Raw genomic sequence first — 144179 nt, 5'->3', positions numbered from 1 at the left:
TGCTCTGTTAAGAAATCTCTGTTTAACTTTGTACTTCATGTTTTAATTGGGTTATTTGCTTTGTTGGTGTTCTCAAGTTCTTTATGTATTTTGGACATTATCCTTCTGTCCGATATAGGGTTGCTAAATGTCTTTTCACAATCTGTTGGCTGCTGTGTTTTCTTTTTTTTTTTCTTTTTTTTTTCTCCTTTATTAATTTATTCTTGTTACATCTCAATGGTTATCCCATCCCTTGTATCCTCCCATTCTTCCCTCCCTCCCAATTTCCCCTTATTCCCCTCCCCTATGACTGTTCCTGAGGGGGATTACCTCCCCCTCTATATGCTCATAGGGTATCAAGTCTCTTCTTGGTAACCTGCTGTCCTTCCTCTGATTGCCACCAGGTCTCCCCGTCCAGGGGACATGGTCAAAGGTGAGGCACCAGAGTATGTGAGAAAATAATATCCCACTTTTCACTCTACTGTGGAGAGTGTTCTGTCCATTGGCTAGATCTGGGTGGGGGCTTAAGGTTTACCGCCTGTATTGTCCTTGGCTGGTGCCTTAGTTTGAGCGGGACCCCTGTGCCCAAATCTGCCTATCATAATGTTCTACTTGTAGGCTTCTAGGACCCTCTGGGTCCTTCTACTTTGCCTTTCTCCCATGATTCTCTCATCTAGAGTCCCACTAGAATGTCCTCTCCTCTGTCGCAGTTTCCTGGTAAGTTAAGGCTTTCGTGGGACATGCCCGTTGGGCTAATATGCAGATATAAGTGAGTATATACCATTTGAGTCTTTCTGCTTCTGGCTTAACTCACTCATTATGATCATTTCTAGGTCAATCCATTTATCCACAAATTTCGGGAATTCCTTGGTTTTTAAAAGCTGAATAGTATTCCATAGTGTATATGTACCACAGTTTCTTTATCCATTCTTCTATTGAGGGACACTTAGGCTGTTTCCATGTTCTGGCTATTATGAATAAGGCTGCTATGAACATGGTTGAGCAAATTTTCTTGCTGTGTGCTGGAGCATCTTCTGGGTATATTCCAAGGAGTGGAATAGCTGGGTCTTGAGGAAGCCCTATTACCATTTTTCTGAGATAGCACCAGATAGATTTCCAAAGTGGTTGTACTAGTTTGCATTCTCACCAGCAATGAAGGAGTCTTCCTCTCTCCCCACATCCTTGCCAGCATGTGCTGTGTTTTCTTAGTAACAGTGTTCTTTGCCCTAGAGAAACATTTCAGTTTCAAATGGTCTCATTAACTAATTGTTAATCTTATTTCCTGAGCTGTTGGTGTTCTATTCAGGAAGTTGTCTCTTGGATCAATGAGCTCAAGGATATTCCCTACTTTCTCTTCTATGTGATTTAGTGTACCCAGTTTTAAGTTGAGGTATGTGATCCATATGGACTTGAGTTTTGTGCTGGATGCTAAATATGGACCTATTTGCTTGCTTCTACATGTAGATGTCCAGTTAGACTAGCACCATTTGTTGAAGATACTTTCATTTTTCTGCCGTATGGTTTTGGCGGTTTTTGTCAAAAATCAGGTGTCCACAGATGTGTGGGTTTATTTCTGGGTCTAACTTTTTATTCCATTGATCAACTCATCTATTTTTATGCAAAAGCCATGCAGTTTTTATTTTTAAAGCTCTGTAGTACCGATTGAAATCAAGGATGCTGGTATCTCCAGAAGTTTTTTTATGCAAACACCATGCAGTTTTTATTTTTAAAGCTCTGTAGTACAGATTGAAATCAAGGATGCTGATATCTCCAGAAGTTCTTTTATTGTACAGAATTGTTTTAACTCTCCTGGGTTTTTAATTTTGTAATATTTTATTAATTTATTCATATTATATCACAATAGTTATCCCATCCCTTGTATCCTCTCATTCTTCCCTCCTTCCCAATTTCCCTCTACTCCCCTCCCCCATAAGTGTGACTGAGGGGGACCTATTCCTTCTCCTGTATATGCTCATAGGGTATCAAGTCTCTTCTTGGTAGCCTGCTATCCTTCCTCTGAGTGACACCAGGCCTCCCCTTCCAGGGGACATGGTCAAATATCGGGCACCAGAGTTCATGTGAAAGTCATACCCCACTATCCACTCAACTGTGGAGAATGTCCTATCCATTGGATAGATCTGGGAAGGGGTTGAATTTTACTGCACATATTGTCTTTGGCTAATGCCATAGTTTGAGCGGACCCCTGGGCCAAGATCCACCTGTCATACTGTTCTTCTTGTAGGTTCCTAGGACCCTCTGGATACTTGCATTTCCCCATTCTCCCATGCTTCTCTCACCTAAATTCCTAATAGAATGTCCTACCCTCTGTCCACTTTCCTGGTAAGTGAATATGATGTTGATGGTTGCTCTTTCAAGGTATAAAGAATTGCGTTAGAATTTTGATTCAAAGCACACTGAATCTGTAGATGGCTTTTGGTAAGATGGCCATTTTTACTATATTAATCTGACAAATCCATAAGCATGGGAGATCTTTCCATCTTCTGATATCTTCTTAAATTTCTTTCTTCAAAGACTTAAACTTTTTGTCATAGAAGTCTTTCACTTGCTTGGTTTAAGCTACACCAAGATATTTTTTATTATTTGTGGCTACTGTAGAGTGTTGTTTCCCTTATTTCATTCTCAGGCCATTTATTACATGTATAAAGAAGAGATACTGATTTTTTACTTAATTTTGTATCACACCACACTACAGCAGTCATTTTTCAGCTTTAGGAGTTCTCTGGTAGAATTTTGTGGGGTCGTTTATATATAGTATCATATCATTTTCTAATAGTAATGCTTTGAATTCTTGCTTTCCAAATTGTATCCCATTGACCTCGTTTAGTTATCTTATTTCTCTAGCTAGCCCCTCAACTACTATGTTATATAGATACCACGAGAGTGTGTAGCCTTGTCTTGTCCCTGATTTTAGTGGAATTGCTTTAAGTTTCTCTTCATTTAATTTGACATTGGCTTTTGGCTTGCTGTATATTGTCTTTATTGTGCTTAGGTATGCATCTTATATATCTGATTCATCCAAAACTTTTAGCATGAAGATACACTGAATTTTTGTCAAAGGTTTTTTCAACAACTAATGAGATGATCATGTGGTTTTTTTGTTCTTTCAATCTGTTGGTATAGTGGATTACTTCTGCTATGCCCAGATTGATCCCAAAAAGAACCAGAAAGACATGAAACAACTGTAAATACAAGAGGAATCTTTAATTAATTCAGCCCTGGGCTGGGCCACACCAGAGCCCCAAATCAAAGTTCTCTGGATATGCCCCCTGTCATAGACATGAGGAACTTTTTATAGTTGACATAGGGGGGGTGGCAAGTCTAAAGTCCAAATAGTTACAGAGAGGAAAGGTGCCAAGACCAGGCACAGCTTAACTTTCATTATTTTTTGTTTCTTTTGTTTGCCATTTGTTCAGGGAAGTGTGTAATCCCATGGGGGGGGGGGGTGGGAAGGGAGTGGGTCAATTGCTTTCAGATAACATTATCTGTGGTTGTAGCTGTAAGCTTAAAAGTCTGTTTCTTCAAAGAATTGTGGACTTCAGATAGGTCATTTGTGATGCCAAGACCAACCTGTGTTAACTCAAAAGCCTCTGTGCTTTCTTGGATGTTAATAGCGTTCCTGGGCTCTGTGCCTCTCTGGCTCCATGCTTCTTTGGGCATTAAGCCAATTTTTAAAATCATATAGGCTTATTCTTTCACCTAATAGATTTTTCTATGTTAAAACACTGCTGTGTTCCTGGCATGGTGCTTACTTGATCATGATAGAGGATTTTTTAATGTGTTCTTGAATTCCATTTGTAGTATTTTATTGAATATTTTTTGCATCAAAGTTTACTAAGGAAATTGGTCTGAAATTCTTTTTCTTTGTTGAGTCTTTGTGTGGTTTAGATATCAGAGTGACTGTCACCTCATAGATGAGTTTGGCAATGTTTCTTCTGTTTCTGTTATATGGAATAGTTTGAGGATTGTTGGTATCAGTGTATCACAGACATAGGCATAAGTCATAGAGGCTTTGCTTGACAAATTTCCAGAAACCTCCGATTGTCCACCATGATCACTAGACATCCAGAGCATCTGTTGAGGTTTTTCTTGACAATGTTTCAAGGATCTCCAGTGGATCACCACTGCCACGACTATAATGTTGTTTAGAAATCTGCTATTTCTCCTAAAACTTGTTTTTTTTTCTTTATTTCTCAGCCCTATGGAAAATCATACAGGGAAACTTTCTCCCACAGAAAATATTGACAAAGAGGATCTGGCTAAAGGCTTGAGATAATAGTAGAGGTTTTTGTTCGGAATGTGAGCACCCAAGCAAAAACTGCATGAAATAAAATTAAGAAATGGACAAAACAGTACCTGGATAGATACTGTTACCTGTACAAATGTTTTTTTAGAATCTACTTTGAGAGCAATAGAAGGTGGACTTGGAACATCATGCTTTACAGATATTTTACAATAGAGGACCCCTTGGCAGTTAGTCTAGCCTTGGATAGCACACCTGTTGGTTTGGGACTGGAAATAGGTCAACTTATTTCTTTAGAGAACATTTAGCTCAAGCTATGTTGCTTTGACCATCTTGTAAACACATTGGCTTTCAACCAAGAAAATTTATAATTAAACTTTCCCGTGTATTGTTTAAAAGATAACAAGCAGGTTATGCTGACCATTGTTTGATTTTTGTTGTATGTTTTGTAGTAGGTTAGAGAATTTTTTTAATTTCTTTGTTACTTTGCTGATTTTTTTTATTGCCCTAGTAATTGTAATGATGAAAAAACAATCATGATGTAATCTGTAATGGAAAAAAATTACCTTCATTTCCATAAAATACTGAGGTTGACACAAGGAAAGAAGGGGCAAACAAGTAATAGACATGAGAAAGTAAGCTAGAGTGATATGGGGAACAGCAAGACAGATGGGTAGATGGGAAATGGCAAGAGAGATAGGTAAATTGGTAAGAGCAAGCAAGAAAATTACATAGAAAGATGGACAACGGCAACCAAGGAGTTAGAAAGATGGGTAACAACAAACAAAAAGATATCTAATTAGATAGAAAGAGAGAAAGCAAGTAAACAAGCAAGGAGCAAGGAGTCAGACAGCAGGCAAGACAGAGACAGAGGCAGATAGAGAGACAGAAGAAAAGTTCTCCCAGGCTTTAAGAACTTCAGCTTGTGGCACATATGTCTGAGTCTTTGAGTATTTCTTTTTCCTCCATTCCTCAGCACTCTAGCTAGTTGTTCAACCAAAGGTTGATTTCCCTTAACTAACCATTCACTGCCTGCCCAGTACTCCCTACCACTGATCCACCTCTCTTCTCCCCTCTTCGCTGTTCCTGGAGCTGAACTTGTGGAGCTTCATTAGTGCTTCTTGGAAAGCTTAGTAGAATTCTGTGATAAAACCATCTCACATGAGGCTTTTTTTGTGTGAGATTTGTAATTGCTGTTTCTATTTCCTTAGGGGTTATAGGTCTATTTAAATAGTTTGCCTGATTTTAATCTTAATTTAATGTTAGTAAGTTGTATCTATCAAGAAATTCACCCATTTCATTTAGATTTTCAAATGTTGTGGAGTACAGGTTTTTGAAGTAAGACCTAATGATTATTTGACTTTCCTCAGTGTCTGTCTGTTTTAACATCCCTCCTTTCATTTCTGATTTTGTTAATATGTCCCCCCCTCCTCACTGCTTTTGCCTTTTGCCTTTTAGTTCGTTTGGCTAAGGGTTTGTCAATCATGTTGATTTTCTCAAAGAACCAGCTCTTAGTTTTATCTTATTCTTTGTATTGTATTCTTTCTTTCTAATTTATTAATTTCAGATCTGAGTTTGACTATTTCCTACTGTCTACCTGCTTTTGACTATGTTTGCTTCTTTTTGCTCTAGAGCTCTCAGTTCTGCTTTTAAATTACTTCATGAGATCTTTCCAATTTCTTTATGAAGGCACTTAGTGCTATGAACCTTCCTCCTAGTGCTGTTTTTATTGTGTCCCATAAGTTTGTGTATATGGTGCATTCATTTTCATTGAACTGTAGGAAGTTTTTAATTTCTTTATTTTCTCCCTAACTCTGGTCATTGAGTAGAGAGTTCTTCATTTTCCATCAGTGTATAGGCTTTTTGTTGTTTCTTATGTTGTTGAAGTCCAGGTTTAACCCATGATTGTATGATAAAATACAAGATGATACTTTAATTTTCTGGTATGCTGAGGGTTGCTTTGTAACTGACTATGTTGTCAGTTTTGAAGAAGGTTCAGTGAGATGCTGAGAAGGTTGTTGGTTGTTTTTTGTTTTGTTTGTTTGTTTGTTTTTGCTATTGTTTGAAAGGAATGTTCTGTAGCTATCTATTAGGTCCATTTGATTGGTAGCATCTGTTACTTTCATTATTTCCCGATATAGTTTCTCTATCTGTCTCCATGATCTCTCCATTGGTGAGAGTAGGGTGTTGAAATCTACCTCAATTAATGTGTGAGATTCAATGTGTTATTTAAACTTTGTTAATGCTTCCTTTACTAATGTGGGTGCCCTTGCATTTGGGGCATATATTCAGAATTGAGATGTCATCTTGATGGAAATTTCCTTTGGTGGGTATAAAGTGTACTTCCCAATCTCTTTTGCTTACTTTTTGTTGAAACTCTATTTTACTATATAATACATAGTCTACTCCAGCTTGCTTCAGGTGTTTGCCTACATGGAAACTTTTTTTCCATCCCTGTAATGTCTATATTTGTTGGGAGGTGTGTTTCTTGTATGAAGCAGAATAATGAATCCTGTTTTCACAACCATTCTTTTACTCTGTGTCTTTTTATTAGTAAGTTTAGTCCATTGATGTTGAGAGATATTAATTCATGTTTTTTTTATATTGGTGTTATTAGTGTGTGGGTCTTTGTGTATGCTTCCCTTCTTTTGTTTCTGCTGGTGTGCAATTATTTATTACCTGTGTTTTCTTAGATATAGTTACCCTCCTTGGGATAGAATTTTCCCTCTAGTATTTTCTGTAGGGCTGGATTTGTGGATAGATATTGTTTAAATTTGGTTTTTTCTTAGAATATATTACCTTCTCCATTTATGGTAATTGAGAGTTTTAGTGAGTATGATAGTCTAAGATGCCATCTGTTGTCTCTTAGAGGCTATAATACATCTGTCTAGGGCTTTTTAGCTTTTAAAGATTCTGTTGAGAAGTCATGGGCAATTTTGATATGTCTGCCTTTGTAAGTTGCTTGGCCTGCTTCCCCTGCAGTTTTTAATATGCTTTCTTTGTTCTGGAGATTTGGTGTTTTGATTGTTATGTGTCATGAGAAATTTCTTTTCCGGTCTGTTCTATATGTTTCTTGTATGCTTATAAGCATATCTTTCTTTAGGGTGGGGAACTTTTCTTCTGTGATTTTGTTGAAAATATTTTCTGGTCCTTGGAGCTGGAACCAGCTCCACATTCACCTTCTTATATTCCTATTATACAAAGGCTAAATCTTTTCATAAGTATTCCAGATTTTCTGGATTTTTTTTGCCCAGAATTTTTTAGAGATAACATTTTCTTTGACTGATGTAGCAATTACTTGTATACCTGAGATTCTCTCTGCTATCTCTCTTGGATTCTGTTGGTGATGCTTGTGTCTGTTGTTCCGATTCTCTTCCCTAGGTTTTCCACCTCCAGAATTCCTTAAATTTCATTGTCTTTATTGCTTCTACTTCAATTTGACTGTAGGATCCAGAGGGTCCCAGAAACCTACAAGAAGAACATTATGACAGGTGGATCTGGGCCCAGGGGTCCTGTTCAAACCATAACACCAGCCAAGGACAATACAGGCAGTAAACTTCGAACCCCTACCTAGATCTAGCCAATGGTCAGGACATTCTCCACAGTTGAGTGGAGAGTGGGGACTGACTTCACACAAACCCTGGTACCCCATATTTGACCATGTCCCCTGGATGGGGAGGCCTGGTGGCACTCAGAGGAAGGATAGCAGGCTACCAAGAGACTTAATACCCTATGAGCATATATAGGGGAAGGAGGCCCGCCTCAGTCACAGTCATAGGGGAGGGGAGTAGGGGGAAATCGGGAGGGAGGGAAGAATGGGAGGATACAAGGGATGGGATAACTATTGAGTTGTAAAATGAATTAATTAATTAAAAATAATAATAATAATCAATTCCTTTCTTTTGCCTAAGCACAGGGTTGGGTACAAATCGAGAGACTAAGGGTCCTTGCCTTGTTCCTAATCTTAGGCACAAAATCAATGGACACTCATTCAGCATTAAGTGTGATGTTAGTGACTTTGCAAAACTTTAATAAGTATAGTTTTAATGAATTAAATTCAATGAGCATAGAGAATAGATGAAATTTTTCCTTTTATTTTGTGCAACCCTGGAATTAATCAATGTCATCTGTGACTCACAAGGGCATTGCCCAATTTTGATTTACTATAAAAGACAAGAAAGTACTCTAATTATTCTTTTAAAGTTTTTTCAACTTAAAAAGAAGGGAGCAAACTGGTGGAGTAAGAATTAAACAAGCAAACAAAAGAAGAGGTTTTTTAATCTCCAAAGTAAATAATGTTGTTTGAGCCCACGCAGCTGCCACTTCCAAACTCTTTCTAAGGGGATGCGGGGCTCCAGGCCAGTTGAGCCTGCTTCTGGAGGACAGTGGCAATGTCCTTGGTTTGGTCAGAATCTGAAAAGGGAGGGACTAGGAGGGTCTTTAGGGAGGGGCAACGAAGGGAGGCAAACCCAGCTTCGGAACCCAGGAAGCAGCAACGCCCCTTTGCCATATAAATTGGAGCTGTGCGGCTTGAATTTCAGCCACAGGCACTTTAGATCACAGGCAGCGGTGAGTGACAAGGGATTAGGCAGGACATATACACAGCTCATTGCTCAGCCTCCTCTGCAAGGAAGTTGATGGGGAGCAGCCATAAGGCCTGAGAGAAGCCCAGAGCTGGCACAGGTGAGTCCACTCAGAAGTCCTCTCCACCTCAGAAAGATCCAGCGAGGGAGGAGACTTGATTGCGAGGGTTCTGGGATGCGAGGGGCTCCAGCAATTGTCTGTCAGCGCCCTCTCTAGAACTGGTCAACATCCCCAGATCAGATGAGGCGCTTCAGGGATGGTCTAGGCTTCTTTGCAGCTTATTCCAATTGTAATTGTCCAAAAAGCAAGCCAAAATATTTTCTCCTCCACCCGAGTAAGTCTAATCTGTGAACTGAAGCCTGTGTGGTCACAGGACACACGTGAAAGTTATGCTGCTTTTAGATAAGGTTAGGGGGAGCATTGTCCTCATCCTCTGATTCCCAGACATGTTTCTCCTCTTTCCTAGCTCTCTGCAAACATTACCAGTGGGGTCATTGACATCAGACCCTGGAAGTACGTGGGACAAAGACAGGCCCTCTGAAGTGTTCACAGAAGCCCTTTGAGTCATTGAAATAACAGGTGGAGGAGCACAGGAACTAACTTTTTAGTGAAGGTCAAGTCGCCCTCCACTCCTCTTCACCTAGCATCCCACTTTTCAGTTCTCTGACTCAACAGCCTCTCCAGGCTTCAGACAATTTTTCCCAAAGCCTCTCCTGTCTAGCTGTCTTTCGATAAGCATCAGAGAGACCTCATTGCTCTCCCCTCATCCAGTATTAACATCCCACCATCATCACTGAAACCATCCTGTCTCCTGTTGTGTGCCCCCTACCATCACTTGCAGGAAGTTGACCATGTTTAGTTCAGTTCTGAGAAGAGAAAATAAAAGTGAAAGAGTCAAGCTTCTGGGGAGGCTCCTGGCCCTGGGGTGTTAGTTTTCCTCCCGTTTACTGAGGATTAACAAACAAACAAGCAAATAAAACAAAAACAAACAAATACTTTGCCATGCCTTCCATGGCATTTCCCTAGCTTTAAATGCTTGTTATTTGGGGAATCTCTTCAAGTTTTTTTTTTAATTCTGTTTTGCTTTTCTGGGAGCCTCCTTGTCCTTTCTATCACCCCTCACATCAGGGAAACTAAGATGTGGTATAAAAGGTTTCTTTTCCGCAACTCTTAACCTATTTCTCTGCTCTTAAAGTCTCTTCTGTTATAAATTCCCCTAAAGAAGGCTTGCTGTCACATGCCTATCATTTGAGCACTCCGGGCTTGGAGGCAGAAGGATCCGGTTGTGAAGAGCAACTATATAGCAGATTCTAAGTCTTTCTGCCTCATCTTAAAAAGCAAACAGGCAAGAAAACACTTTTCGTTTTTAAGTTGTTAAAAAAAAATGAAAGCCAGGCCTCATTATCCTGTTAGGTTGCCATTTACCTCTGCTGCTAAATTGTTTGTTCTGCATAAACATTCAGTTTTCTATTGATAATTATGAATGTCCATCCTCAAGTTATGAATGGCAATTTCTGTAATGTAGCTTATGATCCAGGGAGTCCCTCCAACTATGGAAGTGTCAATATTGGCTCAAGTTTCACGAATGTCAGTTTGAAGTCTACAAACTGCTTGAATTCATTTTCTCCCAGACTGAGTTGTTCTCTGATGCTGTCATGTTGTATTGATTTCCAGTTCTGTTCACAATGTCTTTAAACTGAGTAACTGCCTCATGATCTCCCAAGTCAGGGATTATCTCACTATAGGGAAGATTTGCCCTTTTATTGGGACTGGGAAGAAAGGAGGAAGGGGGTCTAAGATCAGGCTGTAAAGTGATTAAATAAATAAATTTAAAAATTGCTTTAGTAATACAAAAAAAGATATAGACTCTAGATTCTAGAATGTTATTCTGTCACTGTGACTGTGGAAATTCCCTCATTTTCAGTCTTTTCTCTCTGTCTTACTCTGAATTGTTCAAAAAAGAGACTGATTTATGAATCCCTTTTTAATTTGGAGTCCAACTGTACTATATGCTCATGTGTGTGGTTCATGTGTGTGTTGTGTGTGGCTCATCACTGTGTTGCAACTACAAACAGAAATAACTGATACCTGTCTTGTTTTAGAGGGACAACAGAAAAGGAATACTAATCTGCTACTTCCAGAGCCAGGGTAAATGTTTAACTGAGAAGGAATCTGAAGCACAGTTTAGCTGTCACCCACCTACATTGCCCCTCTGCTCTTACAGCCAAAATGTGCTGTGAGACAAAATCTCTCCCTCATTTACGTAATTAGCTGCCTGGTGCAAACTCCTGTCTCCTGGCCTCATGCTTATCACCGAATCTAGTCATTTTCCTGTCATTCACATCTGGTAAAGACCAAAGAATTTCCCAAACAAGTTAGTAAACTAAACTTTTTGTTTATGCCCAAATATTGCAGAAATTGAAAAAAAGGCCCACATATCTAAAATCAGTTTAGGAGGATTTTAACTCCATGTTGTTTTGCAAACTGGACATATTGGCTTTTCAATGCTTCACTGCTAGAAACTAGTTTAAAAGGTTCTCTTTAAAAATTACCTGAAGTCATTCAGTGAGGTGGTCTGTGTTTCATCTCACATATATTGAAGCAGTACACTAAAGCTCTCATAAATGAAAGTAAGCTGTGTTTTATTTCGATCTTAGATTTATCTATACATACAATTTCTATTACATTCATGATCTGAATTTTGTCCCTTAAAAATATCTTTTCTAAATGATTACTATCTAACACAACTTTAACTCACTAATTTCTACAGAAATTTAAAGTAATATTCAGTTTGACAGATGATTATGGATAGGTTACTATTGTAAAACATATAATTCAGTTATGGGGAAAATGTAAAAAACCATAAACTTTCCATATATCTCATTAAAGCATGTTCTAAAAAGAAAAGAGTGGGTTTTGAACAATCATGGCTATGCCAGTAGATATCCATGTCACTGTATTAAAGTAAATGTTTTCTGATTTTCACTTTTTCGTTTCATAGCAGATGCAAGTCATACAACTAATAATTCTATTGTTTGGGTCAACTTCTATGTCATTTCTCCTCCATTTTATGTACATAAAATATACCTTGATCTTTACCAGACTCTTGAAAACCTTTAGATAAATTAGTTTAAGTGTCAGTGGCTAACTAGAAAATATGAATACTAAAAAAATACAAACACAGTTGTGTGTTCTAAAACAGTTCATAATTGCTAATGTGCCCTTCATGTTGATGTACATTTTGTCATTTTATATTAATCAATGTTCCTCTTCTCTGCTTTGGAAAAATAAATAATGTATGCATTACAGATTCCTGTAAAGGGATAGATCAGATGACAAAACACATCAAAGAATAAAAATGATCCCACCTATGCTGGGAAAACTAAGGATATATTTTTAAACCACAATTTCTCTTGTCTTGCCTCTTAGGCTAGATAGAATGTGTATATAGTTCTGTTCCCACCACCACTTTTTCTTTCCACATCTTTCCACATGTTCTACTGCCACTCCTTCAGTAATAGGGACCACAGAAATGTATTCTCACAGTATCCCTTAGTGAACAAACCGCAAAAATTACAGCGTTTCCTTTTTGCATATGGGCTGATTCTTTTCAATAGATGTGTGGAAAGCATTCACTGCGTTTTCTGATCCTCATATTTTAGAAGATAAATGTTACAACAAAGTTACCTTTCTAGTGTCATCTAGGTATACTGTCCTGTTATGCACAATAAAATGGCTTAAATGATGTGCTTCAGCCTTACCAACAGTGCAATTAGACATGCTATTTTTCAGTCTGAAGGAGTAATGGCAAAAGAAAAGCAAAAGGAATACATTTTCAGTGGGTCTAGAAAGATGTCTCAACAGTAAAGAGTATACATTGCTCTCCCAGAGGATCTAATGTTGGTTCCTAGCAGGTGGCTTAAGACTGCCTGTAAGTCCAGTGGGTCTGACATCTTCTTCTGAGTTCTGTGAGAACTGTATCTATGTGCATATAAACACCCAGGCACACATACACATGAATAATAACAATTTTGTTTTAAATAAAACTAGTAAAATGTTGATATACATATCAGCAATTCTTTGTGTTAAGAGACAAATGAAGCAAGAAAGCAAGATTGCTAAAATATTCTGAAAAGATAATAAATCACATATCATGCACACATTCCTTTCTACCCATAGTGTACAAAAGAAAGAACACTCTCAAAATTTAAATGTAAATTTATAAGTAAGCCTCCTCTCTATTATCATGTTTTTTTAATTTAGTGTCAATGTCAGAGCCTTTAGAATAAGACAAAATTGTTTCACAAAAAAAAATCATTCTTTTTCTCTTTCTGTGTTCTCTGGATATTTGGAAGGAATTGACCAGAGCGAGGATGAGAGTCTCAATACACCCACTCAGAAAATTGAAACTCTGTATAAGGAAAAAATACATTCCCAAAGCATCATCAGTGGTTTTATTCTTTCTTAACATGCAATGATAAGATACTAAAAAACCAGCACTCCTCTGATCTGACCTTTCCAACCAGATGGAATGTGGACCATGATTGTGTGATTGGTTTCCACCACTTTTTTAGTAACTACTGCTTCATTCTACATCTCCTAAGACTGCCACTCCTTCAGTAATAGGGACCACAGCAATATATTATTATCACTATAGGACAGTTAATTCCTTACCTTTTTATTTGTGGTGTCGTTATTTTCAGTAGCAGTATGGAAAGCCTTCAATGCATTTTCAGGTCTCTGTATTTGAGAATATACAGCGAAACTAACTTTCAAATGTCATCAAGATAAATTGCCCTATTAATGTATTAAAATGCATTAAAATGGCTTAAAGTTAATTCCTCAGCCTTCCTAACAAGATAGCTAAATATCTATGCCATTTTCAGTCTGAATGAGAATCGCAAGAGAAAAGCAAAGAATGAAATGAAGAAATCATTAAAATATAAATTATTTATTCTCAATATGTTTAGAAGCAAGTAAAATAAGACCACATAGTATATTCTGGAAGGATATTAAATCTCTACACATCATGCACACCTTCTTTCTACCCTTTTCTCCCTCCCCCATCCTTCTTATAATTCATCACAGTACTATCCAGAATCACCTTACACCCTTAGCACTCTGGGAACCACCTGAAATTTTGTAAGAAATGAAAACTTTGAGACCTCAACCAGACTTTCTAATGAGAATCCACATTTTCCCAAGAGTCCCAGATAATTCAAAGGCATTAAACTTAGAAAAATTGAGAATATAGTACCTGTGCCTTGGATTAAAGTTATTACTTTAAAGGTTATTTTTCTTGGCCTTTTAAGAAGATATTTTTTTTTAATGTTTTCAAAACTTTTTGCAAAGTAGCAGTTTTTTCTGGCATTTTTATACATAATTGTTTGGGTTGACACATCCCACTCTACATCCTGTCTGTTTAATGCCCTGCCTTTTCATCCCTGATTGAACCTTATATCCCAGTGTCTCCCTTTTCACTTTCATATCACATGTACTCTATTACCTTCCCTGCTCCTCTCTCATGAAGCCTCTGCTTTTATCCCTTTCTTGTAAGCCCCTTTCAACTTTCTTGGCCTTTGCATAAACTCACTCCAACACAAATAAGCTGATATAAAAATTAAGAGCTAGGATGTGCATATGTGAGGAAACATGTGCATTTGTCTTTCTGGGCCTCGTCTACTCCTCATCATACTTTTTTTCCATCTACTTTCCAGTAGCGTTTGGTTTTATTTATATTTATGCCTGAAGAAAATTCTACTGTGTCTCTGTATTGTATTTTATTTTCCATTTGCCTTTTGGTGGACATCTAGGCTGGTTCCACTTCCTGACTATTGTGAATAGAGCAGCAATACAGATTAACAAGTGTCTCTGTAGTAGTACATAGGGTCTTTTTTAAATACCCAGGAGTGGGCTAATTGAATCATAAGACAGGTCTACTATTATATTTTTGAGAAACTATCATACTGCTTTCCATAATGGCTACACGAGTTCATGCTCCTATCATCAGCAAATAAGGACAAACGTATCTATGAGCTTAATGTGCTTCTCAACAAATTCTGACAGCTCTCTTCCCAGGAGCAAAATCATATTTTGCTAAAACAAAAATTAACTGAGGTGGGGTTGACCTTTTTATAACAATTCTATGTGATAACCTATTTTGTCTTCATTTTCTTGTCTGGAATATTGAGAATAAGATAAATAGCTCTCCTAAATGTGGTAACTGATATAGCCAAAATTTAAATGCAGACATTCTAATCTCAAACCCTGTGCTAGTAGTTTCAGCCCACAGTCTATTCTCTATGCTAAACTACCTATGTTTTAATGAAAGCTAACATGTGAAAGTTGGTAGTTACAATTTGAAATAAAGTTCTACTTTCATTATTTAGAAAAAGAAAAACACAAGATCTACTCGATTTTGTTTAAAATATGTGATCTTAAGTACAATGCTGAAGAATTCTAGCTTTTGCCTTCTTTGTAAAAATACTAAAATGAGGACAATCTATTCAAACTCATTGGTGACTACACACTTAATAAGTGGATCAACTCGGGGCATATGTGTGTACCAGTTTATCTTAGTCTTATGTTTTGCAAAAGAATAGTAGGTGGCCCCAGTGAAACACTAACTACAAGTGAAATGGAGACAAATGGCCAAATAGTCGAAGATTATCCTGAGCAACTTAGAACAATGGTGTGTGTGTGTGTGTGTGTGTGTGTGTGTGTGTGTGTGTGTGTGTGATGGCATAGTTTAACCATATTTTTTGTTATCTCAACTAAAATTTACCGTTAAATGTTTAGGACTCAAATGTTATAAAGTTGTCTCTTGATCAATCACACAAAACTGTTCAGTATGACAACTTAAATCAGCAATAGCTTTTTTGTTTTTTGTTTTTTTAACTGTTACTATAAATGCTCATTTACCTCAAGCATGGTTCTATAATAAATATCATAGTTGCTTATAGGCTCTCAAGCAAGTGATACCTTATTTTAAGCTTGGGACTTCCAAAATGATTCAGTCTCTGAACTTTTCATCTCAGTACATGCAGGCTCACAGGAAACTTTCAGATGAGCCTGGCCAAATTTCTCTCATTTTGAAATAGTCTCCTTGGTGACTGTTAAACGACTAAACTAAACCTAGATTCTTTGAGGATACTGCTGAGGAGAGAGGTGTGCACAAGCAGACATAAGTTTCTAAAAGGTTAAATTTTACCAGATGCTTGGATCTGGAACTTTAGTATTCTGGAAGCATTCATGGGTGCATGACAGTTAAATTAAAGGTTAGAGCATCTATCATGCTATACAGGGTCCTGGGAAGGGGCGTGGTGCCAAAGGGATGCCGTGGACAGCAGATAAAGTTTCTATAATGCTAACAAAGTAATAAAATTCCAATGACTACCACCTTTGGCCATTTAGAGTCCCATTGGACTCACCATACTCAGTTTAGGAATGTAATTGAACACAAGCTGTAGCAAGTTTGATTTTTTTCTCCAGATTGAAAATTCATTTATGAAGAAATTATTCTTTCAGCAAATGTCATACACTTATAATTTCATCATAATTTTCTTTTTTTGACCCAAATCCTTATTATTATTAAATTCAAATGTGTTCTTACATACTTATAAATCAATCAAGTATTTCTCTAGAACAAGAGTGTTCCAATAATCTATAGTCAATAGCTGTCTTTCCATTCAAGTGACATTGTTCATGAAACATATTGTACAATGATGTTCTGTACCCATTTACCTATTCATAGCTAATTGTTGTCACTTTATATGGAGTAGAAAGGACCTTTATGTGTTTCTAACACATAAAGGCTTAACAAATGCTTAAATATGTCCATAAGTTTTCTCTGCTAAAAGAAGTTCTGTCCACAGTAACAAATAATAAGTAATAGAAATGTAAGCAATCATAATAGACTTTATATATATCTCATATGATATAATAATATTTGTATTAGTTATTGTTCTTTTGCTGCGAAGAGATACATAACCAAGGTAACCTATAGAAGAAGGCATTTAAAGGAGGATTTGGTTACAGTTTCAGAGGGTGAGTCCATGACCATCATGGTAAGGACCATGGAAGCATGTAAGCAGTCATAGCTCTGGAGAAGCTGCTGAAAAATTATATCTTATACACAAATTGGAGGTGAAAGTTTAACTATGTCTAACATACACTTTTGAAACCTCAATGCCCACTCCCAGTAACAGGCCTCCTCCAACAAGGTCACACTTCTTAATCCTTTTCAACACAGTTCTACAAACTAGAGACCAAGCACTCAAATACATGAGCCTATGTGGGCCACTCTCATTCAAACAACTGCAATATTTAATGGGAATATTATCATAAGTGAATGGAGCAGTATACAAGATATAAATCACAAGCACCATTCTGTTTCCACATATCTTAAAGATTCTCATCCAAAGTCCATTAGGTTCTGACTTGGGTTCTCAGTGTTGTAGTGAATATAATGGAGTCATGTTACCAATGGTTTATGACCAAAATCATTGGTTTTATTTTTAAATGCTTGAATATTTGTAGAGAAAAAAAGGAAAAATTAAGAAAACTATTTTAAAATTTGTAATCCTTTTTAATGTTATTAATTTCTGGTTTGATTTTTTTTTATCTGTTTTCTCTATGTGTCTTTAGTAATTTCACCTTGTTTTATCTTACTGGCTTTCCATTTGTCTTGGAACTACTAAGATATGTTCACCTATGTACTGATGACAAACCACATGAGAGATCTAAAGCTGCAAGGAAAAAAGCTAAGTCACATATAAAGGCAAACCTATCAGAGTTACATCTGACTTCTCAATAGAGACTATTAAAACCAGAAAGGCCTGGGCAGATGTCCTAAAGATAACAAAAGACCAAAGATGTCAAAGCAGACTACAAAATCTAGTAAAACTTTCAGTCACCATTGATAAAGAAAAGATGCTCCATGACAATACCAAGTTTAAATAGTACCTAACCACAAATCCAGCCCTACAGGAAATACTAGAATGAAATACCAACCCAGGACCCCAAGAAGGCTAACTACAGCCAGGAAATTAATAACTCCTCATCACAAAACAAAAAGAAAGGAAACATACATACACACACACACACACACACACACACACACACACTCTACCACCAACAACATCAAAATAACAAGAATTAACAACCACTGGTAATTAATATCTCTTAACATCAATGGCCTCAACTTCCCTATAAAAAGACACAGGCTAACAGAATGGATGTTAAACTGGGACCCATTGTTCTTCTGCATAAAAGAAACACACCTCAGCAATAAAAATAGATATTACCTCAAAGTAAAGAGCTGAAGCCAGATATTCCAAGCAAATGCAAACTGACCCAAGAATAAAGCTGGAGTAGCCATTTTAGCTTTCAATAAAAACTATACAAAAAAGTGGGGAAGTATACTTCATACCAGTCAAAAAAAATAAACCAAGACAGAATCTCAATTATGAACATCTATACCCCAAATGCAAGGGCACACACATTGATAAAAGAAATATTACTAAAGCCTAAATCACACATACACTCACATATGTTAACAGTGGGAGAATCCAAAACCCCACCCTCACCAATAGACAGATCAATGAGACAGAAACTAAATGGAGAAATGATGAAATTAATAGACATCATGAATCAAATACACATATAAGATATCTACAGAACATTTAACCCTCCCCCAAAAGAATATACCTTCTTCTCAGCACTTCACAGAGCCTTCTCCAAAACTGACCACATACAAGGTCACAAAACAGAACTCAGAAGATACAAGAAGATTGAAATAATTCCTTGCATCTCATCAGACTACCATGTATTAATGCTGGAACTCAACAACCACAGAAACAACAGAAAGTCTACAAACTCATGGAAACTCAACAACTCTCACCTCAATTACCATTGGGCCAGAGACATAATAAAAAATATATTAAAGGCTTTCTGGAATTCAATGAAAATGAAGGCACAACTTATGAAACATAATGAAAGCAGTACTAAGAGGAAAACTCATAAAACTCCATGCCTTCATAAAGAAATTGAAGAGATCTCATATTAGCAACTTAAGAGCACACCTGAAAACTCTAGACCAAAAAGAAGCAAACACACCTAAGAGGAGTAGATGTCAGGAAATTGTCGAACGCTTGGATGAAATCAATAAATTAGAAAGAAAGAGAACAATACAACCATCAATGAAACCAAGAGCTGATTCTTTAAGAAAATCAACAAGATAGACAAACAAACTAAAAGGCAGAGGGAGAGTATCCAAATTAACAAAATCAGAAATGAAAAGGTGGACATAACAACAGATACTGAGGTAACCTTAATACCACTAGGTCTTACTTCAAAAGTCTGTATTCCACAAAATTGGAAAATATAAAAGAAATTGAAATTTTTCTTGAAAGTTAAATCAAGATCAGGAAAACAATTTATACATGCTTATAACCCCTAAGCATATAGAAGCAACCATTAAACTCTCCCAACCAGAAAAATACAATAAAGTAAAATCACAGGGCAATATGGTTTTAGTGCAGAATATACAAAACAGTCAAAGAAGAGTTAAAGTCAATACTCCTCAAACTATTCTACAATATAGAAAAAGAAAGAACATTACCAAACTCACTCAATGAAGCTACCTACAGTCACCATGATACTTCAACCACGTGAAGACTCAACAAAAAAAGAGAATTTCAGATCAAATTCACTCATGAACACTGTGGCAAAAATACTCAATAACATACTCACAAATCAAATCCAAGAACACAACAACTATACCATCCACCATGATCAAGAAGGATTCATGCCAGGAATACAGGGATGGTTCAACATCTGAAAATCCATTGGTGTAATCACCATATATACAAGCTGAAAGGAAAAATTACATTACCATACCATTAGATGAAGAAAAAATCCTTTGACAAAATACAATACCCCTTCATGATAAAAATCTTGGCGTGATATGAGATACAAGGCCAACACCTAAACATAATATGGGCTATACAGCAAACTGATAGCAAACATCAAATTAAATAGAGAGAAACTCAAAGCAGTTCGATTAAAATCAGGGAGAAGATTAGTCTTCCATCTCTCTCCATATGTATTAAATATAGTATTTGAAGTTTAACCTAGAGCAATAAGACAAATAAAGGAGATCCAAGGGATACAAATGGGAAAGGAAGAAGTTAAAATATCTCTGTTCAGAGGTGATTTAATAGTATACATAAGTGATTGAAAATTCCACAAGAGAACCCCTTCAGATGATAAACATTTTCAGCAATGTGGAATAATATAATACTAATTAAAAAATAAGTATCCCTCTTGTATACATATGACAAACAGACTAAGAGAGAAATTGGTGAGACTACATCCTTCACAAGAGCCACAAATAATATAAAGTACCTTGATGTAACTCTAACCAAGCAAGTCAAAGAACTTTAAGTCTCTAAAGAAAGAAATTGAAGAAGATATTAGAAAATTGAAAGATGTTCCATGCTCCCCAGAAAATGCTCCACCACACAACAGAGACATATACTCAACCATGTTCATAGCTGCCTCATTCATAATAACCAGAACATGGAAACAGCCTAAGTGTCCCTCAGTAGAAGAATGGATAAAGAAACTGTGGTACATTTACACTATGGAATACTACTCAGCTATTAAAAACAAGGAATTCCCAAAATTTGTGGACAAATGGATTGAACTAGAAATAATCATAATGAGTTAACCCAAAAGCAAAAAAAGTCAAATGGTATATACTCACTTATATTGAGACACTAGCCCAAGGAGCATGTCCCATGAAAGTCTTCACATACCAGGAAAGTGGGACAAAGGGGAGAACATCCTATTGGGACTTTAGGTGAGAGAAGCATGGGAGAATGGGGAAATAGAAGGATCCAGGGTCCTAGAAACCTACAAGAAGAACATTATGAAAGGTGGATCTGGGCCCAGGGGTCCTGCCCAAAGTATGGCACCAGCCAAGAACAATATAGGCAGTAAACTTCGGACCCCTACCCAGACCTAGCCAATGGGCAGGACATTCTGTACCGTTGAGTGGAGAGTGGGGTTTGACTTTCATGCGAACTCTGGTGCCCCATTTTTGACCACATCCCCTTGGTGGGGAGGCCTGGTGGCACTCAGAGGAAGGATAGCAGGCTACCAAGAAGAGACTTGATACCCTATGAGCATATACAGGGGGAGGAGGTCCCACTCAATCGCAGACATAGGGAAGGGGAGTAGGGTGAAAGCGGGAGGGAGGGAGGAATGGGAGGATACAAGGGATGGGCTAACAATTGCGATGTAATATGAATAAATTAATAAAATATTTTAAAATAAATAAATAAAGTATAATACATTTGAAAAGAGGAAAAAAAGAAAGAAAGATGTTCTATGCTCATGAATCAATATGATTAACACAGTAAAAATGACCATCTTACCAAAAACACTCTACAGATTCAATCCAATGTCCATCAAAATACCAACACAATTCTTTATAGACCTTGAAAGAACAATTCTAAACTTCATTTGGAAAAACAAAACCCAGAATATATAAATCCATCCTATACAATAAAAGAACGTCTAGAAGTATCTCCATCTCTGACTTCAATCTATGATACAAAGCAAGAGTAATAAAAAATGTGTGGTACTAGCATAGAAATAGAGTAGTTGATCAATGGAATCAAATTGAAGACACAGAAATAAACCCACATACTTATGGATGCTTGATTTTTGAGAAAGGAGCTAAAACCATACAAGAGAAAAAAGATATCATCTTTAGTAAGTGGTGCTGTTTTAGCTAGATGTCTACATGTAGAAAAATGTAAAAAGATCCATATTTATTACCCTTCACAAAACTCAAATCCAAGTGTACAGAGACCTCAAAATAACACTGGATATACTAAATCTATTAAAAGAGAAAGTGGGGAAGAACCTTGAACTCACTGGCACAGAAGACAACTTCCTAGACAGAACACCAAAAAGACAGGCACTAAGATCAACAATTAATAAATTGAACTTCTTGAAAACAAAATTCTCCTGTGACAGTATATAGATTGAGAAAAGTCCTTCATCAATCCTACATCCAACAAAGAGCTAGTATCCAAAAGATATAAAGAACTCAAAACAAAACATTAAACGCCAACAAACAAAATAATCTGATTTTAAAAATGTTACACAGAGCTAAGCAGAGAGTTTTCAAGAGAGGAATCTTGAATGGCTGAGAAGCATTTAAAGAAATTCTCTCTGGTGCCTCATATTTGACCATGTCCCCTGGAGGGAGAGACCTGGTGGCACTCAGAGGAAGGATAGCAGGTTACCAAGAAGAGACTTGATACCCTATGAGCATATACAGGGGGAGGAAATCTCCCACAGGAACAGTCATTGGGGAGGGGAATAAGGGAAAAATGGGAGGGAGGGAGAATGGGAGGATACAAGGGATGGGATAAGCATTGAGATGTAACAAGAATAAATTAATTAAAAAATTTTTTAAAAAAAGAAATTTTCAATATCTCTAATCATCAGGGGAATGCAAATCAAAATGACTCTGAGATTCCATCTTACACCCATCAGGATGGTTAAGATCAAAAGCTCAAGTGACAGCATATGCTGGTGATAATATGGATAAAATGAAACACTCCTCCATTATTGGTGGGAGTGTGACCTTGTACAATGACTTTGGAATTCATTCTGTGGCTTTCTCAGAAAATTGGGAATAGCTCTACCTCAAAACCCAGGTATGCCACTCCTGGGTATATATCCAAAAGCTTCTCCACCATATAACAAGGGCGTTTGCTCAACTATGTTCATCGCAGCCTTATTCATAATATACAGAATCTGGAAAAATCCTAGATGTCCCTCAGGTGAAGAATGGATAAAGAAATTGTGCTACACTTACACAGTGGAATACTACTCAGCTATTAAAAACAAATAAATCTTGAAATTTGCAAGCAATGGATTGAACTAGAAAAGATTATCCTGAGTAATATAAAACAGACCCAGGAAAACATACATGGTATGTATTCACTTATAAGTGGATTTTAGCCATATAGTATAGGATAAACATATTACAATGCACAGACCTAAAGAAGATAAATAACAAGGAGAATGCTGAAATCTCACTGAGAAGCCAAAGTAGAATAGACAATAGTAGTGGTTGAAGAGAGGGAACAAAATAGCAAAGGAAACATAAGAGAGATATGAAGGTGGAGATCAGACCTGGGAAGACCTGGTGCAGGAGAACAAAAGACCTGCAGAGAAAAGAGAAAGTGTGGGCAGGATCATCTCTGTGACATGCAGGAGACCTAAGTCAGGGTAAGGGTCATCACAGTACATGAGAGGTACTCTAGCAGAGACTCCTAATAGCAGGTGCCATAGACTGAAGAGGACACCCTCTAATTAGTAAAGTCTCCTAGTAGAGGAAGGTGATCATGAACCTACTTACAAAAAGTTTGATTCAAAACTCACCCTGCCTACAAGATGTGCAGGCATAAAGATAGAACACATACAGCAGAGATTGAGGAAAGTTCCCACAAATGCCTGCCCCAACCCAAGACCCACCCTGTAGGAGAGAGCCAACCCCTGATACTATTAATGATACACTGCTATGCTTGCAGACAGGAGTCAAATGGAGTAGTCCTCTGAGAGGATCTATCCAGCAGTACCTCAAAACTGATGCTGAGAGTCACATCCAAACATTGGGTGATAGGTAGTGAGCATTGTGGAAAAATTGGGAGGAGGAGAAAAGGACCTGGAGGTAACAGGAGAGTCACAAGAAGACCAACAAGGCCAACTAACCAGGGTTCAGGGAAGTCTTCTGAAACTGAAACAACAACCAGGGACATTGTATGGACTGGATCTGAGCCCTCTACAAAGATGTAGCTGATGGGTACCAGGCTTCATGTGGGCTTCCTGGTAAGGGCAGTGGTGGCTCTCTCTGACATGGAATCTCTGCCAGATTTTCAATTACTTACTATTGGTGGGTTTGCCTTGCCAGGCCACTGGGAATGAGGACATGCTCATTTCTGATATGACTTGATGAGCTGAGGATGGAAAGAAAGGAGGCTCCTCTTTTCTGAGGAATAGAGGACAGAGATTGGGGAGAAGGAGAGAAAGAGGTGGGACTGGGAGATGAAGATGGATGGGGCTATGACAAAGATGCAAAGTGAATAAATGAATTAATTAATAATAAAAATGATTATCTGATTAGCTCTGTGCCTCATTATTTAATTGGACTGCTTGGTTTGTTGGGTTTTTTTGTTTGTTTGTTTGTTTTTTAGTTCTTATATATTTTGGATATTAGCCCTCTGTCAGAAGTAGGGTTGGTGAAGAGCTTTTTCCAATCTGTGTGTGGCCATTTTGTCCTATTGAAAGTGAATATCCTTTTCATTGCAGAAGCTTTTGTTTTTCATGAAGTCTGATTTACTAATTGTTGATCTTAGTGTCTTGGAGGTTGGTGATCTTTTCAGAATGTTGTCCCCTGTACCAATGAGTTCAAGGCTATTCCCCAGATTCCTTTCTATTAGATTTGGTGTATCTGATTTTATGCCGAGGTCTTTGATCCACTTGGACTTTATATATCAATGGATTTATGTGCATTCTTCTACATTTAGACCTCCAGTTAGACCAGCACCATTTGTTAAAGATGTTTTATTTTATTCTTTTGTACTGCTTCAGCTTCTTTATCAAAACTCAAGTGTCTGTATGTGAGTGGGTTTATGTCTGGGTCTTCAATTTGATTCCATTCATCTACTTGTCTGTTTCTATGCCAATGCCATGTCATTTTTATTGCTATTGTTTTGTAATATTACTTGAAATCAAAGATGGTGATACTTCAAGAAGTCTTTTTATTGTAAGGATTGTTTTAGCCAACCTCAGTTTTTTATTTTTCCATATGAAGCTGATAATTGCTCTTTCCAGGTCTATAAAAAAATTCTGTTGGATTATAGATGGGAATTGCATTGAGTCTATAGATTGCTGTTGGTAAGATAGCCAATTTTACTGTTAATCCTACTGATTCATGAGTATCGGTCATCTTTCCATCTTCTGATATCTTCTTCATTTTCTTTTTTCAAAGACTGTAAATTTTGTAATACATGTCTTTCACTTGCTTGGTTAGAGTTACAACAATATATTTTATATTATGTCTACTGTAAAGAGTATTGTGTCCCTAATGACTTTCTCATCCCATTTATCGTTTGTATAAAGGAGGGCTACAGATTTTTAGTTAATTTTGAATACAGTCACATTGCTGAAGGTATTTGTCACCTGTCAAAAGGCTCTGACAGAATTTTGGGGGTCATTTATGTATAATATTATATCTGTGAATAACAATACTTTGACTTCTCCTTTCCAATATAATGTCCCTTAATCTCCTTTTGTTGTCTTATTGCTATAGCTAGAACTTCAAGTACTATGTTGAATAGATATGGAGAGAATGTACAGCCTTGTCTTCTTCCTGATTTTAGTGTAATTGTTTTAAATACTTCTCCATTTAATTTTACGTTTGCTATTGGCTTGCTATATATTGCCTTTACAGTGATTATGCATGTGCCTTGTTCTCAAAGGCTTTTTCAGCACCTAATGAGATAAGCATGTGGACTATTTTCTTTTAGTTTGTTTATATTGTGGATTTCATCAATGGATTTTCATATAATAAATGATCCATGAATCCCTGGGATGAAGTTTACTTGATCATGGTGGATAATATCTTTGATGTGTTCTTGTATTCTGGTCTCTGGTTCACATAACAGGGCCTCATAGAATGAATTTGGCAATGTATCTTCTGTTTCTATTTTGTGGAATACTTTGAGGAGTATTGGTGGTAGTTCTTGTTTGAAAGTGTGGTAAGAGAATCATGGGAGAAAGGCAAAGTAGAAGGACCCAGAGGGTCCTAGAAGCCTACAAGTAGAACATTATGATAGGCAGATTTGGGCACAGGGGTCCCGCTCAAACTAAGGCACCAGCCAAGGACAATACAGGCGGTAAACCCTAAGCCCCTACCCAGATCTAGCTAATGGACAGAACACTCTCCACAGTTGAGTGAAGAGTGGGATATTACTTTCTCACATACTCTGGTGCCTCACCTTTGACCATGTCCCCTGGACGGGGAGACCTGGTGGCAATCAGAGGAAGGACAGCAGGTTACCAAGAAGAGACTTGATACCCTATGAGCATATAGAGGGGGAGGTAATCCCCCTCAGGAACAGTCATAGGGGAGGGGAATAAGGGGAAATTGGGAGGGAGGGAAGAATGGGAGGATACAAGGGATGGGATAACCATTGAGATGTAACAAGAATAAATTAATAAAGGAATTAATAAAGGAAAAAAAAGAAAGAAAGTGTGGTAAATTTCTGCACTAAAACCATTTGGCCAATTGCTTCTTTTGTTCTGTTTTTGTTTGTTTTTTGGGTTTTTGGGTTTTTGGGGTTTTTTCTTGGGGGGAGTCTTTTAATAATTATGATTACATCTATTTCCTTATGGGTTATATGGCTATTTAAATAGTTGACTGGACATTGATTTAACTCTGGTAAGTGATATCTCTCTAGAAATTCTTCCATTTAATTTTGATATTCCAATTTTATGTAGTACATATTTTTTAAACAAGATCTATGATTCTTTGTATTTCCTCAGTGTCTGTTATTATGCCCCCTTTTCACTTCTAATTTTTTTCGTTTGGGTTCTCTCTCTCTCCTCTCTCTCTCTCTCTCTCTCTCTCTCTCTCTCTCTCTCTCTCTCTCTGCTTTTAGTTAGTTTGGCTAAGGGTTTGTCTATCTTGTTGATTTTCTCAAAGAACCACCTCTTGATTTTGTTGATTCTTTGTACTATTCTTTATTTGTTTCAGCCCTGAGTGTGATTATTTCCTGCCATCTACACCTCTAGGGTGTATTTGGTTCTTTTTGGGCTAGAGCTTTCAAGTGTTCTATTAAGTCCAAGTTTGAAATCTCTCCAATATCTTTATGAAGGTACTTAGTGCTATGAACTTTCCTCTTAGCATAGCTTTTATGGTATTCCATAAGTTTGGGTATATTGTGCCTTCATTTTTATTGGATTTTAGGAAGTCTGTAATTTCTTTCTTTTTCTTCCCTGACTTAGTTGTCATTGAGTAGAGAGTTGTTCAGTGTCCTTGAAATTTGTTGTACATGGGCCAAATTGCTAGCATCTAGTCATTATCCCTGCATGTCAGAATGTTGTCACTGTTCTTAGTTCTCATTGAAAAATAAAGCAATACTAATTCTAAATTCCAACAGTATGGGAAGGTCAAGGGCCTTTTCAGGAGGGTCAGTAATTTAGAGTTTAGCCAGTAAAGACACATGCCACCAAGCTTGATTACCAGAGTTCAATCACAGGAACCCATCTGTGGAAGAACGGAACTGGCTCCTGCACAGTGATCTCTACACATGCACATACTATGCACACATTCACATTAAATAAATAAATATGCCAAAACAATACCTGTAATTTAATCAGTACCACACCATGATCGAAAGCTTTCCCACTGATTTCACCTCTGAAAAACATCACTGTACAACATTTTAAAGGAAACAGAATTCTATAAATCATTAAGAATGGACTAATGAAAAAGTTTTAAATAGCATCTTACACATGGTCATAGTGTTTTAAGTTCCTTGAATCTGAGTTGATTTTTTTTGTCTTTTTTCTGTTTTGTTTTGTTTTTTTCTTTTCCTTTTTTTTTCTGTTTTTTTTTTTCTGAGTTGATTTTTAACGTTACATTTTTAAAACCACTCTGAAAATGTCTTATTTATACCTTAACTCTCATTTCGATAGAATATTTGGTTTTGGTAGAATCTAAAATATGAGTTATCAAATCCAAAAAAATAAAGCGAATTTTAAAATAATTCAAATAATATAGTCTTCTCTCTAGAAATAAAAATTACTAAAAATCTCCAATCTAGGAACAAATTGATTTTGAAACTTTTTGAACTTGAAATCTAGTTTTGATTGTGAATACTTTGGGACAATAGACAGGAAGGCAACTAGAGCCAAAAGCTATCTCACTTCCATTTTTTTTATCCATTCCTCATTAAGCTGGAAAGTGGTCATGATGAATGCAAATGTACCAGAAGAACCAAAATAATAGTGAGCATCACTAATTGAACACTTCATGGCAATGGGCTTCGTATCTGTCACTACAATTTCATTAATATACAGGATAAATTCTCTTATTGTCTACACTTTTGACAGAAACTACATGCAAATTACACTTAGTGTTAAGTAGCAGAAGCTCTGGGATCTGAACTTGGACTGACTATTATTCTAATCATTCTTCTTTTAGCAACACCCCAAGGTCTGCAATACACCCCATAATGATATTACTTTAGCAGCTACTATCAGCAGCACTGTTTCATAAAAGCAAATACTGTGTTAGTGTCTAGTCACAATTATTGCTAATTCTGAACGCAAGCAAACACCAACATCCTTTGAATACTGGAGTATTTGCAGGCTCAGACTGGGACACTGAGATTAGTATATACTTACACAAAATCAGAAGACTCTGTAGCATCTCTTCCTGTAGCTAGCTAGGCCACCTGCCTTCATCTTCTCTTCTTTTTCTGCTTTCCTCTTGTAGGTTGCCAGCTGCTTTACACTCCTACCACCACACCTCTTGATATAATGAATTGTGCAAACTATAAGTCAAAATAACCCTTCCTTTCTTCATTTGTTTTGTTAAGTATTTTTCCATCGAAACAAGGAAATTATGTAATTCATAAAATTGTTATTCAGCCATTGTCGTTCTGTGATAAACCTTACCATGGTGTTCACTGGCTTACTGGAACTGGTATCTGGTTGGAATGTTAGGAGTTTGAAGCCCCTGATACCATGACTTTATATCATCATGGACTATGTCCTCAAACTATGAGTCAAAATGAACCTTTCTTTCCTTAATTTGCTTTTGTCATAACAAGAAAAGCAACAGACACAACAGGCTTGCCTTAGACATGGTATTAATGAAATAATCATGTACAGTACTTAACAGCACAAAAGTCATTAATTTAGTTGTCTCAACTGAGATGGCCTAATGCAATAATGAATAAAAAGCCATATGTTTTTTCACACATCAGTACATTAAGAAATTGAAAGTCTACATATCTGAAGATACTTTTCATTTAACACTAAGAGCATCATTTTCTTTTCAAATAGTACTACATGGCTTATATTTTAATTTTTATATGTTTGCATTGTAGACAGATGTTCTTTGTCAATACATTTTTATATTTTTACCCCACATTTTGATGAAAATATTTACTTATAAATTAGCTTGTAAGACAAGGTAAGATTTTTATGACTGCAAAATTACATTGACTCTTGATCATCAGCAAATATTTCAAATAAATAGAACTCACTATGGGTTCTGAATAAAGGAAGGTTTGTCTGTTTAGTTTATATTATAAAGCCATCAGTTGGCAAGCATCTTTGGAAAACAGAAAAAAGTTCTTGTGCCAAGGAGAGAGTACAGCCAATGAGGTGAGTCTTTAAAATCTTTCCTTAAAATCACTATGTCCTTTTGTCTTATTCATTCCACAATAAGGCACAAATAGAACTTGAAGCTTCCCTAAGCTAAGTGGATAGAGTCTAGAGATACCAGGATGTTTGGGTCTACAAAGTAGAACAGCAGGGAGTGACAGCTGCACCACAAAAAGGCTTGGAAATCTACCTAATGCTCTGGGGTTTTCATAATTGATGGACATCAGGTATTCAGGTATTATATTCAGAAAGAAAGTAAAGATAACTTCTGTACCAAATATAGCTTTGATCCTACCTAACAAAACCTAAAAGCTTGACCACTAAGAGTAAAAATCTAGACACAGCTCAATGACTTCCCAAAAGAAACCTATTAAATTTTTATTTCAACAGAAAAAATATCCAACAAAGTAAATTTGTGATGTTTATCATTCATCATAAAACTATCATACATACAAAGAATCAAGAACTGTTTGTAAAAATGAAAAATAATGTAAGTAATGACATAATGACTCAGATAAAAATATTATCACACAAGGACATTGAATGTTTTTATAACTGTAATCCTTATATGTAGGAAGAGAGAAGAAAACATGAATATGATTAGTAGTGCCATGGAAGATTTAAGAGTGGTTGACATTATGCATCTAGAGCTAAAAACATACATAAGGTCAGAAGCTTTGATTATGGTTGCTCTGCTTTTCTCACAATATCCTTAGCTTGAGCCCAGATGCTTTTGTTTAATACTAGGTGTTTTTCACACGAAAGTTAGCCACTATCTAACAACATCTTACACAAAATCTCCTGCCCTGTCCTCAGTCATGGGCAGATTCTATCACCTTCCACATCTAGAATTTCTTCACTCTTAACTGACATTCCTTGGAAAGTAATCACCAATACTCCCCAATGTGGCACCTTCTGAGTTGTTACATTGAAATTTGACATTATGAAAGTATAGTCTTCCTTTTTTGCATTCTGTTTCATTCTGAAAACTCTAGATTTCCAAAGCCTAAAATGCTATAGCATTTGTGCAAAAGATAAAATAAAAATTAGCACTTTTTATATTTCTGTTTTATTCTAAATTTTCTGAGTTTTTAAGAAATTTAATTTGCTGATTTTACATCCCAATTTTAGTCCATTCTTTCATCACTTCCAGTCCCACCATCCCTCCCTTATCCCTTCTTACTCCCTCTCCTAGTTCTCAGAAAGGGGGAGACTTCATCCCCTAGCATCTGACCTCAGCCTATAAAGTCTCATCTGGACTGCCTGTATCCTCTTCCTTTGCAGTCTGGCAAGGCCACTCAGCCAGGAGGAAGTGATCAATGAGCAAGAGAGTCTATATCAGAAGTAGTCCCTACTCCTCATATTATTAGACCAAAAGGGAGATTGTGTTGCTTATCTGCTACATCTGGCCAGATGGTCTATATCCTTGGTTGGTGCATCAGTGTCTATATCACCCTCCCATCCTCTACCCAGATTTGTTAGCTCCATTGGTCTCCTTATGGAGCTCCTCTCCCCTCAAAATCCTTCTATCCCCCAAATCTTCCAGAAGACTCCCCGAGACGCACCCTGGAGTTTGGCTGTGAATCTCAGCAATTGCTTAGATCCCCTGCTGGGTGGAGTCAGATGAATTCTATGGTAGGGTCCCATCATGTTCCTTCTCTTCAACTACTTCCAGTGTCTATTCTATTTGCCCTTCTAAATAAGAATTAAGCATTCTCCCAAGGGTCCTCCTTGTTTTTTAGCTTCTTTAGGTCTATGTATTGTAGTGTGGTTATGCTGCATTATATGGTTAATTTCCACTTATAAGTGAGTATATACCATGCTTGTCTTTCTGGGTCTGGGTTACTGCACTCAGGATGATTGTTTCTAGTTCCCATCATTTGCCTGCATTTTCTTTTTTAATTAATAACAGATTCTATCAGCACATAATCTGGTAAGAGCTTCTTACATTATTTCAGTCAATCTATGGCCATTGGTATGTAATACTGCCAAAAATACACATAAAAGTTAAAATTTTAATGGGTGACTTAGTATATGTACAGAGGAATTGATAATATAAATATAATGGTAACTAATAACACTTGTTGTGTATTTAATTTGCAGCAACCTTTCCCTCTACCTCTTATCTAACCTTCGTTTTCTCTGTAAATACTTGAATTTTATCTCATTTCAATTTAATAAAGACTAAGGTCAGACAGAATGAGTAAATTGGCCAATCACATGACTAGTGATAACAGAGATGACTGTGAAGCTTATTGTAGTTGCTTTGTTTCCTATGATAGAGCAACCAATAGCCTACTTCAGCTAAATCAATATTTCCCTTTAAGATTCTAAGTGCTAGTGCTAAGGATTTCATTCAGTGGGAGTGTGCTTGCACGACCAAACTCTGAGTTCAATCCCAACATAGTCCAACTCATGTGTGCTTCACACACTTGTAATCCCATCACTCAGGAAGAAACAGCAAAAGGATCAAAAAGTCAAGGTCATCCTCAGTTACATAAGAAGTTCAAAGCCAGTTTGTGTTACCTAAGTCCTTTAAAATAAAATGATTTTAAGTGCTTAATATCTATTTCTATCTATTTTAATGTATCTATTGGCTTTCCACTCTAGACATTTACTATACTTGCTTTTATTCTTGTCTAATCTATCCATACTGAATGTATATAATATCCTATATTTTGAAAAAAATATGTAAATTTTTTTAAATGCATTATCCAGTTTTGAGTCAGAGGTTAAGAATATTTATTGTTCTTCCAAAATATAATATATGTGTGTATATGTGTGTGCATGTGTGAAGGGGAGATAAACCTGTTTCTGTTTTGATCCCAAGTGGGGACAGAGAAGAGGACAGGATGTTTACCACTTGGATGTGAGATAGCAGGATATTTTTCCACATAGAAGTCGAACTACTTTGTGGGGGAACTTGGTGAAAAATACCCTTGAACAGACTGAGAGGATATATATATATGAGTCCAAAACAGGAGAAGAGGCTGGCTGGTTGGGACTTGGGTTTTGGCTGTTCATTCTTGCACTTCAAGAGGCTCCTAAAGAGAACTGCTCCATGGAAAGATTCAAGGCTTTGGACTCCAGCTGAGTCTTGAGGTTCCAGCTCCTGCTCCTGGTTCCAACAGCTATTTTGGTGGAATTGCTGGTCTGCTGAAATCCTGCTGACTGCCTTGGACTGATATCCTTAAGGTTTCATTGTATTGTTTCTTAATATCCTTTTCTGATTGTTTGGGTTAGTTGGGTTGTTAGGGAGGAAGGCTTGTTTAATAAGTTCATGATAAAGTAAATTGATAAGAAAATTGAGCCTACACATGTATATTTTTCTAGTCAAAATATACATAATATACAGCAAATCGATCTTAAGTTTAAGATTTCACAACATTTTTCTATGAGCAAAGTGGAGGGTTTCCAATATCATTTTCTATTTCTCAGAATCTCAATGAAAATTTAAGTGTTTGCATGAGATCTCAATAGTGACTGTATTATATTGAGATAGAAATAAATAATAAATAAGTAACCAAAGATCTGTGAGCCTAGTTCTAGAGTCTTTGATCTATATGGTTTTAACCATGTTAATCCTAGAGCCAGATCATTTTCTGTCGGGCCCCAGCCAACAGGAAAAAAATGAATCGGGATTCACCTGAAAGAGGGAGTGGGGATTGAAAGTAGGATACAGAGACGGGAGAAATAACAAATCAAGTCAGGAAATTTCTGGTCAGGATTCCCCTTTAATGTGGATGAGTAAGACATTATACAGTAAGGTCAATAAAATCTATTCTGATCCCTCTCTCCCTAGTTTCCAAGGCAAGAAGAACACAATAACCTGAATAGCTCTCTGTAAGAACTTCCTTAACCCTCCAGGTGTTTCTCAGTAGAGATTTCCCTACTTCTTTCAAAGGTAAATAGTCCAAGGATGGTCTAGAACACAAAGACCACCTCTGGCAGAGATCAGCTGCTGGAAGGTTACAGCATGCAGCCTAAGCATGAGATTTCTGACATGGCAGAATTTAGCATGGCTTCCCACAATTTTCCCTCTTTAATGTCTTAAATTCCATTGACCTTTGTTCAATGTTATTGTTTTGTAGTAATTTTCAGCATCAGGATTGCCTCTTTACTTCTTTTTGATTGTTTGTTTCTTTGTTTCTTTGTTTTACATACCAATTGCAGTTTCCCTCCCTCACCTCTTCACAGTGTCCCCTTCACCTTACCTACCTGCCATACTCCTGTCTTCTCTTTCTCTTGAGAAAACCCTCAAGAAAGGAGAGGTCTCCAGTGGATACCAACCCACCTTGGAATATCAAGTTGTAGTTGGACTGGGCACATCTCTTATTGTGGCTAGACACTGAAGCCCAGTTAGGAGAAAGACATCCAAAGGCCGTAAACAAAGTCAGAGACAGCTCCTGCTATTAGGAGTCCCAAATGAAGATCGAGCTTCACCGCAGTTACATATGGGCAGAGGGCCTAGGTCCATCCTAAGCATGCTCCCTGTTTGGTTTCTCAGTCTCTGTGAGCCCCTATGGGCACAGGTTAGTTGATTCTGTAGATTTTCTTATGATGTCCTTGTCCTCTCTGGATCCTTCACTACTTCACTCACTTCTTGATAGAATTTTCCTAGCTCCTCCTAATGTTTGGCCTTGAGTCTCTTCATCTGTTTCTATCAGTTGCTGAGATGAGGGTTATGCTATCTGTCTGGAAGTACAGCAGAATATCATTAATAGTGTCAGGGAAGTGGTGGGATTTCACTCATGGCATAGGTCTCAACCTGGGACAGTCATTGATTTACCATTTCCTTAATTTCTGCTCCATCTTATCGCCTGAACATCTTGTTGTCAGGAGAAATTGTAGGTCTATGGTTTTGTGGCTGAGTTGGTGTTCCAGTCCCTCCAGTGGAAACTGTTTCTGGTTAAGGTAGATGGCCACTTCAGACTCCATAGCTCCCATTGCTAGGAGTATTAGCTAAGGTCACCCTCATAGATTCCAAAGAATTTTCATTGTCCTTGGTTTATAGCTCATCGCAGAGATACCCCTCCAACACACACACACACACACACACACACACACACACACACACACACACACACACTTACACACACACACACACATACACACACACACATGGAGGAAGAGAGAGAGAGAGAGAGACAGAGAGAGAGAGAGAGAGAGAGAGAGTTCTGTCTTTCTACCTTTTTGTTCTCTCTCTGATCCCTCCTACTGTGCCACAAACCCTCCTCCACCCAGCTCCTCCCCTGCTCTTTATCCACCCATGATATCTATTCTATTTCCCCTTCTCAATGAAATCTTGCCTTGGGCCCTTCTTGTTAATTTGCTTCTTTGGGTCTGGGGATTATAGCATGGTTATTCTATAAATTATGGCTACTATCCACTTATATGTGAGTCCATACCATATTTACCTTTCTAGGACTAGGTTACCTCACTCAGGATGATCTTTCCAAATTCCATGCCTTTACCTGCAAATTTCACGATATCCTTGTTTTTAACAGCTGAGTAATATTCAACTGGGTAAATGTATCACATTTTCTTTATCCACTCTTCAGTTGAAGGACATGGAGTTTTTTCCTATTTCTGGCTATTATAAATAAGGCTGCTATGAATATAGTTGAGCAAGTGTTCTTGTGTTATGGTGGAGCATCTTTTGAGTATATAACCAGGAGTGATATAGGATGATATTGAGGTAGAACAATTCCTAATCTTCTGAGAAACTACCAAATTGATTTCCAAAGTAGTTGTACACATTTGCAATCCCATGAGCAATGGAGGAGTATTCCCCTTATGCCACATCTTATCCAGTATTTTCTGTCACTTGAGATTTTATTCTGGCCATTCTGATGGAATCTGCATAGCTTTGATTTACATTTGCCTGATGACTAATGATGTTGAACATTTCATTAAGTACTTCTCGGCCATTAGAGAGATTCCTCTGCTGAGAATTCTGTTTAGATCTATATCCCATTTTTCACATTGAGTTATTTGGTTTGTTGGTGTCTAGTTTCTCGAGTTTCTTATATATTTGACTATTAGCCCTCTGTCAGATGGGGGATTGGTGAGGATTTTTTTCCCATTCTGTGGGCTACCGTTTTGTCCCTTTGACTGTGTCCTTTGCCTTACAGAAGCTTTTCAGTGTTATGGGGACCCATTTATTAATTGTTGATTTTAGTGCCAGAGCTCTTGATGTTCTGCTCAGGAAGTTGTCTCCTGCATCAATGAATTCATGGTTATTCCAACTTTCACTTCTGTCAGACCTAGTCTATCTGGTTTTATGTTGATGTCTTTGGTACACTTGGACTTGAGTTTTGTGCAGTGCAATAGATATCAGTCTATTTTTACATGCAGACATCCAGCTAGACCAGCACCATTTGGCTAAGATGCATTTTTTGTCTCTGTCAAATATCAAATGTTCATAATTGTCTGGGTTTACTTCTGAGCTTCAATTTGATTCCATTGATCAACCTGTCTGTTTTTATGCCAACATCATGTGTTTATTATTACAATTGCTCTATAGTACAGTTTGAAATTGGAGATGGTGATATCTTCAGAAGTTCTTTTATTGTACAAGAACGTTTCATCTATCCTGAGTTTTTGTTTTGTTTTGTTTTGTTTTGTTTTGTTTTTCCATGTGAAGTTGAGTATTGTTTTTTCAAGGTCTGTAAGTAATCATTTTGAAATTTTGATGAGAATTGTATTGAATCTATAGATTGCTTTTGATAATATGGCCATTTTTTCCATTTTAACTCTACCAATCCACGAGCATGGGAAATCTTTCCATCTTCTGATACCTTCTTCAATTTATTTCCTCAAAGACTCTAAGTTCTTGTCACACTTGTCTTTCACTTGCTTGGCTAGAGTTACACCAAGATATTTCATATTATTGTGGCTTCTGTGAAGGATGCTGTTTTCATAATTTCTTTCTTATTCCATTTATTATTTGTATATTAAAGGGCTATTATTTTTGGGGCTAATTTTTTTATCCAGCCACAATGATGAAGGAGTTTTGCAACTGTAGGAGTTCTCTGGTAGAAATTTTGGGGTCATTTAGGTATATTATCATATCATCTGCAAGTATTGATACTTTGACCTTTTCCTTTCTCATTTGTATCCCCTTGGTATCCTTCAGTTATCTTACTGGCTGCTTCTGCTTTTATGTTTATCAGCTTTTTCTTCTTTTCTGTGATCTTTTGACAGTTTCATATTTTCAAGGAAAGGACCTTGTTTGCCTACCATTCTTGAAATTCAGCATCCTGACTTCAAATGTCTCTCTAAAATGTTACTCTTTTGGCTCTAGTATACAGAAGCTTCATTCTAATAATAATTCAGTGACGTTTTCATAGTAAGAGAAAGATTTCCCCACCACCAACCATGCCTCAGTAATGCTGACTAGCTGCACTATCACTGAGCTACAGGCCCAGCCCTCAGTGAACCGAGCTCTTAATAAGAAAGGGAATTGTATCATTCCCTCTAATTTACTTCCTATTTCAAACTATGACATTTGAGTGAAATTTTTCAAAGGAATAAGCCATTAAAATTATGGCCACGGATGTCTATTCTAATGATATTGCTATTTGGAATATTTTTCTCAGTAATGTTCTTTGGGGGGATAAAAACTAATCACCCTGCAGCCCAGTGCATCAGAAAAGCAGCTTTCTGTAGTAGAAACAAGTAACAGAAAATTAAGCTAAACCATTAAACTTCAGTTTATTTAACTCTGGTAGATGTAACTTTTCCTTGCTTTTCTCTAATTAATTTCATTATAAGTAGAGCCTTATTGGCATGTTAAGTTTAATGAACTGTCCCAGAGAAAAGAACTTAAAAGTAAATGCAAATTTGGATTTATATGTGGATATTGCAATATCAGTTCAAATCTTGTGGATGCCAGATTCCCTGTAACTTTCAGTCTGACACTATCAGGTGTTTGAGGACATGATGCCAGCAGGTGGCAGAGTTTGACCTCCCATTATTTCACTTTCATGGAGAATGTGGAGCCAGCACAAGAGTCTTCTAGCCTCCTTGAATATCCTATGATGAATTTATTCAGGTGCCAGTGTTTGAATACAAAGTCCTTGAATGTGGAATTTCTAGAATTATTTCATAAGCAGATGTTTATTCAGTGCTTATAGACAGAGCTTCTACTGCAAGTACCTCACAACACCTTGGACTTTTGAGGAGTTATCCAATGAGATTTGATCTTTAGGATAAAATGTGTAATACTCCTGGGAAGATACAGTACAGAAGTCAAAAGTTCTAATAAAATGTACTTTATAGATAACTTGTTCCATAAAAGAGAAAGAAAGAGTAAGAAGAGCAGTGCTTCTCAGTTTGACAGTTGGGGCCCCATGTTTCTTTATCATGGGTGTGTAACGCCTGCATACTTCATGTTATCCCTAGCCTCTAAGCACAAAATGATAGCATGCTTCCTCCTTCAGCTTATTTTGCTGTACAAATGAAATATGTGTCCGTGTTACCAAATGCCCTGAAGGGCTAAATTATATTCTCCTGAATACAAACCTTGAACTAGGTCATAAACATGAATTAACTAATGTTGTAAAAATGCTGTTAGACCTGAAGTACTACTCTGAAAATAGGAAAATATAAGCACCTTCTCTGGGAGCTTATCTAATTACCTGAAATAGGAAAATTACCCATGTCTTCTTCATCATACTCTATAGAGAGTAAAACAGTTAGCATAGTACTTGGACTATAGTAAATATTCATTTATTCTTTAATAATGTATGTTACTGTTAATAAGAATCCACTATTATGAGTTCTTTCTGTGAGTCAGATTTCAGCAGAAGTAAAGAAGAATAAAATAATTGCATAGTAAATAAGCTTGATTGGATCCACATACATAACTTTGTGCTGAAGAGAGAGAGATTGAAATAGGAAGCAGGCTCAAATTATTTTTATTACAGTCAGTGCTACAGTTTTATTTTGATTTAGAATTTAAAGGGACATATTTAAGCTAGAAGACCTATCTATTTAGGCAGTATCTTGATGACTTTCAGTTCCTTTTCAACTTTTTTATACCTTGTTCATGGTTTAGATTCTTTTACTTCTAGCATCAATCTGTATCTCAATCTGCCTTTATGAAATTTGATTGCAGTTGAAATGATTTGTCATTTACACCAGTGTGAATTTAGTAGCATCAACCTATCCAAAAGCTCTAAAATCTCATAGCCATCACATTGGTGTTTCCACAATCTTGCAAACCAGAAATGCGTGAGATTCTCTCCTCCATCATTTGTATTCTGTTGGTGATGGTTACCTCTGGGGTTCCTGTTCTCTTCTCTAACTTTTCTATCTCCAAGATTTTCTTAGTGTGTGGATTTTCTAATTGATTCTATTTCCATTTCAGGTTCTGAAGAGTTTTATTAAATTTCTTCAACCATTTGATTGTATTTTCCTTTATTTCATTGATGACCTTTATTTGTTTGATAGTATTTTCCTGTATTTCTTTGAGGGATTTGTTTCCTCTTTATATGTCCCTAACATCTTAATAAGTATAGACTTAAGGTCCTTTGCCTGTGTTTCAGCTGTAGTAGAATATCCAGTGGGTTGGTTGTGTGTGTGTGTGTGCGTGTGCGTGTGCGTGTGCGTGTGCGTGTGCGTGTGCGTGTGTCTGTGCGTGTGTGTGTGTTTTGGGGCCAGGTTCTGCTAAAGCCATACTGGACTGATTTTGTTGATTGTGTTCTTTATGCTGGCCTTTAGCTATCTGGTTGCCCATGGTTTTGACTGTTTGTTCCTGAAACCTGCTGGATTTCTCAGGCTTTTGTAATCAAGTGAGGTCCTGCTGGACTCCTCAAGTCAGATAATAGAGCTGAACTGAAGGCATGATCTACATCTCTCTAGAATATGGAATGGTGGGAAGGTCCAAAGGAACATGAGTGGGTGCATTTTTTTGGAGTCAGCTGGGCAGCAGGTTTCTCTCCAAGTAGACACTGTGCTCCCAGCATTCAGATTCAGCTGCACTTCTCCCTCTGTCTTGGATCTGTGACCCCATATGCTCCTATTGTCCACTTGGTCTCCCCTAAGGGATCAGTGAAACCATGGATTGGAGGTCAGGGTGCTTTCTCTGCTATCTGGATGCTGGCTTTAGGGAAGTAAGAGGAATCTGAGGTCTGATTGCTGAAGCTGAGCACCCTGGAACTGTGGATCTATGCTCAAGAAGGCATAAAGAACAAGAGGTGCAAAAAGCCCCTGGCCAAAACATTGAATCATATAACATTCTGCTGGGCAGACTCTAAATACACTTTTTCACCATTCCTGAATGTGTGAGAGAAATGCAGAATGTACTAAGTGATTCATTTCTATTTTTTATTTTTGGCTTTTTGAGACAGGGATTCTCTGTGTAGCCTTGGGAATTCTGGACTCACTTTGTAGACCAGGCTGGCTCATAGAAATCCACCTGCCTCTGCTTCCCTGAGCACTGGCATTACAGATGTACACCATGGAACACAGATAATTAGTAATTCTTAAGCTCTACATAGCATTTACTCCAGCTGCCATTTTTGACCCTATCAAAAAGTCAGATGAAAACACTACCTTAGTTAATATTATTATTCACTGGCCTCAATTTTGCCTATTAGTAATTATTACTGGTGCCTATGACATATTTTGAAGCTTAAATCTCTATACTACAATGTACTCAATAATATGTATCAAAATCACCTGATTGTCCCATTCACAGTTTCTGATTCAGGGGTCTTGTTGGTGCATGATTTTTCCATTTCCAATAAGCCCTGAGAGATACTGAATCTCAGACTTTGCTCAAGGTGTCAGCTAGAGGACATCTTTGAGCCAAGCTCTGCTGTTATCCACAGCAGTAGCCATCCTAAGTATGAGGAGCATTTGATTGTGGCTGGTCTCAACTGGTATGTGCTGGGAAAATCAATAACACATCATTCTTTGATAAGGTGATGCAACTAAATGCAAACTATATTAATACTTTTATTAATTAAGTTTTGAAGTAATAATTTTCACAGTTTAGATTTAATTAAATATATTATCAAAATTAATTTCACCCTTAATCCATTTGATTTGGTTTTAATTTACTTCTTAATGTGGCCTCTACAAAGGCTGTGATAATATATGTAGTTCATACTTCATTGCTTTTAGAGAGTATGGGGTTGGAGAAGCAAAGAAATTTTATCTTTTGTTTTAGATTTGACCTGAAAGTACCAGTTTGTACCTGAGCACTTGTCACATATTTTAAGGTATAAATTATACAATATCTAACCTCTTATGTGTCTTTCAACAATAATCATATATCTTTTTATATTCTTGAAATCAAGCTGGTAAGATGATTTAATCAGTAAAGGAAATTGTGGCCTGAGATAAGTCCCTGGAACCCACTCAGTGGAAGTAGAAATGGGCTCCTAAAAACTGTCCTGTCAAATTCACAAATGTGCCACACATGCATAATCCCACACATACACAAAATAAACCCTAAATCAGTCAACCAATAATAAGATACAGTAATTATTTTAAAACAGACTTAATATTATAATAAGTTATTATATTATATTATATTATATTATTATAATAAGTAACATGTGATAAATATTATAATATTATAATAAGAAACAAAATAAATTTCTAATAAGTTTAAAAGTTAAAATTTTCCCCTAATTTTTAAAGCTCAGTGTCTGTCTTTTCTTCAATTGGTGTGACTTGCCCTTGAATAACCCTATAAAAGGCTATGTTTTCAATGTGTATTTGTCTTCCAATCCTCTCACTTTTACCTGTAGCAAATATGAGACAGAAGTAAAAACATATGGTAGTATTCCCAGTCTAAACACCTTGTAATGTTTAAGCAATAACAACACAAGAGATTGAACTACTGGGTGGAGGCAGCTGGTTAGTAAAAGAACAGACACTGCTCTGGAACTCCAATTTTGTCAGACCTTACTTGGGTCCTACAATTTCTTCACATTTTTATATTTAAAAACAAAACATAGTTGGGACTGGAGATGGCTAAGCAGTTAAGAATACATGTTGCTTTTACAAAGGACCTGGTTCTATTACCAGCACCTATATGACAGCTCACAAACATCTGTAACTCCAGTCCCAAGGGATCCAACACCCTTGTCTTACCTACATGGACACTTCACACAGATGGCACATATATATTCATTCAGGGCAAACACTCATACCCATAAAATGAAGTAAATCTAAAAATTTTCAAAGCTTATAAAAAAAGTATAATGCATACAAGAACATGCTCTCAAAAACTAACTAGGAAAAAATCAGATAACATGTTCTTCATGACATTCATTCTTAGGACAGAAAGTCCTGAAGTTCTCAAAATGCTGTTGATTAAATCCTTCAAATGGTGCATGAAGTTGTGAATAACTTTTCAATCTCACTTTTTATCTTGGTTGTTAAACCACATTAACTAATTGCAAAACTAAGAAGTTATACTTATCTTCAAAGAATCCATTGCTGTGCTTATTTTCTTGAGTTATTTTAGAAATATCATATTGTGCCTTGCTTTTGTATGGTAACATAATCTTGACTCTCTGACCTTATGGCATGCTTTTAATTTTGTTTCCCAATCATAGACCGTTATTTTTATACCATTTTACCTTGCAGTAATGTTAAGTAAATATGGATTCCAGAAAGGCTCACAACTTTTGGCTATAAATGAAATGAAAACAACTAATCCAAGCAGGATCTACCAGGATACATGGAAAGCATTCCTTGATTGTTATCTTTAATATAAAGATAGAATTAAACTGCTACTATATAGATTACATGTGGAGTTTATCCTGAAAGTTATTGGATTTTGTTGTTTTTAATTTAAAAACTTATTGTGTTCAATATAGGATTTTATTTGTATATGCTAACAAATATACATAAAGAATTGACTTAACATATTCTGCTTGCCAAGACAAGTTGTCATCACCTTTGAAAATGCATATCCTTTCAAAAGAAACACTATGCAATTTGGGCTGCTCAGAGGATTTTCTGAAGTATATAACTTCCTTTGAGGATGAAGAACCCTAAAGAAGTTGATTCCTGGGTCAATTTCACTCAAATACAAATGGGAAAACCACAATTAGAATTTTTATTTTGTACAGGGGTGATTTGCAGATTGTAGTTTAAAGAATATTCCTACAGTAATAAGAAAACTAAGTAATATGGAGGAATGGATAAGTATAATGGACATTTTCTGCTTTTAGACTTAAGTTTAATAGCTATATGGTCGGTGTATTTAAAAACTGATTCAAAAATATTTTATGCATAAAATAATGCCTAGCATAAAACACCTGATGTATGTAAATTATATAGCTTCAGAAGACTCTAAATAAGTACTGTGTGGCCTGCCTAGTCACCTCCTCTTCCATTTAAAGTGGAGTTATAAAACGAAGTAAAACAGTTTCAGCAATTGAACCAGGAATCACAGACAGAGGACTCTGTTTCATTCTCCATGGTCATGCTGCTGATGTACTGAAATAAGGTGATTACAGTGTAAAAGTTCTGTGATGTCATAAGCCTGAAGAATTTAAGAGCAAAAGAAGAGAACAGTGAGTTTACTTATAGGCTTTTATCTTCTTTTTCATTTTCTTCCTTTTCTAGCTTCCAGAACTCTTGTCTCTCCTCACTGCTTGAACTTTCTCCACCCCATTTAACTGTTTATATTTAATATAAAGAAAACATTTTCTGATAACACTAGTGTCACAGAATCTTTTAAAAGTATAATAATTAGACTTGATCACATGTTTTTTATCCTTACCAATTAGTTCTTTTTTATGTTAAAATTAAAAAATGAAAACACAATCAAATTTTTGGAAAATTAGAAGGATGAGCTAGAAACATGTGTTATTTTGACTATAACTTAAAGTGAAAAGTTTTCTAGGTAGACAAACTAATCTTGAACTATATCTGAGAAACTAGAATATGAGATTGACATTTTACTTTTGTCAACATTCATATCCCAGTGGGCTTGGTGGGTAAAGGCAGTTGGCACCGACTCTGATAACCCACATTAGATTGTAAGGACACACATCGTAGAAATAAAAAACTGATTCTCTTAAGTTGTCCTCTTACCACCACATGTGTGCTGTAGCATCTACACACACACACACACACACACACACACACACACACACGATGAAACAGGTAGGAGCTCTTAATACACAATATACAATAAAAATGCTTGGGGAACTAAAGGAACACCAGCAACCATAAGCTGGGCATAAACTGTTAAGAATTAAGAACCCATAGGGTTTTTGTTTTTGCTGTTTGCTGTTTGGTTTTAGGAAACCAATAGAGACTAAAATTTCAGTGCCAAATTCTATGAGTTAATGAATTCATAGTGAATAATTACTAGAAGCTGTTCCCTGAAATGTTCCTGGGGAAGGAGTACATACAGGAAACAATGGGTTACTCTCTAATGTCTGATTTGTAAAACAGTCACAAAAAAAGTGAGTTTTGAATAGGTTTATTGAGCTGTCCAAACCCGTAAACAAATGACTTGTAAACAGGTATATTCTTTTTATACATGAATTACTTGAAAATACATGTTTATTCTTTGGGCTCTATATTTATTAGCATAGGAAGTATGAAGTACATTTGCTCTTTAGTTTGCAAACTCATTAAAAAGAAAGCAACACAGAATTTAGATTGCCTAAAGACTTAAAGTATTAACCATCTAGGCAGGAGTCTTGGGGTCTATTTTTGTACTAAAGAAGAATAAGAACAATCCTTGGTCTTCTGCTTGCTTCAGGGAACCAAGGAAAATGTGAAGAAACACAAAGTAATGCCTGCAAGAGCAGGTGGACAGAAGGTCCCACCTGCATAATGGCAAATTTGTTCAGCTGCTTCCAATTTCTTTTTACCCATACTTCTTGAAATACAGCTAAGTTAATCCTTTTAATGGCAACATGAGAAATTTGCCACTGATAAACCTGTTTGTATGCTCTCTTCTTTCTTTACTGATAGGTGTTCTGAGTAAATGCTTGTCTTTCATTAAAAAAAACTAAAGCTTGAACTTATTGACCACTATTTCAAATAAATGTCCAGTTCTGTTACATATTCTCATTTAATTGTAGTCTCATATTCTCTTTGAGCCCTCTTATGGGAGACAAAACTGAGAATAACATCCAGAGAAATGATATGACACAATCAGAGTCACACTGTTCTGTGAATACAAGGTGATCCATTACAAATATTTCTACTACTAACCCAGCTTCCCCTACCTATGGGAAAATGTCACACAAAATTCCTACATGCCACAGAGCCTGAGTAAAGGCAATAACAAGACTTGAAATTAGTCAGTTTCCCTCCCTTATTAAAAATTGTATTTCCCACATAAATTCATAAAATATATATATATATTAATGCAATGCCATGATATTTTAATATGTGTACTCATTGTGTGATGGCTAAATGGGATCAAGTGTTTCTACTCTCTTAAAGATTTCTTATTCAAATTTCTGTATGATAAAAACATTCGGAATCCTTTTAACTTCTTGAGATGTACAGTACTCCATCATCTTTTAAGTCAGCCTACTATCTAATAGAACAATAGAATTTCTTGCCTTTACTGACGGCCCCTTAGTACCCATTTGATTGGAATTTTTGGCAGCATTCTGTTTGTTCGGAACCCAGACCACAGGTGCAAACAGAAATGCAGTTGCTTTCTGTGTCTTACAATTTGCATTTTCCTAATATATCACAGCTCTTTCTCTTTAAGGTTCTTGTCCACATTGCATGATTTTAGCTTCAAGGAAAAAAGAGTTCCACTGTCACTGCTTTTTTATCTTCAAGGAAATCAGGGGCCAATCTCAAGATTTCCTGTATAAACTGACAAATGATTGTTCTATGATAAAAGCTAAGGCTAAAGAAAAGGATTGGTAGATATAAGAGAAACAACAGCCAAAAACATCTGAAAGAGGGCAGATCAGAGACAGAGAAAGAGAAGTAGATTGAACATGGCCATCATACTGCACCTGGCAGTGAGAAAAGCAGGCACAGAACACACACACACACACACACACACACACACACACACACACACAGAGAGAGAGAGAGAGAGAGAGAGAGAGAGAGAGACAGACAGACAGACAGACAGACAGACAGACAGAGACAGAGACTGAGAGACAGACAGACAGACAGAGACAGAGACTGAGAGACAGAACAAACAAGAGAGAAGAGGGGAGACAAAAGAATGGAGTAGAGAAAGCAAGAAAGAGAAAGGGTAGACAAAAAAGAGAAAGGAGGAAGAAGACAGAAAGAGCATATCAAAAATTATAGGATTATAAGGGTGATAATGTAGCAGAGCAGAGAAAAACTCGTGAATTTAGGGTGGAGGAGGAGATGGGAAGGGCTAGGATGCTAGCATGGACTTTGAAATATGCAGCAGGTATATGTGATCACAAAGAAACCTGGAAGCCAACATGCACTTTGATATGCTAATGGGTACTACAGGTAGTCTCTTTTGCATTTTGGAATTTTTGGAAATAGAGTTTCCTTTGGACACGACAATTCCATCTTCATTCTTTTCTAAGGTTCACGATTCCCTAGGAAAGCTTATCAAAGAAGTGTTAATGCAGAATGGAGAATGACATGCCACCTTTTCATTCCGAAAGCCTCAGGGCACATTTGGACCAACACGTTATGAGGTTACTCAGAGTGTGTAAATTTATAAGCACCAATTCCCATAAATGTGCTATAGACATGTGTAAATAGGGAAAAGTACAAGCTGTAACTTTATCTCTAATATCTTTTGGCTGGTCAGGTTGCTGCCTTTCTGTTCTTACTGTTCTCCCTACCCTACACAAACCCTCCAAAATATAAAAGTTTTTTCTAAGTTCTCCATCCATTTCATGCTCTATATTTCTCACCAAGCTGGGTCAGCTGTGAACAGAGAACTTCCCACATGCCCTGGAATACAATGGAGATAATTGGATCTTTATGGCTCCTGTCTTCCTCCTAGAAGTGGAACGCTGTGCAGGAAGAAGTTTCTGCCTTTCTCATTTGCAAAATTGACACATAGACAAAGCAGCTTAACAGGTTTTGAGACTTTGATAAATAAGTGTCTGCAAAATATGTCTATTCACACAAATGTTCCTTTGTTCTTGTCCCCTAAAATTCCTCCTCCTTCCTTGCTTTATTGTCTCAAGTATGAGATATGTATTTCTTTGTTAGGTGATAAATCTTGGTCATCATTCAAATTTCCATGGATATATTGGCATATTCAGTGTTGTGTCTAGAGTCTCTAAAAATGCAGATAATTTCCTTTTTCGTTCTGGGCTGGTAGGACTCTGAGACTAGTTAGTACAATTTTACTCACTTCCAACAAAATTGATGCAACCAATTTATTTGTGTGATCTCAAGGGTGGAAGAGAAAGGAAAAAGAATTTCTTCTTTTCTCCAGCATCTCAGAGCTTCCAAAGGATTTTCATACTTGAAATAAATTTCTTTCTACTTATTGGGGTCGTTATTCCCAAACCAAGCCAAATATTCCTGCTCTTGGTATGGAGTTCACTCAGATCTGTTTCATTTTTTAAACATTCTTTAACTTTGACATTTCTTAATATTTTCCTGAAGAAAATCCAGCTACTTACAGCTACATATGAGAGTAATAGCAAACAAATAAATTAACCCCAACTAAGGTATGAACGACTACTAGCCATAAAACTTTTATTTGAACATTTAACTTTCATAAAAAATATTTATCTAAGGAAATTATACTGTTAGATTGGTGAAATTCCATAACTATAGTAAAAGCAGTAAAAAAGTGAACAAGACTAAGGAAAATTCTCCTGACTAATAAATAACTAGGCCTATCTCCCTCAAATCCATGGGTTCTGTCAAGTTATTTTCTCCACATAACTTGTACTGTTTTGTAAAACACACATTTCTACGGTTTTTCTGCCTGATGTTTTCATTTTCTTATCAATACTGCCAACTCAACACTGTATTTTTTCATGAGACTCCATGAGCAAGCAAGAATATAAACTGGACTGATGACTCTTACAGAAAGTAGTCCTAAGCTTGGAAATGCAAAACATCCAGGCCACTTGTCATTTACTCAAGAATTTTCCACTCTCAGTCATGGGAACTTCATCTGTCAAATGAGGAGGATATGTCAAGATGGTTAAAGTGTCAAACCACATTTCCAAAGTTCCAAAACTACTTGGAAAAGTTATAAAGATTTCACAGAAAATGTGGCACATGGAGTATAGGCAGGAAAAGATAACAAGGGTGGAACTAGACACTTGAAGGGAAATAATAGCTTTAACTACTCAGGAAATATAAGACATTCCCTTCTCTTCCTGCCTGTTACTATGGCAAATCCAGCACTGAAGACCTCTGCTTTTACTTTAATAGATAAAGAGTGTGGATGCCAACACAGCTATACTGGGAAGAATAATAGAATCATATTTCTTTTCCTATTCTTTCCCAGGGCATCTCTTACTCCTGGGATACACGGCCACGTGCATGTAAGAATTAGATTATGACATCAGAACTGAGTCTCTGTAATTAATACCATGGCATGCCAGGTTACCATCATCTAAGAGCACTTCAGCTCCGCACACTGCCATGCTACTCTTACAGCATCTCGACATTCCTCCCAGGACTTCTGGAAGGAATTACATCATACATAATGTGTGGATTTTCAAAATCGCATAAATGAACAGATTGTTGATCATGTGAAATGTTAGAGAAATATCCACAACAGTCCCTGGAATTCCATTCCAAGATCCTGAATATCTGAATACCATAAACAATTGCCCCGTTCTCCAGGTCTAACTACAGACATGACTTAGAAATAATACTAGCCTAATCTGTTCATTTAAAATCCCTCCTACCCAAATAGCAAACTATTATTTAAATAGCTAGCCTCAGTAGTAAGTCTAGAAAGGGCCAATAGGAATGAAAGTCCAGAAAGATGTTTTAGTAGACTGAGTTGGGAACTAAAAAACAACCAGTTTCATCATGAAATAGCCTGAAAAATCATGGAAGGAATGTTATTCCACAAAGCATTGAACACTCCTTACTATCCCCCCTTTCTTAAATCTAATCCCACAGTGACCAAATGATCAGTTACCAACAGCAGCTCACTGCTTACGGGAGAATGCAAATGATTTCTATACCCAAGCAAAGGTTAAGAGATGAAATAAATTGGTTGAAGAATGAGATATGTATGCATAACAGTTTTAATGTTAAATATATGTTAATTAGCCCTGTTTATATCAGGAACAGCATTCAAATCATTCAGATTAGCTAATATAGTTTGGTAGTGTTTTCTAAGACTTAGATTGTTACCAATCAACTTGGAAGCTAGGGCTTGCCAACCTACACAAATTTATGATTTTTTTCCAAAGACTAAAAGTTGAATTATTAGACCTGTGAGTGAGAATTAAAATTGCTTATTTGCAACAGGAACTTACACTTTACAAATAATATCTTTATTTTCTCCAGGTGCATTGTGAATAGAGGCAGAGTCCAATTCACCCCAAAAGAGCGACATGATCTTTAACTCCTCTACTGAAGATGGAATTAAAAGGATCCAAGATGACTGCCCCAATGCTGGCAGGCACAATTACATATTTGTCATGATCCCTGCTCTCTACAGTATCATCTTTGTAATGGGAATATTTGGAAACAGCTTGGTGGTAATTGTCATTTACTTTTACATGAAGCTCAATACTGTGGCCAGTGTTTTTCTTCTGAATCTTGCACTGGCTGATTTATGCTTTTTGTTGACTCTGCCACTCTGGGCAGTCTATACTGCTATGGAATACCGCTGGCCCTTTGGCAATTACTTATGCAAAATTGCTTCAGCTAGTGTCAGTTTCAACCTCTATGCCAGTGTGTTCTTACTCACCTGTCTCAGCATCGATCGCTACCTGGCCATTGTCCACCCAATGAAGTCCCGCCTCCGCCGCACGGTGCTTGTAGCCAAAGTCACTTGCATCATCATCTGGCTGCTGGCTGGCTTGGCCAGTTTGCCAGCCATCATACACCGAAATGTGTTTTTCATCGAGAACACCAATATCACAGTTTGTGCTTTCCATTATGAATCTCAGAACTCAACACTCCCCGTAGGAATGGGCCTAACAAAGAACATCCTGGGCTTCATGTTCCCTTTTCTTATCATTCTCACCAGCTATACTCTTATTTGGAAAGCCCTAAAGAAGGCTTATAAAATTCAGAAGAACAAGACAAGAAATGATGACATCTTCAGGATCATTATGGCAATTGTGCTTTTCTTTTTCTTTTCCTGGTGTCCCCACCAAATATTTACATTTCTGGATGTGCTCATTCAGCTGGGCATCATCCATGACTGTAAAATTGCTGACATCGTGGACACTGCCATGCCCATCACCATCTGCATAGCTTATTTTAACAATTGCCTGAATCCTCTGTTTTATGGCTTTCTGGGGAAAAAATTTAAAAAATATTTCCTCCAGCTTCTGAAATTCATTCCCCCAAAGGCCAAGTCCCATGTAGGCTTGTCAGCAAAAATGAGCAGTATTTCCTACCACCCTTCAGATAACATGAGCTCATTGGCCAAGAAGCCTGCATCTTGTGTTAAGGTGGAGTGAGGGGGTTCAAAGCCTGTTAGTGATTTGTTTCTCTGACAGCAGAAACCAAAGAAGCATCTGGCTAGACAGCTCACTACCAAAAGAACATTCATCACCCACCCCTTTCAGGACTGAAGTAGAGAGTAGTTTCAGTGGGCTGCTCATGCTTCTTAAAGCACTAAGCAAATGCTTTTCTTTCTCTTTAGGGCAAGTCAGAGCAAAGCCGATGTTCACCACCTTTTTCATTGATTGAATAATAACTTCTCTAAGGACGATTTCAAAAACTGAGCGACTGTACTGATTTTGAAAACAAAAATAAAAACAAAAACATGCTGTCAGAAATGCAATGTCTCCAGTCCCCCTCTCAATTCTATTACTTTTGATTTCCACGTTAAGACATTTAGATTGTATTAGATATGTAGACAAACAAAAAGGATATAGAAGGTTAATAGTTTCCAAGGGGTGGGGAAGCTTTCCATCTCTTCAGCTACTATGTGACTATGACACCATTGCCCCTGCAACTGCACATTTTGTGCTAAGATTTACAAAGCAGTAGTCTTGAAGTTTCAAAACTTTTTGTGAAGTTCAGCCAATGTCTTAAGAATTTACACTGCTTGGGGCTGGAGAGATGGCTCAGCAGTTAAGAGCACTGTCTGCTCTTCAGGAGGTCCTGAGTTCAATTCCCAGCAACCACATGGTGGCTCACAGCCATCTGTGATGAGATCTGGTGCCCTCTTCTGGTATGCAGGCAGAACACTGTATATGTAATAAATAAATCTTAAAAAAAAATTTACACTGCCAAAACAATGCACACAGAACAGTTTACCTTGCAAATAGTATTACTGCAGACATATTCCAAAGCCAAACTGCTTGTAAAGTTATGATTCTGTCCCAGATAATTGTGTCTTCCTATTGGACCAGTTTTATTTCCTATCTAAGAAGTGTATAGTCTTTCTTAAGCAGAGTTATCATAAAATATGTGTTACAGTTCTAAAAGAGTATATATTCTATGTATATATGTATAGCTGTATCACTAACTATTGTTTGATTAAAGTTAAACAACTTTATATTTATCTTGAAGTAAAAATTTATCATAATGGGTGGTATCACAGGCCTTTAATCCGAGTGCTCAGGAGGCAGAAGAAGGCAGATCACTCTGTTCAAGGCCACCTAGGTTTACACAGAGTTCCAGGACAGCTAAGGATACACAGAAATACCAAGTCTCAAACCTCCCTCCAAAATTATCATAATGTATTTAATCTCCCTACTTAAAATATATACTAATATTAAATTTTAAACATGAATAAACCTGAAGATATTTTAAGCTTGATTTAATTATAGCTTAATATGGGCATATATACACATATACATATATATAGGTATATATGTACATACATATATATGTGTGTGTACATATACATATATGTTATCATTACACTTATTTATTGTGGTGCACACACACGATAGCACACATATGGAGGTCAGAGGATAACTTCTGGAAGTCTGTTCTTTCTATCTGCCATGGGGGTTAACAGGATCCAACTTCAGGCACTACACTTGGAGACAAGCATCTTTACCTACTGAACCAGTTCAGTGGTGCTATACATCTTTAAGTCTTACTTTTGAAAGGATATAGAAGAATATACTTCATTCTAATGAATAACATGGAATAAACACATCCTTTTCCATTTTTCAAAGTTATTCTCTATAACAGCAAAAGCATCCACTATTTATAATACAAAATAATACATTACTTTAACTATAAATTTTAGTACTGGGATTTGTCTAATTACGTACATGATCACTATAGAAAAATTTAGAAGATATATAAAAATGATAAAATAATAAAAGTCTTATTCAGCGACCCAATGTAAAAATGATGACATTTTCACTTACCAGGAAAGTGGGACAGAGGTGAAGACATCCTATTGGGACTCTAGGTGAGAGAATCATGGGAGAATGGGGAAATAGAAGGATCCAGAGGGTCCTAGAAACCTAGAAGAAGAACATTATGAAGGGTGGATTTGGGCCCAGGGGTCCTGCTCAAACTGTGGCACCAGCCAAGGACAATATGGGCAATAAACTCTGAACCCCTACCCAGATCTAGCCAGTGGACAGGACATTCGTCACAGCTGAGTGAAAAGTGGGGTCTGACTTTCACACGAACTCTGGTGCTACATATTTGACCAAGTCCCCTTGATGGGGAGGCCTGGTGGCACTCAGAGGAAGGATAACAGGCTACCCAGAAGAGACTTGATACCCTATGAGCATATACAAGGAGAAGACATTCCCCTAAGTCACAGTCATAGGGGAAGGGAGTAAGGGGGAAATGGTAGGGAGGGAGGAATGGGAGGATATGAGGGATGGGATAACACTTGAGATGTAATATGTATAAATTAATAAAATATATTTTTAAAAATTATGACATTAATATTTCAATCTATTTGCTTTTGGATATTTTGTGCTCATATATACACAAGTTTTTAATAAATAATTTAGTTTTTACATATGCATTTATATTATTACACATATATACTATAAACTGCCTATGGCGAGAAGAACCATGACACAATCGGGAATTATATAAATGTTACATTCATAGTGTTTTGGCTATTTGTATTTGATAGCCTTGAAGAATATATCTTTCCTAACTTGGTGCATGTAAAATTCTGAATTTAAATCAGTATCTATCATACCTCATCATTATCAACCTAGAACCTCTATCTAGACCTAAAAAGATCTTAACCCCTAAACAACTAAGCTTACTTGTAAAACTAAATTATCTGGTCTTCAACCCTATCAGAGACTTGAGAAGGAATAAAATTGATTGCCTGAGTATACTAGGAGAGAATCTTAGGAGCAAACTGTCTCTGTCATCTTCTCATTTGGAAAGGTACACACAAGTTATTACATGAATCATAATATGCATAGAGCTTTACTTTTTTATAGCATGCTTGCATTTTTACCCTAATAATTTTTTCTTCAAGCACTGTAGCTAATTACCAATGTGGAACCCTTTGTTTTGTTTGTTTTGTTTTGCTTTCAATATTGTAAGTTTTACTGAAATGAGCATCTAAACACATGAATATGATAGATTTCTGATTTTTAACAGTTTAAATGACTATAAAGAGCATACAGTTGCAAATATTACTCAGTGTTTTATAAAACATATAAAACAATTTATAATATTGCCAACTGATTCAATAACATGAGAAATCTATAAAATTTCATCAGAAATTAGTTTATTATAAACATCCACAGGCCACATGTAATTATGAGGACTTAACTACATCTGAAGAACATGCTGTAACATAGTTTTTCTATCTGGTAATTGCATCATTCCTCAAACTAGAGGTCCCCTCAACTGTTCAGGAGGTCGACATACATAAAGCTTGGATACACACTCTTCTCCAAAAATGTGTAACCAAAAGATTTAATGAGGTTCTGTTGCACAAGGTAGAACCTTCATCAACAGCCTCTTATGTTCCTTCTCATTGCATAGTTATTTTCTGAATAGGTGGTGGCATATGCCTCATGTTATATTCATTGGAGTATTTAAATTTTTCTAATGTGCTGCCTGCCACTTACCAATGTTCTTTTATTTTAGAAAGAGTCATCTTCAAATATTAAATTCTACTTTACCACAAATTATAGGGTGGACTTACTTCTACTTGAAAGATCCTCCTAGTCAATATTACAACATCTTTTTCAATTGTTATTATGCCTCAAGTGGTCATGTTTGATAATTCACTGGCTTTGATATTTGATAAAATTTCTTGAAGGCAATTATATTTATATAACCCCTTATCTCATATATTAACAAGTATGAATGACATGTTACATGCCTCCCTTTTTTCAGTTTTAGCAAATTACTCTGGTAAAATGGTAGGCTAATAGGAGACTTTTATTTCTTCCTTGTTTTCATATCTAGCCCAGTGCCATCCATTCTTCTGCAGCAGAACACCTACTTTTACATCCCCTACTCCTGCATCTATTTCTAGTGGAACACATAAATATCCATCACTTCATAAGCCCTGTTCCCCAGTTCAGTGCTTGATCTCAGTCCTCAACTCCAGCAAGTACTTCCTGGATCATATATGCACTCTGCCAGAAAAAGCAAGAAGGCCAATGGTAGACCCACACCTTTCTCACCATTGACCCAATTTCAGTCCCCAGGTTCACATCTACCTCTATAGCAGACTTTCTACTATGGCCTCTTCTCATTCTTTATCCTTATTCTTAGTGGACAATGCAAATTCTGTTGTAACAACCTGCATTTCTCCCTTCTATGGCAATCCTAAGTACATACCATCCAGCCCATCCCCATTCTTAAATGTAAGTTCTCAATACCAATAATCACATGTTACCAGAAACTCCCAGTGGCCACACCTATCAGGACTTCAGAAGAATTTCCTACCAGACAACACATAGCCACCTCTCCTGAGAATCACAGAGGGTAACAGACACAAATGAACAGATCCCCCACCCAACCAAAACAAAACATATATTGGCACCTAGAATTACAATGTTACCAATCCCAGATGAACAGATAACAGCATAAAAGCACAATCAATAACATCCAGGGCAATATGTATTTACTACAGACTGGCAACCCTACTATACCAGATCCTGATTAAAGCAACAGAAATACAATGGGGAAAAAGTCATAAAATAGTCTTTATGAATATGGTAGAGACACTTTAAAGGAAATTATTAATCCCTTAAATATGTCTTTGAAAACACAGACAGTGGAAGGAAATCAATAAAGCAGTTAAAGGTATGAAAGTGGAAACAGAAACAAAAAGGATAATTCAAACTGAGGGAACTCTAGAAACAAAAAACATAGAAACTCAAACGGGAACCTCAGGGGCAAGCACTACAAACAATAATACAGGATCTGGATAGAAGATTCTAAGACATTAAAAAGGTGGTAGGAGAATAAGTCAACCTAATAAAATATTAAATTTAAACATCTCCTTGCACAAAAAAAAAACTGGGACACTATGAAAAGATCAACTCTAAGAATAATGGGAATAGAGGAAAGAGAAGAAACAGAGGACTAAATCACAGAAAACATTTTCATCAGAATTGTAGGAAAAAAATGCTAGCCTAAAATAGGAGATGTCTGTGAATGTATAAGAGGCATACAAAACACCAGATAGACTGGACCAGGAAAAATGTACGTGCAGCGCATGATAATCAAAATACTGAAAAAATATTAATATCTACAAGGGAAAAAGAAGACCAACTACCATATAAAGGAAGACCTATTAGGATTTACACATGATTTCTCAGTGGAGACTCTAAAATTCAGAAAGGCCTGGAGAGATGTGCAGCAGACTCTAGCTAAGATAACACAAATGTTGTCCCAACCTGTGAGACAGTCAATGGGAGACCCTAGAAATGGAGGAGAAGGGGGACACGGAGGAGTGCGAAAAATGTAGACCAGATAGTAAGCAAGGTTGCTATGAATACCTAACTGTAAAATGTTCCAGCAGTTATCTACCTTTACAGCTGCTGTAATCACAGAAAGGAGAAAAGTTCCAGAAAAAGGGAAGTTGTAAAAAGTCTGGTTAGTCAAGCAAACAGCTCTCAGAGCTGCTATTCCCAGAACAGGGTGGCCTCCTGAGCAGCTGGCCTTTATTTGATCTTACCAGTAGTCTTACTGGGAAAGGTAGTTTATAGCCAGAATGGAGAAGCTCTTACTATGAGCTTGGGAGTCTTAGAATGATCATTCCCTAGAAGATGCCAGCCCAGCAAAACTTTCTATCACTGTAGATGGAAAAATAAGGCATTCCATGATAAAACAAAATTTAAGCAAATATCCATCTACAAATCCAGCCCTACAGAAGGTGCTAGAAAGAAAAATTCAATCTAGAAGTAAACTATACTTCTAGACCCACAGGGAGTCTAGACCAGCAAATCAAAAGAGGGGAAACACATAAACACACCACCACCAACAGCAAAAACAAAAATAATAGGAATCAATAAATGCTGCTAATTGATAACTCTCAACAGCAGTACTTTCAATCCTCTAATAAAATAACACAGAATAAAAGAATAGATGCAGAAACTCATACCCCATTCTCCACTGTACTGTGGAGATTGTTCTGACCATTGGCTAGATCTGGGTAGGGGTTTAAAGTTTATGGCCTGTATTGTCCTTGACTGGTGCCTTAGTTTGAGCGAGACCCCTGGGCCCAAATCTGCCTATCATAATGTTCTACTTGTAGGTTTCTAGGACCCTCTGGATCATTCTACTTTGCCATTATCCCATGCTTCTCTCATCTAGAGTCCCAATAGGATGTCTTCCCCTCTGTCCCAGTTTCCTGGTAAGTGAAGGCTTTCGTGGGACATGCCCCTTGGGCTAATATGCAGATATAAGTGAGTATATACCATTTGAGTCTTTCTGCTTCTGGGTTAACTCATTCATTATTATTATTTCTAGCTCAATCCATTTATCCACAAATTTCAGGAATTCCTTGTTTTTAATAGCTGAATAGTATTCCATAGTGTATATGTACCACAGTTTCTTTATCCATTCTTCTATTGAGGGACACTTAGGCTGTTTCCATGTTCTGGCTATTATGAATAAGGCTGCTATGAACATGGTTGAGCAAATTTTCTTGTTGTGTGCTGGAGCATCTTCTGGATATATTCCAAGGAGTGGAATAGCTGGGTCTTGAGGAAGCCCTATTCCCATTTGACCATGCCCCCTGGAGGGGGAGACCTGGTGGCACTCAGAGGAAGGACAGCAGGTTACCAAGAAGAGACTTGATACCCTATGACCATATACAGGGGGAGGTAATCCCCCTCAGGAACAGTCACAGGGGAGGGGAATAAGGGGAAATTGGAGGGAGGGAAGAATGGGAGGATACAAGGGATGGGATGACCATTGAGATGTAACAAGAATAAATTAATAATAAAAAACAAAGAAAAAAAGAATAGATGCAAAACACATCTTAATGTCAAGGATAGACATCACCTCAGGTGAAAGGATGGAAAGATATTCCAGCAAATGGATTAAGAAATGTGCTATTCCCCAAAACAACATGGCGTCTCCAGTTCCCAGCTACCCCAAAGAAAACAACCCGGAGAACTCACATACAATGGAAACACAAGAAAATGACCTCAAATCCTTGGTAATGAGGATGGTAATGGAGGAAACAATTAAAATTAGAAATCAGATGCAGGAAGAAGCAACGAAGCAGGTGCGAGACATAAAAGAAACACATAGAGTGGAACTGGAAAATTTTCAGGAAAATATAAACAACCAAATGAAAGAAATAAAAAAATCTGTTCAAGATATGAAGATGAAAATGGATTCAATGATAAACACACAGACAGAAGAAAAACGAAAACGTGAGGTCTCAGAGAAGAAGGCGAATGACACAGTGCTGAGCTTTCCTAACAGAATCCAAGAGATGGAAGAACGAATCTCAAGTTTAGAAGATACAATCTCAGATCTTGAAGCAACCATTAAAGAAAATGCCAAATCTGGAAAACTCCTGACACAAAACATCCAAGAAATTAAGGACACCATGAAAAGAAGAAATCTGAGGATAATAGGCATTGAAGAAAGAGAAGATATCAGACTCCAAGGCCCAGAAACTATTCTCAACAAAATCATAGAAGAGAATTTCCCCAATCTAAAGAAAGAGATGCCTATAAATATACAAGAGGCATACAGAACACCAAATAGAATTGACCAGAAAAGAAAAACTGCCCGTCACATAATAATCAAAACACAAAACATACAGAACAAAGAAAAAATATTAAAAACTGCAAGGGAAAAGGGCCAAATAACATTTAATGGCAAACCTATCAGAATTACACCTGACTTCTCAGCTGAGACCATCAAAGCCAGAAGGGCCTGGACAGAGATCCTGCAAACCCTAAGAGACCACAGATGCCAGGCCAGACTACTTTACCCAGCAAAACTATCAATAAACATTGATGGAGAAAACAAAATATTTCATGACAAAACCAAATTCAAACAGTACCTATCCACAAATCCAGCTTTACAGAAGATACTAGAAGGAAAACTCCATCCCAAAGGGGCAAGCTACAACCAAAACTACTCAGGAAATAGATAACTATACCATGGCAAAAACACAACTACACAAACGCTCAACTGGAACCAACATCAAAATTAAGACTCTTAATAGTAACTGGTCATTAATATCTCTCAACATCAATGGTCTCAATTCTCCAATAAAAAGACACAGACTAACTGAATGGGTGCATAAACAGGATCCAACATTCTTCTGCATTCAAGAAACACATCTCACCCATAATGATAGGCATTACCTCAGGATAAAAGGTTGGAAAAAATATTCCAAGCAAATGGTCACAAGAAGCAAGCAGGCGTAGCCATTTTAATATCGAACAAAATAGACTTTCAACCAAGATTAATCAAAAGGGATGAGGATGGACACTTCATACTCATCAAAGGTAAAGTCAACCAAGATGACATCACAATTCTGAACATCTATGCTCCCAATACAAGGGCACCCACATTTGTAAAAGATATGCTAAAAAGGCTTAAACCACACATCGATCCCCACACAATAATAGTGGGAGACTTCAACACCCCACTCTCACTGAAGGACAAGTCATCGAAACAGAAACTAAGCCGAGAAATAACATCATTAACCAATGCCATGGGTCAAATGGATCTAACAGATATCTATAGAACCTTTCACCCAAACAAGAAAGAATATACCTTCTTCTCTGCACCCCATGGAACCTTCTCCAAAATTGATCACATCATAGTTCACAAAGAAAGCCTCAACAGATACAAGAGGATTGAAATAATACCTTGTATCCTATCAGATCATCATGGGCTTAGACTGCAATTCAACAACAACAGAAATAACAAAAAGCCTACACATATGTGGAAATTAAACAACTCTCTGCTAAATGACACCTGGGTCAGGGAAGAAATAAAGAAAGAAATCAAGGAGTTTCTGAAATTCAATGAAAATGAAGGAACAACATACCCAAATTTGTGGGATACATTGAAAGCAGTGCTAAGAGGAAAATTCATAGCACTAAGTGCCCTTAAAAAGAAATTGGAAGCATCGCACATAAACACCTTAACGACACAACTGGAAGCCCTCGAAAAAAAAAGAAACAGAAACAACCAAAAGGAGTAGACGTCTGGAAATAATCAAACTCAGGGGTGAAATTAACAAATTAGAAACTAAGAAAACAGTCCAAAGAATCAACAAAACCAAGAGCTGGTTCTTTGAGAAAGTCAACAAGATAGACAGACCATTAGCCAAACTAACTAAAAGGCAGAGAGACAGTATTGAAATTAACAAAATCAGGAATGAAAAGGGAGACATAACAACAGACACTGAAGAAATACAAAGAATCATAAGATCCTACTTTGAAGGCATATATGCCACAAAATTTGAAAATCTAAGGGAAATGGACGATTTCCTTGATCAATTTCACTTGCCAAAGTTGAGTGAAGAACAGATAAACAAGCTAAAAGGCCCTATTTCCCCTACAGAAATTGAAGTAATCATTGATAGTCTCCTAACCAAAAAAAGCCCAGGGCCAGATGGCTTCAGTGCAGAATTCTACCAGACCTTCAAGGGCGAGCTAATACCGATACTCTTCAAGCTACTCCAAAAGATAGAAAGGGATGGAACATTACCAAACTCATTCTATGAGGCCATAGTCTCATTGATACCTAAACCTCACAAAGACTCAACAAAGAAAGAGAACTTCAGACCAATTTCTCTGATGAACATCGATGCAAAAATACTAAATAAAATATTTGCGAAACGAATACAGGAGCACATCAAAGATATCATTCATCATGACCAAGTAGGCTTCATGCCAGGCATGCAGGGATGGTTTAATATACGGAAATCCATCAATGTAATCCACCACATAAACAAACTGAAAATAAAAAACCACATGATCATCTCTTTGGATGCAGAAAAAGCATTTGATAAAATCCAACACTCATTCATGTTTAAAGTTTTAGAGAGATCGGGAATACAAGGCACTTTCCTCAACATAATAAAGGCTCTATATAGGAAGCCAATAGCCAAAATCAAAGTAAATGGTGAGATACTTAAGGAAATTCCTCTAAAATCAGGAACAAGGCAAGGCTGCCCACTCTCTCCATATCTCTTCAATATAGTACTCGAAGTTCTAGCCAGAGCAATAAGACAACATAAGGAGATCAAGGGTATTCAAATGGGAAAGGAGGAAGTCAAATTATCCCTATTTGCAGATGATATGATAGTCTACATAAGTGACCCTCAAAATTCCACCAGAGAACTCCTACAGCTGATAAACACCTTCAGCAAATTGGCTGGATACAAAATTAACTCAAAAAACTCTGTAGCCTTCCTATACACAAATAATAAGCTTGCAGAGGAAGAAATTAGGAAAACTACACCCTTCACATTAGCCACAAGCAATATAAAGTACTTAGGAGTTACTCTTACTAAGCAAGTGAAGGACCTGTTTGAAAAAAATTTCAAAACCCTAAAGAAAGAGATTGAAGATGACATGAGAAGATGGAACGATCTACCTTGCTCATGGATAGGGAGAATTAACATAATAAAAATGGCCATCCTACCAAAAGCAATCTACAGATTCAATGCAATCCCTATCAAAATACCTACACAATTTTTTAAAGACATTGAAAGTTCAATTCTGAACTTCATATGGAAAAACAAAAAACCCAGAATAGCTAAAACAATCTTATACAATAAAAGGTGCTCTGGAGGAGTCTCCATACCTGATCTTAAACTGTACTATAAAGCAATAGTAATTAAAACAGCATGGTACTGGCACAGCAACAGGCTGGTTGATCAGTGGAATCGAATCGAAGACCCAGATATGAATCCACACACATATGGTCATTTGATTTTTGACAAAGAAGCTAAATCCATTCGATGGAAAAGGGATAGCATCTTCAACAAATGGTGCTGGTCTAACTGGATGTCTATGTGTAAAAAAATGCAACTGGACCCATATTTGTAACCTTGTACAAAACTCAAATCCAAGTGGATTAAAGACCTCAACATAAAGCCAGAGACACTAAGTCACTTAGAAGAAAAAATGGGAAAGAGCTTGGAACATATTGGCACAGGAGACAACTTCCTGAACAGAACACCAACAGCACAGGCATTAATGTCAACAGTTAATAAATGGGACCTCATGAGGCTGAGAAGCTTCTGTAAGGCCGGAGACACTGTCAAGAGAACAAAGCGACAGTCTACAGACTGGGAAAAGATCTTCACCAACCCTACGTCTGACAAAGGTCTAATATCCAAAATATATAAAGAACTCAAGAAATTAAATACCACCAAACCAAATAACCCAATCGAGAAATGGGGCATGGAACTAAACAGAGAATTCTCAACAGAGGAATATCAAATGGCTGAGAAACACTTAAAGAAATGCTCAACCTCCTTAATCATCAGGGAAATGCAAATCAAAACAACGCTGAGATTCCATCTTACACCCATCAGAATGGCTAAGGTCAAAAATTCAAGCGACACCACATGCTGGCGAGGATGTGGGGAGAGAGGAACACTCCTTCATTGCTGGTGGGAATGCAAACTAGTACAACCACTTTGGAAATCTATCTGGTGCTATCTCAGAAAAATGGGAATAGGGCTTCCTCAAGACCCAGCTATTCCACTCCTTGGAATATATCCAGAAGATGCTCCAGCACACAATAAGAAAATTTGCTCAACCATGTTCATAGCAGCCTTATTCATAATAGCCAGAACATGGAAACAGCCTAAGTGTCCCTCAGTAGAAGAATGGATAAAGAAACTGTGGTACATATACACTATGGAATACTATTCAGCTATTAAAAACAAGGACTTCCCGAAATTTGTGGATAAATGGATTGAGCTAGAAATAATCATAATGAGTGAGTTAACCCAGAAGCAGAAAGACTCAAATGGTATATACTCACTTATATCTGCATATTAGCCCAAGGGGCATGTCCCACGAAAGCCTTCACTTACCAGGAAACTGAGACAGAGGAGAGGACATTCTAGTGGGATTCTAGATGAGAGAATCATGGGAGAAAGACAAAGTAGAAGGACCCAGAGGGTCCAAGAAGCCTACAAGTAGAACATTATGATAGGCAGATTTGGGCACAGGGGTCCCGCTCAAACTAAGGCACCAGCCAAGGCCAATACAGGCGGTAAACCTTAAACCCCTACCCAGATCTAGCCAATGGATGGAACACTCTCCACAATAGAGTGGAGAGTGGGATATTACTTTCTCACATACTCTGGTGCCTCACCTTTGACCATGTCCCCTGGAGGGGGAGACCTGATGGCACTCAGAGGAAGGACAGCAGGTTACCAAGAGGAGACTTGATACCCTATGAACATATAGAGGGGGAGGTAATACCCCTCAGGAACAGTCATAGGGGAGGGGAGTAAGGGGAAAATGGGAGGGAGGGAAGAATGGGAGGATACAAGGGAGGGGATAACCATTGAGATGTAACAAGAATAAATTAATTTTTAAAAATTAAAATAAATAAATAAATAAATAAATATTCTTAAAAAATAAAAAAAAAGAAATGTGCTATTCTCATATCTGTCAAATAATAAGCCATTCTAATATCTGACAAAATAGACTTCAAACCAAAAATAATCATAAGAGATAGGTAAGGATACTACATAATTATAAAAGGAAAAATCCACCAAGAGGACATAAAAATTCTAACATCTATGCATCAAAGACAATGGCACTCTTTATAAAAGAAACACTGCTAAGTAGTCAAATATGATCTCTCACACACTGGTAGTAGGATAACTCAATATATGACTCTTATCAATAGGCAAATGATTCAAATGAACACTAAATAGAGAAAGGTTGTAGTGGAGCTACCTGATATTATAAAGCAAATGGTCTTAACAGTATTTACAAAATATTTCAGCATGTATATACATATATATGCTTCTCAGCAGCTCATGAAACTTTCTCTAAAATGGACCACATATTCAGACACAAAGCAAGTCTCAATAGATAAAAGAAAATCAAAATAATAGTGTGCATCCTCTGTGACCACTACAAATTAAGGCTGGAAATCAACAACAACAACAAACAGAAGACTTACAAATTTATGGGAACTGAACAATTTATTACTGAATTAAAATATGTCCAGACAGAAATTAAGAAGGAAATCGAATACATTTTAGAATTGAATTAAAATAAATACACAACATGCCCAAATTCATGGTACATAATAAAAGTTGTTCTAAGAGGCAAGTTGATGGCACTAAGGATCTACAATTTTTAAAAATGAAGAGATATGCTACAAGCAATTTAGAAGTACTCCTGAAAGTTCTAGTACAAAAAGAAAAAAATCATACCTAAAAAAAGTAGATGGAAAGAAATAGTAAAACTTGGGGCTTTGGACTGGAGAGATTGCTCAGCCATTAAAGGCTAGGCTCACAACCAAATATAAAACTTGAGGCTGAAATTAATAAAGTAGAAAAATACAAAGAAGCAATGAAGCAAAGAGCTAATTCTTTGAAAAATCAATAAGATTGACAAACTCTTATACAAGTTAACTAAAAATCAGAGGGAAACTGATAAATTTAGGAATGAATAGCATGACATAACAACAGATGTTAAGGAATCCAAGAAAATCATAGGGCACACCTTAAAAACCTGTATTCCATCAAATTGGAAAGTCTAGAAGAAATAGATAATTTATTCAATACACATCACTTATCAAAGTTAAATCAAGATCAGGTAAATAATTTAAACATATGCTTGACTCCTAGTAAGATACAAGCCTTTGTTAAGTCTCTCCTAACCAAGAAGGGCCCAGGGTTTGATGGGTTTAGTGCAGAATTCTACTAGCATTTCAAAAAGGAGTTAATGCAGTGCTTTAGCCCCAGTGCACCCCATTCACTGTCCAGAGATCAGCCTCCACTTCTAGAATCTTGTGGCCACCAGCGGGAAGATAGTTGAGACCCCTATGCACCAGCTTCCTGTGTACTGTGTGCCCTTAGTCAACCAGAGCAGCAGTGAGCCACTCACTATGCCCTGCCAGTTGTATCCTCCATCTACTGACCACAGCCCTACCAGCATTCCTAGAAACCAGCAAGGACCCCAGGTGAGAACCCTCCACCCACAGTTCCCAGCCTGCACTGTCCATCCAACAAACCTAGCAACAGAGAGCCCCACCCTGTCCCTATATAACCTACTTCCTACCCAAAGCTCAGCCTCCATCCCTACAGGTTTGTGGCCACAGGTTTGTGGTAAGATGTCTAGGTATCATTTCCATAACTTCTGGTAATCCCTGGACAAGCACATTTGCAATGAGCTACACCCTGCCCTTTGCAAGCTCCATCTCTTAAATCAAGGGACTTAATAGTCACTGGTCATTAATATCTCTCAACATAAATGGTCACATTTCTCCAATAAAAAGACACAGAGTAACTGAATGGATGCATAAACAAGACCCAACATTCTTCTGCATTCAAGAAACACATCTCAGCCACAAGGAAAGACATTAATTCACAAAAAAAGGCTGGAAAAAGGTATTCTAGCAAGGAGAAACAGGAAGCAAGCTGATGTAGCCATTTTAATATCTAATAAAACAGACATTCACTAAAATTAATAAAAAGAGATGAGGAAGGACACTTCATACTCATCAAAGGTAAAGTCAAACAAGATGACATCACAATTCTGAACATCTACACTCCCAATAAAAGGGCAGCCACATTTATAAAAGAAATATTAATAAAGCCTACAGCACACATTGATACCCACACAATGATAGTGGAATACTTCAACACCCCACTTTCACCAAAGTATAGGTCAATGAAACAGAAACCAAATCAAGAAATCATGACACTAACCAATTTCATGAATCATATGGATCTAACAGATATCTACAGAACTTTTCACCCAAACACAAAAGATTATGCCTTCTTCTCAGCACTTCATGGAATCTTCTCCAAAATTAATCATATAGTAGGTCACAAAATGAGCCCCAACAGATACAAGAATATTGAAATAATATCTCTTATCCTATCAGATCACAGTGGACTAAAGCTGTACTTTAACAACAAAAGAAATAACAAAAAGCCTACACACACATGGAAACTAAACAACACTCTATTTAATGTCAGCAGAGCCAGGGAAGAAATAAGAAAGAAATTAAGGACTTCTTAAAATTCAATGAAAATGAAGGAACAACATACGCAAATTTGTGGGACTCATTGAAAGCAGTGCTAAGAGGAAAACTCATAGCACTAAGTGCTTTCATAAAGAAATTAGAAACATCTCACATAGGCAACTTGACAACACATCTGGAAACCCTAGGAAAAAAAGAAGCAGAAACACCCAAGAGGAGTAGATGGAAACAAATAATCAAACTCAGGGCTGAAATCAATAAATTAGAAACAAAGAGAACAATTCAAAGAATCAACAAAACCAGGAACTGGTTCTTTGAGAAAATCAACAAGATGGACAAACCATTAGTCAAGCTAACTAAAAGGTAGAGAGACACTATCCAAATCGATTAAATAAATGAAAATGGAGACATAACAACAGACACTAAAGAAATACAAAGAATCATTAGGTCCTACATCAAAGGCTTATATGCCACAAAATTTGAAAATCTACAGGAAATTGACAATTTTCTTGATCGTTTCCACTTGCCAAAGTTGAATCAATATCAGATTAATAAATAAATAGTCCTATTTCTCTGACAGAAGTAAAAGCTATCATTAAAAATCTCCCAACCAAAAAATTCCAGGGCTAAATGGTTTCAGCACAGAATTCAATCAGACCTTTAGAGAAGAGCTAACAATGATACTCTTCAACTACTACACATAATAGAAATGCATGGAACATTACCAAACTCATCCTATGAGGCCACAGTCACTTTGATACCTAAACCTCACAAAGACCCAACAAAGAAAGAGAATTTCAGACTAATTTCTCGTATGAACATTGATGCAAAAATACTCAATAAAACACTCACAAACCAAATCAAAGAACATATCAAAGATATCATTCACCATGACCAAGTAGGCTTCATTCCAAGCATGCAGGTATTTAATATATGGAAATCCATCAATATAATCCATCATATAAGTAAACTGAAAGAATAAAACCACATGATCATCTCCTTAGATGCAGAAAAAGCATTTGACACAATCCAACACCCATTCGTGTTTAAAGTTTTGGAGAGATTAGGAATACAAGACATGTATCTAAACAAAATAAAGGCTATATACAGCAAGCCAATAGCCAACATCATATTAAATAGACAGAAATTCAAGGAAATTCCTCTAAAATTAGGGACCATACAAGGTTGCCCACTTTCTGCATATCTCTTCAGTATAGTTCTTGGTGTTCTAGCCAGAGCAATAAGACAACAAAAGGATATCAAGGGGATCCAAATGGGAAAGGAGAAAGTCAAATTATTCCTATTCACAGGTTATATGATAGTGTACATAAATGACTCCCAGAATTACGCCAGAGAACTTTGACAGCTGATAAACACCTTCAGCAAGGTGGCTGGATACAAAATTAACTCAAAAAGTCAGTAGCTTTTCTGTATACAAATGACAAATGTGCTGAGAAGGAAATTAGGGAAACTACACACTTCACAATAGCCACAAGCAATATAAATTATCTAGGAATAACTCTAACCAAGAAAGTGAAAGACTTGTTTGAAAAAAACTTCAAATCTCTGAAGAAGGAGATTGAAGATGATATCAGAAGATAGAGAGATCCTGCTTGTTCATGGATCAGGAGAATTAACATAGTAAAAATGGCCATAAACATTCTCTCAGGAAGGACATGATCATCTTTGTCTGACTTTTGTTTTGAGCTGTGAAAACACTTGAGAATTTATCTCAACTTAGTGATTTGTAAATCTAAGTAGAGGAATTTGATTTCATAATATTTTCATACAGATTGGCATTTATGTTTCCTGTAACATGTTTATATTTTAAGATATCCTTTTGTATGTATAGTGATTATTAAAGCAGGAGGCACTTTTGTGTCTGTCTGTGCTTTATGTAATTGTATAAGGCTTTAGAATGTCTGTAAATTGCTCTGTGTATCATCTTATATGATTTTTAAGTGTGTGTATATATATACATATATAATTGTTATATAAATTTCCTTACTTTCTTTTTTATTTACTTTACAGCCTGACTGCAGCCCTCTTCCCCCCCCCTCTCAGTCTCAACCTCACATTTCTTCCCCCATTCCCCCATCTCCCTATCCTGAGAGAAGGGGCATCTGGATCTAAGCTATTTTATGAATGTAGAAAATTATCCACATAAGTTCCACAGAAATCATGAAATCCTCTGTCTATCAAAGTTAGAGGTAGATTTTTAATTTTTCCAACCTTCCTTATACTAAAGGTAGCAACCTACCCTGGTATATCAAGTTTCAGCAGAACTAGGGACATCTTCTACCACTGAAGCTATGCTAGGAAGCTCAGCTATGTGAAAGGATCCAAAAGCAGGCAGCAGAGTCAGAAACAGCCCTTCTCTAATTGTTAGGAGACCCACATGAAGGGCAAGCTGCACATCTGCTACATATGTCCCCGGCCTAGGTCCAGCCCATTCATATTCTTTGTTTCATGGTTCAGTCTTTGAGCCTTTATGGGCCCAGTTTAATTTACTCTGAAAGTCTGTAGGAACCAGGCCCGACTGGGCTGCCTGCCTGTCTTGCTGTTTCATGTCCTATTTCTAGAAGCTTCCAGGTCTGTGTTTATCTTGGTTAGCTAGTCACGTTTACTGCTCTGAGAACGCGCCCCTCCCTTTCTTGAGACTTTTCCTCCTGTGTGCGATTACCTCTTGAGAGATTTCACCTGGGAGGAGGATTCCTGTTTTGCTGCCTGTAAGAAAGCTCTTTGGAACTCTGGGGAGAATGGAGAAGAATAAACCGCTGCCGCAGCTGCTACTACAGCTGCTGCTCTCTTAGCAGGAAGGACCCTCTGTGTTAGTGTGTGTGTGTGTGTGTGTGTGTGTGTGTGTGTGTGTGTGCGTGCATGAGTTAAATCCGCAGCCCCTCACCCTCGACTCGGTACTGCGGTGGTGTGGGCACCACAAAAGTCTTCTTTTGGTGGCCTTGATCCCTCTTTTTACTTGCTCCCAACCTGCCTGGCCTATGTGAGACACAGACAGTGACTTTGTTGGAGGAACCTCAGAAATAAAGATAGACAGTACCTCGGAGTAAGAGGTTGGAAAAAATGTATCACCTTTCAAAGATGATGTGATAGTATACATAAATGACACCAAAAATTTTATCCAGGAACCCCTAGAGCTGAAAAACACCTTCAGCATAGTGGCTGGATACAAAATCAACTCAAAAAAAATCAGTAGCCCTCCTATATACATATGACAAACAGGCTGAAAAAGAAATTAAGGAAACTACACCTTTCACAATAACCACAAATAATATAAAGTATCTTGGTGTAACTCTAACCAAGAAAGTTAAAGATGTATATGAAAAAACTTCAAATATCTGAACAGAGAATTTAAAGAAGATTTCAGATGGAAAGACCTCCCATGCTCATGGATCGGGAGAATCAGAATAATAAAAAATGGGCATATTACCAAAGGAAATCTACAGATTCAATGCAGTTCTTATCAAAATACCCACACAATTCTTTACCAGCCTTGATAGATCAATTCTCAACTTCATATGGAGAAACAAAGCAAGCCAGAATAGCTACAAAATCCTGTACAATAAAAGATATTCTGGAGGTATCTCCATCCCAGATCTCAAGGTCTACTGTAGAGCAACAGTAATAAAAGCAACATGCTACTGGCATAGAAATAGTCTGGTTGATCAATGGAATTAAATTGAAGACCCAGAAATAAACCCACATACCTATGGATACTTGATTTTGGACAAAGAAGCCTAATCAATACAATGGGAAAAAGATAGTCTCCTCAACAAATGGTGCTGGTCAAACTGGATGTCTACATGTAGAAAAATGAAAATAGATCCTTATCTATCACCCTGCACAAAACGGATGTCCAAATGGATTAAAGACCTCAACATAAAACCAGACATACTAAATCTGTTAGAAGAAAAAGTGGGGAAGAGCCTTGAGCTCATTGGCACAGGAGACAACTTCCTGAACAGGACACCAACAGCTTAGGTGCTAAGATCAACCATTAATAAATGGGAACTTATGGAACTAAAAAGCTTTTATAAGGTGAAGGACACTTGTCAATATTACAAAATGACAGCATACAGACTGGGAAAAGATCTTAACCAACCTTATGTCTGACACATGGCTAATATCTAAAATATATAAGAACTAAAGAAATTAAACACTATCAAACAAAATAATCCAATTAAGAAGTGGGGTACAGAACTAAACAGAATTCTCAAAAGAGGAATATCACATGGCTGAGAAACACGTAAAGAAATGTTCAACATCCCTAGTTAATCATGGAAATGCAACTCAAAACACCTATCCAAATGGCTAAGATCAAAACTCAGGTGACAGCACATGTTGCAGGAATGTGGAGAAAGAGGAACACTCCTCCATTATTGGTGGGAGTGCAAACGTGTACAACCACTTTGGAAATCAATCTGGAGCTTTCTCAGGAAATTGGGAATAATTCTACCTCAGAACTTAGCCATATCACTCCTAGGAATGTACTCAAAAGATGTTCCACCATACAACGAGGAAATTTGCTCAACTATGTTCATAGCAGCTTTATTTGTAATAGCCAGAATCTGCAAACAACCTGGATGTCCCTCAACTGAAGAATGGGTAAAGAAGCTGCGATACATTTACACAATGGAATACTATTCAGCTATTAAAAACAAGGAAATTTTTAAATTTTCAGGCAAATGGATGGAACTAGAAAAGATCATCCTGAGTGAGGTAACACAGACCCAGAAATACATGCATGGTATATACTCACCCATAAGCAGATACTTGCCACATAATACAGGATAACTACACTACAACACAGAAACTGAAATAGCAACCAAAAACCATATATGATGTGGACCTAGAACCTCTACTCAGATATAGTAGCACAATCTCCTTGTGGTTCCACAATGGGGAGAGTAGGGACTACTTTGGACATGCACTGTGGCCACTGAAATTTGATCATGTCTCCCTTGCCAGGCTACAGAAGAGGTTACAGAAGTACAGATGAGACTTAATAGACTGAGATCAGATGTTAGGGGAGGAGGACTCCCTTTATGTGGAGTAGGGGAAGGATGGAAATGGGGTGATGCAGGGAGGGGGAATCAGGAGGGGATAAGGGAGGGGGATACAATCGAGATTTGAAGAATTTAAACTACAGAACAAGCAGGTAATTTACATTGCTATTTCCACTATATAGAAATAGTTCTGAGACTGGCTGAGACATGAATGTCTAGGCAAAGACAATGCTTCTTCTTGGCTACAGAATTCCTATGAGTTATTATGAGATGCCATTCTTCATATGGCATGAATTAAGATTTACAGATGTCTTTCTTTCTTTCTTTCTTTCTTTCTTTCTTTCTTTCTTTTTCTCATACAAACAACAAAAAGCCAGAATTAATTGTTCTGTGAATCATGCACACCTTATGCTTTATAATTTTAGGACTGTATAATGCTTCTGAAAAATTATGTTTTCAGAACAAAAGAAGTGGACACTGACACTGGTTCAGACCCGAGAGGATTCATTCTTCTCAGCATGCTGGATGATGACATCTTGCATCCTTCAGGTTCCAGCACCAAGTGCTTCAGTTCCTGTTCCTCGTCAGAACAGGAAAGCTCGCAGGACACTTTCAAAGAAAGCTTCCAATCCCAATTTTGTCCAGTATACCAGCCTGTCCAACACAGGACTCTAATTAAGCCTGGAATTTCTCAACATTTGGAACCTGGACCACAAATACTATTCCGAACTTGTTTAACCATACCCCAGTTATATTTGGGCCCTTACAAAGGTATTATTTATCCCAAATCAACTGGAAGAGACTTTAAGTGAATGGCACCCTATTTTCTTTAAGAGGGGTCAGGTAGGTTTTTGGTTGCTTTCTTGGGCTACAGAGGGTTATTTTCAATGGAAGTTGATTATAAGTTATTATTGGCCTTATTTAGAGAGAAAACAAAGTTGGACTCAGGGATGTCTCTCTTTTCTTTTATCTTACATTCTTAGGTTTGGAGATAGGGGATGAAAAGAAAGAAGGGAGAATATAGAAATATAAATAGGGAAGATAGAACAAAAAGTAGATTAGTGAATCTACTCCCCAATTTAATGCCTTCATTGCCACTCACAAATTTATTTTTAATTCACTGGTATAGAATTTTGTGTATAGATGCAAAATAAGTTTAATTTTAGATACAGTGGTATAGAATTCATAAGTCAGATTATTCTTCAGACACTAATATAGATAAATATTCTAATATGAGGTATTGTACTCATAAAACTCAATTATAATACAAAGTTTATTTCCAATACTTTGAAAGTGCTATTGCAAGCGGTTTATGATAAATAAGTTAGACAAGTTAATTGTTAGTTGATCAAATCATGGTCATATCAATTACTAGTCGATTTTTATCACAATAATATACATCTTAGGTGCAACAGATAGTTATGATTCTATAGAAAGATAAGGTAAAATAGTTAGATAATGTCTTCAAAAACCTTAGAGACATACTTTTAAAGTTTCACTGACAATGACACAAGTTAACTCCTGGAAGCACCCAGCCTGCCTCAAAGAGGATAGTGAGCATCAAAGAACCTCCTTATGGAGATGGCTTCAAATATGGCAAAAAAAAAAAACTATTGGGCAAAATGTCCTCATTTCTACCACAGACAAAATTATGCCTAAAAAAGGCAAGCTTGGATAGAGGCAGAGTCGACAGCCAAACTCTGCCACGACAAGGTAAGCAAATCCTAAAAAGTTCCTGCCTCACAAATATGTCTGTCAGATATATTGGGCCAGAAGGCTGAAGATGATGCTCCAACATTATAGAGAGTTTTGGGCTACTATTCAGGTGGCAAACTGTCTCTGCCATCTTCTCATTTAAAAAGCTACTAACCTGCACTCCCGGTATTCTCAGGTAGTTAATCTTATTCCATCTTGAGTCTCTGATGGGGTTGAAGATCAGATAGTTTAGTTTTACAATTAAACTTAGGTGCTTAGAGGTTAAGATGTTTTTAGGTCTTGATTGATGTTTCAAGTTGATAATGATGAGATATGATAGATATTGATTTATATTCAAAATTTTAGATGCACCAAGTTGGGAAAGATGTATTCTTCAAGGCTGCCAATACAAATACCACAACACTAAGAATGTATGTAAGATTTATATAATTCCTGATTGTGTCACGGTTCTTCTCACTAAAGGTAGTTTATTGGTTCTATTTATAATAATATAAATGTATATGTAAAAATTTTTTAATTTAATAAAAATAAAGAAAAAATTGGAAACTCAACTTGGTGTGGCATGTCTGTAATCCCAGCACTCAGGGAGGCAGAGACAGGAGATACCTGTGAGTTCAAGGTCAGTATGGTCTAAAAAGTGAGTCAAAAACAGCAAGGCTACACAGAGAAACTCTGTCTCAAAACACAGGGAACTCAATTTCAGATCCCTTGAGAACAAGGGTAGGAGTTGAAAGCATAGAAATATTACTTGAAAAAGCCATTGAAGCATTCATTGCAATTATGACCACTGGAGTAACCTCTCTCTACTGTCAATTGAAGTCTTTATATATTTCCTCTCAAAAAAGTTAAAAATTTCTGTACAACAAGAAAATTAGCTATAATACAAAGTTTTGAGAAATAAGACACAACAAAATTAAGCAAACATAAAATGCTTAATTATGAACATATGGTACCTAACAAAATTGACAATCAAGGTAGACAGCTCATTGATAATGTGTAAGAAGCCTGACTTGCTAGAATGGAGGCCAGCTTGCAGGCATGGAGCTGGGCATGGAGTAAGAGTATCCAAATGTCCAATTCATGTGTGGATTCCTAAAGAGCTAATTGTGCCTTGGGAAACAGAAAGGGGAAATAAGATTAGCTGAAAGATGAAAGACAGTGGATGTTGGAAAAAACTACTAACTTAGATCAACCTATACTATTTAAAGATGTTTTAACATCAGAATGGAAATCAGGGAATATGTTACACTGAGGAAGAAGTTTTGTATATATTTCTATAGATGCTGAAAGATTATGGGCTGCATCAAAATTGGTAAAGATCTGATACAAATAAGAGAAGCTTCCAAATGAAAGGCAAAGAAGAAATGCAGAAAGATTTCAATGCAGATGATGCAGAAAGCAGATACCTCTATATGGAGATAGTTTAACAAATCAGCTGAAACAGGACAGATAGTTCATCAGAATGGCAGACTGGAAAACGTTTATGCTGAAATGGACTGAAGGACAGATGACCAGGACTGCAATTATGGAGGATAATTGAAGAAATTCTAAGTGTATCTTCATAAAGACGTTTGGACTATTACATTGGTGGGATTGATAATTGTTTCTAGTGTAAAAGTTAAACTGTAAAAATTTAGCTTAAACAGAAAAGCAGAAACTGTAGAGGAATTTTAATTCAGAATACAGCTGCTCTGGCAAGATATCACATCTAAAAACCATCTAGATCTGTGTGATCTGGCTGGAATATACACACACCTTTAATCCAGGAGACAGAGCAAGAAGATCTGAGTTCAAGGCCAGCCAGCTCCTATAGAGCATGTTGCAGGTATAGAAAAGCTTAGGTCCAAGTGTGGTGTATAAGCCCACGCAAAAAAACCCACCCAAATAATGAAGGTAAAGTTATTTTGTAGAAGAAAGCACCCATTTTTGAAAGTTATGTTTAATTGGGTGAAGATGAAATGATGAATCGGAGGCAGAGACACCAAGACAGAAAGGGGGAGGAGCATGGGGAGGAGGAGGATGAGAAGGAGGAGAAAGAGGAGGCGGAAGAGGAGGAAGAGGAGGAGGAGGAAGAGGAAGAAGAAGAAGAAGAAGGGAGAAGGAGGAGGAGGAGAAGAAGAAGATGATGATGATGAAGAAGAAGGGAGAAGGAGGAGAAGGAAAAAGAGGAGGAGGAGGAGAAGTTGTTTTTACCAGAGGAGCTTTACAGAGAGAGGTCGAATAAGAGAACAAGCTGGAGACAAAATAAGCCAGAGAATGAGAAGAATCCAGAAAATTACAACAGATTGCTAGAGTTAGTTTGAGGCCAAGCAGAGCAATACAGATTCCAAGAGAAAGCCATATTGAATAAGTTAGCTGAGAGAGGCGTTTGAGCCAGAACAGCTGAGATGAACCAGCCACCCCACAGTTCAGTAAGAACAAGAAAGGGTGAGCTTTTTAGGCAGTAAGTCTCTGAAGCTGAAAACATTCTAGGCCTATGTTAGATTGCACGGAGGCTAGAAGCTTCAAGGACAAGGCCTAGGTTAGTAGAAGGCGGCAATAAGTCTCCAAGAAAGCAATTACCTCAGGAGAATAAGAGTTATTTTTACAACCAGTCTTAATAGTAATCTCCTTATAATGGGTTATTGAACAGTAACAAAGTAATTTGGATTTTGTGGCTATGTCAAACTCTTATTTCTTTTTATTTCTTCATGGCAAAGACCTATTACAATATAAATTAAAAATGAATAAAATCTGGAGCCTGTGAGACCCACATAGCAGAAAGAGAGAATCAACTCCTTCAATTTGTCTTTTGATATCTACACACAAGCCATGTGTCATAACTACTTTTATATCAACTTGACATAAATTAAAGTCATATGAAATGAGGGAACCTCAATTGACAAAATGTTTCCATAAGATCAGGATGTATGCAAGCCTGTGGAAGGGGAAAGGCTCAGCCCAGTGTAGGTATTGACATTTCTGGGCAAGTGGTCATGGTTCTATAGGAAAGCAGGCTGAGCAAGTGATGTGAAGCAAGCCAGTAAGAAGCATCCCTCCAAGGCCTCTGCTTCCAGGTCCCTGCCCTGTTTGAGTTCTTGTCCTAGTTCCTTCACAGACAGACCACAGTGTCCTAAATTGCTTTGGCTCTCATGTTTTGTTACAGCAATAGTAACCCTAATTAAGATGCTGTGGCATTTAAAGATGCCCATGTGAATGCATACACACTACATATATAAATGTAATGAAAAAACAATGCCAACAAAAACTGAATAAGACCTGATTTAATAAGACTCACTTTAATCTGTCTGGGACCCTGTCAGCCTAGTGAAAGGAAAACATTTAGAAATATTCAACCAAAATCCAAGTAAAATAATTAATATGCATAGATAAAATCAAAACATTAAAATATAGTGTAGAGAAGGGAATATCTCAAGAGATACCAACTTGTTAAAATCAAAGTAGCCTAAATTTTCAGTCTACTAATTAGTTTTGTCTATAAAGTATATGTATATGAATTACTTATAACTTCATACTCAGAATGCCATATAACTGAGATTTTATTGTTTTTAATTTCTTAATTAAATCATAATAAATAATGAGACAAATCAAACAAGGGAAAACTAACTTGCAGTCTTTTAAATTGTCAATGATATGGAAGATAATCCTTGACATTCTAGTCCAGGTTAAAAAAGACTAAAGAGAAAATCAAGGATCAAACTTTATCCTTCGTTGAACCCTACCTCATTTACACAAACCATGCATTAAACATGTTGGCTCCGGAAGACAATAAAGTCAGTTCCTACTCACTGGCCAAGGATGATTTGGACCACAGAAGAGATCTAGATTTCCCTCCGACAGGCTATAACTGAAGTTGTTGTATCTTATTAGATCTTGTAGCCAGAATGAAAGTGAAGTAAAGCAGTCAATGTCCAAAAGTTGAGAAAGCTGCCCATTTTTAAAAGAAAAAAACGTTCACTCATTGGGCCCAGTACTTTGGGGGAGCAGCCGTGAGGTCGATGCTATAGATTAGCTTCATTTCATCACTTGGAGTCTTATCAATATTATGCCTAATTGGTACCATGTTAGACAGACTGAATGGATTTAGTTCCAGTTTTCATCAGTCATATTGATCAGAGTGATTAACGAAGTAGCATATTAATAGTATTGTTTGTTTAAAATATATGGAATGCTTTAGTATTGTTAAGAGCCAATCCAATGTGAGTCACATTCTTTCCCCTGTATTTTAAACAGCAGAATATGTTGCCAGGATAAAAAGATTATTCTCTCCTTTGGAACAAAGCTGGCTCAAATTTACAAGGATTCCCCTTGTAAGATGGTTTTCTAAACTCAGTATGTTTCCCATGTGGTACAAGTCTGTATACAGAATATCTAATTGAGCCAGATTCACTCAGTTTCCATCCGACTAGGAAGAAATTGAACTGATAGGAATGAAACTCTTGAGTTTCACTTGAGTTTCATGTCTTCTACCAATACCTCTTGGACCAGCCAAGGCAACTAACTGTCATCTTGTGGATAGAAAAAAGCAACAAACAAACCAAAAAACCCGAAAGGTTTCGACAAAGACTCAGCTAATGCAAACAAGTGTCACTTTTATGAGATAAAAGACTCAATATAATAGATTTAATTTATCCTCAAACTTATCTGTAAACTGGGTACAAATCCCAGTGAAAGTAAGGTTTTTCAATGAAAATGGAAAAACAAAATTAAAATATATGTTAATGTAAAATTCTTATCATAATTAAAGCAATATTATAAAAGAACAAAGTTGCAGGGTTGCAAGATTCTATTGTCTTATCTTAAGGCATGCTTTTAAAAGTTGTAATCAACCTATGAGCCATCTCTCCAGCCCGATGGTATATACTCACTTATAATTGGGCACTAACCCAAAAGGCACATCCTACAAAAGTCTTCACTTACCAGGAGATTGGGATAGATGTGAGGACATCCTACTGAGACTCTAGGTAAGAGAATTATAAGAGATGGGGAAATAGAAGGACCCAGAGTGTCTTAGAAACCTACAAGAACATAATAATGGGTGGATCAGGGCCCATGGGGGTCTGTTCAAACTACCGCACTAACCAAGGACAACACAAGTAGTAAACATCAAACTCCTACTCTGATCTACTCAATGGACAGGACATTCTCCACAGTTATGTGGAGAGTGGGGACTGACTTTGACATGAACTCTGATGCTCCATATTTGACCACCTCCCCTTGGTGGGGAGGACTGATGGCACTCAAAGAAATAATAAGCAGGCTACCAAGATGAGACTTGATAGCCTATGACCACATAGTGGGGGAGGAAGTCCCCCATGGTCATAGACCTAAGGGAGGGGAATAGGGTGAAAGTGGGAGGAAGGGAGGAATGGGACGATACAAGTGATGGGATAACAAGTGAGTTATAACCTGAATAAATTAATAAAATTAAAATTAAATAAAAAATAAAACCTAGCTCTCCAAATAGTAAAAATAAATAAATAAATAAATAAATAAATAAATAAATAAAGTTACAGAACTGAATGGACAAAGCCATCTAAAAAATTGTAATCAAGGCATTACAGCAGTGTCTCACATTAGATCAATAGTTTCATGCAATATAACAGGAAATCCATAAATGAACTCATATACGCATGATGAATATATTTTAACAAAGAATCCAAAGTAATTCCTCAAGGAAAGGAAACTGGATTTACTGAATATCCCAATTTTTTTAAATAAATAAATAAATAACACCCAGAGTCCAAATATAGTTTCTGCTGGTCAAACTGACTACAAACGATCTGGCACATAACAACCACCAATCAGAGACAGACATGTCTGTCTATCCAAATGTCATCCAATCATATACTGTAAAACCCATTTCTTTGTCTAAACCTATTTTTAAAAAACACATATTTTCTAAACTCAGGGCTCTCATTCCCAATGTACTGTGTTGGTGAGGGACGAGTTTCTACCCAGGCTTGAGTAAACAACCCTTGTACACTTGCATCAGAAGTAGATCCTGAATAGTCTTTGGAGATCTTTTGATCTGGGCATGACATTTACAGGGAAGAAATATTTACAGCATAGATTTCTAACAACAACCATGTATTCAGGGCCTATTAGATGGCTCAGTAGATAAAAAAAAATCACCTGCTGCTATAGCCAAAACTACCTGGCCTTCATCCTTCACAAGCCACAGTGGAAAGATAGGATATATCCTGAGAGTTGTCCTTTGACTTCATGCACATTGTGGCATGCACATACCACTGCACACATATATGTGTGCACAGGCACACAAATAAAAAGTTTAAAGAACATGTATTCAAGCTATGTAAAGAAGCCCACATACATTAATAATAATAATAATAATAATAATAATAATAATAATAATAATAATAATAATAATTTATTATTATTATAAAAGTATGTGTAATCTAGATATGTAAAGAAGTCCTATAAAACATGAAGAGAATAAGAAAAAAGTAAATTTGTTTTCAAAATAGTTCAGTGGATACATCATAAAACCAGATTTACTAATGGCCATTAAACATATGAAAAGGTGTTGAGCATTTTAAAGCATTGTGAACATGCAAATTACAGTCATTTTGAAGTTACTTCACAGTTACTAGAATTATCAAAGTGAAAAGTGACAAACATAGAGAATTCAGAGCATGCAGTCAAAGCCTAAGGCCATGCAAACAACATGGGAAATGCTTAATAGGATAATGTTAATCCTCAATCTAAATTATTATTCACCAATTCCACCCAGCTAACTATGTGCTATGCAAATGAAAGCATGTGCCAACAAAAAGACTTGTGCGAAATGTTTATTCAAGTATTATTTATAGTAGCACAAAGTTGCAAGTGATACCAGTATGCACTAGTCAGAAACCAGTTAGAAAAATTGGAGTATGCTTGTACAGTGAAATAGTACTTATGAGTAGAAAGACAAGAATATTATAAAGAAAAAATGATTAATCTAAAGACATAATATAAGTTGTTATACAAAGGAATGTACACAGTAAAAATAATCTCATTTATGTGAAGCTTGAATGGGCAAAATTAATATAAAAAAATAAAACTTTGGTAGTAATTGCTTGAAAAAAGTTTAAGTATATTCAAAGAAAGGTTCCAATGGAAACGTTAGCTACGAAATGTCTTTTGCCTTTTGCTAAAGCCCATTAAATGTACTTAAATCTACCTTACTTGGTGTATGTAGATTTCAATTTAAAATGAAAATAAAAAAACTACAACATAGATTTTATTTAACATCCCCCCCCCAAAATGATTCTAGCTTTAATGTGTAAATTAAACCAATTGAACGTGAGATCATTTGCTCTTTCTACAGGTGTTTAAAAAGATAACTTCCTAGACTTTAAATGCCTACCAAGGTTACTGTGCCAGGAAAATTACTAATCAAGATCTGATAATGCCCCTTTTTTTCATTCAGGTGAGGAACAGAAGGAACATTCTGGGTTATAAATACAGAAAGTACTCGGGTTGCCTGGTAGTCCTTCCTAGTCAAGCACGATGTTGCTGCTACTGGCTCTGTTGAGTGTGGCCCTGGCTCATGCTTCTGAGGATCAATTTGATGGGTAAGTTCATAATTCTGTACAATGTAAGTTTTACTAGCTTTTGGACACATTGCTGAAATTGAACTTTCTATTCATTATTTTTACCATTTAGCAACCGGGTGTTTCGTGTTAGTGTACATGATGAAGATGACATCAACTTAATTCAGGAGCTGGCCAACACCAAACAGGTAAAGTAACAGTTCTCTAATTTACACTAATGTTAAAACCAGCCTTACTCTGATTCTATCAAGTAACAATGATATGAAATACTCCCTGCAGGATTTTTAGAAGCAAGAAATAAAACTTGGAAAATACTTAATGCCACGGTGCTTTCTTTTGCTGCTTAAATTAGACTGTGACAGGCCCTGCGGTGTTATAAATCTGCACAACCTTTCAGAAGAACTGACAATGACAGTTAGATGAGTTGTCTTGAAGGTCATGGAACATCTAACATGCGAGTCACTTCCCTTCCAAGACAAAAGAGAAAAATGTTCAATTTGGAACAGACTAAAAAACTGGGCTTTTGTCCAACTTCAAATTCACTTCCATATCCCATGTGTAATCTTTTCCCTTTGATTTTCTTTGATTCCTAATCATACAACTTGAATTTTCCTGACCTTGATTCTGGCTGACTTAACGATATGATTTGAGGGAGAAAAAGAGTAAAAAGCAGAAGCAATTTCCATATTATTCTTTTGCTTTAAAAAAATGAAATTTACTACCCAAAAAATGTCTATGTGGTTGGAATATACATTTTAATTACACATACAGTATAGCAAAAATCTTATCCTTAGTATAGATAGCACCACATAGATCAGTGCTGGTTTTCCTTGACTATATGACCTAAAACAATGTCCTAGCTCCTAGGTGTCACCCACCCATCCATTCACCTATCATCAGATGTGGAGAAGTGAAGTAAATGGTAGGAAGTGTCATAATCATAAAATGTGAACTTTTAAGTTGAAAACAAATATAAAGTCACCTATTCTAACCTTGCTTTCAAATCTCGAATTTCCTTCTAGGAAGTAGCACCCCTGCCTCCCAACCTTGATGGAAACTTGTTTAATTGTTTTCAGGGACAATGGAAACATATTACACTGTGTTCCATTTTAGTGCATCAAGATGGAAGGTGCATTCCTAACAACTTTGATTCATTAAAATCAACTGAGTCAACTATGAGTTACCTCCAAAATATATCTTTTTTGTGCCTTTCTATCATTTCTCCTAGTATTAACTTAGAGTCTGGAGCATTCTGGTCAAATCTGGAAACAGCTGAATCTTTCTATTTCTTTTTCAAAATGTGTCCTTCTAAATTGGCAGTGTGCTGGATACATGCTACAGGTCTATTTCCTGCCTTTGTTTGTAAAGCAGACATTTATTACTGGAACCTAACATACTTTTTCCACACCTTAAGGATCTTAAAGCACACTCTACTTCTACTAAATTTAGATCCGATACAAACCATTATTTTTTTTTCTCACAGAAATCACCCTCAAACAAGTTGTCCTGTTTTACTGCACTTGTACATTTTTAATATAATTTCAGGGTTTTATACTTGTTTTGCTAAATTTTATTTTTATAGACTATTTTCAGCATGCTAAAATCCTTTGAATAAGATCAGATCCTCCAGGATTGGAGTTACAGATGGTTGTGAGCCACCATGTTGGTCCTAGGAATCAGATCCAGCACCTCTGGAAGTGCAGGCATCCAGTGCTTTTAATCTCTAATCACCTCCATCATGTGTACTTTCTTTCTCCCTCTTTCTCTCTCACTGTCTGTCTGTCTGTCTGTCTGTCTGTTTCTCTCTCTCTCTGTGTCTGTCTCTCTCTCTCTCTCTCTCTCTCTCTCTCTCTCTGTCTCTCTCTCTCTCTCTGTCTCTCTCTCTCTCTGTCTCTCTCTCTCTCTCTCTCTCTCTCTCTCTCTCTCTCTCTTCTTTCTTTCTCTTTTTTTTGGGGGGAAGGGAAGGCAGGAGGGGTGGTCTTCAGTTTTTTGGGTTTAGGGTGTTTTTTCCAAGACAGGGTTTCTCTGTGTAGCCTTGGCTGTCCTGGACTCTGTAGACAAGGCTAGTCTCAAACTCACAGAGATGCTCCTGCCCCTGACTCCTAGAGTGCTGGGAATACAGGCCATCATGCCTGGCCAAGCATGATTTCTTAATTTATGTATTTCATAGGTGAAGGAAACATTGGGTCAGTAAGGAGTCCACACAAAGAGACTTCACTACAGTTCATTTAATCAATACATATTTGTCATCAGTCTCCAATGTACCGTGTATGGCATTAAATAATCAAAGTGATTTATCAGCTTGTTCTCTTTAGGATAAGTATGCTCAGCTACCTACTATAAGAGGAAGAGGGGTGTTACCTTGGCAATGACAATGACAATGACAAATCCCAGGGGCTATCACTTCTGCTTCATTTATTTCCCAAAGAACTCCTTCATTCCCCAGTGATCCCCTGGAACTTTTTGATTCCTCAATACTGCACTCCTGTCTTCCATAATGTTTTAATCACCTAAATTGTCTTATTTTATTGTGGTCAACCACAGGGACTGATGTCAGATTCACTTGGTTAAGTTTCTGGTCATACTACTTGTAGCTAGTGTTGTGCTCCTCTCTGCACATCACCTGTTATATTTGTAATGGTGATAATATTATCTTCCTCTTAGAGTTGTTGCAAGAGTTTAAATTAGAATATAAGTATGCTCCTTGGAAATAATTAGGAAGTACCATGTAACTACTTAATGGCTGCTGTCATTGGATGGAGCTTTTGGGTACGGTTTCTATGGCAGTATAATCAGTTCTATCCTTATCTGCCTTGAACCTCAGCATTCTCTTTGAAAGTAGAAAAATCTTGGAAAAAGTGGAAGCCAAAGAAGTGTTAAAAAGGCCAGCTCTCCTCCAGCTGAAGTAACATACTCTAGACATGTTTCTTTCTTATATTTTTCTTTATTTCCAATGTAAATTTTTAAAAGATTTAAATTCTCTTTAGTGATCATGTAGGTGTGGTGTATTCTGGGATGTAGCCTTCCTGATAAGATCATCAAAGGGGCATCTAGTCTTTTTGTTTATCCTTGGCCAGTGCGTCCTTCCTCCAAGCTTTTGAGCATGTCCTTTTAAGAGCTCACTGTGTTGAAGGATCATAGCCACATTGCACTTCAGCATTTTCTGTCATCATTTGAAATTGTAGAGTGAGGGTTTTATTTTACTACTTGTACTCACATTATATTGATCCTTTTAAGAAATCAAGATATGTATAGTAAAAGTTACTATCTATCCTCTGGGTTTTCCTACATTCTCTGTTTCTGGAGTTTCAAGTATATTTTTATCTGTCTAGAGTAACACTATCATTATCTCCTTTATTGTTGACATATCAGAAAGTTTCTTCCTGTTCTCTGAATTAAGTCTATAGTATAAATTGCTTTACTTCTACTCAAGAAAACAAAATTCTCAATATAAATGAGAGAAATACTAGGTGTTTGACTCCCAACCAGTCACAGTGTGAAACAAATCTGTGCATATGTGTAAAAGCCCAAAATCCATAGTACCAGTATGTGTGCTTTTATTTGCAGAACTTTCCCACAAAAGCCTCTAAAAAAGAGAAAAGGTCTCATGTAGCTCATGCTACATCACAGAGAATGGCTTTGAACCTTCTAGCTTTTACCTTCCAAGTACTGAGATTAGAGGCATATGCAGTCATGTATGGTTTTACGCAGGGCTAGAGACTAGATCCAGAGCTTTGTGTCCAGCTAGCACTCTATCAGTTGAGCAACATAGCCAGACTGAACTTCAGATTTATCCCTTAGTTTATCTCATCTTTGTGATAGTCCAGTACCATATTTTAGTAAGGATTCAACTTACCTATCATCTTACTGACGAGCTTGATACTCTCACAAGATTATCACGTAAAGATAGCTCATTATCACCCAACAAATGTTTCATGTGAATCTGTCACTCACTGCTCTGTAGTATCATTTTATAACTTCAGTTTTATAACAATAGCCTATATAACTCAATTTTTCATATTTTGCCTCACTTTCCTATTTCTCATCCTCATGTCACTATAATTCCTGAATTCACTCTCTCCTTATGTTATTGAGTTTCTCATTTATAACCACATGGTGATTGGTAACTGCTGTAAGAGCAGTCTTCTGGTTCCTTTTCCTAGGAAGCAATGTGTCTATTTCCAGGATTTGAGGTCTGCATCACACTTACAGTGTTTCACATGAGTGGATATTCACAGACCTGATGATGGCACCAATGTTCTCCACATCAAGTAGAAATTTTGCTTCTATTCTTGTTTTGTTTTGCAGGGCTAGAAATCATACCAAGCTCAGAGCTTTCCCATTGAGGGACAAGGACTCTAATGCTGGATTATATTTAGCTCTTCAAACTGAAAATATTGAGCAGCCTCAAATGAGGTCTGCAAGTTTTGTCAAACATTATAATAAGTTCTCTTAAAGAATCCACTATTCTTAAGGACACATTCATGAAAATCTTACACAGACCCTATAGTGTTCTAATATTTGACAGAGCTAAGAAAATGAGCAAGTGATGAAGTCAGAAAAAAATAATTTTCAGGTTCGTAACAAAAGGAAGGTTATACTAGAACCATCATCACCAAACATATCATGCAGGTTTTTGTTGCTCTGAGTGGAAAATTAACATCTTTATAAAAACTCTTCTAGAACAGACCCTGATTCAAATTTTTTTTTAAAGTTCTCATTTGAAAAGTGCACTGAGCACAAAAAAAAAGTAGGGTAGGGGTGATGAAGGGAAAAGAACATAGTCAACACAGCATTATTAAACCACTGTCACAAAAAAATAACTGGAGCTTAGCACACAGAAAACCTTCAGGAAATGGTACAAACCATGCATTTCAAAATTATCCCATGTATGATGGTTGGAAACCTAGACAGTTATTTCCCAAGGCCATGTACTCAGTAAATGTCTTGAGTTATTTCTACAGCACTTCCTGTCAACCTGGACCATATACTTGGCTTTTCCTGTTTCTAGGGAAAAGAGCCCCAGAAGAGACATGACTCTTGCAGGGTTTAGAGCAGACTATAAAGGCCCAGTAATTACGAATGAGATAGACTCTGTCAATGTTGGCTACCGACACTTTGAGGATTCCACTGCTAAGTCCCTGTGTCTACAAATGAGATGACATTGAAAGGACAAAAACACAAATTTAAAGCTAATGTTCAAAAATGGACTTTCTATGCCAGGTATGGTGACTCATACCTTTAATCTCAGCACTCAGGGGCAAAGGCAGGGAGACCTCTGTGAGTTTGGGGCTAACCTGGCATAGAAAAGTGAGCTCCAGATCAGCTAGGACTGTTACAAAGAGAAACCCTGTCTCAAAAATAAATAAACAAATACAAAAAACAAAACAAACAACAAACCGTTCTCTTCTGTTGTCAAAGCTTTTTACTTTACAGTGCTTGCTTTGTCTCTATACCCCAGCTTCCTCTGTGTTTGTGGTGGAATACCTTTATACTGTCACCACTATCATTTTAGCTGCAAGCCTCCTACTTCAGCTTTCTTCTTTAACCACTTTTTCTACACACTGATAAAACATCCTTTCAAGTATCTGTTATAGCCATACTTACTCTTCTAGAATCCTTCTTGTTAGAATTACACCTCCCTGCCTTCTGTTGACTTAGCATCCCGTATAGCCCCCATCCATTGGATTAGTACAGTGATTTCAAGTTCAGCAGGACCATCTATAGTTACTGGATTCCATGAAAGTACACCAGAAACTTGGTACCCTTAAAATCTTTTCTCCTCAGTTTCTGCTGTAAAATCTTCAATTTTTCTCAGTTTTACTTACAAGTTTTCCAGAAATGATCCCAAGTATCACCAGAACTCAAAATTTCACCTGAGACTAACTTGTGAACATCTAAACAGGTATTGAGTAAGACACAATGGTAAATCAAAAGCCAATGTCAGATTTATCTCAGACTTCTAGGCCTCTGTTCAATGTAAACAATAAATAGAAAAACATACATACAAAAGGAAGTAGAACCTAGTTGGTTTTTTTCCATGAATATGGGTATTTGTGATTCTATATAAGTAAATAATAGCATTAGAAAAATCAAATATATCAGTCACACTATTATTTCCTATTTTCTCTAAAGTCTTCCTCAGGAAGACAAATATTATATTTGGTTCACCCATTATTGTGTCACCAACCAAAAGTCCATTATGTAATAAGTTCCAATAACAGTTAATGAATAAGATAGGAATCTCAGTGTACTACTGGATCCCCAGAGTATTTTGTTTCTAGCCACAGTAGAGAACACATCAGGAAGATTCTCTTGGGCTCATATTACTGTGACTTTCGTAGAAATAAGTTCAAAGATTATGAAAATAAGTCTATTAAATTAAGGTAAGGCTCAGTTTCTCTAATCTATCATTTTGGTCTGTAATGGATTTATTATTGCTTGGCAGTTTTATCCATTACCACAGAGACTGCTTTCATAATAAGCAAGTGTTCCATGAATTTGAAAAACAGAAAAGGGCAGCTAGAGAATGCTGCAATTAACGGGTATTATGAGAAATAACTATGTTATTCATGCTTTTTGATAATCAATGTTTTAATTTTGTATATGTCTATATGTATTTGTGTGTGAGTAGGTATGTGTATTTTTGATAATGTAGTGTGTGAGAGTACATACACCCATCTGTGCACACAAAGAACAGAGTGGGGTGTCGTTTTCTGCTCTATCATTCTCTGCCATATTTCCTTAAGACAGGATTTTTTCACTGAATCTGGACTGAGGCTGGTGGCCAGCAAGTCCTAGTGATTCTCCTGTCTCTACCCCTCTCTGGGTTATAGCACATGCAACCGTACTCAGCTTGTCTTCATAGCATATAATCTATGCATGTTTAACTCAGGTCCTCATATTTATGCAAAAAAACATTCTTACCCATGAAACCATCTCCCCAGCCTTGTAGATATTTTTATCATCATCAAATTGGTTGGTCCTTATTAATTCAAGGGAGATATTTATAAAAGATTTTCTAAATGATTTAAGTTTTAAGATAATTATATGGATTAGAGCATTAATATGCTCTCAAATTCTAATTTTCCATTGAACTATAGATATTTATCACCTTTTTATTCAGATTGATTTCTGGAAACCAGATTCTGCTACGCAAGTGAAACCTCTCACAACAGTTGATTTTCATGTTAAAGCAGAAGATGTTGCCACTGTGGAGAACTTTCTGGAGGAGAATGAATTTTACTATGAGTAAGTTTATTCTCTACAGCTATTAAAAATCTCTCCCCTTTTACCTAAACCTGTGAAAAACCCAGAGAAAGGAAAATACTACATTTCCTCCCCCCCACAAAAAGTTAATGGCAGAGCTGGCCCTAGACTCCATAGATTAAGACTTAGTGGCTTTTGTGTTCAGTTATTGCTCTAATGAAAATGTTTTTCAGTCTTGAATCAGCCAAATATGTGACCTAATACTGCTTTATAAATAATATAGAAGCTGGGTGGGGGTGGCACACACCTTTAGTCCCAGCACTCAGGAGGCAGAGCCAGACATATCTCTGTGAGTTCAAGGCAAGCTGGGCCTACAGAGAGAGTTCTAGGACATCCAGGGATTCATGGAGAAATCCTGTCTCAAAAAGATTAAAATAAAAAAAAAAAAGAATAAGAAGAATGATATAGAGAGTGAACCATAGACACTTTTATCACCTGGATATAGCTTTATCATCAAATCCTCTCTCTGGGTAACCAACCACACATCTTGTGGGCAGTGAGGGCTCCTCATATTCCTTTAGCTTAAGAATAAGTCTAAAGATAATATATCCTTTTTAAAGACCCCATTACTAGTATCATGAGACATGAAAAAGGGCCAAAAGAAAAGAATGTAGACTCTCAATAACAAGAGTGGAGCTGGCTAACCTCGTTAGACTGCTCCTTCAAAAACATTACATTTTTATGTCTCTATAGGGTGGCTAGGACTTTGCATGAAGGAGGCAGTGGTGTAAGATAGAAATTAGAAAAATCAGAGACCTAAAGAATAATCATAATAAATGAAATCTATGGCTAAGAGAAAAATGACCATTAAAATGAGGCTTCAGTTGAGAACTCAAAGCTATGTAGACAGAAAACAAATGAAGTTTTAAAAAAACATACTGATTTAGTGTCATGTATAGGATGAGGAGAGAATAATTGATCTTAGGACAATACAGAGCACTTCCTTCAGGGAAGGACCAAGGGATAGAAAGAACTCCTTGAGCCCCAATCCAGGATAGTCAAATATTTTTCCAGCAATCCATGACCACACGTTTAAATCTTAATTATATTTTGAGAAAATATCTAAACTATTTTAACATCAGAAATTAATTTGTTGATTTGTTTGCATCTTAACAATATGGAAAATAGTATTCATGTCGAGGAACACATCAGAAGTCAACTATAAAATTTGTGTTGCCGATCAGAAGCAGCATAGACAAAAAAAAATTCTTTGGAGAAAACCAGACCAGAGCCCATCATTGCCTCTGCAACTTTCTGTCATGAGACCTTGAGATCTGCTTAAGCTTCCCAAGCTCAGTTTCCTAACTAATGGGAAGAGTATACAATGAGCAAAGAAAACATGGATTAATCAGCAACATACTATTATTGTGAGTTCTCCTCTAGTTTACTATTGTTCAAAGAAGGAAAAAGCACTTGCCTTTTTATTTCCTTATTTGAAAAATAAGTGTGTTGGGGACAGGGTGTATATGAGTGCAGTTCTCACAGAGGCCAGAAGAGTCTGTCAAATCCTCTGGAAATGGAGTTTCTTGCTGTGGTAGATCTTCTGATGTAGGTGCTGGGAACCAAACTCAGGTTTTTGAGAAGAGAAGTGCCTGTTCTTGACTGCTGAGCCATCTCTTCAGCCCAATAGAGTATTTCTGCTTCACTCCATATTGTGCCTTATCTGATTTAGTTACTGAAGAAAATATCAAAATGTGACCTTAAAGAGGCTATCTTTTTAAAAAGCGAAATATAACTTTATAAATTGCAAATTATGGTTAATAGTCACTTCTGATATTTTATTCTTACTATCTACCAAGGACTTCTAAACTCTCAGCTTGAGATGCCTTAATAACCTGCTTGAAGATGAGTTTCTAGGGCTGAAGAGATGGCTCAGAGTTTAAGAGCACTTCCTGTTCTTCCAACGGTCCTGAGTTCAATTCCCAGCAATTACACTGTGACTCACAACCATCTACAATGAGATCTGGTGCCCTCATCTGGTGTGCAGGCACACATGCAGACAGAATGCTGTATCAATAATAAATAAATAAATAAATAAATCTTTTTTTAAAGATGAGTTTCTATAGAATTCTCACAAAAAACAATGAACAGTGATAATGAACTATATCACTAGAGATCTTGATTCTGTTTATATTACACCAGTGAAATCATTCCGACCCCCAGTCAGTCTTCACTAAGATTATTAAGTAAAAGATTCCCTTCCTTTTGCTAGTGGCAGACTTCATTCGCGTATATGTGCATATTGTCTTGTGCATTGTAGAGTGTTCCTTAAGGATTATATCTTGTTGATGCTTGCATTTCTGCTGAGAATATTGTAGCATATAATTTTCTGAATAGAAAGTCCCAAGGAATCCTGGTAGATCACCCCACAGTAACTATGTAACCACAAACAATACCTTGTCACTACTCCATAGAGTAATTAATTTGTGACAGCTAGTTTTTCATTGGCAAGAACTTGCAGAACTCATTTTTGCATACGGACACCATCAACTGTACAAGTTCCGCCAAAATATATTTCAGCTCTGTCCAGTGGTTTACACACTCTTCCCCATTATCTGTATCATTCAATGATTTTGATCAGACCATGAGTTTACCATGAGCCAAATTTCAAAATGTATACCTAAAAACAGGATAAACTGTAGTTTCATGTGCCAAGACTATATCCTTAAGTACAAAAAGACTTGGAATGGTGCCAACCTGTAGTTTCTAGTCTGAAGTTAAGTTGAGAGAAAGTTTTGGTGGGCAGTAGAAGACATTTTACCCTTTGTACTTTTGTACTATACAAAATCCCTTCCTAACGATTCCAAAAAGGTCGTTTTCCCCTTATTCAAATCAGAGTGAGACTGTGTTTGGCTAACTGCCTGTCCCATAAGTTTTTCTTCATATTGAAGAACTGTATAGGGCTACAGAAATATCTCAGCAGTTGTGAGCACTGGCTGCTCTTGCAGAGGACCCAGGGTTCAATTTCCAGTACCCAGAAGGTGTTTCACAACCATCTGTAATTATAGTTCCAATTCATCTAATGCCCCATTATGGACTTCATGGGCACTACTGGCATATGGTGCATAGACATATATGCAGGCAAGATACTCACACACATAATATTTTCATAAAATTAAAAAATTGGGTGGGTAAGTATCTTTGAATAATGGTCACATATCAGTGATTTAATAATCCACTTTCCAGAATCTAAAATGTGTGAGTGGAGGGGGAGGATAAAACTACACTATGTCTTGCTTTCCTTTCCTGTCATAATGTTCTGTACTTTATTGATCTAATTTGATTGCATGTTCTTAAAAAATAAAAAGAAATTTAATAGCACTATCATAAAAAGTGTATGAAAGTGTATATGTCTGTATATTTTAAAGCCACAATGATGCCCTAAAGAGGTGTTTTTTTTTTGTATTTATAATAGTAGCTAGTTGTTTCTAAAAATATTTTCTAATACAGCTAAAGTAGATCTTTGTTATAAATCTAATAAAGGCAACTAACCACAGGCTGCAAAGGATCATTTGAGGTAAGCCCCAGATTTCAAGTAGTCAGCACTGGATTTCAACCTGATCAACCATGTCCAGTTCCCAGTCTCTCTATAGTTAAGGACACAGCGTTGAATATAAAACCACAGTTTACAGATTTTTAAATTTTGTTCCATAATAGTTCATGATCTGACAAAAATTTCTAAATGATACAAATCTTCTGATGCTCTTTCCAAAAACTTTTTCAATACTTCATTGTCATGATTCTTAATTAAAATGTTGTCTAACACAATAAGAACAAAAGAATTCCTCTCCCTGAAATAAAATGCCATCAGTAGTCTTTCAAACTTACTAAGTACTCTTCTAATCATTGAAACTTGAGGTCGGCTGTGTTGAAAGGATAGCTCTATGTTCTGTGTGCTTTGCTGTTGCCTTCCCTCAACACTGATTGCCAAATATCAGCAACGGCCATGATTATAGTTTTAAATACGAGATGTCTACTGAAAGTCTTAAGTCTGTGGAGTTCTAAGGAGCAACTAACTTAGGATATATTTTCCCTAACTTACATATGTACCACATCTTAAAATATTAAAAAGGAGAAATACAGCTCAACTGTATGTTTACCTTGCATATGCAAGGCCCTGGCCTCAGACAAAAGCACTGGGAAAATAAAAAGTAAAAGTATAAATCACCTGCCATTTCTACTGGATCCTTCTTCCTTTTAGAAAAATTTATCTGTACTTTGCCATATTTGTTTTTTCTGTCTCATGGTATTAAAATAGAATTGTTTTCTTAAAGTTCTCTTCAAGTTGGTTGGTTTTGGCTTTAAAATTTTTGTTTTGTTTTGCTTGCTGACTTTTTATTATTAATTTTTCTTGAAGATCACTTTCCAAATCTTTTTCTAGCCCAACATTCAGTATTTCTGTTTTCTTAGTTTATAAAGTTTGTAAATAAAAAGATTTTGTGCCTACTTTTGAAGGCATCTATGTAAACAACCAAGACCAATGGGGTTTCGTTAATCTCAGAATTGAAAAGGGCATTGAGTATGATCTAATCAAAAGTCCCATTTTCAAATAATGAAATTAAAGCTAGGGAGTCCTTGATTTTTCAGAAGTCAATACATAAATTGAGCAAAACCATTACTTTGAGCATTTTATTCTGAAATCATGATTCCTTTTACTTCTCCCTCAAATTTTAGCCTCCTAGTTTAGATGCCAAATACAAAGAAAGCAATTATAATCAGGATGGTCCCTCAAATGTCTGCATCTTCATCCCCAAAGCAAGTACTTAATTTGCAATTGCTGGTTTTAGAGATGGAGGAGGCAGCCTTAGCAAAGGAATTCAGGCAGCTTCTAGGAGCTGCGACATTCTTGTGGAGATCAGGTTCTTCCCTAGGAGTTTCATACAGGAACATTTCCATATTGATATCTTTCTCTCAGCCCAGTGAGACCTGATGAATTGCAGAAGTCGAATTCACTAACAAAGTTTTAATGACTATTCCAAAGAAAATTTTCTTTGCCCAGGTAAACTCTTGACTTGTTTATTTTCATCTTTTAAATATTAAGAGAGTTAAGTCATAAGAAAGAAATTTCTATGCACTCAAATAAGCTATTTAGTATTATTTTATTGCATTTTCCACAAACAGACACAAGCTCATACTCAAATTCACCAAATGGAGGGAGACTATATGAAAGACTCAGAGGGTGTTCCTGACTGGGGCCCTTAAGTCTATGAGAAGGAAAGGAGACTTGTATGTGGGCCTGCAATTCTCTCATGTCAGATAAAATGACTGGAAGGCTGAACTGTGCATGACAGAAGTTTATGCAAACTGATCTTGTTTTGTAATATTCAGTGATCAAGGACATTGATGGTCAGGCTTTTTTCCCTCCCAAGCATACTTCCTACTCAAAGTAGAGTGGGCAATAAAGATAACTACATGATCACACATGCCCATAGAAATTTTCAACTGAATTTATAGGAATAGGCAGGCCCCTGGGGCTCTTTTTTTCTCTTTTTGTTCCATTTTAATATTGCCTTGCTATAGAACTATTAGATTCTCAGGCCAGCCAAAGAGCAAAGAAGACACTAGTTCTTTAAACCCAGTGTCACTTATCTAATAAATATTTAATGCTGTTAATATTTCTGAACTTTCAACCAGTAAGTTGTTTTCCTAAAATCCTGAAGACTGGCCCTCAGTGGCCAACTGTCCTGTTTCATTGGTGGTAATGATTTTGTTTCTGGGACATGGGGCTTTTGTTCAGTGCTAAAATCAGGAAAATATCTGGTGTTTAAAAAAATTAAACAAATATGGATCAAATATATACTGTTGTGTAGATGCCCAAAGCTATAAGACAAATGCCTGAGTATCAAAGAAAGCCATGAAAGTATATGAAGTATGGGCCCAGGAAGAGTCCATTTTCTTTAATGGGTCACTTTTTCTGATTGATATCAGAATCTCCCCTAAGTATCTCAGCTTAAATAGCCTCGATAAAAGGCAGAAGGAAGTGTGGGAGTCAGTAGGAGGCAGGGCAGCATCGACTAAAGCTGTGGTTCTTGGTTTCATGTGTTCCCTGGGAATATGCTCACACTCAGAAACACACACTTTGATTCATACAGGGTATTGATAAGCAACGTGAGAACTGCCCTGGAAGCCCAGTTTGATAGCCACAGCCGTGCAACTGGACACAGCTACACCAAGTACAACAAGTGGGAAACGGTATGAGGCGCCCCCATTTCTGATACTTTTGGGAAGAGTTGGTATTGTACCAAAAATGTCACATTAATCCTGTAATGATTCCATTTGGTAGATAGAGGCTTGGATTGAACAAGTTGTCACCCAGAATCCAGACCTCATCTCTCAGAACATCATTGGAACCACATTTGAAGGGCGTAACATGCATCTCCTCAAGGTAACAATTCATTTAAATCAATGAGTTCTGATTCACCAGCATCTGCTTCGCAGACATGCTTATCTACAAGAAAAAAAAACTATAGCTCAGATTCCTTACATTCTTTTATTCTATATGCATTTTACATAATTACTTTTGATTTATAGAAAAAGAAAATCCAGTAAAGTAAGAGAAGTCTTATAAATTTTACCATATCCCTGTATGCAGTCTAAGGGATGGTCAACCTAATATAAGGCTCTTCTCACAGATGTGGCTTCCAATTCTGTTTGCAAGTTGCAAGCTTTTGTTGGAAAGCCATCTGTCAGGCCATTCTCCCTTACCAGACCACATACAATGAACATCAACACTTTGTTTCCACCATCACAATGCAACTTTAGTCGTGCAATCCCAGTGATGAAATGAAGAGATGAGAAATAAGTGGAGAAAAGAAAATTTTGTTTATAAAATTAGCAACAGTCATAATTACTTATAATTAGCCATCTAGTTATCAGTCATGTCACCTAGTAACTGTAGCTGAGAATAAATGCTATAAGAATGCAGGTAAGCAGGTTAATCAAGGTTCTTTGTGGCAATATAGGTTTGATAAACCTAATAATGATGCAAGCTTTCAGCTTAAACACAGTGACTATCTAGAAACAAGAAGAGCTTCAGTATTGGATGTCACCAGATCTCTGTAAGGATTCACCTACTGAGTCCAAAGGGAGAGGATGTTAACCCCTCAGTGTCATGTGGTGAATCACATTTCTCCTTTTCCTTTTGTTCACAATAGGTTGGCAAACCTAAACCAAATAAGCCTGCCATCTTCATGGATTGTGGTTTTCATGCAAGAGAGTGGATTTCTCCTGCATTCTGTCAGTGGTTTGTGAGAGAGGTGGGTTGACCAAGTGATTTTTGCTTGAAGAAATAGAAAGTAATAAGTTGAATTAATTCCTTTATAGCCTAATATGAGAAAATCTCTCTCTCTCTCTCTCTCTCTCTCTCTCTCTCTCTCTCTCTCTCTCTCTCTCTCTCTCTCTCTCCACAATTCCACATTCCCATTGGGGGAAATTAATTTTAACATTTGTCAACAGACCTTGGTTAGATATACATTTTAAGTTAAAATTTTGTTTTATTTCAATTTCACTAAATTATACTTTCTCACCTGTGTTTAGTGGATTGGTTGACAGCTAAAATAGCAATTCATCCTTTAAAAGTTGATCAGTATTGATAAATCCCCAGCTGATCATTGAATTCTCTTGGTAAGATGAAATGTTCAAATTTTCAAGAATTCATGTATTCATATTGACACAAATAGATACTTCATTAATAAAAAAAAATGAAGAAGAAATAACCATTTCTTACAGGATATTACAACCAATATGTGCACAAATGATGAACAAAACCACATTTAGAATATCTTGGTAATAATGATTTCAGCAAAAACCACTGGAGGTTGCAAACAATCGCCTACAAAACTTTAAGAAAATACAAGATATTTCAGAGCCACAAAGCATCTTCCACCCAAAATATATTAATTATAAAGTAAAAACTTACACAAAGGAAATTTCAAAAAACTATTTTAACTGAGTTCTTAAGAATAATATCATCAGGATTAAATGAAATATTAATATCATGTGAGAAGGTAGCCTTTGTAAACTTGTAAGAAAAAACAATTAAAGCAATGAAGCAAGTTCAAATTGAGGCATTTGCCAAACAGCCTGACCAGTGATTTTCAACAATGTGAAGGTCATAAAAGATGAGGAAAGATGGGAAATTATCATATATTATTGTAGACTGAGAAAATATGACAGCTGTCTATTCTGGTACACACTTTTAATCCTAGTTTTCAGGATATGGACGCAGGAGGATAAGAAATTCACGGACAGGCTCAATATATAACAAGCTTAAGGCACTTTGGGCAAGATGAGATCCAGGAGAGAGACAAAAAGGGAGGGAGGGGCAAGGTGAGCCCTACAACTGGAAGGGGGCATTAATGGAAACACTGATACAATTGAAATAAAGTCTAAAGTATAGTTTATAATAGTGGTTCAATGCTAATATCTTTATTTTCATACCCATATTGTGATTGTAAAAACTGACAACATTAGGGAAAATTACATAAAGAATGTTTGAGGGGACTGGGGCTCAGTGGTTAAGATTACCAGCTGCTCTTCCAGAGGTTCTAAGTTCAATTCCCAGTGATAACTTGGTGGCTCACAGCCACCAGTAATGGAATCTGATCCCTTTTCTGGGATACATGAAAACATAGCACTCAAATACATAAAATAAATGAATAAATCTTTATTTAAAAAAAAAAGGAGAAAAGGACCTGGAAGTGACAGGAGCCTCACAAGAAGACCAAAAAAGCTTACTAATCAGGGCCCAGAGGAGACTGTTAAGACTGAATCACCCACCAAGGACCTTGTATGGACTGGACCTAGGCACCCTACAAAGGTGTGCCTAATGGGCAGCTCAGGCTTCATGTGGGTGTGCCAGTAAGGCAAACAGGGGTTTTCTCTGACATGGACTCTCTTGCCAACTTTTCAATTACTTCTCCCTGGTGAGACTGCCTTCCTAGGCCACAGGGGAAGAGGAAAGTTTCATTTCTAATGTGATTTAATGAGCTGAGGTGGTTAGGAAGGGGATTTCCTTTTTCTGAGGAATAGGGGAGGTGTTGGGGGAGATAGAGAAGGTGAGGTTGGGAGGTAAGGAAGTATAGGACTATGACCAGGACGTAAAGTGAATGAAAGAATGAATAAACAAACAAATAAATAAATAAAATGTTTTGGAACTCCCTACATTATTTTTTTATTTTATTAATTTATTCATATTACATCTCAATTGTTAGCCCATCCTTTGTATCCTCCCATTCCTCCCTCCCTCCTGCTTCCCCCCCTACTCCTATCCCCTATGTCTGTGACTGAGGGTGACTTCCTCCCCCTATATATGCTCTTAGGGTATCTTCTTTGTAACCTGCTATCCTTCCTGAGTGCCACCAGGCCTCCCCATCCAGGGGATGTAGTCAGAAATGGGGCACCAGAGTTCGTGTGAAAGTCAGATCTCCCTCTCCACTCAATGATGGAAAATGTCCTGTCCATCGTCTAGGTCTGGGTAGGGGTTTGAAGTTTACTGCCTATATTTTCCTTGGCTGGTGCCATAGTTTGAGCAGGACCCCAGGGCCCAGATCCGTCCGTCATCCCTACATTATTTGTATAGCTATTTTCTAAATATAAAACCTTGCATTGATATGCTCTTAAAATATAAGAATTTATTATATGAAATCTAATTTCTTTTCTTCAAAGTATTTCTACATTAATTTGCAATTCTTTATCCAAGAAAACCCAAGAAATAGTTGGATTTAGATGTAGGCTGGCCATGAGGCAGAGAGCCCAGCTTCTATGACCAAAGTCAGCATGCATTTGGGCCATGTAAATTTTAGCACCATCATTCCATTGCATTCTTCCATGAAATCCCACATTGTTATTTGCATACAGGCCATCCGTACCTATGGACAAGAGATCCATATGACAGAGCTTCTTGATGAGTTGGACTTTTATGTTCTCCCTGTGTTCAACATTGATGGCTATGTCTACACCTGGGCTAAGGTACGTGAACTCAGGCTTGTAAAGTTCACACTGTTGCTTCCTGTGCTTGTTATCTAACCATATAATCTACTTTCAGAGCCGAATGTGGAGAAAAACCCGCTCTACTAAGGCCGGAAGTTCCTGCGTGGGTGTAGACCCCAATAGAAATTTTAATTCTGGTTGGTGTGGTAAGTAGATAGTGTTTAACCATTTTGTATACATTAAAAAGCATAAGAGATAAAGTAGCATAAAAAAATAATAAACCAATATTCAAAACAAGAAAAACTATAAAGTTTTATGTTTTAGAATTCTAACTTTCCCAAAGCACAGAAAATGGTTTGTTAATTCATTTTATTAAAAGGTATGAAGCATTGGCTAGATCTGTGTAGGATTTCAAAGTTTTCTGCACATATTGTCCTTGGCTGGTGCCATAGTCTGAGCAGGACTTCTGGGCCCAGATCTGCCCATAATGTTCTTCTTGTAGGTTTCTAGGACCCTCTGGATCCTTCTATTTCCCCATTCTCCCATGCTTCTCTCACCTAGAGTCCCAGTAGGATGTCCTCCCCTCTGTCCCATTTTCCTGGTAAGTGAAGACTTTCATGAGACATACCCCTTGGGCTAGTATCCAGATGTAAGTGAGTATATACCATTTGACTCTTTCTGCTTCTCAGTTAACTCACTCATTGTGATCATTTCTAGTTCAATCAATTTGTCCACAATAAAATTCGAACCCATACCCAGATCTAGCCAATGGACAGGACATTCTCCACAGTTGAGTGGAGAGTGGGGTCTGACTTTCACATGAACTCTGGTGTCCCATATTTGGCCATGTGCCCTGGATGGGGAGACCTGGTGGCACTCAGAGGAAGGATAGCAGGCTACCAAGAAAAGACTTGATACCCTATGAGCATATACAGGGGGAAGAGATTCCCCTCAGTCACAGTTATTGGGGAGGAAAGTAAGGGGAAAATGAGAGGGAGGGAGGAATGGAAAGATACAGGGATGAGATAACAATTTAGATGTAATATGAATAAATTAATAAAATATATTTTTAAAAAAGTATAAATCATCTCAGAAAAAAAGAAATCCCACACTGAGGGCAGCTCAGCAATTTTAGTATCATTTTGTATTCCTAGGGTTTCTTGTAAATTATATGCTGTAAATGATACTAGAAATCACAGAGCTGGCTATGTAATTAATAGTCATAAGCCCAGGGTGTGCAAAATAAATGCTATTTTATTTAGTTTTCAATGCTGAAAAAATATTCATTGCCTCTTTTTTAAATTAATTGTTGTTACATATATAAGTATATGAATATGTATGTATATTTGTAGATACATATTCTTAAATACATAAGTACAATCCACTCAAAAAAAAAAAAAAGATATGGAGCAAAGCTCTGTATTGTGTTCCTAGATATATTAAATTATGGAATTGCACAATTCACACACCTGACACAATCCATTCATGTGTGTCTACAGGATGTAATATAATGACCATTTAGACACAGTATTAAACAAACAATTATTTAAAGAAAATTGTGATGCAATAAATTGATTATAGTAACATAGGATTTTTCTCATGGACGTGATTAGTATATATCCCTGTTATTGATCCCACTGTCTTGATCTCATTGTATATGCATACGTACAGTGCAGACTGAAGTACAGTCAGAGCACAATGATGCTCCTTCTCTTCACAAATATTGATATTAGTGGAAGACAAATGAAAACTCATGAGAAATTGTTGTAAAGACTCCTGAGAAAACATCTTATATTATTTAGCTTCCTAACTCAAAAAACTAAAACACCTAACATCTTCTAAGAGAACTTCAGTAGGTTACCACAGTAGTGTATTAATAACAATACACATTTTTGCAGAAGTGGGAGCTTCTCGGAGTCCTTGTGATGAGACTTACTGCGGACCAGCCCCAGAGTCTGAAAAAGAAACAAAGGCCCTGGCAGATTTTATCCGCAAAAACCTTTCCTCCATCAAGGCCTATCTGACAATCCACTCATACTCCCAGATGATGCTCTACCCTTACTCCTATGACTATAAGCTGCCTACGAACTATGAAGAATTGGTGAGTGGGTGCAGTGGGAGGGAGACCACTTCAATACTGAAACTGCTTTTTATTCTAATTCTGAAAACAATTGTCAGAAGTGATGGGCTATCTCCCCCAACAAAATAAACTAATCCAAGCCAGATTTAAAGTTTAAAAAGGGCAGGTTTATTTGAGAACTGAATTGAGGCTCCTGGGCTGGTTCAGCAGCCTCAGGGGTAAAGGCCAGAGGAAGTGGCACCCTGACAAAGGCAGGTGAGGAGGGGGGATGTTAAGGATGTTAAGGATTGTAGCTGGTGGCTCCAGGTAAAGGGGTTAGAGAGGTCCTCAGGAATGCCAGGAATGTGAACACTCTCCTCCAAGGGGAGAGGTTTGGAAAGAGGAGTGGGATTTACTGATCATGTAGAGAAAAGGAGGACAACAGGAGAAACCAACTGAAGAAAACAATTTCTTATTAGTTTCAGGAGTAAAAACTGTGTGTGTAGGATATGGATATATAGATATATATGAATATGTAGATTATATACTAAATTTAATTTTCTGGATAAAGTAGATAAATGAAATGGATTTTTGACACAGGGAACAATCTCCTTTGAATGTCACTTATTTACTAATATTCAAAATGACAGTAGTTCCATTTAGCATTACCACAATAATGATTGTATTAGTTACTTTTCTGTTGCTGTGCTAAAATACCCTGACAAAAGCAACTTAGGAAAAAAAGACTTATTTTGGTTTACAGTTCCACAGGAGATAAATTCCATTGTGTCAAGGAAAGCAGGACAGGAGGATAAGGCTGGTCTGGCAGTCAGGAAGCAGAGATATCCTATTTCATTCACACATGGGAAAGATACGGTGAAACAGGAAATGGATCCAGCCACACAAACACATATGGCTGCATTTACCAGTTATGAAAAAATATCAGAGTCTTTGGCTGGCACACACAGGCTAGTTAGCAATAGTATACATAATAAATAATTATATACTACTTGAAAATGAAAACCAGAAAGCTAGAAGAATACCAGCTAAGTACCTTGTCCTACCCCACACACAGAGCAAGAAAGAAATCAGAATGAGTCCACAGCTACTAATCGAGGATGCAAGTAGTTTTTTTCATTAAAAACTATTTTAAAAATCTTTAAATTTCCCTGGTCTGTTTCTCGTTTTCCAGCCAAGACAAGAAGGCTTAGATAAGCAGATACTAATAGTAGGGGTAGTCCTGAGCCTAGTGGCATTAGCTGTTGTAAAATTTCTTAGCTTGTCACAACTTCCAAAGACCCACTTTTAATTTTTTTCCATTTGTTGAAAATAGATTTGTTTCTACATAATATACCCTGATTATGGCCTGTCTCCCTCTACCCCACCCAGTTCTTCCCCCTCTTCACTTCCCATCTGAATCACTCCCTTTATGCCTCTAGTTAGAAAACAAACAGTTGTGCAAGTATTGTCTTCAGCAATGGGACCTGCTGTGAGCTCATGTAGAGCAACCTATTGTCTTGAAAGTTTCATGGGAGGGTTGGGAATTCCCATATGCCTTAGTTAGAGCATTTGAAACCCCAAAGCCCATCCCCAGTGACACACTTCCTCCAACAAAGCCACACCTACTACAGAAAGATCACACCTCCTAATTGTCAAGTTCATCCACTTTCTATGAAGCTAAGGGGGGCATTTTCCTTCAAACCATCTCACCATGGGACCTAATAACCCAATTCTGGTACTAGAAGCTTCATTTGGTAACAAGAATATATATATTCTTCTATTGTATTAGGGTTCTATATTGCCCCTCAAATGTCCATTAATTTTAGTTGTCTCTTCCAATATCCCCTCACTTATCTCCCTCTCCACTCCTGCTCCCCACATTCAGCTAGAATCCTCCCACTCAAGCCCCTCTCCCACCCGCTGATAACTCTCTATTATATTTCCCTTTCCTAGGAAGATCTATCTGCCCCCTGTAGGCACTTACTCTGTGACTAATCTCTGTGGTTCTATGGATTGAAGCTTAGTTATCATTGACTTAATAGATAATATCTACAAGTAATCAAATTCTTTGTGAGTCTGGGATTCTCCACTCAAGATAATTTTTTTCTAGTTCCATCAATTTACCTTTGAATTTCATTATGTCGGTTTTTAAAATGTCTGATACTCCATTTTTGTAAATGTACTACATTTTTTTTATTCCTTCTTCTGCTGAGGGACATCTAGGTTATTTTCAATTTTTGATTATTATGAATAGAGCATCATTGAACATAGTTGAGCAAGTGTCCTTTTGGTAGGATGAAACATCACTTCAATATATGCAAGGAGTGGTCTAGCTGAATCCTGGATAAGATGGGTTTCCTTTTTCCTGAGGAACCTCCACATGGATTGCAATAGTGTCTGTACAAGTTTGTACTCCCACCAGCAATTGATGAGAGTCCCACTTACTTCCACATCCTTGCCAACATAACCTATCACATGTTTTATTGATCTTAGTCATTCTGACAGGTAAAAGATGAAATCTCAAGGAAATTTATATGATGACTATGGATGTTGAACATTTCTTTTACTTTTTAAGATTCATTTTTCAGATGCATTGGGTTTTCCCTGCATGTATACGTCTGTGTAATGGTGCCATGTCTCCCTAAAAACTGGAGTCACAGACAGTTGTGAGCTGTGATATGGGTGCTAGGAATTGAATCTGGGTCTTCTGGAAGAACAGCCAACGCTCTCTTAACCACTGAGCCATCTCAAACTTCTTGTTTAAAATTAAGTGTTTCTTAATCATTTGAGTTCTCTCTATCGGGAATTCTCTGCTTATATCTGTATTCTCTTTTAAATGGGGTTGTTTTCTTTATATTTAGTTTCTTGAGTTCTTTATATATTTTGTATATTAGTCCTCTATCAAATGTATAATTGATAAAAATCTTTTTCCATTATATAGGCTGCCATTTTGTCCTATTAATGATGTCTTTTAGTGTGCAGAAACTTCTCAGTTTTATGAGGTCACATTTATTAATTATTCACTCTAGTGCACACACCAATCATGTTCTACTCAGAGAGTCTTTTCCTGTGCCAATGAGTTCAAAGCTGTTCTCTACTTTGTCTTCTATCCTGATGTTTCTGGTTTTATGTTGAGGTCTCTTATCTATCTGGAGTTGAGTTTTGTACAGAGTGATAATTAAGGATCTACCTGGAGTTTTCTACATGCAGCCATCCTGTTTGACAAGTACCATTTGTTAAAGATGCTTTCTTTTTTTTCCACTGTGTATTCCTGACTTATTTATTTTTTAAAATATCAAGTGTTCATAGGTTTTTGTATTTATGTCTGGGTCTTCAATTTGATTATATATAAGACCCTCATATTTCTCTGTCTTCGAAAATGGTATCCCAATAACATTTTTTAGGAAATTAATGAGAAAAGTTTTGTATCCTACCAGTAATTCCCTTTTATCTTGGATATTACAAAAGATTTACTTAGATTGCCTGATATCACTAACTTCTCAGAGTATAATCTTGAATCCTTGACCATATTTTTGTGAGAATGTATTCATTCTCAAAGAGAAGAAAGATGAAAATAACCAGAAAAAAATAACAATTGTCTGAAAAACTATTAAATTTGACCACAGATTTTAAAAGCCTTCCAATTCAATGCTATGTCATTCACTGCACATCATTAACATTTTAGTTAATAAGCTACAAAAGTAGAATCCTGTCAAGCTGAGTGTGGTGGCACACATTTTTAATCCCAGCACCCAGGAAACAAACGAAAGCAGATCTCTGTGAGTTCAAATACAAGCAGGTCAATATAGTTGACAATCAGGGCTACATAAAGAGACTGTGTCTGGAGGAAGAAGAAGGAGGAGGAGGAGGAGAAGGAGGAGGAGGAAGAGGAAATTGAAAGGAAGAAAAATAAATAAAAGAATCCTGTCGCCTTACTCAAGCACGTGATCACAATATAAGGTCACATTTAGAGGTAAACATTCAAAGGGAAGGAATAGCGATTAGAAGGTAGACAACTGCAGCTCTGTGCACATCACCAACAGCACATCTGTCACCACATCCCTGCTGAATGACCAGTCTAGCAAGGACACAGTCCCACAGTCAAGAGGTTCTTTATTAGAAACTAAAATGTATAAAATTTGGGGCAAAAATATCTACTAAGGTATTTTCTCTGAATTTCTCATTTCAAACTTAAAAAAACAAAAAACAAAAAGGTTTAAATGCAACAATAAAATGCCTTTTAATAAAGAAACCTGTTGCTGATATACCATTAGAAAGTTCAGAAGACTTCTTGCTTGATAAAATTTTCCTCCTATACCTAGATATTACATGACTTAAGAGAAATTTCATTGAGTACGTACTAAGTTTCCATAAAGTATGTCTCCTGACAATTGAGAACTTAGGGTTGAGCTGGAGAGATGGCTCAGCTGTTGAAGGCTAAGCTCACAACCAAAAACTATAAGAGAACTTAGGGTCTTAATGAAATTCATAGGCAGGAAACCATAAGTTTCTTAACTGAGAGCTTATTGTACATAGTTGTTGGGATTCATGAAAGGGATACGGTAACATGTTTAATGTCCAATATGAAAGGAGATGTACCAGTAACTCATGCTTTTAATTCTAGCAGTAATGAGCAGATCTCTGTGATAGATTGTCAGCCTAATCTATATAGTAAGTAGTAAGACAACCTGCCCTAAATAGAGAGACTCTGTCAAAAAAAAAAAAAAGGAAGAAAGGAAGAAACAATGTAAGGATGGAAGGAAGGAAGAAAGAAAAAAGACAAAAAAGAAAGGTGATCTGTTCTGAGCATTGAAGAATGGACATGATTCAGATGATCAGGGAAGGAATGCAACATTGAAAGCATAAAATAAAACCAAACAAAAATCAAACTAAAAAAACAGGGGTAAGGGCTATTCTTGATAGAAAAGGTAGATGGTGAATTCCAAATAATAAGTTGGACATCTTGTAGAAGACTGGAGATAGCGATATGCTAAGTAGTAGCCAGGTCTGTTACATGACTCTTCATTTAATTTAGATCTCCATAAAAGAGCTAATTTTTTTTTACTATAATTGTGTCTCAAATTCTTCATGAAGTAGACCCATACTGGAACATTGTCCGTAGTTTGTGTGAAATTTATATTTAACTGCAAATCTAATGTTTTTGCTAAATTTATCGGTCTCACTGGCACTATGACATTTATGAGAGCCAACGTGCTGGTGCCCTGCATTGTCATCAGTAAAGACACCTTTAAATGCTGTCTTCCTTTTTAACTTTTCTCCTAAATTCTCATAATCCACAATTTTATGTTTTACCTCACTTTGAACTAATTTTGCTACTGACTCCTGCCCAGAGAAGGCATTTGGTAATATTTGTGAGACATTTTTATTGACATACTATGGGAGTTTAGTGACCAGGGAATGCTGATAAACATCCTATAGTGTACCAGGAAAGCTACTCCCACTCCAGCACACAAACACACACACACATACACACACACACACACACACACACACACACACACACACACACACACGCTGATTCAGCCAAGTGCCAAGAGAGCAGACATTGAGAAACTGCTTTAAACAAAGACAAGAGCAGAGTCACATTCCTGGTCAAATGCTCTTGGCTTTCACAGGATCTTATATTCTCCTCAAAAAATAATATATGATGTTCTGCAAATTTCAACTGCCAAAGATTGCCCCTTTCCTGTTTTTATATTTTAAATATATTTTGGAGAAACACCATTTCTATCAAAGGAAAAACTCTCCGGACTGCAAATTCAACTGGCTCACACCTTGTGTTTTCCTTGAATGATAAAGAGTGAACAATACACTTGCTCACTGAAAGAAAAAGTTGCTTCATGCCAATGACAACATTCCTCTATCCAACATTACTCCTGGGCTCTCGAGGAAGCAGCAGGACCAGCTGTCCTATGTCACTTGTTTCCCTGACTTCTTTTCTCACAGCAACCAGACTCTTCCTTTTCTTTAGAATCATATTGACTTTCCCCAGTTCCAAATTCTTTCTCTTTGGTGCCTGCTTGAAGCTTAAGAACTCCTTAGGCACCAAAATTGTAAAATTATCATTTCTTATTGGTCCCTTGGTATAAGTTAAGATTATCATAGGACAGGAGGAAGGAAACTAACATTAGAGATAATTTGAGATTCCCACTAGACATGTGTTTACCCACAGGGGCAGTTAAATTCTGGTCTGGACAATTATAACACTGAACCAACTCTGGCAGTATGCAGAAGATTTGAGATAAGGCCATATGCACTGCAGTGAAATGGGGGCTTTTTATCCTGTGCTGCCTGGGAACACAAGTAATTGGAGAAGAGCTCCTCCATCCCACCAGGCCTCAGCAGCCCAGGACCCTGTGAACAGTACACTACTTTTTCTTTAGTCTCTCAGACTTTAAACTTTGTGTGACATTTTAGATGTGTTTTGCTATAGGAACTCTTAAGAGAACAAATGTAAGTCTGCATAAAATATGGTAGGAAATTCATAGCTAAGGATTGCTACAAGCCATATTGGCCCTTGACAGACAGCAATGATTCATCTAGGCCTCCTGTTCTTGGAGACCAGCAAACTGGCTCCAACAACACTCCTTTTGGAAGTATCAAAAGGCTAGGAAAAGTGGAAAAGAAAGGTAGGCAAATGGATGTCAAAGCTCAAGATGACCACACATGAATGTATACCTTGCATATGCTTTTTAGTATCTATGCATTTTGTTTCTAGCTCTTAGGAAGAACTCTTTATAAACTGTAGGGCTTATTTACACACTAGTCATTATTTGACCCCTATTCCTCAAGTGGCAGGTTCCAATGAAAATTGTTAATTCTTCTCCCTTCTGTGTTGTTCCTTGGCTATTCTGGCTTCCTAGAGTGTGTGTGTGTGTGTGTGTGTGTGTGTGTGTGTGTGTGTGTGTGTGTGTGTGTGTACCTGACACTGGCTAATGCTAAAATCATACTTTGATGCACAGTTTTCAACAAGGGCCAGTCATTCAGCATATTTAAAATATTCCCATTGAGTGTGCTATTCCACACAGCATTCCATTCTGCTAGAAAATTCTGTGATAGAGAATGTTGGTGGGTATTATTCAGATGACAAATGAGTAATATTGGTGAAATTATTTGAACTTCCCAAAAGAAAGCCTATACTGATTGCAAGAAATTTTGCTAAGAAAATTGGAATTTTAAATATGATATTTTAGCTGATGAATGTTTATTGTGACTTATTTTGTCTCTTGACTTTAAATAAAATCAGAGAAAGGGCTCATTACTTTCTTACTTTGTAGTTAATGTCAACATCTAAATATGACAGTCATCAACCATAAACACATAGTATAACTGCCCACCTCTAATCAAGAGGTCACCATGCAACTTTTGAGAAGTTCAGCACTATGATCTTAAATATGGCCCATTTATAATGACCTTGAACACCAGCACAGGATTCACACAACCAGCTTGTTCTGAGTTCTAAGTGCCTTACTGAGGATAGAAATGAACAGCCTAACCACTGCATGAGAGTCTGAAGTTAGAGACCAACCTGAGCTGTAAAGAATGAGAAGAAAATTAAACAACAACAACAAAAACCATAGACTAGCCATAAACACTGAAGAGAACTAATATAAAATAATAGGTGCCAGAAGAACTGATTTCAACAGACTGCAGGTCTCTGTAAGATGGGGCTGCTGCAAAAGAGAGATAACATGAAAGCAAACCTGATAGAGGAAAGAAATTCTGTTTCAGCAAAGAGAAAGAAGACCATGCCAATGAAGAGGGAAGAATAGCTAAAGACAGAGGTAACGTGAGAAAGAGAGATGCAAGGGGCCATTCAGAAAATCCCCTTAGAAAGGATATGGGAGGAGACATGAGATAGACCTTTGAGGTGGGTTCACAGTGAGTCTTTTTAACAAAAGAGGAAGTGGGAGCCATTGAAGACACATGAGGAGGTAACCCTAAAACTGGTGTAAAGAAATAGATGTTCATATGAGAGAGTAGCTGAGGACAAGAACACCAGAAGCTGAGGCACCAGCTAAACGCATTATTAATGTACAATATCAATAAAATAACAGCCGTTTAAAGCCTCATTCAGAGCAATTGCCTCCAAAAGACAGTTACATTGGGTATACAATCCCTGTGTGATCATCTGCTAATGTTCCAGCCCTAATTCACACCATCCTGTAATGATCCAATATTGGATTTCTACTACCACATTTTCAAGTCATAGTTGTTTTATTTGCCTTTTCAGATATGTTTTGTTTTTATGCAATGGCATCAACAGCCTCTGTGCACAGCATAAGGGTTTCCTTGCCCTTGCTTTGCTCTTACACACTGCAGAAATGAAAAAAAAAAAGAATTTCAGCATGAGTGCTTGTGGGGAAGACATCTTTTCACATGACTTACTTATGAACTATGTATTTATGTGGCACAAACATCTTTGGGTTTTGACACAAGTGTACATGATGTGTGTTTGTTTAGCATGGTTGTTTTTATTCATTCACTTGCTGATTTTTCTTCCTCAGAATGCCCTGGTGAAAGGTGCAGCAAAGGAGCTTGCCACTCTGCATGGCACCAAGTACACATATGGCCCAGGAGCTACAACAATCTGTAAGTTGTGGGATCAGAACTATGCATAGAAACTGTGTTTCTAGAGAAGGACTAATGCTTCCTGTTGTCTTTCTTGTCTCACCATTTAAAGCACATGGCTTTGCCTCAGTGATTTTTAAATGAAATATGTATTTTTTGCTACTCAATAGATATATAGAGAAATAAATGTTCTTTTCAAATCATGATAACATCTGCTTTCTGTAAACATTTTTTGGGTATCTACTGTGTGCCAAGCTCTCAGTAGGTACAAAATAAAAAGAAAGGAAGGATGAAAAGGAGGTAGGTAGGAAAAAAAGAGAAGGTAGATCAAGGCAATCTACAAAGAAGTAGCATAGGGAAACATAAAAAGACATAGGTGCTAAGTGGTATGACATTAAGATTATAAAGTAAGAACATACCCAAATCAACCCTATGTGTTGGATACGTTATCCATAAGATGGTGAGTCAGATGTTTAGCTGCAGGATAAAAACACAGTAGAGTATACTTTCTCTATAAAAAAGACTGTGGGTAGGAAGGAAAATTTCTTGATGAATAAGCCACCCTTCAGAGGAGCCCAATTTTTCCACACATGCAAACAAGTAAAAGAAATACACACCAAGACAAATAAATACAATAGAATTTTACTTAGTCATAAAAAAAATGAAATCACACAATTTGAAGAAACAATTGGGTGGAACTGGAGAATATTCCATAGAGTAAGGTCACCGACACTAGAAAGACAAATGTCACATATTCTTTCATATGTAAGTCTTTTCTTTACATATGTGTATATTTGCTTCCAAAGCCATTGTATATACATTCCAAGAAACTAGGGAGAGGCCCATGAGAGTAGGATAGGGAACATAACTTAAGGGGAAGAGGAAAGAAGAAGCCTAGAACATATATGAAAAGAAAATGAAGCTGCTCTTACAGAAAGCCTGGGTTCAGTTCCCAGCATCCACATGATGATGAGTCATTGAGTCACAACCAGCAATAGCCCCAGTTCCAAAGGAGCCAATACCATCTTATGCATACATGCAGAACACATCAAAAATTTTTAAAAAGCTAGGTTGAGCTATACCCCAGCATTGTGTTCACCATAGAGTTTGAAGTTCTCTTAAAAGGCATGTTCTGAAAGGACCAATTTTCTATTTCTATCTCTACTTTCCTCTGACTTACACTGATTTCTTTTTGCCTAAGCTTGAAAGGATTAGAAATAGACACAGGGGGAAACTCAATCCTGTCATCAAGGGGTCCCCACTGCAACTGAGGAGGCCCTAGCTCGAGCCTTGAGTTTATAAAGATGACAGTACTTTCTGTGATCTTGTTTTGTAAGGTGTCTTCTTAAGGTTATTCGGACAGAGATGACTCACTCATTCACTTATTTTTTAACCATGAGGTTTATTAGGTTTATCTTGCCACTGTAGAAGCCAATAATGGACAGGAACAATGGTTTCCTTTGTCCCAGCTTCTCTAAAAATGAGCACATGGCTTGCAGCTCAGTGAAGGATGTCCTGTTCTTGATTAAATAGATGAAGAAAAAATTAACAAACACATTAGTGACAAAAAAGTTATAATTGAATAAATTTACTAAATGAATAACTAACTATGCCATGCCAAGTGTCAGGCACCAAAGATAAAAAGTGATGACCTAGGGACCAGAGGGAGTATGGCTTGGTGGAAAGCCCTTGCCTAACATAAACAAGGCCCCAGGTTCAGTTTCTAACAGTGGAAATGAACGTGGATACCTTTGCCCTCAAGCTGCCAAGCTTCATGATTCTAAGGTTTCTACAAGCTTGGGGTACTCTTACCACTCAGATTTCTTTGCTTTCCTTGGAGACATAGATTCTTTAGTGAGATATCCATAGTGTACTTTCCCACTACATACAAATGCACTACGAATTTCTGAATTTCATATTACTGAAAACATACTTGCAGAGATCATTCTCACAAAATAATTCTAGGGCAAAGTTGAACTAATTTTCTGAAATACACTGTTTTCTGTTGACTAGACAGTTAGCTTGTCCATAGTATTTTTCTTTTCTTTTCTTTTCTTTTTACTGTTTTTTTATTGAAAAATAAAATCATGGATATTACATTTCAATTGCTATCCCATCCCATGCATCCTCCCATTTGTCCCTCTCTCCCACTTTCACCCATTCCACTTTCCTATGACTGTGACTGAGGGGGACCTCCTCCCCCTGAATATGATGCTAGGGTATCAAGTCTCTTCTTGGTAGTCTGCTATCCTTCCTCTAAGTGCCATCGGGCCTCCACATCAAGGGGACATGGCCAAATATGTGTCACCAGAGTTTGTGTTAAAGTCAGTCCCTACTCTCCACTTCACTGTGGAGAATGTCTTGTCCCTTGGCTAGATCTGGGTAGGAGTTTGATGATGACTGCATGTATTGTCCTTGGTTGGGGCAATAATTTGAGCAGAACCCCTGGGCCCAGATCCACTGTCCATGGTATTTTTCATAGTGAAAATTTTGTAGTTCGAAAAACAATGTAGTTATTTATTTTACCCTTCTTACTAGACATAAAGATTTTTCTCCTGCTGTTTTCTCATTTCAGATCCTGCTGCTGGGGGTTCTGATGACTGGGCTTATGATCAGGGAATCAAATATTCCTTCACTTTTGAACTCCGGGATAAAGGCTTCTATGGATTTCTTCTTCCTGAGTCTCAGATCCGCCAAACCTGTGAGGAAACAATGCTTGCAGTCAAGTACATAGCCAAATATGTACTAGACCATCCATATTAATGAATAATCTGGACCAATTTATTTCAAAATGCTTACTGTTCATTTCTTGTCTGTGTTTCTTGACTGTTTGTTTGAAGGCTTGCAGACCCTAATCTTTCTTTTAATTTTCTGGGTGTATTGACTGGCTTGGACCTCTAAAAACATCCTAATAAAATTGTATCATTATTGGAAAATATAGCAAATTGCCTGTTTTGGGATGGAGAGTTACTGTGAGAAATAAGCAAGCCAGCTCTGTGCAGATGCTGGTGTGATGAGCTATGGAGAAGCTGGTCCTTCTGGGGTTGGCAGAGAACCCTGGTTATAAAGGATAACTTATAGACAAGAAGAAATACAGTTGGAAGTGAAGATTGTAAAAACATAGTACAGTTTAAAAGGTGACTGTTTTAGATAAAAAATCCCAAGTGTTCCATTTTACCAATAAAGACTTAGAATCCAGATGCTGGGGTGAAAGCCTACTAACTCGGAGAGGCAGAGAAAGCACCCAACTGACCTTGCAACTCAGCAGCCATCCCAGAAGGAAAAAGCCCCTTCCTCTCCACACTGCCTTAAATATCCTCAATTCAGTGTCTCTCTTTCCTATTTACTCCCTACCAGCTAGTTTCTTGCTCCACCTCTTGATTTAGGATTAACATTATTTAATCCAGTTTACAGAAAGCTCTTGAGTAAAAGGTATATGCTAGAGCTGAGCCACACCACAACTAGAAACAAGTTTTTTGAGTACACAATCTTTGTGTTCATGGTGTGATCAAACATCCTGCAACAAGTGACATCCTGATTTCAGTTTTCTATCAGCTCATTTAAGAGACATAATGAAACATCTACAGCATGTCAAGAGTTTTACTAAGCAATTGAAAACAGAACAATGAAAGAAAAAAATTACACATCTTCCCATTCTATATATAGTGATATGGGCCATTAAATAAGACAGGCACTGAACAAATAAGCAATGACAATAATAAAATAATATACAGATGTTATATTATATACAATAAAATGACATCGAACTTCCTATTATCATTCAAATGAGAAGGAATTGGGAGAGTTATTAGAGAGGACACAGGTAGGCTCGGGGAGGGAGAGAAGGACCACATCAGATAGAGCCAAGATGCCATGTTTACAACTTTATGCAGTGGTCTTAGAATCATGGAAGAGAGTAAGTTTTAAATAACATTACCAGAATCTCCTTGGAACAGTTGATTGTAGCAAGCAGATTGGAAGATAAGAGATGCTGGCTGGAACAGATGGACAAATAAAAGAGGCAAAAGAACACTCTGAATTACACATCACACATGCCTTGATATTTTCTGGAATTAGGTGAAAGTAGGCTAATACATCACATCAAGTTCATTCTGTAAAGTAGAATGATGTATAACTAACTAAAAATTTGGAAGCATCTCATAGAAAACACATGTGGTGCCAAGGAAGATATGATTTAATATTCAGTGTAATATAAACATAATGTGCTAAAATATATCAATGTTCTAATTTAAAAAATCATTTGAAGTCAGTTATTTGGGAGCTGGGGAGTTTTCAAGCCAAAAAGTGACTAATGCCCTGATTTCCCACAAGATGGCAGCAGTGCAACCGCTGCAACTCATCAAGCATTGAACCTCACTTGAACTGACAATGATTCTTAAGACCAAAAAGTAAATTACCACACATACATATATACATACAAACAAACATACATACATACACTATATGTATATATACACATTTGCACACACACATATATTTATAAATTGTCATGAGTGTGTGTGTGTGTGTGTGCACGCACACATGCCCTTGTGCATACTCGTGTAGAGTCTGCTTAACTTTGCTAAGTCTCCCCCATCTTTTTCAGGTATAGCCTGCTGCTATAAATTGAAGGGTTAACTCAGCTGTAGTGATTAGTGAAGTCCTGCTGAAATAGTGTGTAATTCCTGTTCCACAGGACACTCTTACCTTGCCGTCCCTAACTAAGGAATGAAGCCAACCAAAATATGAAAATCGTGGAGGTAAATCAAATAAGAACTCTCCAAATCCTAAACTGAATGTGGTTTGAAATGTAAACAAATTCATGTGGACTTTTCTAAGATTTATGAGAGATTCTTTAAGGATAGTAAGGAACAGGAAAGCAAACATGCAAATATGAGAGTATCAGACTCCTGATACGGAGTCTGAATATCTGAGATTTTCAGCGCTGCGACATTTTTGCTATAAGTTCATATCTAGTGAAAATCAACAGGCTAAGAATTCTGTACATTTAAGATATATCAAGAAAAACAAATTTTAAAAAGCAGAAGTCTAAGTTACTCCTTTCCAATATATCCTTTTTGTGAGCACCTGCCCAGATGACTGACCCCTGTGCAAGAGCACCGACTCTCAGCTCTTGAGAATGCTCCTTCTTCCTCCTTTAGCCTCTTCCACTTGGTGAGCCCAAGGCCACAGCCATTACAGGCTATAATAAATCTTTGTCTCTTATGGTTTGCTTAAAGAAAATTAACAAGATATTTTCTGGTTTCACTTATGTAATCTCTGCATATCTAACACCCAATGCTATGTAGTCTTCTGGTTTTGTAAAAGAACCATATGAATTGCTCAAGGATAGATCTTTCTAGGGAAAAACATCAAAACCTAACAAATTAATTTGGGAGCCACACGTAATTTTGATAACTTGTCTCATTGGAGCAGATAATCACTACCCCTCTTCCTGTATCGCACACTTACATATTTGTTCAGATAAATGCTTCCTTTGTCTAAAACTATTTGTTAAAATTCTGCTTCAGTCTGCCTACCTGTGATGTCATTGTCTATTTGCCATGGGGGCGTGGCTCTGCCCAGGATATAAAAGAACAGATCTACCTCGACCCCCTCTCTCTTACCCCCTCATTCCCTTTCTCTCTCCCTCTCTACCCCACCCCCCCTCTCTCTCTGGTGTTCGTTTAATAAGCCTCATATAATATAGTATAATATCTGCTGTCTGGTATCTTCTTATTATTTTCTTTTATTAAACATAAAACTAATGAAGACAAATTTGCCTTACTTCTAAGAATTCAACCCATTCTGGACATTGAGATTCAGCAGGTAAGGACACTTGCTACAAAGCCTGGAAACCCATACAAGGAGAACTAACTCCACAAAGATATCCTCTGACTTCTCCACATTGTACTCATGCCCTCATACACACACACACACACACACACACACACACACACACACACACACACACAATTAATCAATCAACCAGTATAATTTTTTGAATTACAGAATCCAATACCTTTAACCCCCAGCACTATAGGAAAAATGAATAAATCTACCATCTACAATTACATCCAGCAATTTTTCTTTCTCAGCTTACCCTTAAGGGAGATATCTAAAAGTATTCTAGCAGCTCGTTGGGTTGAATTTTAAGAAGAATCTTTTAAAAGGTCCTACTAACTCACAAGAAATGTTCCCTTCCATTTTCTATGACGGTTCTTTGATGATAATATGTTGGAGAGCAAATAAGCATATCTGAAAAATGAAGCAATGTCTTAACATGTGCATAGATTAGTCTGGCCATAAAAGTCCTGGGAACCTCAGGCTCCAAAGGACAGAAATGTGTTGCTGTATGAAGTGTTGTGTGATAGTATTTTTATTAGAACACTATCACGAGGTTACCACTCTCCTCAAATCATCTATGTCCCTAGGAAGCTCAAACCTTTTTCCAGCTTTACACAAGGAAAAAGGAGACACTCAGGACAACCTAGGGGAGTTCATTCTCTCCTCCTAAAGATCTAGGTCACGTCATCAGGCTTGGTGTCAGAGTTTTAATACCAATAATACAAAAACAAACAAAACAAAAAAGGAACAATGAAAAACAAAAAACTTCAAGAAAATACCTTCAAGTGACAAAATTAAGAGATTTCTTTTTTGTGTTATCTTATAATTTGCTAATTTATTTTCAATGGTCAATCAGAAGCTTGAAAAGTCAAAGATGGAGTGCCTAGAAACAAACAACTCTGTTTCTTGAAGTAGGAGATATCAATATAAACGCAGTGAGAGGTTTCACCCCTACAGGGTACTGCCTGTACTTCAATCATGATACATGTTGACACCAATCGGTTCTATACCATAACAGTGGCTGACTGTGAGTCTGTTTGCATAACCTGAAGGGGAGCTCATATTTTATAGCCTTTTACCAAATGTCAGTTCCCTTACATACACTATCTCAGTTCATCTTCATCATTCATCAGTATCGTCTTGGCACCCTTACTTTATTGAAACCAAACTTAAACATAGCAATACCTCATCGCCCTACCCCCACCAAAGAAAGAAAGAAAAAAAAAAGAAACAACCATATCTCTATAAAATTTCATTACCTTCAGCAAGAAGAACCACAAAAAATCAAAAATTATATTAATGTTACATTAATAGTGTTTTGGCACAGTTATTTTATATATGTGTAATAATATAAATGTATATATAGAAAATTAAAAAATATAAAAAGGACAAATTTAGTAATGAAAAAATTTTAAAAATTTTATGCACCAAAATTCTGTGGCAGTTTTCCAAATTAATTTGAAGTTATAAATATAAGTTTTTAAATATAGGATAGAAGTCAGTGCAATGGATCAATGGGTAAAGGCACTTAACACCAACCATCATGACCTGAGTCCAGTCCCCATGGACCCATATGATAAAAGGATATAATCTGTCTTTCTATGTTAGTGGTCCTATCGTCTGTACGCATACATTATGGCATGCATAAACTCCACTCCACACACATACACGCAAAATATTAACTATATTGACAATTTTTGTATTTAAAACATATGAATATGTTGTGTCTGCTCTTTATTTCAGGCTTACTGGGAGGCTAGTATTTTAGAACAAGAGAACTAAGTTCCTGTCCTAGCTCTATAAATTGACCCATCCTTTTACCTTGAGGAATCTATCCATGAAAGTCATTTTCTTTTCAATCTTTTTCAGAGAAGTGTATATTTCCTATTATTAAGAAAGTAGAGAGAACCTGGGAGTGGTGGTGCATGCCTGTAATCCCAGCACTAGGGAGGCAGAAGCAGGCAGATGGCTATGAGGTTGAGGCAAGCCTGGTCTACAAAACAAGTCCAGGACAGCCAAGGTTACACAGAGAAACCCTGTCTCAAAAAAAAAAAAAAATAGAGAAAGAAATTAAAAAAGGAGAGAGAGGAAGACAGAGAGGGGGTGGTGGATATACACATGCCTGCCCCCTTCCAACTGTAAAAACATGAGGGGGGAGGACAGTTCATTCTTCAAGAACCCAAAGGAAATCAGCTGTTCCTTGATAGATAAAAGCTGCGGTATAAAACCAGTAGAGGGCGCAGGTCAAGCAAAGAAGAACAATGAGGTTCCTTTTGCTCGCGGGTGTCATCTCCTCCACACTTGCAATTGCCCCTGTCCGCTTTGACAGGTAAATTTCCCTTCCTGTTGTCCAGTCTCTGGGTAAGAAGAGAACTAACAAATATGTCTTTGCAATTCACTGAGTTTTTGTTTCTTTGGTTTTTGTCTTTTGCCCACCTGAAGGGAGAAGGTCTTCCGTTTGAAGCCCCAGGATGAAAAGCAACTGAGAATAGTGAAGGACTTGACCCAAACAATTGAGGTAAAGCATTCAGAGGGGTGTTACATCTCTCTTTTCTATTCTCGAAGAGGTATTCTTTTTTATGTTATACTCAGTGTCTGCAAGGATACTAAATGCTGACAAGTAAGTGAAGTGACAGGAACCACAGGGATAACTCAGCCAGTAGTCAGCATCTCACTTAGTTTTGTATCCATGGTTCGCTGCTTTTTCTTATGGTTTTACAAGCAACAGCTTCTAAGAAAATGTGTAAAACACACCTTTTTCATTGTTCCCCTTTCCCTCCTGTCTGTACTCCTAATACCCCCACATACACTCCAATTTCTTCTGGTGACTTCTGTTCAAGTACAAACTGATGAGAGTAAAATACTGGCTGATGTGAGCTTGCCAAGAGTGAGTACACTTTCGGAAGAGATTCTTAACTGTGAAACAGTATCTTAAAATCCAACAGAAAAGAACATTTTCTATCATTGGTTCAGCCTTTTCTTTTACACACAGCATTTTGTCCCAATCATCTATTTCCTCTTTCATATTTGCCAGCCAATTTATAATGCAACACCTTTAAAACAGAGAACTTGAAGTAAAAAGATAGTAGCTAAAACCCCCTTTCATTCTAGGCACACTCTGCTGTCAAATCAGTCAAAAGTTCTGCCTATTTTAATTTCTAAGTATCCTTTACACCCATACAGTTTTCTCCTCCTCTGTGCTGCTGGATCATCTCAAGTCTACGCTGCCTCTTACTGGGGCAATTCCAGTGTCCCTTCTTCAGCCCACTAGTGTCCAAGGCTTAGTCCTGCATCCCACAAAGTAAAGTGTTCACTGCAATCTTAAAATCAGACAACTGTGCTTCCACACTTGAAAAATATCTGTGGGGACAGCATATTCTTCAGCTCCAGATTTAAGGGTTCAAATCCTAGTTCTATACTGGCTTTGTGGCCTTAGGCGAGTTACAGAAGCTCACTAGGCAACCTCTGTAACATATAGCTGATGATCACCTCTTCAGCAGCACCACTAAGTAGGCACAGCAATGGATATTACAGGCTTCTGTGAAAAAAAAATAATTAAAGCGTTTATTGTGGATTTTTATGTAGCCAGAAAACTCTGTGATTTATCACATGGCTACCTTCTTTAGTCCCCAGCCACTCTTCTCTTGTTTCCTGGCCCTGGAGATCCACAGACATCACAATTTCTCCCACCTTGTATCCATTTTCTCATGAGGAATGTTATTTTCTATTTGTTTCTGTCTAAGTCTTCCTGTTTCTACAAGAGTCAGATCGGGCAATATCTCCTGCAAGAAATTGCCTTGCTCTTTCTGTTAGGACACCCTGCTCCTTCCTCTGCTGTTGGCTAACATAATGGAAATACTTGTAAACAGCTTTGTTGGACATGGAAAACTGTCTCTTACAACTTCCCTATGAGACCCTTCTGTGGCATCCACCTCTGTGCCTGCTTACTTAGCAAATGTTCAAAACAGTTCTTTGAGTTTGAAATTCTTCCCCCACATTTTCTCATCTTATTATGTACACAGAGCCTTACATTCTGTTATGGTGCATAATATATTGTCAGGGTGTGTGTGGTATCTCTGTTTGCAGCAGTGCATGCCCTTGGGTGTCTGAGGAGCGTATAGATATCCATATGAAAACAAAGGCCAAAAGAAATCATCAAATGTCTTTATCACTCTATGACATGGATTTCTCACTGAAACCAACAACCAGCAAGCCCCAAAAGTCCTAATGTTTTTGTCCCTCAAATTTCTGAAGTTACAAGTGTGGATGGCCACACTCAGCATTTTAAATATGTATGTGTTTAGCAAACAAACAGCCACAGCTAACAATGATCTTGTCTCTGTAGCTTGACTTCTGGTACCCAGATGCTACTCACAATATTGCGGCTAATATGACAGTGGATTTCCGAGTTAGTGAGAAGGAATCTCATACTATCCAGTCTACCTTGGAACAACATAAAATGCACTATGAGTAAGTTCTGGGAAAATATTCATCTACATTTCATAGTCAGAGTTTCTGTAAACTTGAAATTTTATAAATTTTTAATAAAAATATATTTGAGGTTTTGGAAGATAGATTTCATATATAAATACTACACTGTATTTCCATCATTTCCAACCCTCTCTGTCCATCCTCCAACTTTTCCTGTGTCCTTCTATCCACATCTTCTTGAATCCCTGACTTCATCTTCTATACTTATTACTGATGCACACACAAAAACACACTTACTGAGTCCACTTAGTGTTGCCTGTACGCACATATGTTTAGAGCTGACCACATGGGACTATATAAGGTATCACAGGCTTCATCCCTGAAGAAAACTGATTATCCTTTCTTTAGCAGCTATGGGCTTCTTGTGGATTTGCATCTAGTGGTGGGTCTTATGTAATTTGTCCCATTCATGTTGACACGTTCACTGATGTGGTTACTACACAAATCTGTGTAAGCAAACCTGTTATGTCTGAAAGTCACTACCTTTCATTATAACCCTGTTAGCAAACCTCTGTCTCCAAAAATATTTGCATTATAATTTGTAACAGTAGCAAAATTACTGTTATAAAGAAGCAAAGAAAAAAAAACAGTTTTTTGGTTGGGGTCACTACATAAGGAACTGTATTGAATGATCACAGCATTAGAAAGTTGAGAACCAGTACCATAGAATCTCCAACCCCAGATCTATGTAACTAGGTCTATAGTACCAGACATGAATTCCTTCCTAGTTGGGCTTTGTGTCCAACTAGACAGCTATTGTTTACTCTAAAAATAAACAAACCACATTCCTTCAATCCCAGCACTCTGGAGGCAGAAGCAGGAGAATCTCTGCGAGTTAAAAAACAATCCAGTCTACATAGCTAATTCTACAAAAGCCAGGACTACAGGGAGAGACCTTGAATCAAACCCCAACCCACCCTCCAAAGAATAGTAAGTCAGTAAGAAAGGAAAAGAAAAGAAAAGAAAAGAAAAGAAGGAAGAAAAAAGATAAAATGCTACTATGATAAAATGTCACTATTGAACCACTAGGACTGTCTTGCCTTGCCAGATTGCCACTGTTAGGGTTCATAGGGTTACAACCATGGAGGATTGGTGATTGTTGCCCTCCCATGGCAGCCTGCATAAGGTTTCCAGGTCAATTTCATCTCAATTTCTCCAAGTCATGTGTCTAAAATGTATAATGACTTCAACAATAGAGTCTTATCTTCAAGTTCTAGAAAGGAATCAAGGGCAATGATAATAGCCTATATTGGAATTTTTTTGAAGGGGGAGCATGCCTTGGACCCCTGACCAAGAGGGTTCCACCAATAGGAACATATGGCATTTGGTATTTGTCTTCTTGAGTCTGGATTACTTCATTCAGTAAAATATTTTTCTGTTCCATCCATACAATGGAATTATTTTTAAATTGGGCCTGCTATCTAAACAAGATACAATTCAGTTTCTTTCAGACTATTAGAATGTGTTTGTATAAGCAATTGGGTTATTGGCAGTTTACTCTCTATTTTGCATTTGCTCTGATCTGCAAATGTAACCTACATATTCAAGCTTCATAAGCAGAGAGCGCAGATGTGAACCAGTGTGACAGCCTAAGCAAACCCAGGGTTCATGAGCTATGGGTAATGCCCAGCATTCATACTCAATGTGAAGAGGGTTATTTAATAATTGATTTGGCCATAGTTGTCTCTAACCCAGCTTTTAATACTTTCTGGTTCCTCCCATGTATTTCTCTGTGAATTCTGGAATTCCACCCTAAGTAATACTGGTCACTAGGTCTCTAGACTTGGCGAGGGGGTTTTCCTGCAGACACTGTGGCTGGCAGAGAAATGTTCCACGAGGCAACAAGGAAATCCAGTTTAACAAGATTTAGTTATCTGGTTTGGATTCACATTTGTAGAGTCTGACTCTGAGCAGTTTATTTTTGACATATTTAAAGATAGTTCAACTTTAAAAGAAACATTCCCCTCATGACAAGTGCTGCAATAAAGGTTAAGGTATGACTACATTAAAACTCCTTTGCAAAGTACCTGTGACATCTTCCATAAAAAATACGTTCTATTGACTGAAAAAGAATGCTCAGATTAAGGGTCTATGGAGGAAGGGCCTGGAATAAACATAATAGTAGATTCTTTTGCAAAGTTCATGGGACCTCTTTCATGATAATGGGTTCTACTGATTGAGAAACAATGCTCATCAAGCAGTCTGGGGAATTTGCATGAGGCTCTATAGAAAGCAAATGATCACCAGATTATTAACTACATCCAATCCCAGCTTTCTGGGCAGTTAAATCCCTTCTGTTAAATAGAAAAGCCTGTGAGCTTAGCATTCTTGTTTCTCTGGTGCTATCTGTGAGGACAAGGACCTCATACCCTCCACATAAATTCACTTCATGACTAGGCTTCTCACTTGGGATTTGTGTTCCAGTGACTACACCCTTCAATTTACATAATTAATAAAGACCTTATATCAATTCCTAGCCTTAATTAGTTTTTACAAAGTACCCAGGCCAAGCTAAAACATAGTAGTGCTCAGCCAAAATCTATAGAATCTCACTTGAACAGGATTAAAAAAAAATTAAAACAAAAGGTGCAATGTTTGACATCACTGTAGATGGTGAAGTGAATCACTGGAAGACAGAGGCAAAGGACTGACACTGTGCATTTAATCAAATACCTGTCTTTCCCCCTTCCTGGGTCCTCCAGACCTCTTTGATCTGAAATGTCCTGACACTGTAGAGATGTGAATGAGATCCTCACAAGTGTCATTTCATCGTAGACCCAAATAATTTTTGCTTCCTCCATCAAGAAGCAAAATGCTAAGCTATTTATTAAAATTAGGTATATCTATCTATGACAGAGTTTCTCGACAGTATTTTAATTTAGCTACACACATGGGGAAACCATGTAATTACATAATTCCCTCACAAACATAAATATGGAAAGTGATCTGTAAAAACAAAAACCATTTAAAATTCTGTATTCAATGATGTAATTTTATTTACATATAAATTTTGTGCATTATTTGGTATTAGTTAATAACAGAAGAGTTCTTTTTCTTTTGGTTAGTCACTTTACATTCCAGTAATATTCACTTCCCTCCCTTTCCCCTATTCCCCCTTCCCTACTCCTCAGAAAAAGGGAGACCTCCAACCCATCTTCCCACCCCACCCCTCCCTGACCCCAGCATATTAAATTGCACATCGTGCTGAGCTCATCCCAGAAGAGAGTTCTAAGAGCAACAACAACAAAACTGTTTGCTTAGATTCAAGACACCAGACTGACTAAAATTATAGAAGCTAGCTTGTCTCAATCAGATAAAGCTAATAATTTACTTAACGTGCTATTCCATTCATTTTTCTTCCTGCTCTGAAGACATTTCTAGATATTATTTGCTCAAGCATATAGCAGGCTTGTGAGCTTGGCTGTAATAACTGACAAGGTATGGATCATGGCAAAAACAAAACAAAAAATGAAAATGAACAAACAAAAAACAGAATAGTGTTGTAGATAAGGGGAGTGCAGAGGTTCTGAAGCAAAGCTGCCTGAATTTAGACTCATCCAAGTCAGGTATTTAACACTATTTAAAATTGGGCAATAAAGAAGCTACTTTACATGGTTTCCATGAGGAGAGACTGGTTTTATCTATACAACTGGTTCTTTCTATTAGCTCGGGAGAAGGAGAGGTGATTCATATGCATGTGTACATGAGCTCACACACACAAACACATTTAGTGCAACAGAGAACCGAAGGCTACTATCAAATATTTTCCCTCCCTCTAGAGAACAAATCTATATCATAAAGTTTATTTTTCAGCTTATGACATGCCACAGACATTAATAAATCTATGACCATAAATCTAGAACTTAAGGCACATGTTAACCCAATTAGGAAGTCACCAAGCCTAACTTTACACAAACTTAAAACATAGCACTGCTATAACATGAGTGCCAAGGGAGCTCAGACCAGTCTCTCTCTCTCTCTCTCTCTCTCTCTCTCTCTCTCTCTCTCTCTCTCTCTCTCTCTCTCTCTCTCTCCAGTTAGACGCTGGCCCCTAGTTATTTCATCTTTCTTTGATACTCTCTAAAAGTAGCCTTGAAATTGAAGTCCATCTGGCTACTTCTTTGAACCAAGTGGGAGTTCATAGACTTTGAAAGACAAACTTCCATGGAACAGGGCACTGAAAAACAAAATTTCCAAAGACCAAGAAGACTATGGCCTACTTGGCAGCCACACTCAGAACTCTCTCCCTAGAAAAGAAGGCACTGTTGTGTAATAGTTCCAACACATTGTAGGTTCAACGTTCCAACTCGAGTGCTTTAGGTCATGACAATTTTGAAATAGATTTAAGTTCCTCCATAAAATGGAGTGATCGTACTATACAGCTACATTGCTCACAATGTTAACATGATAAAATGCAGGTAAAGTTCTGAGCAGAGTGCCTGATACAAAATAGAGACTTGATAAACATCACCTGTTTGTATTATTAAATCCCCAGTGGCAATTATAATTTCTTCTACACTTAGGATTAAAATATTTTTCAAACAAAGTAAATGAATATAAGAAATAATATTTGAGAGGAAGTAATCAGATTCCCTCTACTAAACCTTGCTTCTAGCTCATGGAGGGGCTCATAAAAATGATATCTGGTCCTAGGTCATAACTCCCAGCCTTAGGCTTAACATGTAGTCCCTATCTGCAGTAGTCCGGTACCCTCATGCATTTGTGGGCAGGTTGCATTTCCACTTACATAGTTTTCTTTTTTGTTATTGTTATCATAAAAGCTAAATTGACCAGTGTTAAGTCTAAAAAATCTCTTTGATATAAGGTTCTTTAACTGATTAATATTGTCTTGAATTGTGAGCCAGCCTGTGGGATCACAATGTGTTCCTTTTTTTGATTAGCCTGCTTCTATTAATGCAAGTGGAAAAGAAAGCTATGTGTTCTTTTTAGAAACTGTAGCAACTAACTATATCTGTAGCAACTCCTCAAAGTTTCTTTCTCAGGCTTCCTGGGAATTTTAGTTCAACATGCCTCATAGGATTCCAAAAGTGTTCTTATACTTCTACATCCTCAGGAATCAAAAATTCATAAGAAAAATATTAATCACACAATGAGTTAACTAGGATATGAATAATAATTCTGTCAGTGCTGCTAATGAGAATCCACATCAAAGATGGTGTTTGGACTTATGTGCTATACAAATTATAATTAGGAGTAGACTACACTTGTTTTCTGCATGAGAGCCATATCTGTAAGCCAGCTCACAAGAAGCAACCAAGCAGATCAAGTAGAGGACCTCTGCAGCATTTCCACTCATCATAAGAAATTTGGTGTGTGTGCAGGGTGGTGGGGCATTGAGTCACATGGCTACAGATAATCAAATACAGTTAATGGGTGTTAACTCTGCACAGTGGTTGTCAACTGTAAGATTCAATCTTGCTTTTCTGAACCTATCTGAATGCCTAAGGAATGTAAAGCACATCTTGCAGCCATTAATTCATCTTATTCAAAATATTCGGTCTCATTAGAAAAGGAAGGAAAATAAATGTCAGAGAAATACTTAAACTGTTCAGGGTCACATCTGGCAACAAGAGTAGAACTGAGGTTCAAAATCAAAAGCATTTAAACTTAAGCTGCTGCTACCTTATTAGATGGCTAAGTAAATGAATATGGATGATTACTAAGTGATTACAGAGCACATTAAATAACAGATACATCTTCCTGAATTCAAGGTTTGCTGCTAACAAATGGAAAATGTCATCTTATGAGCAAAAGCTGGACACTTTGTATAGATTCAACGGGAAGTGGCATAATCCAGAGACAGAGAGCATTTCCATAAATTTTCAATATCATAATCTCTCTCTCTCTCTCTCTCTCTCTCTCTCTCTCTCTCTCTCTCTCTCTCTCTCTGTGTGTGTGTGTGTGTGTGTGTGTGTGTGTGTGTGTGTTTCAGAATAGAATAAACTGGCTAGTTTGGTGTTAAGTAAAAGATTGTGTTTATAATTATGATTTTCATACTGTGCTATAAAAGTGGTGTCCTCATAGTCTACAGGAGCTACAAGATGTGTTGGAATCTGTGGTACAGTATCAAAGAGCCTCTGTGCTCATTATGTCATGTTGTCAGGTAGGTTTACTTTTCTGTCACCTAATATGGCTTGTTTTAAAGCAAGTCACTTTCCAGTGACTCATTCTATCTATTGCTTCTAGGTTAAATGCAAATTTTCAAACAGTATGCAAAACAAGCTTGTAAACTGCCTGCAGCTATAACATACTAGTTAATACATTTAGGAATGAGTAATAGATGTCAGTGTAGCTTTGCCTTCATAAGCAATAATAGAAAGATCACTTAAGTAGATCCTACTCTATTAATCCCAAGTGGCATTCAACATCATACTTAATTGTGAGAGATAGATTTCTCCATCAAGAGAATTTTTTTAAATGCCCACTTCCAGTTCCATTATTTTTCTGTTTTGACAGTTTAACCAATACAGTAAAGAAAAATAAAAATGAAAAGAAAAAGAGAAAATACAGTTACTTACAAAGAAAATAACTGTATTGGAAACTGAATACATAGCTAAAATTTTAAAGTAAAAGTCAAATAAAAGTTTAAAGCAAAAAAGATGGGTAAGTCAACAAAATAAATGTAACCAGTTAAAAAATTTACTAGAGAAAATGCCACTTATAAAACTAGTTTAAAAATACATGAAAGGGTAGTAAACATATATAACATTTTGCTGAAGTATCAAAAAAAACAACTTAATCTGACTTTAACATAATTCTTTTCAAACTTACCATAATTTAATATCAATAATTTTATCAAGAAATCACTTTTGTGATTATTTTATTTTATACAATTATTCTAACAAAAGATGTTTTGAAAATAAGAATACGAAGGTACTATACCCAGCATTAAATTTTATCATACATAAACATAGTTTCTTACTACATGAGTTCAAAATATGTTCAAGTTCCTGGGTAGTAAATAAATCCAGAAACAACAACAAAAACACAGTAAAATATTTGTGTGCATAATAAAAATAGCACTTTTGAAATAAAGCTAAAGCATTTTGGATTCTAGATCACCACTCCAAATAAAAAGGCGTTTTAACTGCATGGCTGGTAACATGGTTAGACTGGTAAGGTCAGACTGCTGATGAGTCTGACTATCTAAGTTGAGAACAGACCTGACAAATGAGACTTACCCTTGACCTACACCCATGTGCACATACACGCACACACACACACACACACACACACACACACACACACAAACACACGTGAAATAAACAAATAACTGTTAAACAACTATGAACTATAATTATGTCATTTTTCTGAGCAAGAATTTTCTTAGCTAAATAGTGATAATAGTAACAGGATTAATAACATATATAAAGAAGAATCTGGCCCATATTAAATAAATTTAGAACAGAGTTCAAGAGAAAAATGAAGGGCAGGAAATTTGATGTGTCTGGGGAAAGTTCGGGAAAGAGGTCAGAGCTGAAAATTAAACACAGGCAGACCTCAGGGAGCCAGTCAGTCTCCAATCTATAAGATCTTAAAATAGTAAGATAGGTTGGCTCAAGATGAAAATTAAAAGTCGAGGTATAAACTCTTTGACCCCAACAGTGTCACCATCCCAGTAACCTTTTCTGACATTTTATTTTCACCTTTTCAAAAGCACCCTAGCCATATTCAAGCTCTGTCATTAGACAAGATATTTCACTACAATGTGCTTCATGTTTTTTTCAGTAAAATGATGTTTAAAAATCTCTTGTGAAGATGAAGTGACTCACTGTTAATAAAAGTTTGGAGAAATAATTTTGCTTGTGCTAAGTGCTGATTTCCTAGTTTTACTATCATCATTGTTGTTATTCATGTTTTCCCCCAAATTTCAAAAGATAAAATAATAAAAATCTGTTCTATAGATTTGTGCATATGTGTGCATTGGGGAAGGAAAGGAGCATTATGATGTACAGTATAAGTCAAGTCTATGATTTCAAATATGCTAGTATTCCTTTGTAAAGGAAAAAGGCAATAGATATAATTAATTTTATTTAACTATATGTATCTCAAATGCTATTATCTAGTCACTTAAACAACATACGACTTTTAGTGCAATATTTTACATATAAATTCTTCAAAATGTTATGCATAATGTACATTTACCATAATCTCTACTTCTGGACAAAGTTGTTTTAAGTTCTGGATAGCAGGATGAGTCCAGAACTGTCATGAAAGTCAGCACAGCTCAAATAGTTGGGGTATCAGAAGCCACTCAATGGCTTGTACAAAGGAGATGCCTAGGACAGAGCAATGAGGAAGTGGGCTTTATTCTAGATAAAGGAGAGGAAATTCCTGCAAATGAAAGATAAATTGTTCTCTCTTCTATGATAAAATGTTCCTGTGATAAATGTGTTTTATCATTTTTCTGTCAAACAGAATTCTGATACATGACCTACAAGAAGAGATAGAGAAGCAGTTTGATGTGAAAGATGAACTCGCAGGCAGGCACAGTTATGCAAAATACAACGACTGGGACAAGGTATGAAGTACAACGCCTATTATGGTCTTCTTAAATGGCTTTCTCCCTGGGTTGTTATGCAATTTTCCTTTATTTTAATTGTTCAAATTTGATTTTGTTCTTAAGATTGTCTCTTGGACTGAAAAAATGGTAGGGAAATATCCTGAAATGATTTCCAGAATTAAAATTGGATCAACTGCTGAAGATAATCCACTATATGTACTCAAGGTAAAAATAATTGAAGAACCATTAATTAGTTTGTTATTTTAAAGCATGGATTTAAAACTCACCTTGTGGCAGGTGAACTAAATTTGGCATTGGAAAACATGTTACTTTTGGAATATTTAACCTCTGGATGTCAATTCAACATTATAAATGATATCAATCTTCTATGCAATGTAAAAATAAAGTACCTGCTAGAGATTGCATAATCAGCAACCCTATTTCACAGAGGGGCTGTGTTACAATGCAGTCTGCAGTCCTTGTCTACACACTTTTTCCAACTCTTTTAAAATGGCATGAAATGGATGAATGCATGTCATGATGGGAAAGTTAAATATCACACATGCATGCCACCAGAACAGCAATTGAAGTGTAAGAGCCAGGGTCAAAGAGGGACCACCCTTCAACTACTGCGAGACGACACAATCGCAAAGACTCTGCTCCCTGCGTAGCTCCTTAATAAGTGGGAAGGCAATCACATCCTATATCTCCATTCACTAGATGTCCCCAACCATCCCAACCAAATCTGAGCTCCACTTAATAGAAAAGCAATTGCAAGTGCTGGTCCCGCACCCTACTCTACATACAGCGCCAGGTCTTACTCCAGGCTAAACACTTCCAGTTTAGAAGTTATCTTTACAGTCCTTATTTCAACACAGAACACTAACAACAGCATAAAAAAGGCAATTTACAGTGAGGTTGCTATTTTATTTTCGAAGGAACTTGGACAGATTTTAGTTTGCTACACAGCCCAGGCTGCCCTGAAACTCATAACTGCTGGGATTAGAGGTATGCGTATGGCATCCTGCCCAAGAACAGGCTGTGGGCTTTCCATTTTTATTACTCTCTCTCTCTCTCTCTCTCTCTCTCTCTCTCTCTCTCTCTCTCTCTCTCTCTCTCTCTCTCTCTGTGTGTGTGTGTGTGTGTGTGTGTGTGTGTGTGTGTGTGTGTCTGTGTGTACATGCATGGTATGGCACATGTGGATGTCAGAGGACAACTTGAGGAGTCCATTCTCGCCTTCTATCATGTGGGTCTTAATAACTGAGCAATACATGCCTTTGTCCACTGAGCCTTCTCAATGACTAGATTGTGGTTTTGGAGATGTATTGTATCTATTAAGGATGTATTTATATGTACGTCTGCATGTGAATATGTACACATGAGTACCGAAGGAGGTAAAAGGAGGAATCAGTTGCCCTGGAGATGGAGTTCCAGGCAGTTGTGAGCCACTAATGTAAGTGCTGGGAATAGAACTCAGGCCCTCTGCAAGAGCAGCAAATACTTTAACTGCTGAGCTATCTCCCCAGCCCCAGACTGTGTTGTTCTTCATTTGGTTTTGGTTAAAAAACAATACTAGACAAAAAACAAACCTAAAAGCAGCTCTGAAACTTGGAGGCAATTTAATATCCTTCATCAGAAGAATTATGAACAGACTGGATAGCTGCCACAATCTTCCCTGGTCCATGTTCAACAACAGACAAGGAAAATCGTTGTTTGAGAAAATGAACTATTGAATGACAAGGGACTAATATTTGGGCTAGTGCAAAGTAATCCTTATTTTAATAGATTGGGAAAAAAGATGGAGAAAGAAAGGCTATCTTTATGGACTGTGGCATTCATGCCCGCGAATGGATCTCCCCAGCTTTCTGTCAGTGGTTCGTCTATCAGGTAAGTGAACTTATCACAATCAACATCTCTGTGAGTAGTTTCCAGTTCTTTACTGATTGGCAACATCCTTTCTAAATGTGTGGCATTTCACCTAATTAGAGAAGTTGTATTCATTCTTTTACTAATTTATTCAGGTTACATCTCAATTGTTATCCCTTCACTTGTATCTTCCTGTTCCTCCCTCCCTCCCTCTTTCATCCTATTCTCCTCCCCTAGGTCTGTAACAGAAGGGGACATCCCCCACCATATGGTCATAGTCTATCAAGTCTCATCTTGGTATAAGACTCATTCACATAAAACTCATTCTCCTGATTTTATTCATTTCTGAAGTTTTTATAGAAATTACATCTTCCTTCAAACTCCTTAAACTCCCTCCACCTGAGAGGTTATGGTAGTGAAAGCAACTGACTTTTATCCGGAAGCTAAATAGGTAAAAATCTGATGTCCCTTTTGTGTTATAGCCTGCAAGTTTAATTTTCTTTAAAAAGCTCAGAAAATAAATGTATATAATTTTGCTTTACATATTTCATTGGTCATGCATGAACTTGGAATTTTCCTATTTAATTTCCTTTCAACTGAGAAATAAACTTGTTTTATAAAAATATATCTGGTTCACATGTTTCTGAATATCTATTGCTAATTTATTCTGACCCATCTATCTTTAATTTTCTCTACAATTCTGTCACTTAGACTTTTTGAACACCCACAGCAATGGTTGTTGGGCCACAGATATGTTCACTAGGAAAGATGCTGCAGAGTATTGACTTATAGCTTTGGTTATTTCCCCTTCCCAACTAAAGGCCAAAAACTCACCTTAACCTACAAAGGAGCAATAAACATTATGACAGAAGAAGTCTTCTATATACCTGTAATCACATCACTGGGACAGCTGGGGCAGGCAGACTGGATTGAGGCCATTCTGGTCTGCATAGTGAGACTCTCTCTCTCTCTCTCTCTCTCTCTCTCTCTCTCTCTCTCTCTCTCTCTCTCTCTCCCTCCCTCCCTCCTCCTCCTCCTCCTCCTCCTCCTTCTTCTTCTTCTTCTTCTTCTTTTCTCTCTCTCTCTCTCTCTCTCTCTCTCTCTCTCTCTCTCTTTCTCTCTCTCTCCTTCTCTCCTTCTCTCCTTCCCTCCCTCTTTCCATCCTTCCCCCTACCCCCAAATCATACACACACATTTTTTATTTAACACAGGTATTCCTAGGAGAATTTTTCCAAGAATGAGGAAGGAGTTTGCTTTGGTTTGGTTTTGAAATATTTTTCCAAGAAAAAGTTTATTATGTTTCTTTTAACATATACATTTATATTATTATACATGAGTAAAATAAACTACATACAGCAGGAAGACCACAAGACAATCAGGAATTATATAAATGTTACATTCATAGTGATATGGCTATTTGTATTTGGCAAACTTGAAGCAAACATCTTTCCTATCTTGTTGAGCCCAGATTTCTGAATGGAGATTAATAGCTATCATATCTCATCTCTATTAACTTAAAATACCTATCTTGGTCTAAAACCATCTTAACCTTCAACCTACTAAGCTTAATTGAAAGAATAAACATCTGGTCTTCAAACCCATCAGAGACTTGAGAAGGGATAAAACTTATGTACCTGAGTGAAGCTGGAGTGCAGGTTAGCAGCTTCCAAAATGAAAAAGTAACTGAGACAGTTTACTACCTGACAGTCACCCTATACTCTTTATAACGTTGGAGTATTATCTTCAACGTTTCTGGCCCAATATATCTGAAAATATATTTGCGAGGTAGAAACTATTGAGGACCTGCCTACCCTGTCTTGGCAGAGATAGCCACGGAAAGCTCAGATAATTCAAGGAATTTACAGAAAATAAAAACACTGACAGGCCAACCTCTAAATTTGTGATGTTTAAATTTTTTTATTTTATCATGATTACTGGCAAGGGAACCCAGTATTTTGTGACTGCTAGGAAACATATACCACTGCCAGAAACTTTTACTAATTTTCTGAGGCCAGAGAGGTGACTGAGTCAGTAAAGGGCTACCTGTACAGACAAGGGACCTGAATCCAACCCTCTGCGTCTATGTAAAAATGCTAGGCAAAGCACATGTCTGTAATCCTAGCACTAGTAGGGGACTGAGGAGGGGTAGAGACAAAGGACCTCTGAATCCTGATGGCAGTGACTCTAGCCAAATTCTCAAGGCTCATATTCAGTGGGAATAAAGAGAAATTAAGGAAATCACCTGAACCCTCTGTCTCCCTCTGGCCCTCACTCACAGGTGCACATAGGTAAACCTGCACACACATACACATGTAGTAGAGTACATATTTAATATTCAGCACTAAAAGTTTTTTTTCTTCAATCCATTGATAAATGCCATGTACCCTCTCCAGTGCTCCTATCTCCCTGAGCTCACAGACTTGATTTTTATTTACTTAAAAGGAACATGAGAGAATGAGCCCATCAGGTGCCTGGCACTATTAATCTGCACTTTGCTCTATTTCTTCTATGGATCTTGTTATACATCTGGCAGATTTAAGTCTTGATAATTCAATGAACCTTTAAGTAATGTTCATTTCAGTTCATGCCCTGAATTCAATAAGTGTTTTCCCCCGTAATACGTATGAGCCATTTATTTATGTGTACCTTTGAAAAGGTTTAAAGTCACTTAACTTTGGAAAACAACTCAAAGAGTGGCAGCTATGATGAATAGCACCTAGATTTCTGCATACTAACCGAACTTCCTGTCTCCTCTAGGCAGCCAAGAGTTATGGAAAAAACAAAATCATGACCAAACTTTTGGACCGGATGAATTTTTATATTCTGCCTGTATTCAATGTAGATGGGTATATTTGGTCATGGAAACAGGTACCACTCTATATACTGCTGCTGCACTTAAGTAATATATTAGTCAGTGTATTTAATGCACATTTATTGTTACTTATTAGTTTTAATGTTTGCATAACTATTTGATTCCAATTCAGAGAAATGTATTTTTAATTTTGAAAAATAATGTTTTTATTTAATCTTTGAGAATTTTATACAGTATATCTTGGTCTTATTCATTCCCTTTTCACAAATTCCCTGATCCACCCCCACCTCCCTACTCACCCAATTTCATGTTTTCTCTCTCTCTTAAGGACAAAAAAAAAATGAAGTCCACTTTCTGTTAGGCGACTATTGATGATCACAGGGCTTGATATACGCAATATCACTCCATTAAACAAGAAAAAAAATATTCTCCCTCTCCCAGGAGCAACCAAATGTCAGTAGCTCCTCAGTTGGGGACTGGACTTCATGCCCACATTTCTTATGTTCTGCCCACTGATCAATTGTGATGTTCTGATTGTATGGTGTTCTGATTGTATGAACATTTTACTGCTTTTTGAGGAATGTAACTCATTTTTTAATACAGAAAACTAATCACCCATTTTTAAACTTATTGAAATTTTTCATCACTACTTAAAACATTAAGGTTAAAAATTATGTACCTAAAAGTATTAGAAATTATAAGAAAAAACTTTTCTTTTTAAAAAGGGAGCTTAAGTTGACTATATAGAGATTTCAAGTAACCTTGAAGACACCTATAGAGAGAATCGGAGGTGGTAATAATGAAAAGTGCAATTGACGATGTCCACACACTCTGTTGTCCCTTCTGGCAGAACCGAATGTGGAGAAAAAACCGCTCCAAGAATCAAAATTCCACCTGTATTGGCACTGACCTCAACAGAAACTTTGATGTCTCTTGGGACTGTGAGTTGCAGATTTGGTGTCAAGAAAATGGCTTTGCTCCTAGTACTCAGGGAGGCGGAGACAAGTGGTCTCTGTGAGTTCAAGGTCAGCCTGGTCTACAAAGTGAGTCCAGGACACCTGAGGCACACAGAGAAAACCCTGTCTCAAACAAACAAACAAACAAACAAACAAACAAAAGAGAAAGTAAATGGCTTTTCATTTAGACCTTGAATAAAAAAAAAAAAAACACCTACTTATTTCAGCAGAAATAGAGAGCCCCTGAGTGAGTTCTAACTTCCTTATCTGTTAGATGGAACATAATCCCCTATACTCTAGGAACGTTATGAAGGGTTTCTGTGGGAGGAAGTGGGGGAAAGATGATATGTATCTATTGAGCCACCTCTTATAGGATATTAAAAAAGAAAAAAAACATATATACCAAAGTCAGGTAATCTGGGGTGATCTTGTATCCTTCCTTTTCCTCATCTGATAGAAGTAAGAAATACCAGTGGTTACAACCAATATACAAGTAATAATTCTTCAGATGCTTAACAAAGAAACATTTGGGAAGGGGGGCAGTAAAAACTTTAATAGGAATATAATGTTCATACTTCTTCCTCAATTTGTGCATTTCTTCTCTGCCCAATTTGGTTTTAAAACAGTCATACCTTGTAACTCTATTCTACCACAGTTAATGTTGAAATAGCACAGCTAACCCTAATCAGGAGAATCCTCCTGAGAGAAACTGAAGAAACTCAGGCTCAAGACAGGGGGTTTATAGCAGTTTTCCAAGAGTCAGAGCCAGGGCTGAATGGGAACTGGGATGGATCTGGTTCTAAGACTTGGGATGGTTGTGATCTGCTTTACTATGACCAGGAAAGGGAGGGTAAATAAGGCTAAGAATACTTCCACAGTCAGTCTGAGAAATGTGTGCACAAAGCCGCTAGTGGCTCTGCAAAAGGAGATGCACATCACAAGAGGCAGGGAGGTGCTAGTCGACAGCACATTATGATATAATACACATTTCTTCTGTAGCTTCTCCAAACACCAACAAGCCATGCTCGGATGTCTACAGAGGCCCTGCACCGGAGTCTGAGAAAGAGACCAAAGCTGTCACTAACTTCATTCGAAGCCATCTGAACTCAATAAAGGCTTATATCACCTTCCATTCCTACTCTCAGCTGCTATTATTACCTTATGGCTACACATCCAAACTGCCACCCAACTACCAAGACCTGGTATGTTAAAAAATAAAAATCTATGGTGTGTACATTGACAACACCATTGACTTTCAGTCTGTTGTGGTTGTTGTTGTTGTTGTTTAACTTTGAGTTATGCTAAAAATGGTTTCAAGTTTTTGTTTGTTTGTTTGTTTAGAAAAAACAGGGTCTTACTCTGTAATTCAGGCTACTCTTGAACTCACTGTGTGACCCAGTCTAACTTCAAACTCACTATTGTCCCTATCTCAGCTTCCCAAATCCTAGAATTACAATTTTGTCATCACATGAAGGTATTACATTTTAGATACTAGGGGGAAAAGGTGACTCAGATGCTTCCAAAATCAACTTATAAAAAAATGGGTCATATTTTTTATCTTAACATCACTCAATTATATTCATCACAGTAACATTTAATGTTAACTAAATCCAAGATTTTAAGCAGCCATTAATTTCAGCCACATATATACATAAAGGAAATTATGTGACCACAGTTTTGCTTATGATCCAATCTAGCTAAGAACCTGAACCATGAATTGAATAATTTGTACAGATAAAAGAAGACAGTTGCACACTGTTAGGAAGGATGGTACGCAGAACAAGCCTTTCTGTGTAAGTTGAGAGTTTTATATGTTAAATAAAAACATTTCTTAATTATATAAATTTATCCATAGCAATGGAAAAATATTCATTCAGAATACAAATATATTAGAGGATAAATTAATTAATGTTCACTCCAACAACTACTGTCCTATCACAAACAATTGATTAAATATGCTAAAGGCCACCCCAGAAAAGAAACTCTAATATAACAGAACCATTTTAAAGATGAAAAAATAAAACTGGACATGTAGTTTAGTGTTTGGCTAACATGCAGTGTCCTATGTTAAATCCTAAGTAGTGTGCTCACACACAAACACACACACACACACACACACACACACACATACACACATACACACATCTGCACAATCAATGAAGATTAAAACAATAATGAATCAAGCACCTTTCTTCTCTTATCACAAGTAGAGAAAGTTCTCTATCAGTAATACACCTATTACAGAAAAAGGATGGGAGAAAACGGTCAAAAATAAGAACCCAAAAAGAGTCTGATAAAAAAGACAGACCAGTCTGGAAAGATGGCTTAGCCATGTAGAGCACTTGTTCTTGCAGATGACTGAAGTTTCTCAGCACCCACATGACAGATCACAACCATTTGTAATTTCAGTTCCAGGAAATTTGTTGCCTCCTTCTGGCATCCATGAGCACTAAGCAACCATATGGTGCTTATACATCCACGCAGGCAAGACATTCAAATATTCATATACAGAAATAAATAAATAAATAAATAAATAAATAAATAAATAAATAAATCTTCAAACTTTTTGAGAAAGCAAGGATACAGAGAGATACATAGACAGAACACAACATAATTCATATGATTGATTGATTGTACTTTAACAGTTTTTTTTTTTACCTAGCCACTTATCTTATTTGATCTTCAAATGCTAAATAACCAGTAAAATTGATTTTAACTTATAATGAATGTATTATATTCATATAGCATTCTGTAATCACCTCACATTTTCCTGTCCAGCTCAAGGTTGCAAGGATTGCCACTGATGTTCTCTCAACCAGATATGAAACCCATTACATCTACGGCTCCATAGCATCAACAATATGTAAGTTTTTCCTGTCATTTACTGTGACCATTTCCTTAAATCTTATGTGAATACTAATATATATATGTATATATATATGTACATATATATACATATATATAATATCATGTAGATTATAAAGACCAACTCTTACAGAGGATTTTGCATTAAATACTAAAGGATATAGGGTATCTCCCAAGATAGGAAAGTTTTTTTCATTTTTTTTTTACATATACATTTATATTACTACACATATATACAATAGATTACCTATAGCAAGAAGAACCATGACAAAATCAGGAATTATATAAATGTTACATTCTTAGTGTTTTGGCTTTTTAAAACAAATAAAAGCGACCTTTAACAAGGCTATAAAATTAAAATAAATTATTAAATCAACAGAAGTTTATAGCTTAATTCATTTATCTCCCTGTTCTCCAACACCAGTGTTTCATCTACAGCAGAACTAACAGGAATTAGTTGGGGCAGGGCCACATCTAGTTTCATCTATTTAATATAAATTGAATTTTCTCTTCTTTAAGCTTTTCTCTATTCTAGTAGTGTCTTTCCACTATAATCTAGGTGTGTGATGTGTTATGGTCATTTTAGGCATGGACTCATATTCTTTCATCTCTTTGATCTGTTCTTCCTGTTATAGGCAAATGAATATATATGGTAGTATAGGAAAGATGATAAGATTTAAGTTTGCTTCTTTTGTTTATATTCTCACCACCATTTCTAATTTTTTAGTATATAATAGACTTTCACCCTTGATTGATTTTTTTACTTAAATTTTACTTAGATTGACTTTCTTATCTCTTATTTCTTAAACGGGAATCAGAAAACATTTTACAAGGTCAGTTATTTGTTTAGACTTTAATGTCAAAACGGCCTCTATTGTGACTATTTAACTGGGGCATTATAATTCAAAAGCAGCCACAGATGATAAATTAAAAATGAGCACGGTTATGTTCATATATAAACCCTTATTCTCAAAAACAGGAGAATGTAATTTGCCAAGTCTCAGACTGTGTTCTGAACATATCTGTAGTTGGTCATTGACTCACAAGCTGGTCACTTTGGCTTAGCATTTGACTCTCATAATCTAAATTAATCCTCACAAAAAGTGAGCAAATATTACCTACCAGTTACAAGTAACAGCAGAAGATGACAAAGTCAGTGTTATAACAAAGCCAAGGCCCTCACTGTTGTGCACATTGCTTTCTTTATTTGGCTTTTGTGACTATCCAAGCTTTTCTAGTTTCAAGGACATCATTTGATTTTTGCCAAAGACTGGACTGCGTGGATACAGATCATTTCCTCTCTTATGCCAATAGTTACAATTATCAGGATGTCCCCATCAAACCCCTCCCCTCAGGACCCAAGAAACCCTGAAGAAAAGGAGGCGAGAAGAGTGCAAGAGCCAAAGGGCACGGAGGACATCAAGAAAACACTCTTTGTTTTTGTATACTGCCTTGGGGGTTTTTCTTCAGCAGATCACCCAAATGCTAACATTATGTGCACATAATTTAGTCAGCTCAAAGCCTCTAACACCACAATGCAGACAGGACATGGAACAAGGTAGAATTGATTCCTATAAACTTCTTCATTGAAAAGTATGCCCAAACTTATGCAAAAACACGTTTTTTACTATTTTCCATTTGAAACTATGGCAATTTTTTAAAATGTAATTTCAGATACTGAAATGAAAGAATTAGCAAGCTTCAGTTCTAACCATAAGCAAAAGGGGAAATTGACCCAGAAGACAGAGACCTTATTACCTGCAGATCTTCCTTTAAATTATTACCAAAAGAATATTTTATAATTTTTTGATATTTTTTAGTAAATATTTTTTAAAGATTTATTTTATGCTTATGAGTGCTGTTTCATGCACACTGGAGGAGGCAATCAAATTCCATTTCAGATGGTTGTGAGTCACCATGTGGCTGCTGGGAATTGAACTCAGGACCTCTGGAAGAGCAACCAGTGCTCTTAACCTCTGAGCCATCTCTCCAGCCCTATTAAATACTTTTTACATATAAACTCGCATTATTACACATATGTACAAAACTACTACAGCAAGAAGAACCATGAAACAATCAGGAATTATATAAATTTTACATTCTTAGTGTTTTGACTATTTGTATTTGGCAGCCTTGAAGAAACATCTTTTCTATCGTGGTGTGTCTAAAATTCTGAATGTAAAGCAATATCTATCATATCTCATCATTATCAACTTAAAACATCTATCTAGACCTAAAAACATCTTAACCCATAAACAACTAAGCTTAGCTGTAAGACTAAACTATCTGGTCTTCAACCCCATCAGAGACTTGAGAAGAAATTAAATTGATCACCTGAGTATACCACAAGAGCATTGTATACTTTTATATAATAATAGTTGTTATATACTTATATGTAGTTTTATATTTTATATAATATAATAATTAATGGCAATTGATAATTATTAGTCAAAATGTTCCATCTAACATAAAATGTATATAAAGACTTGAGAAAACTCATTGAAATTTATCAATGTGCTATCTATAAGAAACTTATTTCTAATCTAATTACACAGGCTGAAATAAAAAATATACAAACTAATCAAAATGAAGGAAAAAGCTATGTTAAATATCAAATAAAGTAAATTTGAGAGCAAAACGAAATAAACATTAGTCAATATAAGTAGATCAGTTCACCAACTCAGAAATAATCCTAAGCATATGTGCATCACCTATACCCATAATGCTTTGTCAATAATTCAACTTCCCCAGCTTTCTTCCTGGATGCCTTCTTAATAAGGCCAGATAAGGCTTCCTTTCTCTTCTTTGGCCCTCTCATTTTCCTACTTTAACTCATTTTTTATTAACAACACAGATTTTCCCCACCACCCTAATTGAAATTCTAATCATTTTTGTCAAATCATGTCATCGACCACCCTGATGTGCTGCCTCTATCTCAGCCCTGACTTTTACTTCATAGTGCCTGCCAGTTGCCATACAGGCTTTCTAATTAGATTAAGTACTTTAGAGTACAAAAGTGCCTATTGCTTCTTAAAATTAAAAAAAAAAAAAAACCAGCAGCAACAACAGCAACAACTCTGAACATTTCTAGTTTACAAGGTTCCACACTCACTGCTACTTATTTCACTCCAGCTCAAACAGAACTCCCAGATCCATCAAATGCCCTTGACTTTTCCATCCTTGGAATTTACCTGCCAGAATGCCTTACTTCTACCACTACCTGAATATTTCTCTTTCTTTGGTTCTGTAATGGGGTCTCCATCATGAAAATGGTATCCAGCAAGTGTGAGCATGAGGTATCACCCTGCTCACCAAGCACAATGCTCTTTCTCACTTAAATCCTTATCAAGTGGTGCACCTTCTCTGTGTATTCACAGTGTGCTCTCACTAATATTTTTCACGTTCATCTCGCCTATAAACTGCAAGTTTCTTAAACCACAACTCATCTTTGAAACTTTGTCTTGCCTGCTCTCTCAGACCAAATAAATCTGTTAGTTTGAGGTTTGGTTGGTTGGTTAGGTAGTTTGGTTTTTGTGTTGTTTTATTTCATTTTGTTTGTTTTTCTGTTTAAGACAAGCTCCTACCGTGTAGCTTATACTGGCCTCAGACTATGCTCTCTTTAAGCCTCTGTACTACTGGGATTAGATGGGCCTATTACCATACTCAGCTCTTGTAAAGTACATTGAACGTATTAGAGCTTTCATAAGTAGCCCCTGAATAATTGAACTGTATCTCTTCCTACCCAAATATTCCTTTTTTTCTTCAGAAATGCTTTAAATTCTTTATTTTCAAGCTTAAGATATTACTATCAGTTAAGTGTGTCCTTAAATATCAATGAGTTTACATACAAAAATACTATTCTGTTACATAAAGGAAACATAAATATGTGTTTATACTATATTATATATTATGTATAATCTCCTACATATTTAGCATGTATGCTCACACACTATAGATATATACATACACACACAGAGAAACTTCTCTATATATGTTTATTTCTTTAATCATTTGTTTTACCAAATAATTACATCTTTAATAAAGCTTCACAAAATTGATATAAAATTTGTATTAGAGTGTTAAATACATCTTTAATATAGATAACTTAAAGAAAATAATTCATGTGACATTAAATCATATGGAATGACAGTCTGAATGAAAGAACAGGCTCACTAGAGAAGAGCAAGAGGCAATAGTGGATGACAATAGAAAGAGATGAATAAGAAAAAGGACAGATATGTATTAAAATGTCATAATGAAGTCCCTTACTATGCTAATTTTGAAATGTAATAAAAAGAAGAAAAAACTAATAAATTTAAATAAAGTACATATTTAAAATATATGGTAGATTACAAATGCATTCTGTATCATTTACACCATTTGTCATTACTGTAATTAACTACACATATAATTATTTTTATTACTAATTTTACACATGCAATTATTTTTCACATTTTTCAAGACAGGATTTCTCTGTGTAAGAGCTCTGGCTCTCCTAGAAATACTTTGTAGACCAGGCTGGCCTTGAACTCACAGAAATCCACCAGCCTCTGCCTCCCAAGTGCTTAGATAAAGGCATGCACATCACGCCTGGCTACACATGCAATTTTAAGTCTCTGTGTCTCTGTGTCTCTGTCTCTCCCTCTGTCTCTCACCTCTCCTCTCCCTCTCTCTCTCTCTCTCTCTCTCTCTCTCTCTCTCTCTCTCTCTCTCTGTGTGTGTGTGTGTGTGTGTGTGTGTGTGTGTGCATGCGCGTGTGCACATGTGCCTGTAGGCCAGAGGCCAACATTGGCTTCTATTGTTCTATATCTTATTTATTTATTTATTTATTTAAAGGGCTTTTTATTAATTTATTCACTTTACATCCCAGTCATAGTCCCATGCATCTTCTCCATCCAGTCCCACCTCATCCCCTATTCCTCAGAAAAGAGGAGCCCCACCCACCCTCTGATCCCAACTCATCAAGACATATCAGGGCATCAGGACTGAACACAACCTGTGGCCTGGCAAGGGAGTCCCCAAAGATCAAAACAAGGCAACAGAGTCCATGTCAGAGACAGCTCTCACTCCCCTTACTAGAGGACCCACATGAAGGCTGCATCCTAAGCTCCAATCCATTCATGGTTCTTGTTTAGTGCTTTAGTCTCCACCAGCCTTTCTGGGCCCTGATTAGTCACTTTTTTTTTTTTTAAGACAAGGTCACTCACTGAACCTGAAACTCACCATTTGGCTAGATGGGATGGTCAACCAGCTCTGTAGATCCTCTCAACACTGACAATACAGGCATGAACCACCTTATCTGGCTTTTTTATAGGTGCTAAGAATCCAAGCCCAGGACTTCATGTTTGCACTATAAGCACCTTACCCACTGAGCATCTCCCCCATCTTCTCAGCAGCAATTTCCATGTCTTTTTTTTTTAATCCCTCAGTACTTGCCTTTTGTGGTTCTTCTCTTCCCTGTGGGGTTGTTGGCCACCAACCCACCACGGCAGGAGGGGCAGAGGACAAGACACAGAGCCTGGAAGGCCATAAGCACAACTGAGATTGAACACTCCAGGAAACCACTTCAGGACATCATTCAACTTTTATCAGGGAGAATGAAGGCTCTATAGCCTTTGGGCAGTAGATAGGGCCTTCCAGGATAGGCATTCATAATTGGTTGGAACCAGGCACTTTAAGAATGCTTGTTTTGTATTAGACAACATACTCCTATCACAAACAGGAGCACAGTACCCAATTATCCTATAGGCACAGGGAGGGGAGAGCTAGCAGGAAGCTGTGTTAAGGGCCATATATCAAATGTGGATAGGGGCATCTATGTCTAAAAGCACTCTCCAGATGGAGTCAGACAGAGTGCTGGAGGCCCTGCTGAGGAGAGGGAGTCCAGCACCTCATACAGAACTCAGAATGGCTATGGGGACTGGTAGGACTGTAACTTCAAACAGCAAGGTTTTTCCAACACCTTAAATGAAATATGTACTGATTTTGTTTTGCAGACCCTACATCAGGTTCTTCTTTAGACTGGGCTTATGACCTGGGCATCAAACATACATTTGCCTTTGAGCTACGTGATAAAGGAAAATTTGGTTTCCTTCTTCCAGAATCCCGGATAAAGCCAACATGTAAAGAAACCATGCTCTCTGTAAAATTTATAGCTAAGTATATCCTCAAGCATACATCCTAATGAATTCTTGGTTGGGGATTTGCCAATTACTCCTTTGGTTAAGGAAAGAATCTTCTGCCTCACCTGGATCCATCCTTTCGCTCATGAAATCCTGCATTACTTTTTCTTGCTATTATTTACTCCCAATAGCCCCACAATATAGCAGCTTTAAGTAAATCCATTTAGCTACGCTTCTTCTTTGTAAGTAAATTTTATCCTTGGAGAAAGTATATTTTGAATACTTTGAAATAATACGTGATATGCATGGGAAAGAAATGAAAAGTTTGTTCCTCCAAAATCTAATTGGCTTGCCTCATGCCATGTGCTAACAAAATGAAAAATATATTCTGATGACTTACAAAGGCATCCTCTGTTTTTAATAAACTATATTTTCAGCATTTCTCAATTAGCCTTATATTAGACTATATCAATTGTTGTTCAATCTGATGACAGGAAACAGTATCCTCAATTTTCAAATATGTGATTTTCCTTGCAAACATATTTTTCTAGTAGAAGGGAACATTGTTTATATCTTCAAAATAGCAAAAGACAATGGAGAAAATAAAATAATTCATGGAGAAATGAATTTCTGAGCTTTAAGTAAGCAATCTAGTTTCCATCAGTACAATGTTCATTAAATGAAAAAGCTTAATCTAATCTACAGTACTCATAGAAAACTTTCCCCACAACATTATTTGTCAATTAAAACACAACTGAGATAATTTGTCATCCCAATGCATACAAAGAAGGCCAGTCAAAACAGTAAAGGGTGGTGACAAGAAGTCATGTTAACCGAAGGAAGGACTGGGGGTGGCAGTGTTAGACAGAGACAGACTGGCAGAAACAGGCACAAGAGTCAGACATGGGCACTCTTAGGTTATGTTGATATAACACCTCAATGCCCAATTCAAAAAAAAATAAAACAAAGTTTATTTAGGACTCAAATGTAAGTGATCATGGATAAAGAACACAAATTCTGTTTGTCCCAAACACAACACTCCAATATGGCAATAATTTCATACTGTTTCTCTAGAAACGGAACAAAGAAATTCACAAAATTTATTGTCTTTTAAAATTGTCTGTAGGACTCAGGCAGGCAAGACAGATCAAAACATAAAATCCCTGCTGTGGGCTTCATATAGTACCTCAGGATATTCTTAGCCTATGGGTTGGTGGAAGCTCAAATCCATAAAGGGTTTTATCTAGTAGTCACTAAGATGTTAGGTTAAATACAGAGGTTCACAGTAAAAAGCAATTTGGTTATTAAAACTTGCTTTGGATAATTCGGCTCTAGACTTGCAACATATCAGCACCCCATAATCATAAATCTGGATTAAAACTGGATCTTCTAACTTCAGTTAATCAGAAATCTCACATGGGTTTTTTGGTTTTAGTTCATTCCAGATATAGTCAAGTTAACAACCAAGAATAGCTATCACACCTTCCCTGTACGCTTCAACCGCTCAGAGTGAAGGGCCTATCAACTTACTGTGCCAGATAAACTTAATCGCATCACTTTTGGGTAGGATTTTTCATCCAACAGATGCAAAGACCAATTACATTACATATTACAGTTAAAGTAATCAATTTGAGCATGTGGAAAATAAAGTAAGAAATACTATGTAATGCAAGCATATTCATTGTGATGAGCACTTTCACTGTTGAAGACTCACTGACATGATGGATTAAACCTTAAGCATATGTCATTCTATTTCTGATTTTATACATATTGCTTTCAAGAGAAAGACTAGCAACTACTTGAGGACTAGCCCTGAGGGTAGGAAGGAATGATAGAGTGGTGATGTATTTTTTAATTAACTTTACATTCTGATTGTAGCCCCAACCCTACTCTACTCCCAGCCCCACCCTCCCTCCCTTTCCCTATCCCCCTTCCCTATTACTCAAAAAAGGGGAGCCCCCCTTCCCATCCACCCAAGCTCATCAAGTCTCATCAGGATCGAGTACATCCTCTTCCCCTGTGGCCTAGCAAGACAGTCCCAATAGGAAAAAGTAATTAAAAAAATATGGCAACATAGTCCATGCCAGAGACAGCCCCAGCTCCCCTTTCTAGAGTTGCCCATCAGCTACTTCTGTGTAGATGCCTAGGTCTAGTCCATACATGGTCTTTGGTTGGTAATTCAGTCTCATCAAGCCCCTATGGGCCCTGGTTAGTTGGCATTGTTGATCTTCTAGTGGGGCTCCTGTCACCTCCAGGTCCTTTTCTTCCACCCCCCTGACTTTTCCATAAGACTCCCTACACATCATCCAATGTTCGCCAGTGAGTCTCAGCATCTTTTTCAAACCACTACTGAGTGGAGCCTCTCAGAGGTCAATTCTGCTAGGCTCCTGTCTGCAAGCATAGCAGGGTATTTTTAATAGTGTCAGGGGTTGGCTCTCTCCCATGGCATGGGTATTGGCCTGGGCCAGGCACTGGCTGGACATCCCCTCAATCTCTGCTCTTTTTATCATTATCCATGTACATCTCGTAGGCAGGATAAATTTTGAATTGACAATTTTGGAGGTTGGTCAGATATACTTTGATGCTAATTACTGCTTGCTGTCTCTATACCCCAAGGTCGCTTTGTAACCTTACCTAAGGAACTTCCTGTTTGACCAATAAAAGGGCCACCACACCTGGGCACAGCAAATAGGATATTCCTGGCTATTGGGGAATTTTGGGAGAGATAGAATCTTGGGAAGAGGGACTAGAGAAGAAGAGCAGGAAGAAGAAGGCTGCACCATGGGTGAGGTGGAGAAAAAGCACATGGCCAGCATGGATGGAAATTTGGCCCAGATGATGATAATTAACAAGGATTTAGGATTATGAGTAGGATATAGCTCGATAGAAATTATTAAAAGCGGATGGCATGGGATTGGGGCAGGTATTCTATATGCCCAATATGGGAAGTACTTTAGGAGATTAATAACCTGCCCTGCCCCAGGTTAATTAAGAATATTTTAAAATATAATAGGTGTCTATGTTTCATTGATTGCTAGCAGGTTAGAAAATACTACCATAATAATAGCTATAGGCCTGATAATAAACATTATTAGGCCTTACTGATATATTAACAGTAACAGGTTAGTTGGTATTCTCCTCCCTCCAATAGGAGTCCTATCTAGTCAGGAGTGTCCTCTTCCATCTCCTTGGCCCCTGCTACTAAAAGTCTTTGGTAGAGTCCCTCTCATATCCATCCAAAAGACTACCTAGCCTGCCCTGTGTCTCAAGATTGTCACAGAGATGCCCTCACCCACAGTTTCTCTTTTCTCTGCAGGTCTTCTATCCTCCTGTCCCTGCTCTCCCCAAGTCTGATCTCCATCCTCATATCTCTGTGTGCTCCTTCTCCTACCTTGTTCCCTCTCTTCAACCACTACCTTTGTCTTTTCTATTTCCTCTTATGAGTGAGAGCATGTAGCATGCTCCCTTAGATCCTTCTTGTTACTTATCTTCTTTGGGTCTGAGTATGTTTATCCTTTACTATATGGCTAAAA

At 37.0% G+C, this 144179-nt stretch overlaps 3 protein-coding genes across 3 annotated transcripts; all 3 read left to right on the top strand.

The window, feature by feature from the left end:
* Positions 1-48804: 48804 nt before the first annotated feature.
* Positions 48805-49884, top strand: AGTR1 (angiotensin II receptor type 1; the record flags this gene model as incomplete). Its single annotated transcript, XM_084768831.1, has 1 exon — positions 48805-49884. One exon carries the CDS (start codon positions 48805-48807, stop codon positions 49882-49884), a length of 1080 nt encoding a protein of 359 aa, XP_084624957.1.
* Positions 49885-79269: 29385 nt separating this feature from the next.
* CPB1 (carboxypeptidase B1) lies at positions 79270-109926 on the top strand (the record flags this gene model as incomplete). The annotated part of the gene is made up of 11 exons (XM_084769653.1): positions 79270-79334; positions 79426-79501; positions 86440-86564; positions 92675-92774; positions 92866-92967; positions 93737-93838; positions 96441-96551; positions 96628-96718; positions 98411-98613; positions 107100-107184; positions 109739-109926. 11 exons carry the CDS (start codon positions 79270-79272, stop codon positions 109924-109926), a joined length of 1248 nt encoding a protein of 415 aa, XP_084625779.1.
* A 5322-nt stretch (positions 109927-115248) lies between these two features.
* Positions 115249-141087, top strand: CPA3 (carboxypeptidase A3). Its single transcript, XM_084769652.1, has 11 exons — positions 115249-115339; positions 115453-115528; positions 117356-117480; positions 125941-126043; positions 126149-126250; positions 127811-127912; positions 130649-130759; positions 131554-131644; positions 132659-132861; positions 134438-134522; positions 140521-141087. Exons 1-11 carry the CDS (start codon positions 115272-115274, stop codon positions 140706-140708), a joined length of 1254 nt encoding a protein of 417 aa, XP_084625778.1. The 5' UTR covers positions 115249-115271; the 3' UTR covers positions 140709-141087.
* The last annotated feature ends 3092 nt before the right edge of the window (positions 141088-144179 follow it).

This window comes from Acomys minous, assembly GCF_964271855.1.
Source record: "Acomys minous genome assembly, chromosome: 19".
NCBI classification, from domain to species: domain Eukaryota; kingdom Metazoa; phylum Chordata; class Mammalia; order Rodentia; family Muridae; genus Acomys; species Acomys minous.
This window is presented reverse-complemented; position numbering and strand designations above follow the sequence as displayed.

Coding starts and splice junctions, on each gene's coding strand:
- CPA3 (XM_084769652.1), top strand. CDS start 115,272: ATGAGGTTCCTTTTGCTCGCGGGTGTCATCTCCTCCACACTTGCAATT. Junction 115,529..117,355: donor ACTTGACCCAAACAATTGAG/GTAAAGCATTCA, acceptor TTGTCTCTGTAG/CTTGACTTCTGGTACCCAGA. Junction 134,523..140,520: donor CTCCATAGCATCAACAATAT/GTAAGTTTTTCC, acceptor TTTGTTTTGCAG/ACCCTACATCAGGTTCTTCT.